This window comes from Pinus tabuliformis, chromosome 5_1 (genome assembly GCF_031772625.1).
Source record: "Pinus tabuliformis cultivar Carrire ecotype Pingquan chromosome 5_1, CPIR1, whole genome shotgun sequence".
NCBI classification, from domain to species: domain Eukaryota; kingdom Viridiplantae; phylum Streptophyta; class Pinopsida; order Pinales; family Pinaceae; genus Pinus; species Pinus tabuliformis.
Genome location: NC_142305.1, coordinates 390,024,337 through 390,168,515, shown reverse-complemented (window position 1 = coordinate 390,168,515; position 144,179 = coordinate 390,024,337). Strand labels below are relative to the sequence as shown.

The following is a 144,179-nucleotide window of genomic DNA, read 5'->3' as shown; positions in this document are numbered from 1 at the left end:
ATCTCGTTAACGGATTGTAAATGATATCTCTCTTGTATTATTTTACGCTTTTTCGAGCTTGAGAGATTAATTTACGAAAAAGAACTTGTGGATTTTTCTTTTTGTCCCTTTTCAAATTCTCTAAACATGAAAAGGACCAAGTTATCTTTGTCGTTAAACTCGTTAAAAATATCAAATAGCGACAAACTTGTCCATCTAGACAAGACCGAGTTTCACCTTTTCTAGACTCGTTAAAACATCAAATAGCGATGTATTCACCCGAAGGGTGAAATTATACAACAAGCGTATGTTATCCTCCTCAGGCTTGATAAAAATAAAGAGGTACTGGTCAGCAATCACTGGGGAAAATGGAAAAAGGGGAAAACCACTTTATGGTAGCAGGTCTCTTGAACATGACACTTTCACTTCATTTCCGTGACTATTTGGGTTGGGTTATCTGCTTGACGGTTACCATATTCATGGTCTATCAAAGCATCCATCACTTTTATTTTGGGTCAATGCTGCCAATTCATTCAGACTATTTGGGTTGGGTTATCTGCTTGATGGTTATCATACCTATGGTCTATCACACCATCCATTACTTTGGTTTTGGGTCAACTCTACCAATTCATTCAGTGTCGCCGATATGTTCAAGAGAAGTTATTCAGTGCAATACCATAAACCTTCATTTTCATGACCCCCATTTCTGAATCTTGTGTCGTCAGTCAAATTCCATATCTAAAATCACTGCACTCGTTTCGTGTCATTGATGTGGGATACATCAAGGCCCTTCTGCAACGAGTCGCTTCTTGTCGACATCAGCTCATTATCCAAGAAGTTGACTTAGAAACACCCATTCAATACCTTGAAGCTTGCATGCATCAATGGCAGGTTTCTCGCTTCCAGTGATAGGCATACATCAATGGCCTTCGACCGAAAGACTTTATATGGTGTTCATCTATCTATTGTTTATAGGAAAAGTCTAAAACACTTTAAACTGTTGTTCTAGATACAGCTACTTACCTAGGGAATTAGTATTTATTAGTAGATGCTAAATTCTCCAAAACACATATGGATGACAATTCTGTCACATATAATTAGTTGATTAGCCTTAAATACCTAGAAGAAGAAAGACATTCTCTATTGGTGGAGGAGGAAGAGTGGTGGTGATTAAAAAGTTGTGTTATATGACTTGCTTCTAAGGATGATAATACTATTTTTTCATCAATTCTCCAATCAAAGGAAAATTGCAAACACCATTTGGGGAATTCATGATCATAATGGAAACATCCTCCACACTTTTCCAAATAAATCAACAGTGGGGGTTCAACATTTTCAAGATATCTTTAGAGCACCTGTGGGGTGCCCTATTCATGAAATTTTACAGGTGAACCAAAAATTCCCCGGGGTGGTATCAAAAGAGATAAGCTATGTATTCAGAAAAACAACCTTGGATCAAGAGATTATAGTAGCACTCTCCTCAATGCATAAATCAGAGAACCCTTGTCCAGATGGATTTTTGATAGAGTGCTACCTTGATTTTTATAGCTTCTAAAATATGACCTCCTAAAAATTGTTCATGGGATCCCTCAATTCTACTTTCTTATGCCTATTTCCAAAAACTTAGGATGATCTTTTCTTTGATGATTATCAATTGATAATTGGTTGCAATCTCATTTATAAACTCATCTCCAAGATCATTGCAATTCAAATTACTCTAGTCCTCATTTCATATAAATAAGAGGAACATTTTGGGTTCCTCCACATTAGGAACATTCATGATGTTGCTCTAGGTCAAGGGTTTTTTCACTCCCTTAAAAATATCAAATTCATGATTCGCCATCCTTAAATTGGACCTGTCCATGGCATATGATAAGGTCAACTGGACTTTCCTACAACTAGTGTTACCTCAGTTGGGATTTTCCCTTTAGGTTCTTAATTAGAAAATGGGGTGTATCCAGTCGGCCAACCTCATGGTTTTAATCAATGGTGTCCCTTGAGATTTTTTCCAAGCCTCAAGAGGCCTTTTCCAAGGTTGTATGTTGTCCCCTCCAATTTTTCTTAATCATTGCAGAGCCTTTCGATAGACTAGTTTGTGAGCTTCGATATCAGGGGCATATTCATGGGATTAAAGTGGTTGAAGGAATGATGGTTACTCACTTGCTATTTGAGGACAATTTCCTTGTTTGCATAGCAGGGGATAGAAGAGATTGCTCCTTTCTGAAAGGTTTCCTAGACCTATTCTATAAAGACACATGTATGGAGATAAATGAAAACAAGTTATGCATTATATACAACAGGTTTTCAGTAGAACCCCTCTCTATGTTTAGGGATTATCTTCCCTTCATGTTTAAAAATTTGAATGATGGTTTTAAATATTTGGGCTTCAACATCAAGAAAAACAAGTATCGCATCTCAAATTGGATGTGGATGGTTAGAAAATTGGAAGCCCGATTCCTAGTATGGACCAATAATTTTATATCCATTGGAGGTGGGCTTGTTGTAACACCCCTGGCTCCTTGGAAGGATTTACTATGGTTATTTAATTCGGTTTTATGATTTACTGCATTTATTTTCTGTTATGTTATTACTAAGGCTGGAAATTCAGATAACAAATTGTTACCTAATTGTGAGTGATTAGGAGTTGAGACATGATTAATTAAAATAAATTTTTTACTACAATTACAAGAAATAGCTACGCCCCTACCCTGGGAAGGGGAAATATAGGGGGAAAAGATGAAGGAAGGGGACTATCCTAGAGCTGGGGAAAAGTGACCAATGGGAAGTTTCTCGTTAACAGTCAATTTAAGTGCAGGACTTGAGGCTGGAAAGTGAAGTCCTGAGGCCCAAGGCATTGACTGTAATTGGAAATTATTCCAGTAGAGAAAGTGCTTGGGGGAGATCCTGGACGTAATTTCCAGGTTCGTGGCTGGGAGGAGAGACTTTCTAGATTTATTGGAAATTGTAGGTGGAACATATAAGTATTATAGATAGTTTCTTCCTAGAATTAATACTAGACAGTGAAGATTAAACTTAATGACAGAGTAAAATTTGTTATGCTTGAACTATCATTAGAATAAGTTCTTAATTAGCAAACTATATTTAGAAAGTCAATATCTTGAGAAAAAGTATGATTACAGGATATAGAAGCACCTTTTCTCTTATATCAAATTTTAGACAGTTTATGCTAATAACTATGGAATTATCAAATGACATAGAAAAAGTGAAAGAGAGTGCTCATTCAATTATTATGGTTCCCTACTCATGATTATCAAAGGTAAACTTTTAAGATATAGAAGTCAAGTGAAATGCACTTTATCAAAGAATCTATAGAATGACCTGTGTATCCTTATAGACTTTGTTAAGAATGATAAGAATGTAAAGACAATATTTGTATAATTGTTTGGACATAGGTTCAGGACACCATAATTCGATTACAACAACCATGAAATTATAGAAGAGTATTTGTTCAAGCAACTATAATTATCTTAAACTAAGTTCTGATCTAATTCCTTCAGAAATTGTCAATCAAACACAGTAAATACTTGCATGAACAAAAGAAGGGTCTTCTCAGCCCAGAATGCAACCAAGAAGTAGAATAAGATCATTTCATTACCTTCCAAAACATATAAAACAGATGGAATAAGTTATGTAGATGTTAATACAATACATTAAACATTCTGCATTAGTAGACATAAATCAGTTCACTTAAGTGGCCGCATAGCAAAAAAAAACTATAACCTTTTAGTAGAAAGAAAAACCCATAAAACCCTCTGTTGACTTCAGAACGGGAGTTTTTCCCAAAAATAAAAAATTCCTTACACAATATTCCTTTAAACATCTACTGTTAACTAATTAAATTACAAATTCAAAATAGAGCCATAAACTCAAGTCATTTTGGTCAGCTAGAAATTCAACAAGAGACTGAGTCTCTGTTCTCGACCATAGAAGTGGTGGTTCTCATAATGTAATTCATCCCAGAAGTAAATAATCTAACCTGGAAGAGTCAATAGTGTTTCCATAAGCACTTAAGCTCTGAAGGGTAGTCGCCATTACCAAAACAAATAACTGAAAAGCACTGTGTGTATACTTGACATGAAATTCGAGACATTAAGTCAGTAAACCCTTGTGGAGAATATCGTAAAGCCTTAGAACAAATGAACAAATGGAAAGTTTTTACCTGAGAGTGGAAGGTTTCTGCGTGAGGTAGCTCTCCTATTTGCTAGTTAGCGAACCGCCATAAGTGATATAAATCGAAACTAGGAATAAAACCTTTCAAGCTGAGAAACAGAAAATGTTTAAAAACTTACCTTTGCAGCTAAGTCCTGGAATCGATTATCACCTGCAGCGTTGAAGGTGCCATGGGACATTCCTGTGCAGCGAAGGAAAAACGTTAAACGTTGTGCTAGACCAAAACCCAACTCTATAGCAATCTTACGGTACAGGTCAACAAGACAACAGATCATCAACCCGGTGGGTTTACCTGGTTCCATTTTAATTGATGCCATCGCCATCATCGCTCTCAGAAGATACCACAGACAAAATGAAATCCTGAATAGTGCAAACCCTCGCGGAGTAGCAAGAACACGAAGAGAAGTGGTAACAATCAGCCAAACAAATGCCGAGAGCGAGGAGTTAGTTAGGGAATGAAACCCTAATGCTTTTCTATCGTCAGATCATGAGAACCAGATCAATGGCTGCAATACTAAACAGATGGCATGAGAAACCTGAACCAGCTGGCTAGGGTGTATAGTCTCCTGCCATAGCTCTCTGTCGTGTGTCTCCGAGTATAAAGGACAACAAATCAATACATGGGCAAGGACAGAGGGATCACCTTGCGTATCATATGTATTAAAAACCAATCCATTCACCTTTAATGTAGTCTGTGTGAATTATTATCATCATTATAAACCTTTGGTAATGTCAAGTCTATGGACTTAATAATAAAAAAAATCAATACTCCGTACATATATAATAAGCCCAAAGCTAAAGTCCGAAGATAGAAATATTCACATCATAGACCAAAGTCTGAGATGGACATAATTACAATGTAAATAATTTTTTATTTTATGTTTTTTGTAAGTTGGAATATAGTTGTTACAAGTGGTATCATAGCTCAGGTTCGTACACTGAGACTCTTTGGGATAGATAAATATATGTATGTGCATGCAATGACTTAATTTCTTAAAATCTAACTAAATAAAACACATATGTGAACACAGAGACAATCTCTATACAAAGGGCAGAATGCAGAGAAGTTCAGGACCGCCCAATACTCTAGAACCAGCTTATGTGAATGCTAACCCTGACATTTGGATATAGCTGGGCGAGGAGACTCGTCAAGCTAATGCAGTTTTACTCGAAACTATTCAGCAGTTACATGCTGAGATGACAAATTTAAGAACGGACAATGAACGATTACGCCTGGAACAGGAGAGGATTCTCAGAAGTCTGTCTAATCGACAGAATCAAAGACACCCAGACCCCAGTGCTGAGGACAGAGAAAAGACCCCAATAGCCCAGCATGGTGAGGAAAATGCTGAGTCAACCGAGAGACATAGGGAGGACGAAGAAGGATGCTCAGATAATGTATCCGACCAGCGCAAAACAAAAAGACAAAAGTCGGAACTACAAGGAGAATTCAAAAAGATTAAACCATCACTTTTTGAAGGGGAATCTGAAGAAGCAGTGGAATCTTGGTTAATTGATATGGGTAAATATTTTCATATTTACGAATACATAGAAAGGTTGAAGGCGCGGTTGGCAGTCTATCAGTTAAGAGGGAAGGCAACCCTGTGGTGGGAAGAAATCAAAATAGTAAGAAAAATTGACGAGGAACAGGTGACATGGAACGAATTCCAAAAACATTTTAAAGATAAGTATCTAACTGAGCATTATTATGATGAAAAAGCAAAGGAATTTCATGAATTAAGACTGGGGGCCTTAACTATGGATGAGTATGTGGCTCGATTCACCTCCCTTCTGCACTATGTGCCTTATATGCAGGAAGAGAAAGCCAAGATTCAACGTTTCATTAGTAGCTTACCCAATTTCATGAAGGAGAAACTTGAGTTTGACTACCCCAAAACAATGGATGATGCAGTACAGAAAGCCCACATATGTTACCAGCAAATGAAACAAAAAAATGAAGGGTCTAAAGGAGGGACGATTAAGAAGGGAAGGAATCTGATTCCAAGTAAACATCCAAAATTTTCTAATAACAGAAATTTACAGCAAAAGTCTCTCCATAAATTTCCAGCAAGGAACCAACCCAAGGCTGTCTATTCTAAAAATCGACAGTTAGAAGGGGTTAATAAATTTAGTAATGATCAATAGTCAAAACCGTCGTTGCAATGCTAGGGATGCAGAGAACCCCATTACTACAAAAACTGTCCACACAAGGCAAGGATGGAAAAACTTGCAAACATGTAGGAAGCATCCACTGTTGGAGAAGTGGCGAGGAATATACCCAGAATTAATGCTGCCTTGGATGATCATCAAGCAGAGTATCAGCCCACCATGATTGAATGTGAAGGTATGATTGCTAAGCAACCTGTTTCGATTTTATTTGATCCTGGTGCTAGTTTAAGTTATGTTAGTCCTAAAGTGGTAGAAAAGTGTCAACTACAGACCAGTAAATTCCCAAAATCTTGGCTAGTTCAACTAGCCACTAGGGCAAAAAGAAAGGTAGTCGCCAAAATGGATCAGTGTCCAATAATCATTTCTGGACAGCCCATTCACATGAACCTCAACATTCTTCCTTTGGGTTCATATGACATTTTAATCGGAATGGATTGGTTGGAAAAATGTTGGTCCTTGGTTGATTGCAAGTAGAAAACATTAGTTTTATTTCCGAATCAGGACAAAGGAGGGAACTGCAAGGAATCAAGTCTAACACCAAGTTGCACCCCATTATTGCCAGTCAGCTAGGAAAGTGTATTAGGAAGGGCTGTCAAATATATGTTGTTCAAGTGGGATTTACCAACTCCAAGAATAAAATGACCTCCTTGGAAAATATTCCTGTCATTCAAGAATTTGCTGACGTATTTCCCAAATCTATCCTCGGTTTACCACCCAAGCGGGATATTGACTTCACTATTGAACTTATCCTGGGTGTCGCCCCGATGTCCAAAGCCCCTTACCGCATGAGCATGCTTGAGTTGATAAAACTCAAAATGCAACTTCAGGAGCTTCTGGATAAAAAGTACATCTCCCACAGTGTGTCCCCTTGGGGAACTCCCGTCCTATTTGTACGAAAGAAAGATGGAACATTTGAGAATTGTGCTGCAAACTTTACGAGAGAATCAACTATATGTTAAATTTAGAAAATGTGAATTTTTTTAAAGATCAGATCCAATACTTGGGACACATTATATCAACAGAAGGGATAGCGGTAGACCCGGAGAAGATCAAAACCATTATGGAATGGACCGCTCCAAAGAATGTCGCTGATATTAGATCCTTCCTGGGTTTAGCCGGGTACTACCATCGGTTCATTGAAGGGTTTTCAAAAATTTCCTTTCCAATGACTTCTTTACAAAAGAAGGGATGCACCTTTCAATGGACAGCAAAATGCCAACAAAGCTTTGAAAGATTAAAACACCTACTTACCACTGCACCCATGCTAAAAGTGGCAGATCTGGAAAAGTCCTTTGTGGTATGCATAGATGCAAGTAAGGAAGGTGTTGGCGGAGTGCTGACACAAGAAGGTAAAGTTATAGCTTACGAATCATGGAAATTGAAGGAATATGAGCAACGATACTCCGCTTATGACCTTGAATTAACAGCGGTAGTGCATGCACTCAAAATGTGGCGACATTATCTGTTGGGGAAGAAATTTTTGTTGCTAATAGATCATAGCAGCCTTACCAATTTCTTCAACCAGTCTGGCCTTAATTCCCGACAGGCCAGATGGAAAACATTTTTAAGTGAGTTCGACTTTGACATGAAGCATCTAAAAGGGAAGGAAAATCGGGTGGCTGATGCACTAAGTAGGAAGGTACATTGCATCTATGAGGTTCAGATCAGTCAAGCATGCTCAAACATTCCAGAAATTATAAAGGAGGCATCGGTCAAGGATCCAGAATATACTTTTCTTTGGCAGCAAACAAAAGAAGCTTTGTTAAGAGGAGAAAAATCAGATTTCGACATAAGTCTTGATGACATCCTTACTTTCAAAAATAGAATTTATGTTCCTAACCAAAGTGTTGTTAAACAATTAATAATGGATGAATTTCATCGGAAACCTTGTGCGGGCCACCCAGGTTACCAGAAATTATTAGCAGCTATCAAGAAAGGGTATTTTTGGCCTGGATTAAGGAAGGATGTCATAGAATATTTATCCAAATGTTTGGAGTGTCAGTTGGTTAAGGCAGAGCATCAGCATCCCACTGGTTTGTTACAACCACTGCCCATTCCAGAATGGAAATGGGAGACCATATCATTGGACTTCATCACAGGTTTACCCCGCACCAGGAAACAACATGACTCAATTATGGTTGTAGTAGACAAATTGAGCAAAACCGCACATTTTATACCTGTGAAATCCACATACAAAACTGTGGAAATTGCAGACATATTTATGAAGGAAATCTTTCGACTACATGGTATACCCAAGGTGGTAATTTCAGACAGGGATGTGAAATTCACATCCACATTCTGGAAAGCCCTCTTTTCAGGATTGGGTACCCAGATCCAATTTAGCACGGCTTACCATCCCCAAACAGATGGACAAACTAAACGGGTGAATCAAGTACTGGAAGACATGCTATGCATGTTTGTAATGCAACAACCACATAAGTGGGAGGATTACCTCCACCTCGTGGAATTTGCATACAATAATGGACATCACAAATCACTGGGCATGAGCCCCTTTGAGGTATTATATGGAAGAAAGTGCAGGGTACCTATGGACTGGAATAACCTTGTTAATAAGCTAGCATTGGGTCCCGACATGCTAGCAGAAATGGAGGAAGTCGTTAAGAAAGTTCGACAGAATCTAAGGGCTACCCAAGATAGGCAGAAAATGTATGCAGATAAAAAAAGGACATACAGAGAATTTCAGCTAGGAGATCATGTTTATCTAAGAGTAAAGCCCCGAAAAAGTTCCTTACAGTGGAGGGGTTGTGCTAAATTAGCACCCTGATACTGTGGACCCTTTCAGGTCTTGGAATGAATTGGACCAGTAGCCTATAAACTTGCGTTGCCAAGCCACATTTGGGTCCACAACGTTTTTCATGTTTCGTTGTTAAAGAAATATGTGTACAACCCAGAACATATAATAAACTGGGAAAATATTCAGGTAACAAGTTAAAGGATTATATATCTATATATATATATATATATATATATATATATATATATATATATATATATGTTAGTTGTTTTGAAGGAATATGACTATGATTATTGTATGTGAAGGTCGAACCGGAAGGAGAGTTTCTGGCAGAACCTCTTCGTATTCTCGATCGGAGAGAAACCACCTTGCGGAGGCGAGTCATCACCCAGGTTAAAGTGCAATGGAAGCACTTTGGCCCGGATGAGGCAACCTGGGAAGAGGAAGAATTTATGCGAGAAGCTTATCCGGCGTTATTTTCTTAAACTAGAAAGAACACCAGGGATGGTGTTCCTCACATGGGGGGGGGGAGGGGGGGGATGTAACACCCCTGGCTCCTTGGAAGGATTTATTGTGGTTATTTAATTCGGTTTTATGATTTACTGCATTTATTTTCTGTTATGTTATTACTAAGGTTGGAAATTCATATAACAAACTGTTACCTGATTGTGAGTGATTAAGAGTTGAGACATGATTAATTAAAAGAAACTGTTTACTAAAATTACAAGAAATAGTTATGCTCTTGCCCTGGGAAGGGGAAATATAGGGGGTAAATATGAAGGATGGGGACTATCCTAGAGCTGGGGAAAAGTGACCAGTGGGAAGTTTCTCATTAATAGTCAAATTAAGTGCAGGACTTGAGGCTGGATAGTGAAGTCCTGAGGCCCAAGGCATTGGCTGTAATTGGAAATTATTCTAGCAGAGAAAGTGCTCGGGGGAGTGCCTGGACATAATTTCCAAGTTTGTGGCTGGGAGGAGAGACTTCCTAGATTTATTGGAAATTGCAGGTGGGACATATAAGTATTATATATGGTTTCTTCCTAGAATTAATACTAGACTGTGAAGATTAAACTTAATGAAAGAGTAAAATTTGTTATGCTTGAACTGTCATTAGAATAAGTTCGTAATTAGCAAACTATATTTAGAAGGTCAATATCTTGAGAAAAACTATGATTACAGGATATAGAAGCACCTTTTCTCTTATATCAAATTTTAGACAGTTCATGCTAATAACCATGGAATTATCAAATGACATAGCAAAAGTGAAAGAGAGTGCTCATTCAATTATTATGGTTCCCTGTTCATGATTATCAAAGGAAAAATTTAAGATATAGAAGTAAGTCAAGTGAAATGCACTTTATCAGAGAATCTGTAGAATGACCTATGTAACCTTACAGACTTTGTTAAGAATGATAAGAATGTAAAGACAATATTTATATAATTGTTTGGACGTAGGTTCAGGACACCATAATTTGATTATAACAACCATGAAATTATAGTAGAGTATTTGTTCAAGCAACTATAATTATCTTAAACTAAGTTTTGATCAAATTCCTTCAGAAATGGTCAATCAAACACAATAAATACTTGCATGAATAAAAGAAGGGTCTTCTCGGCCCAGAATGCAACCAAGAAGTAGAATAAGATAATTTCATTACCTTCCCAAACATATAAACAAACAGAATAAGTTCTGTAGATGTTAATACAATAAATTAAACATTCTGCATCAGTAGACATAAACCGGTTCACTTAAGTGGCCGCATAGCTAAAAAAAACTATAACCTTTCAGTAGAAAGAAAAACCCATACAACCCTCTGTCGACTTCAGAACGAGAGTTTTTCCCAAAACTACAAAATGCCTTACACATTATTCCTTTAAACATCTATGGTTAACTAATTAAATTAAAATTCAAAGCAGAGCCATAAACTCGAGTCATTTTGGTTAGCTAGAATTTCAACAAGAGACTGAGTCTCTGTTCTCGACCATACGAGTGGTGGTTCTCATAACTTAATTCATCCCAGAAGTAAAGAATCCAACCTGGAAGAGTCAATAGCGTCGTCATAAGCGCTTAAGCTCTGGAGGGTAGTGGCCATTACCAAAACAAATAACTGAAAAGCACTGTGTGTATACCTGACATGAAATCTGAGACATTAAGTCAGTAAACCCTTATGGAAAATATCGTAAAGCCTCAGAACAAATGAATAAATGGGGAGTTCTTACCTGAGAGTGGAAGGTTTCCATGTGAGGCAGCTCTCCTATTTGCCAGCGAGCGAACCACCATAAGTGATATAAATCGAAACGAGGAATAAAACCTTTCAAGCTGAGAAACAAAAAAAGTTTAAAAACTTACCTTCTGCAGCTAAGTCCTGGAATCAGTTATTGCCTGTAGCATTGAAGGTGCCATGGGACATTACTGTGTAGCGAAGGAAAAGCGTTAAACACTGCACCAGACCAAAACCCATCTCTATAGCAATCTTACGGTACAGGTCAACAAGACAACATATCATCAACCTAGTGGGTTTACCTAGTTCCATTTTAACTGATGCCATCGCCATCATCACTCTTCGAAGATACCGTGGACAAAATGAAATCTTGAATAATGCAAACGCTTGAAAAGTAGCAAACCATCGCAGAGCAGCAAGAACACCAAGAGCAGCGGTAACAATGAGCCACACAGATGCCGAGAGCGAGGATTTAGTTAGGGAATGAAACCCTAAGGCTTCTTTGTCGTCAGATCGCGAGAACCAGATCAACAGCTACAATACCAAACAGATGGCGCGAGCAACCTGAACCAGCTGGCTAGGGTGTACAGTCTCCTACCATAGCTCTCTGCCATGTGTCTCCGGGTATAAAGGACACCAAATCAACACATGGGAAAGGACAGAGGGATCACCTCGCGTATCATATGTATTAAAAACCAGTCCATTCACCTTTAATGTAATCAGTGTGAATTATTATTGTCATTATATACCTCTGGTAACGTCAAGTCTATGAACTTAATAATAAATGTAATCAATACTCCATATATATATAATGTAAAGACTAAAGTCCGAGATGGACATATTTACAATGTAAATAATTTTACATCGTAGACCAAAGTCCGAGATGGACATAATTACAATGTAAATAATTTTATTTTTTATTGTTTTTGTAAGTTAGAATATAGTTGTTACACTTGTGCTTGTGAAATCTGTCCTGGAAAATATCCTTGTCTACTGAAATTCCATAGTTGTTTCCCCAAAAGGTGTATTAAATCTAATCGAGAAGGCCACTTTTCATTTTCTTTGCTCTGGTGCTAGTAACCTAAAAGTCCTCCCTCTTGTAATGTCCATTTTTTTTAATCTCCAAAGGAGATTGGAGGATGGGGTATAAACTTTAAAGGACTCAAATCTTTTTGCACAAGCTCTAGCTAGTAAAAGTTTGTGGTGTCTTACACAGGAGAAATGTCTATGGTACAAGGTGATACAATAAATATTTTCCTAACATGGCTCTCGATGATTGGTTTCAAGTCTTGAATAATTCTTCTTCTGTCTCAATTGTTTGGAAATCTTTGGTTTGAGATTTCCCACTCGTTGGCAAATGGACCACATGGCATGTGGGATATGGGAGGTAGATTCACCTAGGCCTCGACCTTTGCTATGGGGCATGTGAATATTATAATTTTTTGTTCTCCTTTGTTGGATGAACTCAAGCACTCAAATACAATATTCTTAGTAGACATCAAGGATGGAGTTTTGCTCGAGAGTTAGGATTGTTAGGAGCCTATGTTGAGGAATGGGAGAAATTTGTGGATGTACCTTTCGATAAATATATCTCCCTCAGAGACTCGAGGGTATATTCTTTATGTTGGTCCAAGAATATCCATACTGACTACTTCACTAAAATATTGGGTTATAAAGCTTGGTTCTAGGACCACATCTCAGAATGAAAGTATTGGTGGTGAAAAGTGCTTTAGGAAACTCATGCTCCTTTGAAAGCCATGCTAAATTCGTGGCTATCTTCTCAAACGAATTACTTACTTGGGATAACCCTCAAAAGAGGGGATGGCACAAGCTAAATCAATGCTCCCATTGCAAATCTCAACAGGAAACCCATAGTCATCTCATTTCACATTATTCTTATGTAACTCAAGTGCTTTCATTTTTATGGAAAAATTTTAAGCCTAAAACAAGGTGGGGGGCACTTTCCTTCATGACACTTACATATTTTGTTGGCACGATAATAGGTGGTTTCTTTCAAAGCTCTCCCATGTCAATTGGTTGTTGATATTTGGCGTACTCAGAATCTAGTTGTCTTAAATAAGGAAAGGCCAACTTCTCTAGAGAGGTGTGTAGCAATGGTGGTGACCCTCACTTCAGAGTTCACATTGGAGCCAAATCCAAAAATTCCCAAGTTTCTTATCATGCCTGAAAGTGACTATGAATCTCCTTAGCGATTTTTTGATGGTGCCAGTTAAGGCCACCCCCCTCGATGTAGTATTGGGGTAGCTTTGTATTTTAGTAACACTCACTTCATCTATTTTCGCTACTCCCCAATCATAGGTTCAAATGACAAAGCTGAATTTGCAGCCTTATGGTTTCTCCTAGAACTACCTTGGGAAAAGGGCCTTCCTAGATTACAGGTATTGGGTGATTCAAAACTGGTCATTGATTAGGCGAACATTCTTTTTACGAACTTCAGAGTTGTGGCAAAGTCCTTTGAACATGTCACTTTAGGTCATATTCTATGTCAATTCAACATGGAATTGTACAGGTTTTTAGAAGAAGTTCTCGCTCTTCCCATTGGTTCGATAAGCATTTATAAGTTCACAGATGAAGAAGAAAGTGAGTCCATGGAGAGAAATGTCTCCTTCTAGTACTATTTTTTTGTTTTTCTTTGATGTGGAGACAACATATGGTTCACATTTTAGTAGAATGTTGGAATGTTTTTTGTTGTAAAGTTTTATGTTTCTATGGATGCTACTAGATAATATTTATGAGATGTCACATACGATGATAGGAAATGTATAAAGCTTTGTATGTCTTCCACAACATTTAGAGTACATATGTGTCAATTCCATTCCCTCAAGATAATCGTATAATTTTTGTAGTTTTTAAAGTTAATATCGGCCTATATATTTTTTATCACCAACATAGACCCATTGTAATCCCGAATCCGTTAAGTGTTGAGAGCGATCACATTTCTTAAGGTGAAAAATTCTTTTATAATGAAAAATTTGAAAAACTCCTTTTGCATCTTGAGAGATTTGATAACACTCATCACTTGATAGATCTCGTCTTAAGATGAATCTATACTAGCTATATATGTGGGCGTGTTTATGCCATGTCTCAAATCCCAATTATGTATAAATAATTTTCCACTTCTCTTTGATTTTGAGTAACATACCAATAAAATGTTTTAATTAGAAGATTTTTTTTTTAATTACTATATAACAAAATGAAACAACTAGTAATGGAAAAGATGAGCTGAATTTAAATGTTATCCAATCTATGCCAAAACTTCGATCTAATCAATAAACCAACTCCTATATACAACAAACACATGCACAATAAAATGACTAACACAAATCTTCTTCCAAGAAATCATAAACATAATATTTTTGGGTTGTGGTTGTAAATCCTTCTATTCATGCACCCATGAGAGAGATGAGGTATAGGTTGCAATCACATATTTTGATGGATTATTCTTTACTGAAATGCAAGAAACTAAAAGTGCTCTAAACTAAAAAGAGATACAAATACACAAGAGGGACCTAAGCCATCGGGGTTGGGCCCAAACCTAAGAGCCTCATCTCTCTGGAACTAACTCAGTGATGAATCAATAAGAAGCTTCTCATTATCATTGAATCAATGTCTAATACATCAAATAATATAAAAAATAACAATTCCAAGTTCTTGATCTCAACAACCACCTAGCTGAAAACTCAATTCCCGATGAGCTCTTTTACATGCTTATTTATACAAGAGGTTAGCTACTATAAACTCCCTAGAAAATATGAATATTTGTCTCCCACAACTCGAGAATGGTGGATCTTGTTCCTCATTACTTGCACTTTTTTGGCTGCCAATGACCTCATTACTTTCACTTGCTTGGTTTTCAATGACCTCGAGTTGATGAGAGAGAGAGTGTTGTGATCTTGGGCTGATTGAGGGAGTTAAAGAGATGAACAACCCCCTATATTCTCGCCTTGTTTTCTAATTCGATCCCCTACATAGAAATCATCTCAAAAATTGATCCATTTCCTGCAATTAAACAATATTAGGCCACATGACATGACAAACATATTTTATTCTTCTCACTAAGCATTATATAACAAAAAAATGTAAATAAATGTGAGAAAGAGATAATTCTAAAGCTAGAGGATGGCATCATGACCCTTATAATGTACCTATTGATGAGCCTCATCAGGAGACTCACCTAGGCCTCGACCCTTACTATGGAGCATATGAATATTATAAGTTGTTTGCTCCTTTGTTGGATGAACTCAAGCACTCAAATATAATCTTCTTAGTAAACATCAAATCCTAGGAGCCACAACGTAGGGGATGTCAGGGATGGAGGTTTGTTCGAGAGTTAGGATCGTTAGGAGCCTATGTTGAGGAATGGGAGAAATTTGTGGATTTAATTTTGGATAAATATATCTCCCTTAGAGACTCGAGGGGATATTATTTATGTTGGTCCAAGAATATCCATACTGACTCCACTAAAATATTGGGTTATAAAGCTTGGTTCTAGGACCACTTCTTGAAACCAAAGTGTTGGTGGTGAAAAGTGCTTTGGGAACACATGCTCCTTCGAAAGCTATGCTAAATTCGTGGCCATATTTCTCAAACAAAGTACTTACTTTGGATAATCTTCAAAAGATGGGATGACATGAGCCAAACCAATGCTCCCTTTGCAGATCTCAATAGGAAATCCATAGTCATCTATTTTCACATTGTTCTTATGCTTCTCAAGTGGTTTATTTTTTATGGAAAAATTTTAAGCCTAAAACAAGTTGGGGGGCACTTGCCTTCGTGACACTTATAGATTTTTGTGGCACGATAAATAGGTGGTTTCTTTCAAAGGTCTCCCATGTCTGTTGGTTGTCGATATTTGGCGTACTCAAAATCTAGTTGTTTTAAATCAGGATAGGCCAATACAATTTCTCTAGAGATGTGTGTAGCAATGGTGGTGACGCTCACTTCGGAGTTCACATTGGAGACAAATCCAAAAAATCCCAAGTTTCTTATTATGCCTGAAAGTGACTATGAATCTCCTTAGGGATTTTATGATGGTGCCAATCAAGGCCACCCCCTCGATGCAGTATTGGGGTAACCTTTTATTTTAGTATCACTCACTTATATATTGTCACTATTCCCCCATCAAAGGCTCAAACAACAAAGTTGAATTTGCAGCCTTATGGTTTCTCGTAGAACTAACTCGGGAAAAAGTCCTTCCTAAATTACAAGTTTTGGGTGATTCAAAATTGGTCTTGATTTGGCAAACAAAAAGGATTAAGTAAACATTCTTTTTTTTGTTGAATTGAGGCTTCTGTGATCCATATTAGGTTAAGAGAGATTTTTCGGCGTAAATCACAAGATAATTCGTTTGTCGACGTGTTTCGAACCAACAAGTGTGGTTCATCGCCAGGTCTTGAATATCGTTTTTTGAACTTCAGAGTTGTGGCAAAGTCCTTTTCACATGTCACTTTATGTCATATTATATGTGAACTCAACATAGAATTGTATAGGTTTCTAGAAGAAGTTCTTGCTCTTCCCATTGGTTCAATAAGCATTTACAAGTTCACAGATGGAGATGAAAGTGAGTCCGTGGAGACAAATGTCTCCTAGTACTATTTTTTTTTCTTTGATGGGGAGACAACATATGATTCACATTTTGGTAGAATGTTGGAATGTTTTTTGTTGTAAAGTTTTATGTTTTTATGGATGATACTGGATGATATCAGATGTCACATATGATGATTGGAAATATATAGAGGTTTGAATGTCTTCTACAATATTCAATTTTCATATGTATCAATTCCATTTCCTCAAGATAATCATATAATTTTTGTAGGTTTTAAAGGTAATATTGGCCTATATATTTTTTATGGCCAACATAGATCCATTTTAATCCTAGATCTGTCAAGTGTTGAGAGCGATCACATTTCTTAAGGTGAAAACTTCTTTTATAATGAAAATTTTGAAAAAAACCTTTTTCATCTTGAGAGGTTTCATCACTCTTGTCACTTGATAGATCCAATCTTAAGATGAATCTATGCTAGCGATATATGTGGGTGGGTTTACGCCATGTCTCAAATCCTGTTTAAGTATAAATAGTTTTCCAATTCTCTTTAATATTGAGTAACACACCAATAAAATGTTTTAATCATAAGATTTTAATCATATATATATATATATATTATTTATATATATATATATATATATATATATATATGAGAGAGAGATTATTTATGGCTCACATTCTCAACATTAAAATGTTTTTTTGATATTAATATATTTTATATAGGCATCTCCCTTTATTGGGAACTAGAAAGCATACATCCATGTAATATATATACATTGAATTATTTTTAATAATATTTTTTTAAATGGTACATATAAACTTTGTATTAAGCATTGAATGGATTGCACATCTTCCTCATACCCTAAATTACAATCCACTTGTCTTTAATTTTGAGCAACACACCAATAAAATGTTTTAATCATAAGATTTTTATTTTTATTTTTAATATATATATATATATATATATATGAGAGAGAGATTATTTATGGCTCACATTCTCGACATTAAAATGTTTTTTTGATATTAGTATATTTTAAATAGACATCTCCCTCTATTGGGAACTAGAAAGTATATATATATATATATATATATATATATATATATATATATATATATATATATATATATATATATATATATATATATATATATATATATATATATATATATATATATATATATATATATATATATATATATAGATAGATAGATAGATAGATAGATATCTTCTCCAACATATTAAGAAGTAATTGATTTTTTTGAGGTATTATTTTATTTCTTCTAATATAACGCTATTAGACAACATCTCTCCCATATTGGGTTGTAAAAATCCCATATGTGCAATCAAATTTAGAAAAGTGTAAAAGCCTCTATTGCTTTGTATTTATATAGTACTTGTTCTCCTTTTAATTAGTGTTTTGTAACTACTTATTTTAAAACTTTAGGAAATCATATGAGGTTCCAATCATAGTTTTTCAAGCAACCTCACAATCATGTCATACCAAGGATGTGCGCTTTCATTCAAAGATTTAAAATAGTATTTGTTTATACAAGTCGATAGAGTTTATGTAAAGGTATGAGATAAGTCTTCAATATTATTTTTGTTTATTGTGGTATATAAATTGTCTTTTTAGATCTTTTAGGAAATATCCAATTTTATTTTTTCAAAATTCAAGTGCTTTCAATGATCAAAATTCCTTTAATGCAAAAATTGAACAAGGACTTGTCCTAACAAGGCCTAGCCATGGAAGACATTTCGTCAAACACATCATGAAAACATATCTGAACATAGGGAGCTCATACTTATCTAAGATTCATCAAGAAGGTCTGATGCCTTCTCATCATAGCTGCATTATCATCTATCAGGTCACTCATTCATTAACATTCCATTTACTAATCAAATCATCATGAGAGCCATAACTCAAGTATGTCATAAACCATGCTTATAACCAGCGTATAACCAACATAATAACAAGGATAGAACAACCATTAAAACCGCATATTAACAAGTACATTCACACATGAAATACAAGGGAAAAAGCACGGGGGCTTCACTAAATGAACCTCTAACCTATCACGTGCGTTCATGGAATATTAAACAATACCCTTAATTTGACTACATATTGGAAAATACCCCTAAAAATCACATTATTTAACCCCATACCAATATAAGCCCAATACAGCTTTCCAATTTAAAAAACCCTTACTTCCACTAGATATTGTAGCTATCCATTTTTTCATTAACATTTTTATACCCCTTTATATTTTTCATTAACTTTGAGGTCCATTTTTTATACCTGCCAATGTTAAAACCCTTTAGCCCCTATATATCCCCCAATATATTGTGCCATTTTTTCCTTAATATATATCCTCCAACATGGACCCACGTGATAGGGTATTTCTCCCTTGGTGAAGCCCCCATGGGAAAAAGAGCTGTTATTAACATATGAAAAATCCAATCAAGTCAGGAACTTCCACGTACCACCTGACCATAGATTGGGTTGAACCAAATATTTCTTTCAACCAATCACCTCCATGCCATATTCCAAGCATGAATATGGGACTTACAACAATACAACTAGGGATTTCTTGGGCTTTACCACAATCCACCAAGGGATTCCTAGGCCCATGCCCTCATCTATACAACCAGGGTTTACCACAATCCCGCTAAGGGATTCCTAGGCCTAAGAAAGAAGCATAGACTACCAATATTACCTCAATCCCACCACATAACGGTCAAGGGATCATTAGGGCTATAGAAGCATTGATGTCTCCGAATCTCTCCACCTAAACCGTGTGGAAATTATCCATCTCCACCCTCTAGGATTTACCGTATATCCTGCCATTCACTAGTTGAGGATTCCTAGGCCCAACGAGGGTACACACAACCAATATTTACTGCAATCCCACCTTCTTCGGTCCAGTGGTTCCTAGGCCTTTTGTTTCCACCTGAGACCAGCCCACTTGGTTTCGAAAGCATTTGACAATCTAGCTCAACCAAGTAAGAGAAACCCCATCACACCATGCCTATCCAGAAATGGAAAGGGAATGATGAAAACCATGATCACACCTGGAAAAACCCTTGCCAATGACAATAAGAGAACCATAAACACACATGCATGTACTATGCATGCCAAAACTAGCAAGGAAATCATACATGTAACTCGATACATGCAAGTTGTCCCAATGTAGCCTTTTGATCCCGCTCTTCCTTGCTTGATCTTTGCTTCCTTTTGATTTCATGTCCTTCCTTTTCTTTCCTTCCTCTAATGCCAGAGTGCTCCAAGAATACTCTAAGTGTATGAGAGTATGAGAGAGTAGAGAGAATAGAGAGAGAGCTTCAAAATTGAACTAACAAAATGTTGTGAACTGATCCTCATAAGCCTTTTTATTAATGAGGCCTCTATTCTCTTCATTTTCCATCATTTTTACTTCATTTTCCTCCTCACATGCAACCTGTGACCTTTCACCTTCCTTTTCTCCTAATTTTCATTATTTTCATAAATAAAATACCAATTAATGTCTCTTTGCCTTTCCAAATCCTTTTCAATTGCCTTTGCTAATTTCCCTCAGCAATAATAAACCAAATGAACACCCACACTAGGATGTTTTTCCCAACATTAATCTTGGAAAACATGTCCCATGACCTTGGTCTTATTTTCCTTTATTAACTTTATTACATGAGTTTTTAACCGGGGGCTGTTACATCAGATATGAACAATGTTTCTCCTCTTTCATCATCTGACATGCTTTTATTACTTTCGTAATCACTCTCTTCCTTTGAGTACAACATTTCCTTTTTGGAATTTCATATTTTCTTATTATCATGAGATTGTAATTTCACTTCATAATTACTATCATTAATTTTTTCATAAGGACATTTAGAAGCATAATTTCCCATCTCTCCACATTCAAAACATTTAAAAGGAAGCTTACCTTTAAACTTTCCAGTCCCATTCTTTAACTTTTTGACAAACTTGGCTTCTTTTTCAGTTGATCATGACTGGAGTATTCTTGATTCTCATGCTTTCTTCCTTCCTTGGTTGCTTTAAATTCCACTTCTTTGATTCCTAACTTGTCCTCTTCTATCCTCAGCCCATATGCAATGAAAATTCTATGAAACATATCCATGTTCAACTTATCCATATCTGAAATATCTTCAAGGGATGATACTTTGAGATTGAATTGTGAAGGGAGTGATCTCAATATTTTCTAAACAATATCAGCCTCCTTGACTTCTTAACTAAGGCCTATTATAGAGTTGATAATATTGTCTACTTGAAAACAATATGAAGCAATGTTCTCATCATCTTCCATTTTCAAAATTTCAAACTAAATTTGTACCTCCTTCACTTTCTTGCCTCCTTCATAATAGTATTTGAGTTTGTTCCATATATCATGGGTTGACTTGTAATATATTGACAAATTAAATATCTGATATGCCACTCAAGATGACATGTTTAGCTATTGCATTGGATGTATAGAGAACTTTACCGACTATATCAAAAGGAGGGGTAGCAGGAACTTGGTGGTCATTCTCAACAACTTCCTAAACATTTGTACCCAAGGACATGATGTAGGTTTCCATTCTTGTCCTCCATAAGGAATAGTGTGTTCCATCAAACCGAGGAGGCTTTCTTGATGATATGAAATAGGCCGTCTTCATTGTGATCAACCTTTTAGTGATTAATTGTTCCTAAAGAAACCTAGTTCTTATACCAATTGTTAGACTACGAATTACATTAAGAGGGGGGTGAATCAATGTGATGACCAATTTTCATCAATTTAAGAAATTTAGTAATCAATAAACAATGAAAACATAAGCATGCATCATTAAAAAACATCATCACATCATCATAAGAAAACACTGATGTTCATGGAAACCCTTGTGGGAGAAAACCACAAATTCTTTTCATCTTATTCATATTTGATTACATATATTTGTAGGCACCATCCCCTAAAATGTGTAAACATTGACTTGCAGTAGGCTAAAACTTATGTGAGGCACCAATCTCGATGATATGCAAGCACTGGCTTTTAGTAGGATTCAACCTAATTGAGGCAACAACCTCAATGGAGGCACCAAATTCCTTCTTTAGTGGACCACTTTTCAAAGTATTTCAAAATGGATCCACAAGGTCAAACCATAACCAAATGAGCATGTCTTTTAACATCAATATTTTGTGACTTCTTCATCAAAAACCTATTCATAATTTCATATTGATAATAACCGCGACCCCCTATTCTCAAAAATCATTTTCAGCTCCCTTCTTTGAAATTAAAAAACAATTCCAATCATAACCCCTTTCCAAATTCAATTTACCTTCAAATGAATCCACACAAACATTATAAAGATTAATTATTCTACAAATTTCACCTTTCCGGTCCACTACCTACAAATTGTACTTTGTAGGTAGTTTTTCTATAAAATGCACACCTTCGGGATGCTTCACTGTTTGACAACATTGCATTGTGGGAATAATAATAATAATAAAAAATTGGCCTACCCAACCAAGCTTGAACCCATGACCTCCCAAGGTGCCACAAGACACTTCACCAACTACACCCTCATAAACCTCATTTAAACTTTGTAGAACATATTTATGTCATTATTGTTGATCATACTAAGACATGCCAATTAAGTTTCCCAAACGAGGATCCATGTTATTCCATCGAGCCAATCAGAAGTGACTGTGAAAATCCACATCATGTTTTAGTTGTATTCATATGTGAGACCCACATCAACTTGCCACAGTGGCCAAACCAAACTCATAGAGCCAAACATAGTGAGCCACTCATATTTCCACAAATCAATCACGGAGACAAATTTCAAACTTTCATGAACTAATCATAGAGAGCCAACTCAAACTCCCACAATCTAGTCATAAAGAGGCAATCCAAACTTCCACGTACCAATTCAAATTGTTGAAAACTAATCACAAAGAGCCAACTCAAACTGTCATGGATCAGTTCAAACTATTGTGAACCAATCACAGAGAACCAATTAAAATTTCCATGAACCACTTAGAGAGAGCCAAGTCAAGCTGCCATGGATCAATCACAAAGAGGCAATTCAAATTGCCATGAACCAATCACAAAGAGACAAATGAAATTACCCTGATGAACCAATTCAAACTACCACAAACCAATCACAGAGAGCCGATTCAAATTTCCAAAAATCAATCACAGAGAGCCAACTCAAACTACCACAAACCAATCACAGAGAGCCAGTTCAAACTACTACACAAGCCAAGCTAAAACTTGTGTGCCAATCACAGAGAGCCAATTCAAACTGCCATAGACCAACAAGAGCCAAACCACAGGGGATATCTCAAACTCTCAGCCTCCAAGATTGTATTCCTCATTCAAACCATGAAGGTAAAGCCTTCACATGTTGTTCCACTCATCCCAATTCATATGAACTCAAGCCATGTGACCTACATTTATATACGAGTAGGGGTCTAATTTGTGAAGGGGCATAACCTTTGAGAAACTTCATGAGACCATGCCACGTGACTCAGACCTAGGGTCAATTGTCACCCTCATGCTAATGGCATCATGATGTCACACCTTCCACGTGGCATGCCCTAAGTGGTGCCACATGTCACCAAAATTTGCCCATATTGTTCAACCAAAAATTTATATTTTATCATGCCGCGTGGCATCGTGTCGAGCTTCCATCTCATCATTTCTTGCCATGCCATCATTCCTATGTCAACATCCTTTATCTAGTAACAAGCCACCATGTGTCACCTATCCAACCATATGTGAATCCTAATCTGCCACCTCAGTGTCCATGTTAGGAGTACCACACCACTATTACCTATGCTAGGGGTCCATGTGGCATCCAAAAATAAGCTTGGATGGAGACCTACCATGTGTCACTGCTTCATTGGATGATGTGGGGGGTGCATCCTTACTTCACATAACTTAAAGCTTCATCCAACGTTCATGCAATTATCAATGGCTAGATCTTCATGGATTTGTTGAAATGTTAACTTGGTTAAAAAGTGCATAATTTCACGTGTCATCCACCATGGATTTCCCTCAAAATTATGGATTTGGTCCAAAGATGCACAATATTTAATAATTTGGTTATTTTAATTACACATTTGGTGTTTTCCCCCTTTTATTATTTCCATCTTCAAACTATCATATCTTCTTATCGAAGAATAGTTTGACCAAGTGTGATATACCATTGGAAAGGTCTCAGAGAGGACTATGTTGGACAATTGACATTGTCTGATTGATTGGTGACACTTGGTATGTTTCAATTGATGTCAACCGGGCTAGCATTGATATGGTTGATGTGTCAAGCTCAGGGGGAGTCCTATGGTTGTTGCAGAGTCAGGTAGAGAACCAACATAGTAGCAAGCATACTCGAGAAGCCAAAGAGTGATGATTATGGTGGTTGGGAGCCCCAGAATTTAGTGGAGAGTCTGCCTCAAGAGATCAACTTAGATACTCTTCGTTTTAGCACAGTTGGTTAGTGCTTGGAAAGTTCTTTCCAACGATATGTGGAAGTCCATGAATGGGTCCTGGGATCAAAAGTTATGGACAACCGAAGTAAGGACCTTAAAGTGCTTACGAGGAGGCCGAATTTCGGACCCCGAATTTTGGGACCTTGGAACCCAGGAAAATATTGGAGCTTCGGGAGGTCGGATTATTGGAGGATAGAGATTTTGTAACCTCACTATTATTGTTCCTTTGAGAAACTTATGATCTAATACCAGGGAGTCGATTCTTGAATCGTCAGAGCTTTGGGAGTTCGCAATATCGGAGGTCAGAGTGTCAGTCAATCAGAACATCAGAGGATTGGAGACTTTGGGAACTTGGAAGGATGGAACATCGAAACCCTTCAGAAATTTAGAGTTTCGGAATTTCGTAACTTGTTACAAATTGCATTTCTTTGAAAAGTGGCAAGGGTTGTAGGGAGTGACAAATACAAAGGCAATCGTTTAAAAACCAAGGACTGAGGGATCCTTTCTCTCTACTCTGATAGGACACATGGCAGCAGTTGATTGGTCCTTAGGATTTGATGGTGGAAAATGATGTTAACAGGACATGGAATTATGGAGGAGATGTGGCAATCAAATTCAACAATATTGGGTGGCCTAATGGAAAAAATTCAGGTGACACGTGTCACCACTAAGGAGACACCACGTGGAGATGATGATGAGAACATGACATCATCTTAGAGGTTGGAATATCAGAGATCAATATTTCCTAACTCCTTTGTAATTGTAATTTGAGAAAAGTTACAATTCTAAGGGCTTCCAATGAAGTTTGGCACTTGGTCGTGGGAACCCAAAGAACCAAGGGTGTAGAGAATGCTCAACACCTAAGTTTTATGGATCATATCGAAGGTTAGAGATTTTAGAACTCCATTCTAATTAAATTTTGAGAAAAGTTTAGATGCCTAGGAGCTCCGATGTTGGTGGTGCTTGATTGTGGAATCCCAAAGAACTAAGGGTGGAGATCAAATACACAAGGAGATAGGCCCTCAGTGAGATCTTGAAGGCCTTAGCACCTAAGTGTTATGCCGCCACTCACAGCTCCTGATCCCATTGAGGAAATGCGATAAGGGTATAAGTAGAAGGGGCTAAAGGCCAAGATCATAATTTCTTTATTTCATAACATGAATTTAATAAAACTTATGATATGCAGTGCTCCAAAATTCAAATACATTGGTGTAGGAAGCCATCGGTCGTAGCACATGGTCCCATGGTGGAAAATCAATAGGGGGTGAAGAAGAAAGGGCTAAAGGCCAATCAGTATCTTGTAATATCATAAGATGAGATTAATACAAAGTTATGATATTAGGGAGCTCCGATATTATAGTACAGAGGAGTATGAACAACGCATGGGTCGGCAACTAAGTAGTAAATTCATTCAAGAGAATTGGTTGCTGGAATAAATGGTGACTATCAAGATCACTATAGAAGTGTGTTGGACCTGTCTTGAAGTTGAAATAAGCCACCTCTGATCTCCTCGTGCACAACTTATTGAATTAAATGAAGAACAGAGAAGCCATGTCGAAGTACCTGTCAAGCTTTGTGAGCCATGAATAAGCATAGAGAGCTTGGTTGGAGTGTGCATTTTGACTAAGAATTAATTCTCAGTATGGAGAAATGCTTAGGAGCCTATTCCTAGTGTTTAATTTAGGAGAAGTGGCCAAGTCAGACGCAATAGCGGAATGGAGAGCCATACTGTGTGTACAAGCAAAGTTTAATGGAAGAACACCTTGAGTCTATAGTTTGACTGAGATTTAATTCTCGGTATGGAAGAACACTCAGGTGCCCACTCCTTGAATTAACTCAGCTTCCGTATCTGAGAACAGAAGTACACTTGGGTAGTGTTGGGTCCCTATAATACTAGTGATTACCCCATTACTATTGTAGTTATACCCCTTATTTATATTGTTGTGCCTCTATTACCCCCATGTTGTTATTTCTGTGCCCCATAGAATCCCTCTATTGTTATTTTTGTGGCTTTATATTATTATTGTTAGGTCGGCTGGATTATATTGTGACTCCTTAGACTCATATATATAGAAAGGAGGTTTTGTCATTTGTATCATCAAAGAATTGTTCATTTATGTAATGTAAAGGAGGTTGCCCCCTCGAAGAGGCTGAATTATAAGGCGTTGATCTATCTTTTCTATCTTTTCTTGAGCAGGTTTCATAACATTTGGTATCAGAGCTTTGGATTCTAGGGTTTCGCTGCTCCAAACAGGTCATCGTGGAATTTTCGCTATAACTTTTTTTCTGTAACGTTTCAGAAGTCGCAAAAAAAACCCATTTGAGAAGAAATCGCACTGAACCTTGGGTCCAAATTTCAGAGCTTTTCGCTTGATATTTGCGGAGATATGATCTGCGGAAGTTGGTCTTTTTGCAGACTCCTGAATTACATTCAAAACAGGTGACCTGGGGAAAATCGTCATAACTTTCTCTCTAGGGATCAGATTGAAATTTCGTAAGAAGGTACAGAAAGAGGACGGACTGTAGTTTCTTGTGTGTGTGTTTCAGATCCAAAGGTTGAAATAGTGACTCGTGGCATGTCGTACAAGTTCGCTCTAATGAACTAGTCTATAATTAGGTCATCTTGGGAGATTTTGCATAACTCTTTCTTGGAGAATCCAATTTGGATCAGACTGGTGGCATTGGAAAGAGGACACAGAGGGCTACTATAGATCACAATTTCATAACTTAAAGATCTGAAAGTACAGAGTTACAGTCGTTTCAAGGTAGAGCTCCTAAAATCAAGAAAAGGCAAGATGAGGAAGTTTGATGGCAAGGATCCGGTAAATTGGATACTTCAGATGGAGCAATATTTTGATATACATGGTGTACAACTGTTACAAAAGGTATGTATTGCATCTTCATATTTAGAACCAGATCGATTTTTATGGTACAAAGGGCTTTGTTCTCGTAAACAACTTGTTACGTGGTCAATTTTCATGGAGGAAATGATAGCACATTATGAGGATACAAAGAGCAACACCTTCTTTAGAGCAACACCACAACAATTGGAAAGAGTACAAGGGATTTTTGACATAGTGGAAAGAAAAATTATGGAAACCAGGAAGTGTACCCCTCACAACTATAAAGATGGAAGTGTTGTTTCTCCTAGCCTTCCACAACCTACAAGGGTTACACCACAACAACTGGAAGAAAAAAGAGAAAAAGGGCTTTGTTACAATTGTGATAGAAAATGCACTAAAGGTCATAAGTGTGCTGAGAAGAAATTATTTTACATAGAATATGAAGAGGAGGAAGAAAAGGATCAAGAAACAACAAAAGAAGAAGATATACGCCAGGACCCCACCCTAGAGAAAGAAGAAATGAATCAGACCATATCTTGTAAAGCATTGGCAAGAATTACCACTCCTCAAACTCTCAAGATAGAAGGACATATCAAGAAGAAAAAGGTGCAAGAAGTGAAAGATCACATCGAGAAAGAAGAAATGAATCCAACCATATCTTTTAATTCATTGTTCGAAATTACCACTCCTCAAACTATCAAGATAGAAGGACATATAAAGAAACAAAATGTTCAAGAAGTGAAAGATCACATCGAGCATCAAGAAATAAATCCTACCATATCTTGTAAAGGATTGGAAGAAATTACTACTCCTCAAACTCTAGAGATAGAAGGACATATCCAGAAGAAAAAGGTTCAAGCAGTGAAAGATCACATCGAGCATCAACAACAAGTTCTCCAACTTTTAAAGGATAATGCCACTTCGGTGCAAAATCAAACGAAACAACAGGCACTTAAAAAATGGTGACCTTACCGAATGGGAAGACTCTTCAAGGATGAGGATGTGGAAGCATTGTTTTGTGCTATTTATATTATCCAACTAGATTGGATAAACGAAGCAAGGGATGAATGGAAGAAGGACGAAGAAGTATGGCCACTTATTCAAAAGTTGCAAAAGATCCCAATTCAAACAATATTGCCAGAAATTAAAGAGGAAGGAAAAATCATATTGGAACCTGGAGCAGTCACAGAAACAAGAACCCGACAGCTACGAAATCGATCAATTTTAGAGTATCTCATCAAGTGGAAGAACTTATCAGCTAAAGATTCCACATGGGAGGATGAGAATTTTATGCAGAAGTATCCAGAACTACTCAAGCGTTGAGGACAACACTTTTTTGAAGGAGAGGGGCATGTTGGGTCCCTATAATACTAGTGATTACCCCATTACTATTGTAGTTATACCCCTTATTTATATTGTTGTGCCCCTATTACCCCCATGTTGTTATTTCTGTGCCCCATAGAATCCCTCTATTGTTATTTTTGTGGCTTTATATTATTATTGTTAGGTCGGCTGGATTATATTGTGACTCCTTAGACTCATATATATAGAAAGGAGGTTTTGTCATTTGTATCATCAAAGAATTGTTCATTTATGTAATGTAAAGGAGGTTGCCCCCTCGAAGAGGCTGAATTCTAAGGCGTTGATCTATATTTTCTATCTTTTCTTGAGCAGGTTTCATAACAGGTAGTATGGAGGAAACCATAGGCAACATCAACCAGTGTGCAGTAGAGGAACAAAACTCAAGATTACCATTGAGAAATTGGAGGATACAATATTGTTGTGTGAGTTGAAGATAGTGGAGTGGTGCATGCGAAAGTTGAGAAAATGGCTCAAGTGATGAACTGAGGCAGAGTGTTGTAGAGAGCTATGATTAAGAGTTGAAGGAGAAACAAGGAGAATTGTTCAAAGAAAATGGGTAGAGTGGGCCAATGTTGTTGTGTGAGGCAGAGAGTTCCTATGGAAGAGCAGAGGGCCAAGAGCAGAAGTATGATACTGCAATGAATTTGATTTGTATTTCTCTATATATGTAATTGCCCCTGTTTTCAGTTTGAAATTTGTATGAAAGGTAGAACAATGGCTAGAGAAGGTGGTGGCCTGCATTCATAAGAGGTTGGTGCCTCTTGGAAAGTAGGTTATTTCTATCTTAAGGGGGTTAGTGCCTCCTATGAGTGGGTGCTCACAAACAAATTGATGTAATTAAGTAGGTGCTTAATTTACATCATAATAACAAATAAATTGGTGGTTTTTTCCCTTTGGGTTTCCACATAAAAAATACATGTTTTAATATGTGTATGTTGCTCATGTGATGGATTTTATGTACATGTGAATGCCTTATCTTGTTGATCATTTGTATTGTGTATGAAATCTCTCACAAGTAACTGACCATAGTGAAAAAAGTTAAATACTTATACATAAAATCTGAAAGAACTTCATAATTACTGATTCACCCCCCCCCCCCAGTAATTCCTTATTCCAACAGACTATCAAACCATGCTATCCATAGACTCATTTGAGTGTCACAACTTCAACAAAAAATCAATAAAATTAAGGCCAATTTGGCACAATTTATCTGATATTGTTAAGGCATCAGACTATCATACTACTTCCTTTGACTTATATTTTGACATCAATGATACTATTCCTTCCTTTAACTTATCCTTTGACATCAATGACACTACATATCATCAATGACACTAGTTGTCATCAATGACAACACTATGTCCAACACTTGGCTCATGAACCTATGGACTATCTCTAGGTGTGGGAATTGCTGCTAGGCATTCTCTTCCATTTTCGGAGTATGGAATTTTTTTGTTGCAATACGAAAAAAACTAGGTTCTTTCATCAGTGTGCAGGAGGGTTGGTAGTGGAAAGAGGATCAAAATACATCCTGGATATAAGTAGATGTTTTCCTTCAAGGAGGCCTCATTTTTGATGTTGATATCTTCGTGGATGGATCATTTTGGGTACAAAAAGTAGACTACTAGAATATACCTTTCAGGTGTCATTGTTGTTATAAAGTTGGACATATTTGAAATATTTCCTTAGCTGAGGCCCTACAAGTGTGTCATAGTTTACTTCCCTATTGCATCTCTCCCTGAAAAATTGATTTCGCATGGGATCCCTACTAGACCAAGTTAGAATAGCTCTTCGAGATAGGTTTCTACCTCTGGGCTCTCAGTCTGTAAGTCACATGTCCCTAATCTCTTATTGACGGTTTTCCCCTTGCTATCCCTAGATAGGTGCCCAATTCCAAATGTTGGCCGCTCTTCCCCCCACCTCTAGTATCCCCTCTCTTGGGAGGCCCCTCTCTCACTCTTACGGAGCCACTGGTCCCTGCTCACTCCCCCCTGCCTTCATATTCCCTTCCTTGATTTCTCTCTCCTACTTGTCCTCAGGAGTCTAAGTGTATATATTCTCTCCAACCCAGGAAGATTCAAGCTTTTCCCAAGCCTTCCATTGATGGCCTTGTGTTGGACCCCATTGCGGTATCACTGACTAGAAAAAAGTATCATTTACTCAAGGCTGAGGAGAGAGCCAAATTAAAAATAAAGGAAGGAAAATAATGTTATATTATTAGATCCCTTAGATAAAATTTAGCCATGTCTAAGGGTTACCCATGAAAATTATCTCATTCAATTCTAGAAGCATTTGGGGTGCTAAAAAAAATCCACCCTTAAAACATTGATTTCTTGTTCCAAATTATACTTCTTAGTGTTACTAAAAATTGTGTTCCTGTTTAAAGGCACATTGAATTCTTGAAGCTTTCCTAGAGAACCGTTCCTTTTCCATATTAACTATGATGGCATGTCAAGGGGTCTGACTACTAGGTGGAATTCAAATTTCAAGGTCATCTTGTCTTCTTCCTTCCACTCAACAATTCTTGTTAAGTTGCTACATAAAGATCTTGATTCTCCTATTTCTTTATAAAAATCTATGGGTTGTATCACGATCGAGAGCATTTTTGGTAGGAATTGGCCTATGTAGGTATTTTTATGGATCATTTTTTTATTTATGGGGGAGATCTCAATTTTACTTTGGGCTTGTAAGAAGTATGGGGGGCATGTCCTTGGTTGGATACCCTCCACAAGTTTTTTTTAGGTTAGCCAGTTCAAATTTATCTCATGGATATTGAACTTGTCAAAATTTTACCAACCTAGATGAATGGTCACTTCGGTGGCAATGAGGGTTAAAAAAGACTCGATAGATTCTTAGATTTAGAAGCAATGATCAGCTTAGGCTTATCTTTCAAAGCCTCAGTCTGCTTGAGAGGGTTATCGGATCACAGATTAGTTACACTACGCATGGATTCTTAGGATGGGTCAAAGGTGATTCCCTTTTGCTTTGACCCCTCTTGGATAAACAAGGAAGACTACCAAGATTTGGTGTCAAGTATTTGGAGGCTATTACGCCAACCAAGTGATGTTTTGTATATGGAACAAATTTTCAATAATTTGAGCTCTATCAAGTAGGCTTCCAAGTCATGGGCCAAAGATCATTATAAAAAGGTGCAGGATCAATTGATCGAAGTAGAGAGGCTAATTAATGATATGTTATCTCATATGGATGCCAATTCTATCACATCTTATCAGTTAAGCATTCTTAAATACCTAGAAGAGGAAATAAATTCTCTACTAATTGAGAAGGAAGAGCAATGAAGATTAAAAAATTGTGCTATATGGCTTGATTCTAGAGAACAATATTATTACTTGCAAACACCATTTGGGGCATTTGTGATCATAATAAAAACATCCTCCACTTTTTTCCAAATAAAGTAGCAGAGGGGGTTCAGCATTTTCATGATCTCTTTAGAGAACCTGCGGGCTGCTTTATTCATGAAATTTTACAGGTATCCAAAAATACCCCATGGTAGTATCGAAATAGAAAAACTTTGTATTGGCAAACATAGTCTCAGATCAAGAAATTCTAGTAGCTCTCTTCTCAATGTAGATATAAAAGAGCCTTGGTCCTGTTAGGATATTCCGACACATAGGAAATAGTTAAGTATAACTTGGTCTAGTGTAGAGTTAGGTAAAGTGTGTTTCTTTACTATGTACATTTGTAACTTACATTCTGATGGTCATGATATGTTCTAGACATGAAGTGATCTGATGGTTCATTCTCACCTCGGTATTGCCGACACTTGATCCATGGCTTAACACCTGATTGGTCCATGATATCTATTTAAAGGGCATGGAGGGTCATTTGTATGGTAACCGTTCATAAGAGAAGATTATGTAAATTTTCATTCTTTTATTAATAAATTGCTTGAAGTGGTCGCGTTGGCTCAGGTCGTGGATTGTTTCCCTCTTTGAGGGTTTTAACCATGTCAAGAATACTAGTGTGTTGATCTATGATCTGTTTATGAGCAGTGTCGTTTGGTGTTCTATCTAAGGAACTTACCTTGTAAATTCCTACATGGTATCGGAGCTATTTCAGGGCCACATCCATTGGCGATCCAAATGGGAAGCCGATACAACTGCATCTGACTATCGTTTCCTAGATCTATTGTTTCTGACTGATTTCGGGCCGAGATGACTGCTCTATTGTGTTAGGAGCATTTGTTGCAGTGAGGAACCCCTTTCGTTTCTAGAGAAAAGTTTTCTGGTAGCCCTAGCTACGTCATTTTTAAGATTTGGAGGTATACAATCTTTATTTGCAGTTTTAGTTATTCATCTCTCTGTTTATTTCGGTTTATTTAGCTCTTTGTTTTTTTTATTACCGGATCTATACCTTTCATTTCTGCGTATGCTCTTTGCCCTACAACTCTGTGCGATTTGGGAAAATCAGAAACAAAAATAAAGGATTTTCCTCATGTGTATGCTCTTTTCCACCGCGCCTTAGTGCGATCTTGGAAAATCAGAAACATTGAGGAAAATATTTAGTTTCTGACGAAAGCTGACTTCAAGCTATAAGGTTTGGTTTTTTTTGTATGTCCATGTTGGGTTGTGTGGTTTTTTGTGTTGTAGGAAAAAAGAGTTTTTTCAAGTAAGCACGCACCCCAAAGCTTCAGTGAAAAAAAAAAACAAACAAACAAACAAACAAAAAACAAAAAACCTTTCCTCTTTTCCAAAAATTACTAACCTTTTAAACTAGGTCACTTGGTCCAAAGTTACTTTATGAGAATAGAGTTCTTGAGTTCAAGTCTTTCTTTTTGTTGAGTTACTTTTTCAAAAAGCACATGTAACTTATGTTTTAAAGTTACTTTATGTAAAAGTGTTCTCCCCCATTATAAAAGGTGAGTGACTTGTAATTCTAAAGTCTCTTTATCTTTTATTTAAGCTACAATTTAGTGAGTATCTCATAAAGTACCATTGTAAAAGTGACTTTAACTTATTTATAAAAGTGGGTCACATATTTTTTTTTAAAGTGAGCTAATTAGATTAAGTTTGGAAAGGGAGAAGATTTTTTTTAAATATAACATTATCATTCACTTCCGCACATTCATGCACTTCATTGACATCGTCCACAACTTTTCTTCAAAAATCCATAACTTCTTCATCCGAAAGCCGTTTTCAGAGCCGTTTTTTTTTAATCAGCCTAATTTTTTGAGATATTTCCATTGGAACAATTAGTTTCAGCATCTACAGCTTCAATTTCTATTAAAATGGAAATTCCATGCCAAGTTATTCTTGACAGCACCGATTACTTCCAATGGTGGTCCTACATTGTGGATTTACTTAGAAGTAAAGATATTTATAGAATAGCTTTAGACCAAGAAACTAAACCTAAAGATGAAGATAAAGCAGCCAAATGGGAAAATAGGCAAGATCAAGCACGTGGGTTGATAGGGATGTCTATTTCTCCAAACCTCAGGTTCCATATCGTAGAACTTGATATCTCAAATGAAGCAATGAAACATCTCACTAAAGTTTTTGGAATTAAAAATTAAATTAGAGCTCATCAACTCGAAAATGAGTTGCTTACGTTGGACCCAAATAATTTTTCTTCCATTGAAGATTTTTTGTCCGAGTTCAAGACCCTTAGACTTCTCTTGGAAGGTGTTAAGGTTAAGAAATAAGATGGTAGCCTTATCTATTTTATTCTTACTAAGTTGGGACCAACCTACTCTGTGTTTGTTTCCACCTTCCATTCTACTAGAGAAGCCTTCATTTCTCAAGGACAAGACTACAAGTCCCCCTCTTTTGATGCCTTTTGTGATTCTTTAATAAGAGAACAAGAAAAACTCTTACATCTTGGTCTTCTTAATCTTGGAAACTCTTCTAAGAAAGCCTTAGCCACCCAACAACAACCAAATTCAAAGAATCCTAAGAAGCAGTATCCTAAAAGGAATGGTCCTAGACCAAACAAGGGTCTTAAGCAATTTCAGTCTCAAAATTAAAAATCATTTCAACAAAATGATAAGGCAAATAAAAACAAAGGGAAGAAGACTGATAGACATTGCCACTTTTTTAATCGAGATGGCCACTTAGAATCCAAATGCTTTAAGAAGATGGAAGCCTTGGAAGTAGCAATGAAGAAGCATAACATCCATTTGGAGCATTCTTCAACTTCAACTTCGTCTCCAGGAATATCACTTTCTGCATGTGGTTGTCAAGCATCTCGGTCTGGTTATGCACTAAATGTATCTTCTTCTTCTCATTCTCATGAGTGGCTCATTGATTCTGGAACTTCTTATCACATGGCCAAAAATAAAGCCATGTTTTCTTCTTTAAATGATTGTAACACCAAAAATATATATGTTGGTGATGATAGATCTCTTAGTGTTGTAGGGACTGGAACTGTTCATCTAGACAATGGTCAATTTAATGATGTATTATGTGTTCCAACCTTATCCTGCAACCTTCTATGTGTATATCAGATAACTCATTTAGGTGAAGGCAAAATTGTTGAATTATCACCTCATGATGTTGTAATTAAGGACCTAAGAGATCCTAAACAGATTTTAGCTACCAGCATTGCCAATGATTCTATAAGGTTTTATAAGTTTAACAACTTTGGATCATCAACTCTTCCCTCGATATTTGTTGCTCATAATGATGAAGTGAGAAAACTTTAGCATGAGCGATTTGGTCACTTAAACTATCGTTCCCTTCAAAATCTATGTAAAGAAAATATGGTGACAGGTCTTCCTATGGTATCTTGTAGAGATGGTGTTTTTTCCGGATGTGTACTCGGAAAACACTATCAGGATAGCTTTGAAAAACATGCATCTTGGCACGCCTCAGCCCCTTTACAGCTTGCGCATAGTGATTTATGTGGTCCACTTCCAGTTGTTTCATTCTCTGACTACAAGTATTTCTTAACCTTCATTGATGATTTCTCCAAACACACTTGGGTATACTTCTTAAAACTCAAGAGTGAAGTATTTAACATGTTCTTGGCCTTTAAGGCCTTTGTTGAAAAACAATCTGGACATAAAATTCTTAAGCTAAGATCTGATAATGGTGGAGAATATGTTAACAACAAATTCATCAACTTTTGCAATGAGCATGAAATTCAAATGCAACATACTGTTCCATATACTCCACAAGAAAATGGTGTAGCTGAAAGGAAGAATCACACCTTAAAGGAAATGGCTAATTGTATGCTTCAATCTAAAGGACTTAGTCTTAATTTTTGGGCAGAAGCAATTAACTATGCAAATTACATAGTAAATTGCACTCCCACTAAGGTTTTAGAGAATATCACTTTAAAAGAAGCATGGAGCTCAATTAAACCAGATGTCGGTCACTTTCGTGTTTTTGGAAGTTAGGCATGGGCCCATATTCCAGATGAGAAACATAAAGCCTTAGAACCTAAGAGTGAAAAGTGTGTTTTTGTTGGATATTCTGAAGATGTCAAAGGATATAGGCTTATTCCACTTAAGTCCAAAGTAGAAAGTTTGCTAAAAATATATCGGCCTACGAGCCTAGTTGTGTAGATGTACCACCTCTCTCTGAAAATATTTCTTCTTCAAATGATGACAACAAGGATGAAAATCCTCCCCCACCTTCTCAGGATCCTCCTTTAGCTCCTCAGCTTACAAAATGGGTCCGCGCTACTCGGGATGTAGCAGGTACTCTTGCAGGTGATCCTACAGATCAACGTCGCACTCGTTCGCAGTTTGATAGAGCCTCTTCTTTACTGGCTCAAGCTCCAACAAATTATGATCCTGACACTTTTTCAAAAGCTTTAGGCCATCCAGATTGGGATGTAGCTATGAATGAAGAATATCGTTCATTATTGGAAAATGATACATAGGATCTTGTTCCTCTTCCAAAGGGACGAAAACTTATTAGATGCAAATGGGTTTACAGAACCAAGTATGGACCAGATGGAAAAGTTGATGAACATAAATCTCGTCTTGTTGCTAAGGTTTTTTCACAAGTTGAAGGCATTGACTATACTAAAACCTTCTCCCCTGTTGCCAAAACGAACTCTATCCGCCTTGTTCTTTCCCTTGCTACCTCTTTCAAATGGGAAGTCCATCAAATTGATGTTAAATCCACCTTCCTGCATGGGGACTTGCATGAAGAAATCTATATGGAACAACCTCTTGGCTTTATAAAAACAGACTCCAGCCTTGTATGTCATCTTAATAAATCCCTTTATGGTCTCAAGCAAGCCCCTCAGGCTTGCTAGGCCAAAATGGATAGCTTTCTTTTAGATACTGGATTTTCTAGGTGACAATACTGAATACACCAAGAAAGTGGGTAAGTATCTTATCATTCTTGTTCTTTATGTTGATGATCTTATCCTTACTTGTAGTGATCCCAACCTTATAAACCATGTGAAGTCTAGCCTTAAAAAGCAGTTTGAAATGACAGACTTAGGACACTTGCATTATTTTCTTGGTCTTCAAGTCTTGCAATCCAAGGAAGGTATTTACCTTTCCCAGTCCAAGTATGCTTGTGATATTCTATGCCACTTTCACATGGAAGACTGTAAGCCAGCCCCTTCTCCCTTTCAGTCTGGAGCTAAAATTTCAGTCACATGTACTTTCCCTGAAGTTGATGCTACCTTATATCGTCAGCTTGTAGGAAAACTTTTGTATCTGACCCATACTCGTCTTAACCTTTCCTTTGTTTTTGGCCATTGCTCAGTTTATGCAAAACCCACATGAAAGTCATTGGAAAGCAACTAAAAGAATACTTCGTTATGTTGGAGGTACATTTCAATTTTGGATTCATTACAGTGCAGAAGCATATCCTCTATTGGTTGGTTTCACTGATTTTGATTGGGCTAGTGACCCTGATGATCGGAAGTCTATTGCAGGTTATGTCTTCACTCTTGGTTCTGGACCTATTACATGGGCTTGCAAAAAACAAAGTGCCATTTCTCTTTCTTTAGCAGAAGTAGAATATTGTGGCACCGTAGAATCTAGTAAGGAAGCTCTGTGGCTTCGTCAAATCCTGTCAGAGTTTGGCTTTCAGCAGCAGCATCCGACTACACTTTGGTGTGATAATCAAAGTGCCATTCAACTATGCAAAGATCCCATACAACATCAGTGCAGTAAACACATTGAAATACACATGCACTTCATCAGAAAGCTTATTCATGACCATGTTCTTGAAGTGAAATATTTTTCAATAGATGATCAAGTTGCAGACATCTTTACAAAGGCTCTCATAGAGGAGAATTTTACTAAACTTCGATTTATAGTTGGAGTTCAGGAAATTGTCACTAAGGGGGGATAGGCTCTAATGCCTCCTTCTCCCTCCTATTGTTTCATATTTGTACATCCTTCAATCCTATCCCAAGTTGTTCTTAAGGGGGGATGTTAGGATATTCCGACACATAGGAAATAATTAAGTATAACTTGGTCTATTGTAGAGTTAGGTAAAGTGCTTTTCTTTACTATGTACATTTGCAACTTACATTCTGATGGTCACGATATGTTCTATAAATGAAGTGATCTGACGATTCATTCTCTCCTTGGTATTACCGACACTTGATCTATGGATTAACACCCGATTGGTCCATGATCTCTATTTAAAGGGCATGGAGGGTCATTTGTAGGGTAACCATTCATGAGAGAAGCTTATGTAAATTTTAATTCTTTTATTAATAAATTGCCTATTTAGTGGACGCGTTAGCTCAGGCTGTGGATTGTTTTCCTCTTTGATGGTTTTAACCATGTCAAGAATAATGGTGTATTGATCTGTGATCTGTTTGTGAGCGGTGTCCTTTGGTGTTCTATCTGAGGAACTTACCCTGTAAATTCCTATAGGTCCATATGGCTTTTCGATGGATTTCTACCTTGGTTTTTATGAGCTTCTAAAATATGACCTCCTGAAAATTATCATGGGATCCCTAAATTCTACTTTCTTATTCCTAATTCCAAAAAATTAGGATGACCTTTCCTTTAATGATTATTGATTGATATCGAATTGTAATCTCATTTATAAACTCATCTCCAAGATTAATGCAATTTGAAGTAATATAGTTCTCAGTTCATATATATCAGAGGAACAATTTGGGTTCCTCCACAATAGGAACATACATGATGTTGTCCCTTAAAAATCTCAAATTCATGATCTGCCATCCTTAAATTGGACCTATCCAAGGCATATGATAAGGTCAACTGGACATTTCTAAAATTAATGTTACCTTAGTTGGGTTTTTCCCTTTAGGTTGTTAGTTGGAAAATTGGGTGCATTTTTTCGACCAAATTCATGGTTTTAATCAATGGTGCCTCTTTAGATATTTTCCAAGCCTCGATAGGCCTTCACCAAGGTTGTCTGTGTTGAAACATCTAACTAGGTTTAGTCTTCATAATGACATATGTAATCATGATTTTATATATTTGTTGTAATGAGAAAAATAAAATTTATTGTTGTGAGGTGAGTGTAGGAGAAAAGCATTGGCGACACCTCTTCCATTTCACAGGAAGTGAAAAGGGTGAGATGTTGGATATTCTTGCAGGCAGCATACCTCACCCATTTCCATATGCTTTGATGGCTAAATTGTTATTTCTTGCCCATGTCAGAACTCCATCAGAAGCTCCATCCGCAAATCTAGTTGCACAAAAGAAAGGCCTCAATATCTGTAGAATGCAAGACCAGAAGGTCGGAGATTATGTTCTCCACCATTTCAACCAAAAGTGGATCTAGATCTTGGTTGACATGGCCCAAAATGACATAGGGGGAGAGAGTGAGACAACGTATTTGGGTTTAGAGGATTCTCCACCTCTTCAATAGAATGGAGCATCTGACTACCTCTTTAATTGGAATTTTAGAGAAGATGAGGCCAAGAAATGGATCTGGAAGTGTAGAGAATATATCTGCAGCAGGGGGCATGATGGCAAGAAAAATGGATGAAGCATAACGGAAGAAGTAAAAACGAGGTGAGAAATGAATGAATTCTTACATGGAAAATGGAAGAATTACAGTGGATGGTGTTTACATCCATTTGAAAAACATAAGTGTATGACATTGTTGTATTTCATATTCATAACGCAATATGTGGACCTCAGCTACAATTTTTACCAGGTCGAATTAGGCTAGAATACCTAGACCTTAGTTGAATATTGTGGCTTCTCCCATCGAAATAGTGATTACTAGGTGCTCCACACTTTTCATTTCATTTAAAAAAAAAATTCATGTGATTGTTGATTTTGAACTCCTCTATTTTCATTTCGTTTTAAAAATTTGTGCACGCGAATGAGTTTGAAATCCTTCGCACGGTGGTGACATTGAATTCTTATTAGTGGATTTCATTAACTACATCGGGGAGGTGGAGCTTGGGGAAGTCAGAGCCTCGGAGTGGTTGTTGGTAGGCTAAATTGCTTCATTTTTAACCCCTTTCCTAATTCCGATCAATAACCTTAGACCTCTATTTTAACCTCGCAACCTCCTTATTCCTGCACTATTCCAAGACTAATGCCTTTTCCTGCACTAGCCTTATATTTCATATTTAAGGGTTACAAATATACTTAATTAATTATTTTTATAGATTTTATACCTTTAATATTCTTTGCAACTAGTATGTTCTTTCCTAAAGTATTTGGTAAGCAATGTATTAATCATTTCTTTAGCATGGTCGAGTGCAGGTAGAATTCTTGCACCGCTGGCAAATCCTAACCTTTTGTGATAGATCACTACCTAATGCGGACATCTCATTCAGAATTGGTCATCTCAAGTTGGCCTCAGAGCAGAGATAAGTTAGGGATATGATAGAGATCAGGTCGTCGACCAAATGCTTAAGTTTAGTGTTTTGTTACAACGAAAGGCTTAGAATGTAATGTTGTTGTTATTTTGTTACAGCTAAAAGGCTTAGAATGTAACACTAAATGTAATTTTGTTATGGCCACAAGCCTAAAGGGATGTATTTAATGTAGGATTCAGGGAGGAAATGGGAGCGATTGAAATTCTACTATAACTACGGTATTTTGTAATTTTGCTGGTATCACCCTCGTTCTGGGCTGGATTTGATTTCATCATGTACATTTGTTGATTCTGAAATTTAATATAAAGGGATTGCGCCATGTTATTTCAATCCTGTGTTTTAATTCTATGTTGATGCATTGATGAGAGTTGAGTTTCCAAGTTTCTTAAATAGGGAAACGAGATGGTTGGTTAGGTCCTAACCAACCCAGCTCATTCTCCCTCGCATTCTTCTTTCTCGTTAAAGGTGTGCTAATTTTGTTTTAATGCAAGGCGTGAATTAAGTAGATGCTTCTATTCTTTCACAAAGTTCAGGTTCGATTTCATTTACAGCCATTGCATGACGGATTTTTGGTGTGCATGCTTAGCTATGTTTGATCTTACCTTTTTGTAATTTTTCTTTTCGAAGCTTGGTATTATTTCTACCTGGATTGTGCAAGCACATTATTCTTGCACTAGTGCATTTACAGTTCTGTAATTTGATTCCTTTGGTTCATTACAGCGAAGTCTTTCGTTCTTTTCTGTCATAAAGACCTTGATGTGTTTTTGCACGTGAGTGTTCATCTTTTAGAAGTATTCTTGATATTATGGATTGAATATGCTTTGGTAATTTAGGAATGAACGATGTTATAACACATTAATATGTACCTGCACTTTAAACTTTTAAGGAAATGATCGAACTTCACATCTAATTATTCAAAGTGAACATTTCCAAATTAAAAATATTAAAAATGCAGATCAAATTTATGTGAATAACTATTACAGGGATAAAGCATGTTATCACAGTTAGATGATTTCTTTAGTTGCATGAAAGAGTTCCTTGATTAAAGAAAAGTGCGCTTTAACTTTCAAAGTTAATTCTTATTTTGAAGTTAAGTTGTGTTGAAGTATCTTTCTTCTTATGAAAGCTATTTCAAAGTTTTGTTCACCTTTGCAAATTCTTTTCTTAAGGTAACACACTCTTTATTATTTTATGAAAGAAAATTGAAAACTTGGTGCATGAATCTTTGATCTGGGATAGGAATCAATATCCTCATACAGGAACAGAGTGCTCTAGTCCTAAGACTTAGAGCCCCTGCATGAGGGCATAAATCTTTAGTACAAGTGTAGAATATACTTCTAGCATATAAACTTTGTTTCGGTACTAGTGCAAGAATATCACAGGGGTACATGAATAACAACTCAGTGCAGGAAGAAAGATCTATAAAGAAGTCAGAAATATTCAAGGGTCCAATTATTAATCTGACAAGCAACTATATAAAGATAAACATAGATTTCCATTTCAATTAATCAGGATTGCTTACAAGAGTTTGAAAGTTCCTTTTATTATTTCTTCATAAAAGTACTTTCTTTCATATTCTAGCACTAGAATTTCTTTGGTGTAAATTGTCAAGTGATCTTTTCTTTTCGATTCTGCAAGATTGTAATTAAGTAGGAATGGAGTTAGGAAAAGTTCATATCATTTATGGCATTTCCTGTACTTCACCTCTAAGTTTATGAAACCACCGGGTTGACAATTAAGTGTTCAAGGAGTCTGCTTAACCGCAATTCCTGCACCCAACATTTTGGCGTCGTTGCCGCGGAGGCGATTTGAAATTGGTAAGAACTTTCCATTTTTTGCAATAAGGGTAAGTCTACTTTTATTTTTCCTGCAATATGCTTCTATTGTTTTAAGGATTTTACGAGTGTTGACTTTTTTTTTTGCAGCAATTGACAGATTCTTTTCTTTACATCATTTGAATTTTGTTTTTTTTTCTTTGATTTTTAAAATGAATGTCTAAGAAAGGTAGGGGTCTGAAGCCCAATAAGGGCTGATGAAACATTGAAAAAATGAAAAATATTCTTATATTGGACCTTCTTTTGCAGGTAGAAAGTCCAAGTAGAACCAGACTCATCTCGCCAGAATGGTCCACTTGGATTTTGTAAACAGTGATACAGGTGTGACACAACCCGAGAAGGGGAAGAAGGAGGCTAACGGTCATCAGAAAGTCCAATTCAGCAATAGTCAACCTTCATCTTCTGGAAGTGGTTTGATTGGAGGCACAACAATGGTTGATCATGAAGACCATGCAAAGGGGACTGGTGAGAATCAGGTAAATGAAGGGCAATCCACTTTTGGATTTCCAATAGTGAATTATGAAGCGAATGTAAAAATGAATAATATTTCACCCTAAAATCTTCCACATTTTCATCGTAAGGTGCACGAAGACCCAGATTCATTCCTTTTTGAGTTTGATATACTATGTAGGAGTTATGATTATTCTTCAGATGCCCAGAAATTAAAATTGTTTCCTGCAAATCTCAAGGATTCAACCTTGTGTTGGTTCATGGGACTAGGAGGAAACACTATAAGTTCTTGGGAGAAAATGAAGAGAGTGTTTTTGAATAAATATTGGGAATATTGTAAAACTAGAGAAATGCTGGATGAAATCTTCACCATTGTACAAGGTGATGATGAGACTTTGGAGGACTACTTAGAGAGAGTTTTGTATATACTCCAAAGGTCCAAACACAAATTTGATTTAAGTACCATTCAAACTTTGTTCCTATGAGAGCTTACTAAGGATTCTAGACATAATTTGAATTTGTTAGGACAAGGATATATTGCTCAGAAAACTTTTGAACAAATTTGTGACTTTTGTAGGAAGTTCTCACAAAATCAATCTAGATCCACTAGAGGAGGTCAAAGCAGAACTAACAAACTAGGATCTATAGATGCTATGATTATTGGCTTGGAGAATAAAATTGACAGTATGAAAATTGAAATAATAAATAATGTTAGTAAACAAATAGACTCTTTGAAATTTCAGTAAAAACTAGAAAAAGAACAAGAGTCGTTGTCTATTTTTTGTCCAAAATGTAGGAAAAAACATCATTTAAGAGAGTGTCTTGCTAATATAAAGAGTGATAATAAATGTGTGATTTGTGTAGAGAACCATGCCACCGAGGAATTCCCCTCCATACCTAGATTGAGAACCTCATTTGAAGGAGAGTATTATGAACCTGAGCCATTACATGCCATGGGAGTGCGAAGGAACTGGCCACAGGTAAGTGCAAGTATGGTTCGTGAACCACATTTTTATGGCTATAATGGACCTCCATATTCCTATCATAATAATAATAATAATCACTCTCAACATTGGCAGCACAAAAACCATTTTTACCATGGACAGCCCTCTCAACCTTGGAAACAAGGATGGAGAGGGCCAAACCATTCATATCATTCATATCCTGCTCAGATGCCATCATATCCTCCTTCATATGCACCACACGATATGTTACAACCATCTTTTCCCTCTTTACCTCAGCAGAGTCAACCAATGCTACCATTTCCTTTGCCACCACCATTTAGACCACCTCAACTACCTTCTCAACCGATACCGAATCTTAATAATAAGGCGGTACAACTGATTTACTCAGTTGGATCATCCCCTTCTCCTACCTATCGAACCTTGCTGGTTGGGATAAATGAGATTCAATTGAAATCGGGAAGGGTAGTTAAACCAGAAAAACAAAAACAACCCATGGTGATCATTGAGGAGAAAAATGAGGAGGCAACTCTTGATCATTCGAAAAACAATGTCACCATTTAGCCCATTCCTATACCTTCAGATTCACCATCTTCTTCAAACGAGCCTCCCTATCCAAAAAGGTTGGCTATGGAGAAGAGTGACCCCGAGTCCACTCTAGCTTCAGATCTAAGGAATCTTTGCATAAAGGTTCCTTTACTTCAGGCTATTAGAGAAATTCTCATCTACACAAAGATCATTAGGGAGTTATGTCTTAAAAATCCAGGGAGGAAGAGAGTAGAACCTCAGACCATTTAGTTTTTTGGTAGAGCAGCTGAGTTAATGACAGGATGCGTATCAATGGAGAAATATACAGATCCTGGAAACCTAGTTGTTTATGTCCATATAGGTGATATCCTTGTCTTTAATGTATTAATAGACCTGGGGGTGGCCATCAATGTTATGACCAGGCAAACCATGGAACAACTTGGGTTGGACCATATCCATCCTACACCCACTGTGCTTGAACTTGCAGAGAGATCTAAAATCAAGCCCGATGGAGTATAGGATGATGTGGTTATCTCTATAGATTCGTGGGAATACCCCGCGGATTTCATTGTGCTTCAACCAAACAATCCAATGGGAGGACATCCTTTGGTTCTGGGACGACCATGGCTTGCCACGGACAATGCTTATATTGGATGTCGCTCTGCTGATATATACATTTCACATGGAGATTCTAGGAAAAAGGTCACCTTATATTCACCTACTATATCTATTCGAGAACTCAAGGACACTTTATGGTTAGATTATGACAGCAGTGATGAGGAGACTTGATCTATTTCTTTGATTCATCATCATACTGAGTCTACCCAGGAGGGTGAATTACGAGATTTCTTGAACAATTTAGACACTATGCCTAACTTTGACACACTTCATCAGATCTTTAGTCTGGATTTTCAAGAAAATTCTGATTCCCAGCCTTCCTCATCCCATACTGTAGCATCATCTTCCTATACTCTTAAGCCCAATACCACTCTTGTTGAAATTAGTCCAGGAAAATCTCTATACATTGGCTTAGACCTGGATTCATCTCAACAAGAGAAACTTGTTACCTTGTTGTGAGATCACCTGCATGCATTTTCTTGGAGTTATGAAGACATGAAAGGCATTCCTCCTGAGACTTGTACTCATCATATCTATATTCAGGAGGGAGCCTGACCTGTTCAACAACCCCAGAGACGAATGAATCTCATGCTAAGAGATATTGTTAAAGAGGAACTACAAAACCCTTAGATGCTAATTTCATCTATCCCATTTCTGACAATCAATGGGTCTCTCCATTAGTGATAGTCCCTAAGAAAGATGGAAGATGGCGTATTTGCATTTATTACCGAGAATTAAACAAAGCCACTCTCAAGGATTACTTTCCCCTTCCTTTCATCGATCAGGTGCTAGATACCCTTGCCAGTAAAAAGCACTTTTCATTTTTGGATGGCTTTAGTGGGTATAACCAAATCCATATCGCACCCTCAGATCAAGACAAAATTACCTTTACATGCCCTTGGGGTGCATTTTCTTATCGAGTGATTCCTTTCAGGTTATGTAATGCACCCACGACCTTTCATAGGGTTGTGCTGGCCATTTTTGTTGATCTTGAATGTGTTGAGATTTATATGGATGATTTTTCTGTGTTTGGTAACTCATTTGATGAAGCTCTTAAAAATCTAGAAAAGGTGATTTTACGTTGCCAAGAGGTTCATCTTGCTTTGAGTGATAAAAAATGTAGATTAATGTGAAAAGGAGTGGTTCTTGGTCATTTGGTTTCTGACAAAGGTATCCAGGTAGACCCTGCTAAAGTTGAAGTTATTTTTCGTTTGTCTGCACCCAAAAAACAAAGGCAAGTGAGAGGCTTCCTGGGACATGTTGGTTATTACTGGAGATTCATTGAGAATTTTTCCAAGATTGCTACCCCCTTTTTTGATTAGTAGCTAAGGATAGTGAATTCTCCTGGTCCACAACTTGCCAACAATCGTTTGAGACACTGAAGGAAAAATTAGTACATGCACCAGTTTTGAGAGGACCAAATTGGTCCCTGCCATTTCACATTTCCTCCGATGCCTCAGACACTACCATTGGTGCAGCTTTAGGATAAAAGGAGAATAAACAATATTATGATATTTATTACATCAGTAAAAAAATTTCACTTGCCGAATTTAACTATATAGTGACTAAAAAAGAATTTTTAGCCATTATTTTTGCTATTAATAAATTCAGACATTACAGTACAAGATATGAATTTTATGTGCATACTGATCATTTTGCTATAAAATATTTAAAGAATAAACCTTTAACTAATGGTAGAGTGACTAGTTGGTTGCTTTTATTATAGGAATTCAATGTTACAATTATTGATAGACCAGGAAAGTCTAATGTTGTAGCTTATTATCTTTCTATATTAAATAATATTGGTGAAGTAATTCCTGTTGATGATGATATCCCTGACGAACATATTTTTCTTATGTCAGCGAAATCCCCATGGTTTGCTGACATAGCTAACTATCTAGTCACCGGAAAAATACCACCTCACTTATCTGCTCGTGAAAAGTAGAATATCATTCAAAAAAGTGCTTCATATTCTTAGATACAGGGAGACCTCTTTTACACTAGACCAGATATTGTTATTCGTATATGTGTGAGAGAGGAAGAAGTGTTTGATATCTTAAAATATGCCCATGATGAACCTTGTGGTGGCCACTTCACTGATAAACAAACTGCATATAAAATTTTACACACTGACTATTTTTGGCCTTCTTTGTTTAAGGATGCCAAGCAATATGTTAGGCATTGTGGTAGTTGTCAACGGATGGGTCAACCTATTCAAGCCAATGGAATGTATTTATGTCCTCAAGTTATGATTGAGCCCTTTGAAAAATGGGCTATTGATTTCATAGGACCCATAAACCCCACATCTTTAAATAAAAAGAATATCTTGGTTTGTATTGATTTTGTTACTAAATGGGTACAGGCTAAAGCTATTTCTTTTGCCACTGAGAAAGTTGTTGTTGATTTTCTATTTAATGAAATTTTTACTAGATTCGGTGTTTCTAGATAAATTGCTTCTGACAATGGATCGCAGTTTGTTTCTAACTTGGTACAGCAAGTCATGAATCAATATAAGATTGGGCACAGGAAATCTACACCATACTATCTGCAAGTAAATGGCTAGGTGGAATCTACAAACAAGGTGATCGAATCCATCTTCACCAAAACAGTAAACATGCACAGCAAGGATTGGACCAGCTGATTGCCTGAAGTTTTATGGGCTTATTGAACCACTTGGAGGAACACCATATGAGCTGGTGTATGGAAGACAAGTCCTTTTTCCAATTGAATTTTAGATAAAGACAGTTCAATTGGGTCTAGATCTCTCATAAGCACAACAACAACGTATATTGTAGTTAAACGAGTTGGATGAATTTCAGAGGGATGTTGTTCTACAGAAAATTTTAGTGCAACAACAACAAAAGAAGTGGTGTGATAAGATTATCAAGAAGAAAAAGTTCCAACCAGGTGATTGGGTACTTCTCTATGACTCTAGATTTAAACATTTTAAAGGGAAGTTCCATACTCGTTGGATGGGACCGTATGAGGTAATTCAAGTTTTCGACAATGGGGTTGTAGAATTCAAAACTATCGATGAGCGAAATTAAGTTTTCTTTGTGAATGGGCATAGGCTTAAATCATACTTTCAGCCCCTCACAAAGGAAGATTTCATGCAGCAAGTGCAGCAATAGTCTGAACTTCAGTTGGTAGGTGGCTATGCTGGCCTATTGTGATCTGATTTCTTCTCTCTTGAAATAAAGTTTAAAGAAAATCCAAAAAAATAAAAATAAAAAAAAGGGTAAAGAAAAAAATATTTTCCCGTGATTGTAAAAATCAATTTTACTGACATGATTGCAGAAGGATCAACCTGAAAACTAGCTTGCTGGCAAGAAGATCAAATTCTAATAAAATGGGAATATTGCTTGATTTTTAGATGTGTTGACTATCACCAAGAAGAAGCAGGTTCAAGTGCAAGAATCGAGCCCTTATCCAAGTTTGGGATAGCTAGCACGAAAATTTTTATCCAAATAACACTCAATTCCTGTGGCATTTACTTTTCGGATCATCTTTATACAGGGAGATTTCAGGTGAAATTATTCCCTTCTTCTATTCCCATTTTCGTAAAAAAATTCCCTTTATTTTCTTCTTTTTATCCCATGAATTTTACCATCCCTTTCTTCAAAGAAACTTTCCCTATCCGATTTCGTATTTCCCTCTTTTCCCCTTGAAATTTTTTCCCCAAAATCCCTTTTCGATTTGTCCCTCTTGGTGGTCTCACTCTTGAATTCCTTGTCATAATTTCCTTCCCATTCTAAAATTTACCCTTTTTCCCACTTCTTTTTTCCCTCATGGATTGATTGCAGGATCTGATGTGAACTCACAAGTCAAATCGGAAGGCATATATCAACACCAAAGATTGGTGAATAAAACCTCTCTTGTTTATCCAATTTTTTTTTCAAATCCAGCCTATGAATTACATCCTATCAGATTTTTTTTTGTTCCCTTTCTCTTTCCAAATATGCCACAAATATCCCTGGTGCAGGAATGTTTGATCGAGTGCAAGCATGTTCAGTGCAGGCATGTTCAAGTGCAGGCATGTTCCATGCATGCATGTTTAAGTGCAGGCATGTTCATTGCAAGCATGTTCAGTGCAGGCACATTCAATACAAGAATCCGCACCGTTGAGCATGCCCAATTATGAAAACACATGTTTTGGTGTGGGAACAATGGTCTCAATGCAAATACAGTGCAGGAACACCTGGTGCAAAATTGTGCATTGAAAATATTATCTTTGTTTCATAATTTTTTTGTACAAGCACAATGACTGCACCACCTGTAGATCATGCTATTCAATAATTTGTATTATGGTTAACACTTTGTTTTATCATTTACTAAATTAGGAATAAAATTGTTTAAGCACAAAGATATTTTAGGTTTTGAAATCTCATTTTTTTAATGAGTACTAAGTACACCTTACGTGAGATCATGAAGTTAATGTGGGGTGGTACGATTCTCCCAAAATCTAATATTTACCTCTTCTTTAAACGACTCATCACCTATCAATGATGGCCTTACCTCATATCCGACCTCGCATGACCATTACATCGAATTATTATCTAAACCGCCACCTTTCCCAATCATCATTTCATGTCTGTAATTGAACCAATTCGTATTCACATCTGTCCCAGGAGTGTAATCTTAATGATGGAGGGTGACCATTTGGAAGGTGGCCAATATAGCTGCGGATGTATAGCTTAACCATCATAAATCCCTCGACAAAGCTTTGAGTTCTTCATTTGTAATACTCTTCCAAAGTTTTAGACAAAGATTAGGTGAATTCAAACAAAGAAATGGTGTCTGTAAGGATTGAACCACAGTCCCTGAAGGAGATGGAGCAAATGGTTGAGTATAGAAATAGTCTTGAAATATTGCAGGAATCCAGGTTCTTCTTGTTTCTGCAAAAAATTGATAAATTCGACTCAGCTGTGGTGCTAACATTCGCCCAGACTTTTGATGGAAGTCGAGCCAAGGTGGGTTCGCTGGAATTTCCAGTCACATAGGAGTCCATATCTCAGGCTAAAGGTTTAGCAGTAGTGGGAGAACAATGGTTTAGAGAGAAGATTGATAAGAAGTTGTGGCGTCGATTCGTGGTCGACACGAAGCAAAAGGTGGAATAGAAGAACGGTCTCCATCATAGCATTATGCTTAGGAAATGGAAGGACCTCCTTTACGTATTGTAGATGTTTCTCACCTGCGAGGGTCGTTATTCACTCACCCTTCAGTATCACATATGATTTCTCCTACATTTTGAGTCTCGTAAGATCATTAATTTTCCCTATTATCTACTCAGGAGATTAGATAAAATGTCGAAAGGTGTTCAGAGAGGGAGGTCAAGCTAGGTTGCATACACGTTATACCACCACGGGCTAATCACAATTTTAATCAAGAAGGAACTGGAGGTTAAAAATGTGACCTGGAAAGAATTTATTAAGGAGTTTCAAGGATGAGGTGTAGGGAAGTCATCCAAGAAGAAGAGTGCAAGTAAGGAAGGAAAATCAGAAACCCTGCCTCACGCCCTACGGAGACCAGGAGATTGACTAGTAAAAGGACTGCCTCTTCAAGGGTGATTCATGTTCAGTCAACCTCCCCGATACTATTGGACAACTCACCACTTACTTCACCAGGTAACAATAACCTCTCGGTCCTCCCTGAGGTGGCAGCCCATACAGTGTCAACGAATACTATGTGGAGAAGGAAGATGACACACCCTTATGGGTCCTCTTTGGTAAGATGAAAGATAGAAAAATGATGTCGAGTGCAAGAAAAGACTCAGCAGAGGGTCAGATGGATGATGGGGTGTGGGACACTGAAGCCCTGGATAATTTTGAAGTTCTGGGTATTGAAACCCCTGGTAAGGTGAATGTACAAGGTACTGAGGCCCTTGATAGCATTGAATTCCGAGTACAGAGGCCCTTGATAATTTTTAAGTTCTGGGTATTGAAATCCCTAGTAAGATGAACGTGTAGGAGACCCTTAGTGACATTGAAATTCCAGGTATTGAAACCCTTGATGATGTTGAAATGCAGGAACTTGGTAACCAGAATAACCTTGACCCTGATGATGTCGGCACATGTTTGGAATCGACTACCAAGAAGTCAGCACCAAAGGAATTGGGAGTAGAAAACTCCACCCTCTATCTAAACAATCAGATAGAAGAGCTCAAGCAGCACGTTTACGGCTTGGAGATATTAAACCAAGCCATGAAAGAGTAGGATACAATGCAAAAGCAGATAAATGTAGATTTGGCAAGAGAAGTGAAAGAGCAGAAAAGACAAGTTAAGATATGGAAATTCCAGGCCTCAACGTGCTATAAATGTCTTAAAAATATGACCAATAAAATCAAGAAGGCTCGAGGCAAGAAGGAAAAGATAGTGAAAGCAAGGATCAACATACAAGTTCAGGATTGAAGGGAGGCTCCTTTGTTTTGGCTTGTTTGTAGTAGATAAAGGTTGTGTGAGGACACACAACAACATAGGGAGGGGAGGATGTTGGTAGGCTAAATTGCTTCATTTTTAACCCCTTTCCTACTTCAAATTCATAACCTTAGACTTCTATTTTAACCTCTCAACCTCCTTATTCCTGCACTATTCCAAGAATCGTGCCTTTTCCTACACTTGCTTTATATTTCATATTTAAGGGTTGCAAATGTACTTAATTAATTATTTTTATAGATTTTATACCTTTAATATTCTTTGCAACTAATATCTTCTTTCCTAAAGTATTTGGTAAGAAACGTATTAATCATTTCTTTAGCATGGTCGAGTGCATGTAGGATTCATGCACCGCTGGCGAATCCTAAACTTCTGTGACAACTCAATACCTAACGCGGACATCTCATTCATAATCAACCATCTCAAGTTGGGCTCAGAGCAGAGATAAGTCAGGGATATGATAGAGATCAGGTCGCCAGCCAAATGCTTAAGTTTAGTGTTTTGTTACAGTCGAAAGGCTTAGAATGTAATGTTGTTGTTATTTCATTACAGTTGAAAGGCTTAGATTGTAACGCTAAATGTAATTTTGTTATGGCCACAGGCCTAAAGGGATGTATATAATGTAGGATTCAGATAGGAAATGGGAGCAATAACAATGCTACTGTAACTGTGGTATTTTGTAATTTTGTTGGTATCGCCCTCGTTCTAGGCTGGATTTGATTTCATCATGTACATTTGTTGATTCTAAAATTTAATATAAAGGGACTGCACCATGTTATTTCAATCCTGTGTTTTAATTCTATGTTGATGTGTTGTTGAGAGCTGAGTTTCCAAGTTTCTTAAACAGGGAAATGAGTTGGTTGGCTAGGGCCCAACCAACCCAGCTCGTTCTCCCTCGCATTCTTCTTTCTCGTTAAAGGTGTGTTGATTTCGTTTTAACACAAGGCGTGAATGAAGTAGATGCTTCTATTCTTTTACAAAGTTCAGGTTCGATTTCATTTATAGCCATTGCACGACATATCCATGGTGTGCATGCTTAACTAAGTTTGAACTTACCTTTTTGTAATTTTTCTTTTCGAAACTTAGTATTATTTCTGCCTGGATCATGCAAGCACATTATTCCTGCATTAGTGCATCTACAGTTCTGCAATTTGATTTCTTTGGTTCATTACAACGAAGTATTTCATTATTTTCTGTCATAAGGATCTTGATGCATTTCTGCAAGTGAGTGTTCATCTTTTAGAAGTATTCTTAATATTATGGATTGAATATGCTTTGGTAATTAAGGAATGAACGTTGTTATAACGCATTAATTTGTACCTGCACTTTACACTTTTAAGGAAAGGATCGAACTTCACATCTAATTATTCAAAGTGAACCTTTCTGAATTAAAAATATTAAAAAGGCAGATCAGATTTATGTGAATAACTATTACAAGGATAAAGCTTGCTGTCACAGTTAGATGATTTCTTTAGTTGCATGAAAGAGTTCCTTGATTGAAGAAAAGTGTGCTTTGACTTTCGAAGTTAATTCTTATTTTGAAGTTAAGTTGGGTTGAAGCATCTTTCTGTTTGTGAAAGCTATTTCAAAGTTCTGTTCACCTTTGCAAATTATTTTCTTAAGTTAACATACTCTTTATTCTTTTATGAAAGAAATTTGAAAACTTGGTGCAGGAATCTTTGTTATGGTACAGGAATCAATATCTTCATATAGGAACAGAGTGCTCTAGTCCTAAGACTTAGAGCCCCTGCATGAGGGCATAAATCTTCAGTACAAGCGTAGCATATACTTCCAGCATATAAACTTTGTTCCGGTACTGGTGCAAGAATATTTCAGGAGTATAGGAATAACAAATCAGTGTAGGGAGAAAGATCTATAAAGAAGTCAGAGATCTTCAAGAGTCTAATTATTAATCTAACATACAACTATACTGAAGTTAAACATAGATTTCCATTTCAATTAATCAGGATTGCTTACAAGATTTTGAAAGTTCATTTTATTTATTTCTTCACAAAAATACTTTCTTTCATATTCCAGCACTAGAATTTCCTTGGTGTAAATTGTTGAGTGATCTTTTCTTTTCGATTCTGTAAGATTGTAATTAAGGAAGTAGGAATAGAGTTAGGAAAAGTTCATATCATTTCTGGCATTTCTTGTGCTTCACCTCTAAGTTTACAAAACCCCCGGGCTGACAATTGAGTGTTGAAGGAGTTTGCTTAATCGCAATTCCTGCACCCAACAACGGTGAAGTGTGGTGAACCATTCTGGAGCTGAGCAGTGTTGTTGCCAGAAAATTCTGAAGAATCCATGGTATGTATGAGCATACATCATCCTTTAATATCATGATAGGCCATGCACTAAGCTAATGATTATTGACATAGTGCATGGTCCTTAATATTTTCCTAACAAAGACCATGGCAAATGCATGGAGCATAGAATAAGGAATAATGTACTGCACACAACCAATGGATGAGATAAAAATGTCTCACGAAAGAGAGCAATTAGGTTGATATATGAGATAGAAAAGCCTCACGAAAGAGAGAAATTAGGTTGATATACATCGACTTGTAAAATTCTGTAACACTAAAGATTGAAAACAAACCTAATAAATAGTGAAAGAATTCAAGGGATATGGAGGGCCTCATGTGGACTTTTAGGTGTTCACAAAATTTAGTAGACCTTGGGTACACTTGTATCACACAAGTACACACCACTTAATTTACAAGTTTAAAGAATTCCACTAACACATAATTTAATTATATCATATTTTAAAATACATAAGTAGGAATCTAAAATTAATAATAAATAAATATATAAATAAAGAAATATATATATATATATATATATATATATATATATATATATATATATATTTTTAATTTTAGGTTACGATTAAGTTAGATATTAAATCGATGTATGATATTTCCTTGTTTATGGGATAAGGGACTTGCTTTGTGTAACTATTTATTAAGGTGTACATACTTTATCTTTCTTGATTCGAAAGTTGATGTCTTATGAGAAACAAATGTTTATTTATCTAAATTTTCTAATTTAAAATGATTAAATTAAAAGATTAAAAATAGGTAGTAGAAAACAGAACTCACTAAAAATAAAAAATAAAAATATATATATACATATATATATATATATATATATATATATATATATATATATATATATATATATATATATGTACATTTTCCACTGGAAAAATCCGTAATATTTCATTATAAATATGAAAGATTACATATGTAGATGCTTTGAAGCATATGCCAACTGTTCTGTACATTTTCACAAAAAATTTGCATGTCTGTGCTGTATATCTGTCTGTTACATTTTCAAAAATTGTGCAAAATTGGTGCCATTTTTGGCAATCCTCAATCTATTTCAAATTATATCATGTTGTGCAGTCAAAACCTCAAAAAACTGTTATGTTATGTCGCCTGTTGACCCGCAGTAGGATATGTCGGGTCTATATATGGCCGATGGTAGTATTTCTGCTCCTGCTGATCCAAATATTCAGCGATTTCCCATAACCCATTCTCCATCACCGCGGCCTCCTTGGAAAGCTTGTCAGCAGTCTGGTTATGTTCTCTGTATATATGAGAGATGTGAAAAAAGTTAAAAGCATCCTTTAGTATAAATACTTCATCAAGCAATACATTTAGAGTGTGTGAGTGACATGTGGTAACTCTATTGACCCAGTTTGTAACAATCTGAGAATCGCCAAATATGTTGATGCTGGTGCATTGGTGACTGAGTGCAAAATGTAACAGATGTCGGAGAGAAATGAGCTCAGAATAATTGTTTGTGCCAGCCCCCAATCCTACTTTGATATGAAAGAAGTGCCTCGAGGATATGTGTAAAATGATACCCCCTCCGCAGCCATGTTCGTTTGCAGCCCCGTCGAAAAAAGCCCATGGCGAGCCCATGTCGATATTGGGAGGACGGGTCGGCCGTCGCAGTTTTGTGGGAGGAGGATTTGGTAATTCGTTGTATGTTGTGATGATGCCAGCTTCAACGAGTGGCCACCTAGCCTCCCATCCATCAAATATCATTCTATTTCTGGACTTCCAAATAGACCAGTTAACAATGATAGGGAGGTTTACAGTTTTCGAGCCACTGTGTTTGTTCCCCTAATCTATCCAAGCGCTGATAAGGTCTGTACCAGACCAGTCTCCCGTGTACTGTATGTGAAATTTGATATTATGCCATATTTGAATAACAATGGGGCATCTTAAGAATAAGTGTTCAGTGGTCTCTGTGTCTTCTTTGCACAGCACACAACGCGAGGGTCCCGATACTGCCCTACGCTTGAGGTATTCATCAGTGGGAATGCGATTGCGGAGGACACACCAAGAAAATAATTTGGATCTGGGCGATGCAGTTAACTTCCATATCTGGTGCCACCATCTGTCTAGCACTTCCGGCTTTCTGTGGTTAATGATGAGTTTATATCCTTCACGAGGAGTGTAAATCCCACTATCAGCAATCTGCCAGATGAGTTCATCCGGCCCTTCCACAATTCTGATATGGGATTCAGAGAGGGCATCGCAATATTCTTTCCAGGGTTCGTGCCATCTGATCTATATATATATATATGTACATATGTATATACATATATATATATATACATATACATATATATACATATACATATACATATACATATACATATACATATATATATATATATATATATATATATATACATTAAATTATTAGCATTATAATTAGGGAAATTTCCAAATAAAAACCTTAATCTGTAAATTTTATCAAAGACCAATGGCATGTGGTAAGATTAGCTCTATATTCTTTTTCAATTTATTGTTGAATGCACATTGATAAGTCCAAAATTAATCTATTGTGCTCATTGTTTCTATGCCCTTTCATCTCTTGAAATTATTTATCATGTTAAAGTATGGATTTTGTGGCCTTTTCACTTTATTTAATAACCTATTTGAAATTAATATGTTTTAGAAATGTTTATGATGATTTGTGATAAATTATCTAGGTTGCATGTATGCTTCAAGAGTATTTGTTAGTAGACAAGGATGATAATGAGTTATGATGCGCTAAGTGGAGACCACAAACATTTTGGAATTTCGTATTCTAGTGTTATGGTTTTGGATCTCTCAGGTTATTTCTTTATGTTAAAAGGTCATTCTTTCAACCTCTTGGCATAACATTTGTGCATGCATGTAGTTTCCATCTATCTCTCTTCAGAGATAGTTACCACCATTCTAGCCAGTTTGTGTTCTACAATATTTAATTATTTTATTTATTAATAGAAGTTAGGTAATCACTATATTGTTATGCTCTTTTCTATATTTCTCTGTGTGTTTCATTTCCTTTCCTACATTTCGTTACATTCCTTGTACAACTTGGATCAATGGTATGAGAGTAATTTGGTCCTCGTTGTTTCTCGTTGCATGTATTTGACGAGTTACTATGTCAAGTGGCCCCACTTTGATGTTCTTTTAGAACAAAATTATATGTGTAGATGCCATTTTGTTTGTGAATCTCATCCCTATATTGTCATTGTTATTCCAAGAGGTTAGTTGTATAGGGTACCATAGGTAGTTTTTACTATTGTGATTTCATTAATCTCAAGAAAACAATGTCAAAAAGTCATTTCTAATATTGCAAAGTTTGTCCTCTTCATGGTTTGGTTGGAAGGTGAAAGGAAGGTCATTGTGAATGCCATAACCTCGGCACAGGGCCTCTCTGCACAATATAAGTATGTTGACAAGATTGTAAACGCATACAAATATATCTTTGCTCTACCTGTCGAGAAGCCTTTGTACTGCCAGGTCAAACATTCAATTGACTTGATACTTTTTGCTACTTTACCTAATGTCCCAATATATAGATTTTATATTTTGGAGAATGAGGAAATAAAATGCCAAATTCATGAGCTCATCTAAAGGGCCACATTCAACTGAGCTCATCACCTTGAAAAAGCCTAATTATGTTGTTGCAAAAGAAGTATGGGACATGGAGACTTTTTATTGATTATAAAGCCATGAAAAAAATCATTGTCAAGAATAGACGGTTGATTCCCCGATTACAATATTCTTCATCAACTCAAGGGTGTCAAGTTCTTTAGTAATATTGATCTGAATTCTGCCTACCAGTAGGTTCTAATTAAACAAATAGTGTATGGAAGACAAACTCAAAATCTAAAGAAGGCCTTTTTAAGTGGTTGGTCATGCCATTTGGCTTGACTAATGCTCCAAACATGTTCATGAGGATGATAGGTGATATCCGATGACTATTTATGGACTCTTTTGTCGTTGTATATTTTGATGGCATCCTCATCTTCAATGGAACATAGGCATAACATTTGGAATACATTCAGCAGGCCCTGAGCACCCTATCACAGCCTAACTTGTATGTCAATATGGAGAAATTCTCATTTGGCATGTAGAGATTTCAATATTTGGGATACATCATGTATGAACATAGGGTGCATATGGACCCAACCAAGATCCATGTCATTCAAATTTAGTTAGCCATGGTGACTCTAACAAATCTTTGTAGCTTCTTGGGCCTTGCTTGACCCTTAAGTCAAGTGACCAAGGGATGATTTAAAGCAAACTTTTCCTAATCTATGTCACAACAAAACACATTAAAGGATATTAAACATTATCTTTTCTCCACACCAGTAATCACCCTATCAGTCCTACAATAACGATTTGAGATTAAGGTAGATGCCTTCGACTATGTTATTAATGCATTCCTCACTCAACAAGCACATCTAGTGATTACAGTAAAAGTCTCTTTGATAATTTTATAAGATACCCCACATATGACAAGGAGATGTATCCCATATTCTAGGAATGTCATTAATGCGAGAAATATATTACGGGGAAGGAAATTATCATCCACATTGATCACAAGCCTATACAATTCATGCAGACACAAGGAAAGTTACAACATAACTTCCATAAAAAATGGTTCATGTACCTACATCAATTCCACATGAACATCAAATACAAGAATGGAAACACCGATCATGTTGCATATTTCCTTAGTCAACCCCTGTATGTGGTGCTAATCACAATTCTTAACTCTTGTGGGAATGAGACATCTAGGTGGCCATAATTATACAATATCGAATCTAACTTCGATGCCACATACCAAACATTGATCGTAGGAAGACAAGTCTCATATTTCCACATCCATGATGCACTCTTATGATACCGATTCCACCTTTGTGTTCCTTCAAGAAAACGTGCCAAACTAATCTAGGAGGCACATTATAGTCAAGTGGTAGAGAACTTCGGTGTGGAGAATATAATAATAATATTTAAGAATTATTTCTACTTCCCAAAGCTTCAACAAGGAATCCAACGATATATCATATCATGCACTACCTATGTTATTACTAAACCAACCATCATGAAGTGGGGGTTGTACACTCCTCTACCTACTCTAGACTTGCCCTGGGAGTAATTCTCCATCTATTACATGTTAGATTGTGCCTCCACCAAGCATGGTAATGATTATGTGTTTATGGTAACTTTTTCATTGGTTCTCTAAGGTGGCCATTTTGGCACCAAACAAGAAGAGTATCATGGTTGAAGCCATTGCTAAACTCTTCTTTGAGTGTGTTAGGGTTCATTTTGGGCTACCTTGAAAAATTATTTTAGATAGGGACATGAGGTTCCTCAATACCTTGTAGTCCATCCTAAGGTCTCTGATGGATAACAAGTTTACCAAATTGTCTGCCTTTCATCCCCAAATAGATGGACAATCATAAGTGGTCAACAAGGTGATTGTGCATATCTTTCACGTGTACTACTCCAAGAATTTGCATACATGGGATGAAAGCATTCTATATGTTCAACATAGCTATAACAAATCACTTCGTAACTCTATTGGACATAGTCCTTTTTAGGTGTGCATGGGGTTCCAACCATTGGCTCCAATTGATGTAGTTATGCCCGTTGCACCTTCACTACTAGAGTACTCCCATGTTTAGGTCAAGAAAGATATAGCAACAAAAATTGTTGAATGAATCCAACACCTCCAATAACAATATCATGATATCCTATAGAAAACCAGTTCCAAGTATAAGTAACAACATGGCTAGCTTATGGTTCCACACAAGTTTCGGGTTTGTGATAAGATGTGGTTGCATTTATAGAAAAAATGCCTCATATGTTCCCATATAAAACTCATACCACTATGATATGGGACCTACAAAATCACAAATGTTATGGGTGAAAATTATTTTGAATTGAGTATTCCCCTTTTATTTGGCTTGCACCCAGTGTTTAATGTGGAGTTGCTTCGACCATATTTTCCACCTATATTGGACACCTCAAAGGAATTTGAGAAATTAGCCCCCATATAACTCAATATTAATTATGTTGAATAAGATATATTGATCAATTCATGAACATCAAGACAAAGGATACCTTCCAGTAGTGCATACAACTCCCCCAGGTTGTCAAAGTATGGTATCTTCTTTACCAAGGCAAGTGTCTCACCAGGAGCCAAATTTAGCAAAAGATTCCCCATTTGATGAGGGAACTTGATGAAATAAATAACATTTCTTATTAATGGGGGAGGATTATTCTAGGTGGATATCAATGACCACCCACCTCTTCAACTGACTGAATGGTTCTATATATTCTTGGAAAATATTTATATGGTTTTTGGGTCCCAAACTTTTAGTGTCCTTTTAAGGCCCTAAATGATGTTCATTGGAAATTAAAGGGGGCAAGGCTTACCATGGCATGCCTAGCCCTAGCCAAAAGTGGTAGTCCTTAAATATTTCTTTCCAAGGTGCTATTGTGTGCCTTAAATGGAGATTGTATACAAATGTTTTACCCCTAGCAAGTTGATGTACCAACTAAACACTTCAGATCCCACAAACCTTATGGTGGTTCATCTTATAGATTATGATTTTCGACCTCTAGGGTACTTTATTTATGTTAAAAGTTCATACTTTAAGTCTCTTGTAATAGATTTTGCAAACGCATGTAGCCACAATATCTCTCTCTCTATATATATATCTATCTAGGTTCAGAGATAGTTATCACCATTCTAGCCAATTTATGTTCTACAGTATTCTACTATTTTTTTATTAATAAAAGTTGGGTTTTCACTATATTATTGTGCTCTCTATTATATTTAAATTTGTGTGTGCTTCATTTCATTTATTTCCTTTCATTTTGTTCCTTACACAACTCAAATTAAAGGGTATTCAGAGAGTGGTAGAGAAACATCTTATTAAAATACTTAGATGTAGATATAAGCTTTGACATAACAATGGAGAAGGTATTTGGTATCCAAAGGTTAACAAGGTGGGTGTTTAACAATAGATTGGGTCCAGATATGTTTTGGAAAATCCTAAATAATAAAGAACACTTTGTTATTTGAATATTGCATCGTGGCTTAAGTTTATTGAGAAAGGTATTCACGTATCCAACTTCTGGTTACAGATAAAAGAGCACACTTATGAAAGTCTTGGATACTGGATATTAAATTTTGAGAGACTAATTAAGGCTAGATCAAGATATCTAGTATCCAAATATATGTGATCTAGATTATTTAGTAATTACTCCCTCATAGTTTTTAAGATTTAAATATAAGGTAAGTATGTGAAAACATATTTGGATGGTGAGATTCTTGAATATAGAAACTATTTCTAGAGATAACTCTTTTTCAATCAAAGGTTTTATTAATTAAAACATTTCCTTCCTTTATTGTAATGTACTATAAATTGATTAAACTAATAATGAGTTTTAAAGAAGCAAAATTTGGTTTCTGAAATAAACTTAAATCCAAGAATAAAAATAAAGACACAAAACTATATTAATAAAAATAAAAAATTATTAATTAAATACAAAAGAAACCATGAAGCAAAGAAAATTATGAAAATTTTGGGGAAGGACTCATTATTTTCCAAAAAATAATGTTGTTGTTTTTAATCTACAACAGGGCCTAAGAAATCACTTCTTAGGCAATTTTTTTGTTTAGCAAATAAATAAGGATGATGGACCCACAAAATCATTTCTCTAGAAACCCACCACCATGTCAATGTCAATAAAGACCATGAGATAGATGTGAATTCCTTGTGAAAAATAAGTGGGGGGAGTCTTGGAATTCCATACTACATATTTTGAGGAATTGAAGAACTCTCCCATATATATGCATTTATTTGCAACTCAATGTAATTTAAATTATCCTTAACTAAAATAAAGTCTACAAGATGAAGAATATATTGTAATTTTACAATATTTCCATTAATGGAAACTTTTTATTGCATAACTGAATTACGATTTGTTACAAGGATTCATCACCGCTCTTCAAGCAAGGGCCCACTCTCAGAGTTTACTAGTGAATATACATATTGTGTGTGTTCCTTTTTTTTCATTTACGTTCCTTATTTGCATACATATATTATTCCCCTTTTAACATCCGACGATTATGTCGGTGGATGAGGAATTGCTACATGTTTAGCTACAACAAGTATATTATAGTTGCAACTCTGTTGGGTTTTTCCATCAACATACCATGATCACATGGTTGATATAAACATTAGTATCTTATTAAGTGTGTTTTAGATAGAGTTCTCGCTTTATATGGTATTAATTTACTACTTTAACGATGTGATTTAATTTTCACATTATGGTTTAAATTTTTACAAGTGTGAAGTTTATTCTAATGAGTCAAGATGGAAAGCCAAGAAAAAATTTGTGCCCTTGACAACTTGAAGTGCAAAATTCTTTATCTCTCAATGATATGATAGATTCAATAAGTTTAATTCATTAATTTTATCAACAATTCTACATCATTTAGAACTATATCAATAGCTATTTTAGTGGCATTTAAATCCTCGGGGATTACATATACAATATACAACACTTCTAAATATCACATATCTTAGTTGATTATTTAAAACATAGTTGTCAATGAGACAAGAACCCTCATTTTTTTTTTAACATGTCGTGTTTAGTGTCTATTTTTACTCCCATTTCAAAAACTACTACTCCCAAAAATATTTTTTTTAAGATTAAAATTACAATCTTTCGCAATCATGGCCTTAAATCCTATGCTTATTTGAATAAAATATTAACAAATTTTATTAGTCAAGATTTAGTTAAAAACTAGATATGATTATTAACTTAAGATTAATATGTCTCTTTCAATAGTTTGGTTATATTTAGTTAAACTCTCACATTTATTAGTCTTTCTAATACGTTTTGGCTTGAAAAACCTCTTTTATTATTAGTTTTTCTTTTATGGGGAAGGGAACTAACAATTGTTCACTAGATAATAGTATGTTTGTGTAATTGTAAAAATGGAGAAAGGAAACTAACATTTGCCCCTTTTATTATTGCCAACTTCAAACTATCATATCTTTTTATTCAAGAATAGCTTGACCAAGTGTGATATATCGTTGGAAATGCCTCATAGAGGACTATCCAACCATGTCATCCATAGATTCATTTGAGCATCATAACTTCAACAAAAACTTGATAAAATTTAAGCCACTTTGACACCATTTGATGTGATATTGTCAAGACATTGGACTATTCTATTGATTCCTTCGACTTGTTTTTTGACATCAATGATACTACCGCTTCCTCTAAATTATCACTTGACATCAATGACAACGGTTTTCATCAATGATAGCACTATGTCCAACACTCAACTCATCAGCCTATGGACTATCTTAGGGTGTGGGCTTTGCTCGTAAGCTTTCCCTTCCATTTTTGGAGCATGGAGTATTTTTTTTTCCATAGGTGTAACAACCATGGTGAAAATTCCATGTAATAAAAGTTAATAAAGGCGAAATAAGACCATTGTTAAGGGGAACTCATTCCAAGCTAAATGTTGGGCAAAGATATCCTAGTGGGCATCACTGGATGTGTGTTTTGCCTAAGAAAATTAGCAAAGGCTAAGGCAAAGGAATTAAAAGGCAAAAAGGCATTTTTGTCACATTTATTTATGAAAATATAGGAAATTAGGAGAAAAGTAAGGTGAAAGGTCACAAGTTGCATGTGAGGAGGAATTGAAGGGATATAATGGAAAATGAAGAAAATAGAGGCATCACTCATAAAAAGGCTTCTAAGGATAAGTTGGCTAACCTTTTGTCAGTTCAAGTTTGGAGCTCTCTCATTATTCTCTCTCTCTCTCACTCATGGTCATTTAGAGTTTTCTTGGAGCACTCTAGCTTTGGATCAAAGAAGGAAGAGAAAGAAAAGGGAAAGGAAGGAAAGCAAGGATCAAGGAAAGGAAAGTAGGATCAAGCAGCTTCAGCAGGAATACTTGTAGGTAACCTTTTTCATGTGTGATTCCCTAGCTATTTTGGAGATGCATGGATTTGCATGTTGGTGTATGGTTCTCTTGCTGACAGTGGCATGGTTTTGCCGTGTTAGGACAGTGGTTTTCAAACTATCCTTTCATTTTTCCGGATGCCATGGTATGTTGGGATGTTCATCTCAGTTTTTAGATTTGGTTTTCCAGACAGATTTCGGAATCTGGGGTGGAGGTGGTCTCAAGGTTAATTCCCAAAGGCCTAGGAATCCCTTGACCGATTTTCGCGGGATACACAGTAAAACCTGAGGGAGAAGTCTCAGTTTAGGGCCCAATGATCCGAGTTTGGATTGTTTTAAAGCCTAAGAGACTGGTCTTGGTTTAGGGCCTAGTGATCTGGGATTGGATTGCAGTAAATCTTGAGAGACAAGGAGACGAAAAATTCCTCAAGGATAGTGATGGATTCTGGATGGCATTACAAGTTTATTTCAGTTGTGATTGAAGCACTGGTTTTGGTGTGATCACGGTTTAATGAGGGTGGAGGTAGTTTAACCTATAGATGCCTTTGATTGTTCATGGATTGGTTGTTCTATGTGATCCCACATTCATGCTTGGAATATAACACGGGGGTGACTGGCTGAAAGAGATATTTGGTTTAGCCATTTCTACGATCAGGTGGTATGTGGAAGTCTCAACCTTGGTTGGATTTTCCTATGATTAATAGAATCTGAGTTCTCTTAATTTTGTACTGGTTTATATGTGGATTTGATGGTTGTCATATCTATGATATTTATATGGTTTTATGCTAGTTATAAGCATGGTTAAATGGTTGGTTCATGTCATGGCTATTTCATGTATTTACTGGTAATTGTTAAATGGATGGATGAATGACCTAATTGATGTTATAATAGTTCAATGGAGAAGGAGGTGATCCTTCTGGTCATGTTTCTTAATTTCTTTCATTTATGCTCTATATTGTATCCTAGACTTGTAGTTTTCATTGATGCCAAGTGTTTGACAGAATGTCAGTCCCGGTTGGGGATGCTTAGGCCTAGTCCTGAGGTTGAATTTTTATTTGTTTATATTGTCATCATGTATTTGATGGATTCTAAATGTTATAGCAAGTTCTGGGCAGAGGCCAGGATTTTAGGCTAGAAAAGTGGCTCAAATCTTGGGGACGTTGGCACAAGCCTGCTAGAAAAAGTCTAGGGACGCTGGCACATAGGCCTATGAGAGAAAATTTGGCTTCTGGTCATTGTCTTGCCTATAACATGAGAGCGATCAAGGGTTAAAATGCTTAAATCACCAATGGGACTCAGGGACATGATGTCTAAGTGGATGACATGTCTCCTAAGGGCGTTGTTTCTGATGTGGATAGGTTTGTTCCGTCGGTTCCATTTCCTTAAGGTCACCAAGGAAGTTGAATTCCTTATAGTAGTCACTCTCATCGTATATTTACCCTAGTTGGTCAGTTTCTTGGGTAGAGATGGGAGGAGGGGGTGTTACAGATTGGTATCAGAGCATGGTTGCGCTCTCTTTGGGTGAAAGTGTTGATCATGCATGCATGCCAGTTGCATGTATGTCTCTTACACTTTCATTCCCTGTGCTTGTTGCATTACATCATGTTGATCATGATTATAGTAAGGTTGTCATGAGAAACATGATGTGATTTTGTGAGATGCATCATCAGAAGTATATGACTAGTTGCATATGGTAATATGTCACTTACATGTTGATTATATGTCGCTTGACTACATCCTTGCATGTCAGCTGCATTCTTGAATGTTTTGATTACATGTATCAATCTTCTAGGTTGATTACAAGAATTGATTGCTTATGCTCAACCACATGTGTTCATAGGTATGTGTAGTTGATTAGGCATTGCTTATGAATGTTGATAGTTGCATGTGAAAATGTGTGCAATGCAGTAATGGTTGTTTTCATGTATGAGGTCATAGCATGCATTGTTGATATGGCCATGCATTGATGACTAGACCCTAGATAGAATGATGTTTATGTGTTGATACACTTATTCGATATATGTCTATATGATGTTATGATTATGTTATACATGTATCATGCTAATTTGATGATCTTGCAAACAAGGTATCCTCCCCGAATTATGCTAAGGTATGTTGGTTTATTATGATTTGATTTAGATGACATAGTATGCCTTGCAGGAAACAGATTAGATGGCTAGAAAGGTGGTAGACTACATAGAATCTCCCTATGCATCAGATGGTTGGTGTGGTGAGGGGAACTCTTCTGACTTTGTAGACACATTGAGAAGCCTAAAGGAATAAATAAGGAGTTGCAAAGAATACAATGAAAAAATCATGTAGGAACAAGAGAAACAAGAAAAGGTGAATGTGATACTACTTTAGAGTTTGTCATATTTGTAGCAACAATGACCACTTCGAATCAACCATGGACATGAGTACAAAACTAATGGGCATATGGAAGTAGGTCTCCTAGTAGACACAGGTCAGACATGTCTAACACCATTAGAGATGGCAGGTTTTTCGACACTCCAGATAGGAGAAATGATCGACACATGTACTATTCCAATTTTGGTTCTGATAGGCATCATGATCATCATCGTTATCATCCTAGGACCAGTGATAGGGGATACTTTCCAGGTGAGTTTAAGAAGGCAAAGACACCTACCTTTTATGGAGAGATGAATAAATCACACGATGTAGAAGCATGGTTGCTAGGTATGAAGAAATTCTTCCAATTGCATGATTATTCAGAAAACATGAAAGCAAAGATAGCCACTTTCAGTCTCAAAGGTAAAGCAGATATTTGGTGGGAAGGCGTGAAGAATTCAAAATGTATACATGAGGAATATTTGACTTGGCATGCATTTGAAAGGCTCTTCAAGAAGAAGCACTTGTCAGAGAGGTACTACGATGACAGAGCTAAGGATTTGTATGAGTTGCGGATGGGTTCTATGACATATGATGAGTATACTAGCACATTTTTGGATTTGTTGAGATATGTGCCTTACCTTTGGGAGGGGAAGGCCAAGGTTCAGAGATTTATCAGTGTACTGGAAGTTGCATATAGAGACCAGATTGAGTTCAATGAGCTTAGATCGTTGGAGGAGGCCATCTGAAATTTGAAGCATTGTTATGAGCAATCAAAACGCAAAGTTAAGCCTAAGCATGACTTGAAAATAAATGAGAAAGCTAAAGGAAAATTACCACCAAAGGGAGGAAGACCTCAAGATGAAAGTGAGAAAGAAAATGCAATTCCTTAAAAGAGATTCAATACAACTAAGAAGGGACGTGGAGAGCAACACGCTAGAGGCGGTGATAGGGAACCATTGCAGCATTGGATATGTGGTAAGGATCATCATAAGAGGGATTTTCCACATTATTAGAGTGGTGGTAGACCCCATATCTATAGTGTTCAGGAGGCACATACATTTGGTGATGTTGGTCATAGCATTCCTCAAATCTATGCAACTATGAACAACAGGCAGGCAGATCATTAGGCATCGATCATTGAGATGGATAGTAAGCTTTATGATCAAGTTGTTTCTATTTGGATTGCTCTTGGATCTAACTATAGTTATATTAATCTTGACCTGGTGAATAAGTGTGGTTTGAGAAAAGAAGTGCATGCAGAATCTTGGTTGGTACAGTTGGATACAAGTACGAAGAAGAGAGTTCACCATTGGGTAAGAGATTATGCATTTGAGTTAAATGGTATGCCTACAACAACCCATTTGAATGTATTTCCATTGGGATCGTATAATATGCTTTTGGGTATGGATTGGCTATACCTTCACAGAACCAAAGTGGATTGCTTTGACAAGGCCATTGAGTGTGTGGATGATAGTGGGGAAAATAGGACTTTGCAGGGGAAGAAGAAGCCTACATCACTGAGGATGGTTACCGCTATGTAGGCTAAGTGCAGTCACATAAAAGGTAGTGTGATGTTTGCAATACACATTTCTAGTGACAAGGGTAAGGAGGTTAAGGATGATGATGTGTTAAGCAGGTACCTAGTTTTGCAGCAATTTCAAGATGTATTTCCTGAGGACATTACAGAGTTTCCACCTCACAGGGAGGTGGACTTTTCTATTGAGTTGGTGCAAAGGGTAGCTCCAACATCAAAAGCACCTTACAGGATGAGCACACCTGTTATAAGAATGAGGAAGAACATGCCGAGAATTTAGCAGCAATATTGAGATTACTAAGAGAGCATCAGTTGTATGCTAAACTTAGCAAATGCATCTTCTTTCATACTGAGGTACATTACTTGGGGCATGTTGTCTCCAAGGATGGCATAAGCATGGATCCAGAAAAGATAAGGGCCATCATGGAGTGGGCGGCTCCTAGGAATGTGGATGAGGTGAGATCTTCTATGGGATTGGTAGGTTACTATAGTAGGTTCATCAAGAACTTCTCACACATTGCATATCTTATCACACCATTACAGCAGAAAGGTAACAAGTACGAATGGATAAAGGAGTGTGAGGCTAGTTTTGAGAATCTTAAGCAGTTGTTGACACATGCACCAATGTTAAAGATTGTGGATCCAAACAAGTAGTTTGTAGTGTGTACAAATGCTTGAAAGAGAGGACTTGGTGGACTTGTCATGCGAGAGGACAGGTAGTGTGCCATGAGTCACTGACACTGAATGAGCATAAGCAGAACTACCCAACACACGATATTGAGCTAGCAATGATTATACATGCATTGAAGATGTGGAGTCATATTTTCTTAGCAGGAGGTTTACATTGATGAGCGATCAAAGTGGATTGAGATATTTTTTTGATCAGCCGAATCTAAATGCCAAGAAAGCTAGACTGTTGGCTACCCTTAGTGAGTTTGACTTCGAGATTAGATACATCAAAGGGAAGGAGAATCAAGTTGCAAATTCTCTTAGTATGAAGGTACAGGTAAATCATATAGCAGCTATGAGCTCTTATGGGACAGAGTTACAGGATAGGATCTTGCAGGCAAGACAACGGGATGACAAATACATGGAGATTATGCATAGGCTACAACAGAGAAAAAATACAGGTACGGGTATAGGTGATCCATATGTAGACTATTGTCTCACAACAGATGGTTTGGTGAGATTTAGAGACATGATTTATGTATCGAATTGCAGTGAGCTCAAGAAGCTTATCTTGAGAGAGTTTCACTCCAAGCCATACTCGGTTCATCCAAGATATCAGAAGACATTGACAATGGTAAATAATTTCTACTATTAGCTGAATATGAAGAAGGAAGTGGCAAAGTTCATGGCTAGATGTTTAGATTATCAGTAGGTCAAGGCAGAATGTAAGCATCCAGGTGGTTCACTATATCCTATAGCGATTCTGGAATGGAAATGGGAGGTCGTTTCCATGGATTTCATTACAAGTCTTCCGAGGACAGTAAAACAACATGATTCTATTATGGTTGTGGTTGACAGGTTGAGTAAGGTAGCTCATTTCATTCTAGTAAAGACTACATATTCAGCCAGTGAGGTAGCACATGTGTTTATCAAGGAGATAGTGAGACTGCACGGTGTTCCAAAGAATATTGTGTCGGACAGGGATGCAAAGTTCACTTCCAAGTTTTGGAAGGATCTATTTGCAGGCTTGGGTACAAAGTTGGCCTTCAGTACAACTTATCATCCATAGACATATGGATAGACAGAGAGGGTCAACAGGATCTTGGAGGATATGTTGAGGATGTACGTGATGCATCAACAAAAGAAATGGGAGGAGTATCTTCCATTGGTTGAGTTCTCATACAAAAATGGTTATCAGGAGTCATTGAGGATAAGTCCTTTCAAGGCATTGTATGGGTAGAGTTGTAACACTCCCGTCAGTTGGAGTGATCCAGTGAATAGGGCACTTATTGGACTAGATATGTTGGTGGACCTGGAGCAGGAAATGAAGGTTATAAAGAAGAAACTAAAGACAAACAGGATAGACAAAAGAGTTATGTTGATCAACACAGGATGTTCAAGGAGTTTCAGGTTGGGGATCATGTGTATTTGCACATCAAGCCCAAGAAAATATCTTTGAGTATTGGTTCATGTGCCAAGTTGGCACCATGATATTGTAGGCCTTTCGAGATACTTGAGAGGATTGGACCAGTGGCATATCGACTTGCACTTCCTCCAACAGTGAAAGTCCATGATGTTTTCCATATATCATTTCTTAAGAAGTATATAAAGGATGTTGATCATGTTATTGATTGGTCTGTATTGCAGGTGGAGAAAGAAGGAGAGTTCCAATTGGACCCTCAGTGCATATTGCATCAGAAACATCTCATGCTTAGGAACAGAGCCATAGAACAATTTAAAGTGCAGTGGAAGCACTTTGGGCCTAAAGAAGCTACATGAGAGATGGCAGATCAGTTGCATGCCCTGTATCCTTCATTGTTTGTTGGTTGAGGAAAAGCAATTTTGGTTTGATGTTGGTATATGTTGGCATATGTTTTGTTGATGTTTTGGTATATGTATGTATATGTATATGTATATGGATGTAAATTATGCCATGAGCTAAGTTATAAAGCTCCAATAAGCGGTATGGGTATCATGTTATTATGGTTTTTATATTGTCATGTTGTTGTGATGTTTTGCATTTAAGCATGTCTTTCATTGTAAATACTGCAACGAGCTAATTTATAAAGCTCCATGGGCAGTATGTTTTCTTTTCAGCGGTTTTGTTGAGGTCATGGTGTGGTTTAACATCGAGAATGGTGTCTCCCAAAGGGGAGGGTTTTGTAACAACACTGGTGAAAATTCCATGTAATAAAAGTTAATAAAGGCAAAATAAGACCATGGTTAAGCGACATTTATTCCAAGCTTAATGTTGGGAAAAGATATCCTAGTGGGAATCACTATATGTGTGTTTTGGCTAGGGAAATTGGCAAAGGCTAAGGAAAAGGAATTAAAAGGCAAAAAAGCATTTTTGGCACATTTATTTATGGAATTAAAGGAAATTAGGAGAAAAGTAAGGTGAAAGGTCACAAGTTGCATGTGAGGAGGATATTGAAGGAAAATAATAGAAAATGAAGAAAATAGACGCCTCACTCATGAAAAGGCTTTTGAGGATCAGTTGTCTAACCTTTTGTCAGTTCAAGTTTGGAGCTCTCTCATTATTCTCTCTCTCTCTCTCTCTCACTCTTGGTCACTTAGAGTTTTCATCGAACACTATAGCTTTGGATCAAGGAAGGAAGAGAAAGAAAAGGGAAGGGAAGGAAAACAAGGATCAAGGAAAGGAAAGCAGGATCAAGTAGCTTCAGTAGGAATATTTGCAGGTAACCTTTTGCATGTGTGACTTCCTATTTGGTTTTGACATGCATGGATTTTCATGTTGGTGTATGGTTCTCTTGTTGTCGGTGGCATGGTTTTGTCGGGTTATGAAAATGGATTTCACCCTAGCCTTTCCTTTTTATGGATGCCATATTATGTTGGGATGTTTATCTCAATTTTGAGCTTTGGTTTGCCGAATGGATTTCAGAATCTAGGGTGGAGGTGGTCTCAAGGTTCATTCCCAAAGGCTTAGGAATCCCTTGACCGTTTTTGGTGGGATACATGGCAAAGCCAGAGAGAGAAGTCTCGGTTTAGGGCCTAGTGATCCAGGTTTGGATTGCAGTAAAGCCTGAGAGATTGGTCTCGGTTTAGGGCCTAGTGACCTAGGATTTGATTGCGGTAAATCTTGAGAGATTGGTCTCAGTTTAGGGCCTAGTGATCTGGGATTGGATTACGATAAATCTTGAGAGACAAGGAGATGGAAAATTCCTCAAGGATAGTGATGGATTCTGGATGGCATTCCAAGTTCGGTTCAGTTGTGATTGAAGCATCGGTTCTGGTGTGATCATGGTTTGATGAGGGTGGAGGTAGTTTAACTTCTGGATTACCTTGGTTGTTCATGGATTGGTTACTCTATGTGATACCACATTCATGCTTGGAATATGGCACGGGGGTGACTGGCTGAAAGAGAGAATTGGTTCAGCCATGTCCACGGTCTAGTGGTACGTGGAAGTCCTAAACCTAGTCGGATTTTCCTATGGTTAATAAAAGCTAAGTTCTCTTACTTTTTCACTGGCTTATATGTGGATTTAATGGTTGTCATATCTATGATATTTATATGGTTTTATGGTGGTTACAAGCATGGTTAAATGACTAGTTCATGTCATGGTTATTCCATGTATTTACTGGTAATTGTTAAATGGATGGATGAACGCCTAATTGATGTTATAATAGTTCAATGGAGAAGGAGGTGATACTTTTGGTTATGTTTGTTAAGTTTTTTCAGTCATTTATTCTTTGTATTATATCCTATACCTATAGGTTGCATTGATGCCAAGTGTTTGACAAAATGTCACTCTTGGTCGAGGATGCTTGAGCCTAGTTTGGAGGTTTGTTTTTTATTTGTTTATATTGTCATCATGTCTTTGATGGATTCTGAAGGTTATTTCTTGGAAAATTTTGGGATTCTGGGCTAGAAAAGTGGCTCAAATCTTGGGGACGCTAGCACAGGTCTACTGGAAAAAGTCTAGGGACGCTGGCACATAGACCTATGAGAGTGAATTTGGCTTCTGATCACTGTTTTGCCTATAGCATGAGAGCGACCACGGGTTAAAAGGATTAAATCACCAGTGGGACTCAAGGACAGGATGTTTGAGTGGTTGAAAGGTATCCTGAGGGTATTGTTGTTGACGTGGATGGGTTTGTTTGATACATTTCATCGGTTCCATTTCCTTAAGGTCACCAAGGAAGTTCAATCCCTTATAGTAGCCTCTCTCGTCACATGTTTACCCTGACTCGTCGGTTTCCTGGGTAGACCTCGAAGGAGGGGGTGTTACAATAGGAAACAAATTGGGTTATTTCATTAGTGTGGAGGAGTTTTGGTAGTGGAAAGAGTATTGACATATATCCTAGAGCCAAGTAGATGTTTGCCTTTGGGGGGGCCTCATTGTTGATGTGGAGATTTCCGCAGATGGGTCAGTTTGGGTACAAAAAGTGGATTACTAGAATATACCTTTCAAGTGTCATCGTTGTCACAATGTTGGACACATCTAGAAATATTTCCCTAGCTAGGGCCCTTAGATGTGTCTTGGTTTACTTCCCCAGTGCAGCTCTCCCTGAAAAAATTGAATTCTCAGGGGATCCCTACAAGACCAGGTTAGAATGGCTCTTCAATGTACATTTCTACCCCCAGGATCTATGTTGATAAGTCACATGTCCCTAATCCCTCTACTAATGGTTTTCCCTTGTAGACCCTAAAGAGAGATGCCCAATTCCAAATATTGGCCCCGCTTCCCCCCCATCTCTGGTATCCTCTCTCTTGGGAGGCCCCTCTAGCTCTTGTGGAGCCACTGATCCCTACCCACTCTTCACCCCCCCTTTCATTAGGGGACTTTTGAGGTCTAAAATTGGCCTCCTAAGGAAATTATACAATAATAGTGGGAATAATAAAACAATATTAGATTACATCATCAAATTTTAGAGGGAAAAAAGAAAAAACTATTTTTTCAACTTGTATTTTCAACTTATATCCCTATAGGTTTACTCAAATTTCGAGCAGAAACACATGTTGGATGTAGAATTTGATTCCTCATCCAAGGTGTACTCATGTTGCATACTTTTGATGGAACATGCTACACAAAAAATGAGAAATACATGAAAACGTGATTGCAATCACATTTTCATGTATTTCTCATTTTTCGTGTAGCAAGGTCCATCGAGAGTATGCAACATGGGTACTCATTGGATGAGGAATTAAATTTTTCATCCAACAAGTACTCCCACTCGAAATTTGAGTAAAACCTTAGGGAGATAAGTTGAAAACATGAGTTGAAAAATTAGTTTTATTATTTTAATATTTTTTAATCTTGTTACTTTTTTTCTCCAAAAATGGTGAATCATCCCCCATGGTTGACATCATCATCTTGATTCCTATTGGTTCTTATAATCTTGATTCTGGTTGTACATTTTTATTAGGAGGCCCATTTTAGACCTCAAAATTCCCCTAATGCATATTCCCCTCCTTAAATTCCCTCTCTTACTTTTCCTCAGGAGTCCAAGTGTAGTTATGCACTCCAACTAAGGAAGAATCAGGGTTTTCCCAAGCCTTTTAGTGGTGGCCTTGTGTTGGACCCCCTAGCGGTATTACTGATTGGTAGAAAGTCTCATTTACTCAAGGCTTAGGAGAGAGTCAAATTGGAAATAAAGGAAGCAAAATAATGTTCTATTATTATGGCCCTTAGAGAAAATTCAACAATGTCTATGGCTTCCCCATGAAAATTTTGTCATTCAATTATAGAGGCATTGGGGGTGTTTGAAAAAAAACCCACCCTTAAAATATTGATTACTTCTTTCAAACCAAACTTATTAATGTTACTAGAAACTATGTGTTCTTGATTAAAGGCACACTAAATTCTTGAAGCTTTCCTAAAGAATTTTTCCTTTATCCATATTAACTCTGATGGAATTTCAAGGGGTCTAATTGCTGGGTGGAATTCAAATTTCAAGGCCATCTTGTCTTCTTCCTTTCGCTCAGACATTCTTGTTAAGTTTCTACATAAAGATCTTGATTCTCCTATTTCTTTTATAAATATCTATGGGTCATATCCTAATCGAGAGCATCTTTGGTAGGAATTGGCCTATGCAAATATTTTTATGAATTACTTTGTGATTATTGGGGGAGATCTCAATTTTACTTTGGGATTATAGGAAGTAAGGGGGGAGTATCCTCAGTTGGATCCCCTCCACAACTTTTTTTCTTCTGATTGGCTAGTTCAAAACTATCTCTTGGAAAATGAAGTTGTCAAAATTTTATCAACCTAGATGAATGGTCGCTCGGATGGCAATGGGGTTTCAAAAAGACTCAATAGGTTCTTAGCTTTAGAAGCAATGATGAGCTAAGGCTTATATTTCAAAGCCTCGGTCTACTCAGGAGGGTTATCGGATCACAAACCGATTATGCTATGCATGGATCCGCAGGATGGGTCAAAGGTGATTCCCTTTAACTTTATCCCCTCCCGGTTAAACAAGGAATACTACCAAACTTTGGTGTTAAGTCTTTGGAGGTTGTTACACCAGTCAAGTTATCTTTTGTATATGGAACAAATTTTCATTAATTTGAGCTTTATTAATTTGGTTTCCAAGTCGCGGGCCATAGATCATTATAAAAGGGTGTAGGATCGATTGATTGAAGTAGAGAGGCTAATTGATGATACCTTATCCCATATGGATGCCAATTCTATCACATATAATTAATTAATTATCCTTAAATCCCTTGAAGAAGAAAGACATTCTCTATTGGTGGAGGAGGAAGAGTGGTGGTGATTAATAAACTTTGTTATATGACTTGCTTCTAAGGATAACAATATTGTTTTTTCATCAATTCTCTAATCAAAGAAAAATTGCAAACACCATTTGGGGCATTCGTGATCATAATGGAGACATCCTCCACACTTTTCCAAATAAATCAGCAGTGGGGTTCATCATTTTCAAGATCTCTTTAGAGCACCTGTGGGGTACCCTATTCAGGAAATTTTACAAGTGCTCCAAAAATTCGCCGGGGTGGTATCAAAAGAGATAAGTTATGTATTAAAAAAAACAACCTCGGATCAAGAAATTATAGTAGCACTCTCCTCAATGCATAAATCAGAGAGCCTTGGTCCAGATGGATTTTCGGTAGAATTCTACCTTCGTTTTTATGAGCTTCTAAAATATGACCTCCTAAAGATTGTTCATGGGATCCCTCAATTCTACTTTCTTATGCCTAATTCCAAAAACTCAGGATGACCTTTCCTTTTATGATTATCAATTGATAATTGGTTGCAATCTCATTTATAAACTCATCTCCAAGATCATTGTAATTCGAATTACTCCAATCCTCATTTCATATAAATAAGAGGAATAGTTTGGGTTCCTCCACAACAGGAACATTTATGAAGTTGCTCTAGGTCAAGGGGTTTTTCACTCCCTTAAAAAGATCAAATTCATGATCTTCCATCCTTAAATTGGACCTATCAAAGGCATATGACAAGGTCAACTGGACTTTCCTACAACTAGTGTTACCTTAGTTGGGATTTTCCCTTTAGGTTGTTAATTAGAAAATGGGGTGTATCTAGTCGACCAACTTCATGGTTTTAATCAATGGTGTCCCTTCATATTTTTTCCAAGCCTCAAGAGGTCTTTGCCAAGGTTGTATGTTGTCCCCTCCACTTTTGCTTAATCATCGCAGAGCCTTTCGATAGACTAGTTTGTGAGCTTCGATCCCAGGGGCATATTCATGGGATCAAAGTGGTTGAAGGAATGATGGTCACTCACTTGTTATTTGTGGACAATTTCCTTATTTGCATAGCAGGGGATAGAAGAGATTGCTCCTTTCTCAAAGATTCCGTAGACCTATTCTATAAAGACACATGTATGGAGATAAATGCAAACAAGTTCTACATTATATACAACAGGTTTTCAGCAGAACCCCTTTTTATGTTTAGGGATTATCTTCCCTTCATGGTTAAAAATTTGAATGGTGGTTTTAAATATTTGGGTTTCAACATTAAGAAAAACAAGTATTGCATCACAAATTGGATGTGGATGGTTAGAAAAGTGGAAGCCTGAATCTCAGTATGGACCAATCATTTTATATCCATTAGAGGTGGGCTTGTGCTTGTGAAATATGTCCTGGAAAATATCATTGTCTTCTGAAATTCCGTAGTTTTTGCCCCAAAAGGTGTATTAAATCTAATCGAGAAAGCCACTTTTCATTTTCTTTGGTCTAGTGCTAGTAGCCTAAAAGTCCTCCCTCTTGTAATGTCCAATTTTTTAGCTTCAAAGGAGATGGGGGGATGGGGTATAACAGACTCAAATATTTTTACATAAGCTCTAGCTAGTAAAAATGTGTGGCATCTTACACAGGAAAAATCTCTATGATATAAGGTGATACAATAAATAGTTTCCTAGCATGGCTCTAGTTGATTGGTTTCGAGTCTTAAATTAATCTTCTTCTTGCTCAATTGTTTGGAAAGCTTTGGTTTGAGATTTCCCACTGGTTGGCAAATGGACCACTTAGCATGTGGGAGATGGGAGGTAGATTCACCTAGGCCTCGAACCTTGCTATGGGGCATGTGAAGATTATAAGTTGTTTGCTCCTTTGTTGGATGAACTCAAGCACTTAAATACAATATTCTTAGTAGACGTCAAATCCCATGAGCCACAACTTAGGAGACGTCAAGGATGGAGGTTTGCTCGAGAGTTAGGATTTTCGGGAGCCTGTGTTGAGGAATGGAAGAAATTTGTGGATTAAGTTTTGGATAACACTATCTCCCTCAGAGACTCGAGGCGATATTCTTTATGTTGGTCCAAGAATATCCATACTAATTCCTTCACTAAAATATTGGGTTATAAAGCTTAGTTCTAGGACCACATCTCAGAATGAAAGTATTGGTGGTGAAAAGTGCCTTAGGGAACACATGCTCCTTTGAAAGCCATGCTAAATTTGTAGCTATCTCTCTCAAAACAATTACTTACCTGGGATAATCCTCAAAAGAGGGGATGGCATGAGCCAAACCAATGCTCCCTTTGCAAATCTTAAGAGGAAACCCATAGTCATCTCTTTTCACATTATTCTTATGTAGCTCAAGTGGTTTCTTTTTTATGGAAAAATTTTAAGCCTAAAACAAGGTGGGGGGCACTTGCCTTCGTGACACTTACATATTTTGGTGGCACGATAATAGGTGGTTTCTTTCAAAGCTCTCCCATGTCTATTGGTTGTTGATAATTGGCATACCCAGAACCTAGTTGTCTTAAATCAAGATAGGCCAATTTCTCTAGAGAGGTGTGTAGCATTGGTGGTGACCCTCACTTCAGAGTTCACATTGGAGTCAAATCCAAAAAATCCCAAGTTTCTTAACATGCCTGAAAGTGACTATGAATCTTCTTAGGGAATTTTCGATGGTGCCAGTTAAGGCCACCCCACTTGATGTAGTATTGGGGTAGCTTTGTATTTTAGTAACAATCACTTCATCTATTGTCGTTACTCCCTCGTCAGAGGCTCAAATGACAAAGATGAATTAGCAGCCTTATGGTTTCTCCTAGAACTAGCTCGAGAAAAGGCCTTTCTAGATTACAGGTTTTGGGTGAGGCTCAAATGACAAAGATGAATTAGCAGCCTTATGGTTTCTCCTAGAACTAACTCGAGAAAAGGCCTTTCTAGATTACAGGTTTTGGGTGATTCAAAATTGGTCATTGATTGGGCGAATAACAAGGATGAAGTAAACATTCTTGGCCTTAAACTCTTTTTCCGAACTTCAGAGTTGTGGCGAAGTCCTTTGAACATGTCACTTTATGTCATATTCTATGTGAACTCAACATGGAATTGTATAGGTTTTTAGAAGAAGTTCTCGCTCTTCCCATTGGTTCGATAAGCACTTACAAGTTCAAAAATGGAGAAGAAATTAAGTCCGTACTCTATCAGTTTTCTGCAACAATGCCTCGTGTTGTCATGAAGAATACTGGGTCAATCGCCTAGAAAAAAACAGCAGCAAGGGTTCCCAGCAAATTCTCCAAGACTCCGGCCAACTCCGTGAGCTATACACTACCAAAGGCAGAGCTCGAGGCTGTCGCAAAAGCGCAGTCGAAGACGTCGCCCATCGCTGAAACTCTGAAAGTCAGAGAGAAAGCCATCGAGCCATCTAAAGATTTGAACGAGCCAATTGTCGAAACCCAGACGGAAAAAGAGAATCCCGTAGTAGATGCCAATGAGGAGTACAAAGAATTCCCCAAGGACGCTGATGATGAGCCCTCTGCAAAAGGTAGCGAGGAGGGAGGCCAGCGAATAGACTTAGAGAAGGAGGAAATCGACACTGTAACGCAGGAAGCACATGATAATGAAGGTGAGGATACAGAACACCACGATGAGCTGGCTGTAAATAATGTAGTCATTGGTGAGCAGAGTCATGGAAATGAAGAAGGTGTGGAAGGTGACGGAGCTGATGACGAGCATGAGGTGGAAATGTCCGCCATGGTGAAGGAACGGATAAAGCAGAGAGAGTTTGAAGTGTTTGTGAGGGGGCTTCATAAAGACGCTGATGAAGAGGATTTGAAGAAGGTGTTTAGTGAGATTGGTGAAGTTGTTGAGATCAGATTGCCAAAGAATTCTCGGACTCCGAAGAATAAGAGCTTTGCATTTGTTCGTTTGCGAGTGTGGAGCAAGCCAAAAAGGCAGTGGCAGAGCTCAAGAATCCACAGGTGAGAGGGAAGCAATGCGTAGTTTCAAGAAACCAAGACAATGAAACTCTTCATGTACGCAATATTTGTAAATCATGGACAAAAGAGGCTCTCCAACAGAAATTGACAGAATATGAAATATACAATGTTGAGGAAATAACTTTGGAGGAAGATCCAGAACAAGAAGGGACAAATAGGGGGTTTGCATTTCTGGAGTTCCCCACTCATCTGGAGGCTACCAATGCCCTCATCCGCTTGCAGAAGCCAGACGTTTTCTTTGGTACTGACGTTTGTGCAAAAGTTGCATTTGCCAAATCTACCATTGACTCGGACGAGGGAGTTATGGCGCAGGTAAAGTCTATTCTTGTTGATGGATTGCCACTTTCTTGGGATGAAGAACGAGTTGTGGAGAAATTTAAAATTTATGGTGAAATTGAAGAAGTGCAATTGGCACGAAATATGCCTGCTGCTAAGCGAAAAGATTTTGGGTTCATTTCTTTCAGAACTCGTGAAGCCGCACTGGCGTGCATTGAAAGAGTAAATAAGAATGAGGAAAATGAAGAAGAAGACAAGAAGGTTACTCTGAAAGCTACTCTTCGGAAACCTCAGCGAAAGGGACGAGCAGTTAGGGGTAGGGTTCGTGCAGGATATGGTAGGGCTCGATTTGAGGTTTTTAGGGGAAGGCCCTTTTTAGATGAAAGACGTCAACATTTTGGAAGGGCATATGATAGGCGACCATCTGGTCCTGCTTATATACGAAGCGATCGGAGGAATTATAGAGAACAGGACGCTTACCTTGATAGGCGAACTCTAGCTTCAGGTAGACCCGATGAAACAGCTACTAGGCGATCTTCATACCAGGCAGATTATGGATATGATGGGATTCGATATTGTGAGAGCATGCCGCCACGCAGGCCTCCATACCCTGAAGATAGCTATAATTACGGGATGAATGGAATGGCAGACTATTACGATTATGCAGCAGGAGTATGTGGGTCCAAGCGCCCATATTCAGTTGTGAGTAACGATCTTCCATCCCCAGCTCGGCATTCCAGGAGTCGTTTAGATTATGAGGTACGTGCTCCAGAATTGCGTTGCGAAAGAGGGTACAGGGTAGGACAAGATTCACGATTAGGTTATGGTGCGGACAACCGAGGTGGTGCAATTTATTCAAATTCAAGTGATTACTTACCCAGGAGCAATGATGTTCGAGGAGGACCGTATCCGTATTGAAAAGCTCAGCGTCTTATTATTGAAAAGTTAGATAGAGACTGAGATGCAATAAAGTAGAATAGATTTATTACCAGCCAATTTTTTATATTATAATGGTAATTATTACATTTTTAGTGGCTTGATAAGCATTTCTTCCCATCACTTGGTATAAATTCAATAAATTCAATAAAGTAAATTTCATATTATGAATAAAATAAAAAAGTCGGAATGCATTTATGGTATAAATTCAAAAATAAATTTCTTATGAGGAAAATTTTCAATAATCATCCTAAAATAAAATCAAATAAAAAAGTAGCAAATGCATTTGCCTATGATTTTTTAGTGAAGGGATGGAAGGACGATTTCATAAAGAAAAGCTTCACTGGTTGCATGACACTTGGCCCTTAATTTTGCCCTAGTAAGAGCCAAACCCTAGCTCAATAGCACCTATGTCTCTTCATATAATCTCTTCATATAAGTTTTGTAGACTTTTTCTCTTGTTTGATGTTGAGATAGGTTGAGTCTTTAATTTGATGGGCCAAAAGGTGTAAAGGGAAGTTGGAACTAGGCTGCATTAGTAGGTTTGAAGAAGATTTTGTGGTAAAATTCTAGGGTTGACATGGAATATCCACAAGCCCTAACCAAGATTGATAATTTTCCATGGATTGCGCATAAGTTGAAGTGTCATCAAGGGCAGACCATGTCGTCCTTCAAGGTATGTGTTAGACTTTTTTGTTGATGATTTTTGTATATATTATAAAGCAGTTATGTACATGTGTATAGCCTATTAGAAGGTGTTTTGCAAAGCTCTTAGTATTTTCTCTTGTAAAATATAACAAGAGAAGATGGTTTGTAATCTAGATCTTTGATATCAAGTGTGAAAGGATGATGGTAAGAAAATTGTGACTTGTACTTGAGTTGAAAGGGCTATCTTCAATTATGTGTGCGGTAATAATATTTTGTGCCTATAATAATGATGGTTGGGCAATGGTTCCTATCCTAATGACAATGATGAATTGCAGTGCCTCCATGACAGTGATCTGTGCCTCCATGACATAGATCTATGCATATATGACAATGTTGTGTGACATAACTCTATGACAGTGATATTATATGGAAGAAGCTTATGATAATGATCTTTGATGTCTGACAATGTCTTTGTGATGTATAGCAGTGACCTTATAACAATGGGATATATGGCTGTATATTTATGACAGATGTGTGGCAGTGTGCTTATGGAAATGTCCTTATGGCTATGTTGTATGGCAATATCCTTGCATAACAGAATCTATATGATAGCAATAGTGAAGTATGAAGTGCTCTATGACAGTGATAGTGATGAACATTGTGCTCTTATGATACTATGATATGGAGGCATGTGTATACATCTCTAATATACTTGTTTGTTGTTAGGTTGGCCTTATGAGGCCTAACATGATTTATGATGAAAGACATATGTCTCGTTCTTACTGTACTTTATATCTCATTTGAACATTGATGAATATCTAATAGAAGAAGAAGAATTGATTTATGGGTTTTCCCCCTTGTGGGGTTTTGCCCTGGCCTTCGACCAAAATCCTGGTGTCTTTATTATGTATGTTTTTCTTCTATTGTTCCTTACTATTCCACTGCATTATTGGTTTTATTATTATCTCTACATGATTGCTAATGATGATATGATGTTATGGGGTGAATGTTATGTGAAAATGTTGAAAATGTTTGAAAATGAAATTATCTACAACAAAGAACAATCTAGCCCTAAAAAATAACAAAAAGGAAATTGAAAAGTGGATTCAATAAAAATGGCAGCCAAAAGGGGAGTTGGACCTGAGGCTAGGCCCTAAAGGTTTTTTATGGTGATTTTCTCTAACTTAGAGGACAAGGCTAGCGTTTTTGAAGGAGGTGGCATACTTCATGAACAATGTGGGTTTATATATTAGGAACTGGGAGGAATGCTTCAACTCGGATGAAGAGTTTTTGGTAGCCCTGGTTTGGATAAAAAGCGAATAGAGTGGATAACAAGGAAGTGGATAATCGATAGTTGATTGGATTTTTAAGGAAATGGAAGGATAACAAGGGAAGTTGTTGACTTGCAGTCAATTGGGATTGGAATTGTGGTTGCATAGGTTGTGAAGATTGAAGGGGATAGTATTAAGGTTGGTATTGAGGGTGTGGCTGTTGGAATTGAGGGTACTGAGGATTCCTCCCATAAAAAAATAGCCGACCCTGTGACCAAGATGAGTTTTGGGGTTGAGGTTTCCAAGTTTTCCATGGCATGGGTGCATTCCAATTACTTTGTGGTTGTGCATATGATTGATATTGTGCATTGGGATCTTGTACTATACATGTTTGTATAGGCTGCCAAGGTCTTTTAGGAGCAATAAAACAAATTGGTTCATCTTGACTTGTTCCAGCTTCATCTTGGAAAACAACCTTAAGCCCAAGTATTGAGGGACATTATTTTGTATCATGATTTTTTGCACATATATCACATATTTCAACACTATCAAGAGGACATTCACGTAAAGCATATTTTTTCCTACACCTAGAACAAAAAATAGATAATGTAACATTCTCGACTTTTTTGCTTGTTTTGTATCCTTAGAGTATCTACTTGTTCATGAAAATTTCCAAGGATATATATTTTAAAGTTTTATCAAGAAAATTTTATAATTTTGTTCTACTTATTGTTCCAGATGCAAATTTGTGTACCCTTGACATGACTAGGTCTCTTGGGTTCATTCCATACTTTGCCTTACCTCTTGAAATGTGTTTGCACAACTCACAAATTTCATTAAATGAGTTAAGATCGATCTAGGCTGGTTTCATTCGTGTGCGGCCAAGGAAAATGTAATGAAGATATGATTAATTTTTCAATAATATGTAAATACATGTAATATTGATAAAACCATTTTAGATATGCCTGAGATTTATCTGGTCATTTTAATTTTAAATTTTCTTAGCGATAAATATTGTCAATAACTTTAATGATGAAAATTGACGAGATAAAATTTTTGAATGCAATGTGACAATGTAATAGTGTTGAATGATAGAAAATGTGAATAATAAAAATGTAGTCAATTACAAATAATCTTCATTGTGATCGATCTCAAACTATTTTCTTCTACTATTCTTATTGTCACCCTTGTTAGTTTTGTCATATTTTCATATCGATTATATGAAAATGACAGTTGAAATTGTAAACCATTTAAATATTTAGCTCGAGTTGTTGTAGTAAACATCATACCTTGTCTCTCTTTGCTCTCGAATATTAATAGGTTGAATTAATATAACACAAAAATCATTGTACATTGTCAATAAGTTTTTTCGTTTACAGTAAAATCAATGCACACTATTAATCCAATCACTTTAAAGTTAATGTACCATCATACATCCAATTACATCAAATAAAAAATCAACATATAGATTTAAATCAATGCATCTAATGCAAGAAATAAAATAAGATTAGAAAATAACATCTACACTGAAAACAATGCATCTAATCTAAGTAATCAAATAGGATTAGAAATCAACATCTACATTAACATCAATGAATCTAGTGCAAGTAAGCAAATAAGATTAGAAACCAACATCTACACTGAAGTCAATGCATCTAGTGGAAGCAATCAAATAGGATTAGAAATCACCATCTACACTGAAATCAATGCATTTAGTGCATGCAATCAAATAGGATTAGAAATCATCTACATTGAAATCAATGCACCTAGTGCAAGGAATCAAATATAATTAGAAATCAACATATACATTGAAATTAATGGTGAACCAATGTAGGTAATTAGTGTTCCTATTGAGGTGCTTTTTGTCAAAAGAAGATAATTTCTACTAAAAATGAACTATAAAAGTATTGATGTTCAAATTGGTGGCATTTAGCATGGGGAGAATGGTGATTTTTGTTTGTTTGTTTCTTTACTCACTAGTTTTATTATTACTTTTGGTAAATATTAATGTCCTTCCCACTACATTTTGAAAACAATTTGGTGAGCCACGGGAATTTTTTATTTTAAACTCTGAACTTCCATGTAGTACTCCTAAGACATTGTGAAGTCCAAGGGACAACATACCTGAAGTTACCTACATGTGGTTCACATGATTCATTTGTCTTAACAAAAACCATAGCTATTGCTATTAGAGCTTTTCGACAAACAAAATGAACTACATCTAATGTCAGAGGCTCTAGTAATGAAATGGCTTCACTCAATCTTGTACCAGCGCAAGAAACACCCATTGCTATAGCTACTCCATACCTAACATGTGGATTGTAAGACTTGAAAGGAAAATATACAACCCGTGGTTAGGGAAAATTTTAAGGATGAAATTTTATCTTAATGTTTAGAAACCTTAGCGAATATTACTAGTTTATAATAGAAAAACTATAAAATGTTTGATGATATTTTTGTAAAAAAAAAAAAAAAAAAAAAAAAAAAAAAAAAAAAAAAAAATTATTACATTATATTAGTCTATATAATATCTTGGCGATTTTTAAGGTAAAATAATTTTATACTATAAAACTTGGGTGATTTTTTTTTTTTAAATGGAAATTGGAAAATATTTTTTTTGGAAAAAGTATATAAAAGTAGCCCACATGTGAATATTAGCCCCTAAAATTTTCCTTACTCGTGGTGCCTATGAAAATATAAGAAAATTTGTCAAATAAACATAAGAAAATAAAAGCATCAAGAAATGTTTCCTATATATTTATGCAAAATCATTCCACTTATGATTCTTACCGAAGAAAGATAATTATGTCGAGATGCTTTAGATTTTGAAATCAATAAAAAAGCGTAGAATCAAGAACATGGAACGAAAATTAACTTGTCTGAGGCCCTTTTAACAATTGCGTAGAAAGTAAACTTTTTCTCATTTTAGTGTATAGATTCATTCATGTTCATAACTGAAGCCCTTCTAATATTTTCATCAAATGGAAATAAACCATCCTCACATACCCATAATTGTTTTTTAATAGCTATACGTTCTGGGAATTCCAACGAATCCAGTTTCGTCAGTTCATTGGAATTCCAACAAAACCGGTTAATTTCATCGATTATCTGATATTCTAACCATGGAACAGAAAGTGTGGCAGGTATGGGAAGTTCATCAAAATATATTTGCCATCATCAGAAGATTGATGCTAGCTTTCATTGGTCTTTCGATGCCAGTTCCATTGGAATTGGAATGATGATTATTGGCATTGGAACTCCAATTAGTTCTTTTGTCAAGAAACTTCTTCTGTCTTCAATGACACGGTTCCATAAATATCGTTGAAATTCCAACGATTGTAAAAAAAAATCGATAGTACAATTATACGAGAAATGATGTTTAGTGAGACCTCCTTTTGTCATTAGAGAGGCGAAATGCCATCGCAAGAATGAAAAAGTGTCATAAAAAATTGGCTCAAATGATAGTAGTGAGGAAAAGCACCACTACCTCGATCATCACGACTTGATTATTTAATAGTTGTTGATGCATAATAGGACCTACAACATCCCATCCCTTGGGTTGATTTTGTAGATATGTACAGAGAAGCATTCTTAGAGGCCCAAACAAAAATTAGTAAACCACATAAGGGATCGGCCAAGAAAAGGAAAGAGAAGGTAGTGTCCAACCCTGCAAAGCTAAAAAGGGAAGAGACCCTAGAAGAAGAAAAAAAAGAGATTGCAACAACATTGGTAGGCCCTAGCACCCCTACCAAGCCCAATGCAAGTAGGCATACCCAGAAAATTGTGTATACAAGGAGGAAAAGTACCAGAGTCAAGTTCAATGGGAATCAAAACCTCCTTCTACTACCTCCATTACCATTGAATAAACACCTAGTCCAGAAGGGTAGAGGCTATAGGAGGAACAAGTGCAAGGATTACCAGAACCAAAGGCACAACAAGGAAAAATTATAGTACTACCTAAGGTCAGAAAGCAACCAATACGACTACAGGGGAAGACATTCCACCTACGAGATAAAATTGTACAACTATAGGAGTAGCCTATAGAGCTATAGGAGACAGAAACGGAAAAAAAAGAAATTAACCCCATAGAAGCCACCTTTCTTCTTCTCCTAGCTATTGAAGGTTAATCACCCTGCAGTAGGAACATCGGGGAGAATCCTCCCTACACACTTGGTGCCCCAATTAATGCTTGAAGTGGATAAGGCCAAGGTAGAAACACACTGGTGGAGAAGAATAGAAAAAGACAAGGGAGTGACTAAAATTGCTAAGATGAAGGATGGAGTAAGGAAGATGAGGGAGGAGATGGGCTTGTTAAGGATAGATGAATCAAACAGAAGAGAGCAGCTTGAAAAACAAAACTATTAGATAATAGGCTAATTGCAACAAGCACAATACTTGGTAAAGGAAACATATGCTCATATTTCATCACTAGAAACTTCCTTGGGGACTTGTTGACGGTGCCAGACCCACCCACATTCAGGGGATCACCCCAGTATGAAGTCCCAACTAGACCTCACACCGTTTGGTGTGGAATTCCCATACGGTATGATGGACCGATTGCCATTGTCTTAAGGGTTTGCCTCAATTCTTGCTTGTCAGCACAAGAGAGTGGTTTGCTTTGTCTTCGAGAAGTGAGGTTCGCATGCCTGGTGAGTTTAAGTGTAATTATGTCAATGGTTCTTTCACTATGAGGGGAAGAAGGTGAAGGTGAGTTCCGAGATGAAAGGGATCAGTCCCAACTCAGCTAGGAACAAACAACACAAAAGGACATACATAGCTTGCGGCAGAGCAGTTCACTCGGATGCAGCAGTCACAACATACAAGGTAAGATAACACATACAACACTCACGGATCAGTCCGAACGAGTGCAATGATTGTTACAGAGAGATTCATGTGAAAGGTCTGTCTGATGTCCGACAGAGCAGTCGACACGGACAAGACAAAATTAACAACATATACAACACATTTCCATTAATAGATTATGCATTACAAAAAATGAATCAGTTCAAATGTAGAACACAGGTTAAAGCAACATGCAATACAATTGTTAAAGATCAGTCTTACAACAAATACAATACATGTGTGAAAACATGCTGGCCTATTAACAGGCTTCTGAATTAAGCAAAAGTTCCAAGACACATCGTTACACCATATATCATTAACCCTGTCAGTGAAGCATTGGAGCCACTACTTACTCCTCAAACAAAAGATTACAAACTATCATAGCTATGTGGGAGGAGCTGAGGTGAAAAGTCCTTTCATGTACAAATGAGGAGGTATTTATAACCAAGGGTGAAAGTGACCCTTGTGGATGTTCGAATACCCTCATGGCCGTTCGGATTCCATGACTTTTTGACTTACATGACTCTATGTTCAACAAGTGGGTCTCTTGGACTTCCACGTTACCTCACATTGATTGACAACAAGCCCATGGTGGAGATGCAGGCGACATGACTCATGACTTGACTTGACATGACAATGCTGGTACACTTGTGATGCTACTGGAGTGCATGTCGATCTACAGTGTTTTTGAGTGATGGATGTCTTCATGGTGTATCATAGCTTCACCTCCACATGTCGAAGTGCACGGAGTCTTCGATGGTACTTGGTTCGATTGATGAAGCTTTAGCATGTTGTTCCTTGCTTGCATTCTGGAAGGCTTGATAGGCTCATTTGTTCACGAAGGTGCGTGTTCGTCACCTTCATCTGCTTCGCATGCTTCATTCATTTATCCGTTGGTAAACCTGTCATTCTACATGTGTTCTCTTCGTTCATCCCATTCGTCATCTTGCCATGTTAATTGGTGTAGTTGTACTTGCAGTCACTCATGATGAGACGACATCAAATCCAAAACCTCCTAGTCTACCATGACACATGAACATTTTGGTACAGGTGACCGGGAGAGGCAGCAAGGCTGTGATGTGGGATGATGGCTCTAGGAAACTGCTAATGAAAACTGTGCAAGAGTCACTAAGAGATGGAGACAGGTGCTCTGAGTTGACAGTGACTATCTGCAAGGTCTGGCTTGGTTAGGAGGAAAAATTGTACAAATCTTGGGAGGAACAATTCGGGCTACTAGAAGGTAAGGCAGGCATGCTTTGCGCCTTTTTCAGAATGAACGAGCAGTGGGCCTAGACAACCAAATTTGTGCAATTTTTCAGAGGAACGGGTCGGGCTATATGAAGGGTTAGCAGTTAGGGATTGCACAGTTTTTTTGGGGAGCTGCCTGGGTCACTGGCAGCGAAAACTACACAATTCCCAAAGGGAACTACCAGTTGGATGCTCGGGTCACTGGCAGCCAAAACTACGCAATTCCTAGAGGGAACTACCAGTTGGTTGCCCGACAGACTGGCAGCAGAAACTGTGCAATTCCCAGAGGGAATTGGCAGTCTGCTGCTGGGGGATGCTGCGAAGGAAAACTTCACTAAGGCCGGGAGATAGACCTGTCAACCATCTTTGTGCAATTTCTGAGCTGAGCTGTGTAAAAATTTCTGTTTTCCCACCCCGGTTTTAAGTTTCACCTTATTTCTCCGATATAGTTAAATGCCCATTCCCATATCCATACATTTAACACTGAAAAAATAAATTTTTGTTGAAAACACAAATTGTAGAAATTTTACAGAATGCTGGAAAATGCAGAAATAAAATTCAGCAGTTACAAACAGCCATTAAAACACATTTAAACATAGAGATTTTTGGTCAAGGTGACCCTGGAAAAACCCCCTACAACTCTTGGGGAAAACCAGTTCGAGAGCTCTTCTTTATTTCTGAAAATTGCCTTTTTACAGTGAGAAATATTCAGCAAAAAATCAGCAAGCAAATTTACAACTTATCTCTTTTCTCGTGCCTCACAACAATTTGGAAATTACAGCAAACAGGACAGCAATAAATGCTGTATGGCCTCCTCGATTTTTGTGCCCACTTTCAGGATTAAATGCTGTTGTACGGCCAACATTAAATGCACTATACGACCTGCAATAAATGCATTGTACGGCCCTCGTTTTGCGTGCAGAAAAAGCCAGCAAACTGCTCCTCGATTTTTGTGCAAACCACTCCTCGAAAATCGTGCCAAAATCTGCCTTTCACTGTGTGCTGAATCAGCGGTACAAATCTGCTCAACTGCTGCCTTGGAATGTGTGCCAAGCTACTATCTCCTTCTCCTCCCTGCTTAGAAATCTCTCTTGCTCTCTTGCTCTTCTTCTCCCAATCTGCTCATGAAAGAATGAATGACCTTTTCCTCCTTTTCCTCCTTTAATCTAACCCTAAGTGAATTTTGGGTGATCCCTAAATCCAATGGCTGAAATAGATTGAGATCTATGGCTGAGATTAAATACTCATTTAAATCTCACTTTCTATTTTTTAATTCACCCCACTTTAATAAAGACCCACTTAGTCATTTATTTCCAAAGTCACTTTTCCTTTCTAATTTTTCATTGACTTTATAAAAGTCACTTTAAAATTAGACTTTAGTAACTTTATCACTTAAAGTCACTTTTAAATTAGATTTAACTTTATAAAAATTATAAAGTCACTTTAGGAGAAAAATTAAATTCTTTTGGACACTTTTCCCTAGGCCAAAGATCAAAGCCTTAGGGAATCACCTGTCCTCCGGTAGCAAATTTCAACACTCCCTCTTACCGAGGAAGGTGTTCCTCACCACACCTGTCTTGTTCCTGAAGTAGTCATGCTTGCCCCGTGGTAAGGCTTTGGTAAGAATATCTGCAACCTGCTCATCAGTGGGAATATACTCAAGCTTCACAGCGCCCTTCTGAACACAGTCTCTGATGAAATGATATTTGATCCCAATATGCTTTGACCTGTCATGAAATACTGGATTCTCCGTGAGTTTAATGCAACTCTGATTATCACAGTAAATCACTGAAGGTCTCAACGGCTGACCAAATAAGCCAAACAACATCTTGCGAAGCCAGATGGCCTCACAACTAGCTAGACTGGCTGCCATATACTCTGCTTTCGCTGAACTCAATGCTACTGACTGCTGCTTCCGGCTGAACCATGACACTACTACCGAACCCAACCCAAAATAGCACCCTGAAGTGCTCTTCCTATCAAAAGCACAACCTGCCCAATCAGAATCAGTGTAACCTGCCAATCTCACTCCATCCCCCTGCCTGTAGTCCAGACCATAATCCATTGTCCCCTGCAAGTACCGCAAAATGTGTTTTGCAGCCACCCAGTGAACCTTCCTAGGCTCACACATAAACTGACTCATCGTGTTGACTGCAAAACAAATATCTGGTCTAGTGTTGACCAAATACATCAAGGAAACAATCAACTACCTGTACAATGTGGGATCCACCAACTCAGAATCCGAAGCAAGAAGCTTCTTCCAGTTGGTGATCATCGGTGTCGACATGGGTCTACAATCCTCCATGTGGAATCTGCCAAGGATGTCCACAATATACTTCCCCTGCCCCAGGAAGAAATGCCCCTCCTCCTGCCACACCTCCAAACCCAAAAAGTAATGCATCAAGTCGATATCCTTCATCTCAAACTCCGCCGCAAGATCTCTCTTGCAGTGCTCTATGAGTCTCTCTGCACTTGTAATGACCAAGTCATCCACATACAGCACCAGAATGAGAGGCTCCTCACCTATCACAATAAAGTAAAGGTTCAGATTTGACTCACTCTTTGTGAAACCCAACCCCTGCAAGTATGTATCTATCCTGGAGTACCAAGCTCTGGGAGCTTGCTTCAGGCCATAGAGGGCCTTCTTTAGTCTGCACACATGGGACTCCTTCCCATGCACCTCAAAGCCCTGTGGTTGCTCAATGTACACCTCCCCCTGTATGAAGCCATTGAGAAATGCAGTCTTCACATCCATCTGGTGGATCTTCCAACCCATCTCTGCTACTATCGATATAATGTAGCGGATCGAAGTATATCGAGCCACGGGAGCGAAGGTCTCCTCATAATCAACTCCCTCTACCTGGGAGAACCCTCTAGCCACAAACCTCACTTTGAATTTCTCAATGCTACCATCTGCAGCATGCTTTACCTTGTAAAGCCATCTGGAAGTAACCACGGATTTTCCCTCAGGCCTTGGCACCACCTCCCAAACATCATTCTTCATGATAGAAGAATACTCCTCCTGCATGGCCTCTCTCCAGAGCTGCTGACTAGCTGCCTCCTCATAGCTAGAAGGCTCAGAGTCAAGGATGCTGGTAACCATTGCCATATAGCTACAAAACCTCTCAGGTGGTCTACTCTCTCTGACTGGCCTCTTCGGCTCAGCAACAGATGTGGCATCTCTCAAGGTGTCCTGAAGCCACTTGGGCTTCCTCTTCCCTGAGTGCACTTCTCCCATAGGAGAATGAAACTCCTCCTCCCCATCATCATCAGGAGCCTGAACTCCTGACTGTCTGTCTGCTGTCCTCTGGCATGCACCTGAACTTGTAGAAGCTGAGGTACCGTGTGAACTGTCCATTAGTGGACTCCCTAGTGAACTGCTCTGTATGCTGCCCGGAGCATCACCCCTTTGGCTCGGCGAGCCACTGCTCACTGACGGACCTGACATCCTCATAGATGTACCTCCAGATCTTCCTGATCCCTGCCCACTGGATCCCTGCGACTGACTCAACTGCTGCTGAGGGTCTGGCTGATCCAGATACTCTAACTCTCGTGATCTCCTAAAGGCCCTGTCCTCCTCAAACTTCACATCCCGTCTGACAACAACTCTCCTCTGTGCAGGAATGTAAATCCGAAAGGCCTTTGAGGTCTCACTGTAGCCCACAAAGATATCCTTCTCTGCGGTGGGCTCTAGTTTGGTCCTCTTCTCCTTGGGTATGTAGGAGTATGTGATGCACCCAAAGATACGAAGATGACCAATATCAGGTTTCTTCGCAGAAAAAGCCTCCTCCAGAGTCATGTGCCCCAAGGCACGATGCGGACTCCTGTTCTGCAAGTAAACAGCTATGTTGCAGGCCTCTGCCCACAAGAACAATGGCAACCCCTAATCATGTAAGATGGCTTTGGCAGCCCCTACGATGGATCTGTTCTTCCTCTCCGCAACCCCGTTCTGCTGGGGGTTGTAAGGAACAGTGAACTCCCTCCTAATGCCTGCCTCCGCAAAATAGTCAACAAACTCTCCAAGGGTGTACTCTCCTCCATTGTCCGACCTCAGGGACTTGATCTTCCGACTTGTCTGTGTCTCCACAAGAGCTCTAAACTCCTGAAACCACTTGAAGACCTCACTCTTGGTCTTCAAGAAATAAATCCAGGTCCTCCTGGAGTGATCGTCAATGAATAAAACATAGTACTCATATCCACTCAAGGAAACATGAGACATCCGACCGCTCACATCAGAATGAATCAAATCAAGTATCCCAGTCGCTCTGCTGTCACTGCTGGGAAAAGGGGATTTGGCAAACTTTCCCATCGCACATCCTCTGCAAGTATCAAAGTGATCAGTGCTAAAATCTGGCACACCTGTAGTGATCTCCCGCAAGGTCCTCAAGGCTTCATGATACATATGTCCCATCCTGCGGTGCCAAATCTCACACAGCTCATAACTGCTAGCTCTGCTGTCGGTACTACTGCTCAATGCCACAAGGGATTGGAATGCAAACTTGTACACCATTGCATGGCGTACACCAATCACTCTAGCTGAATCAGCTGGAGTGCCCCTGGGATACATCAACACCTGTCCTCCCCTGAACAGTACCTCATATCCTCTGTCCTCCAAAGTTGAGACAGATATGAGGTTCTTCCTCATCCCTGGCACATAAAGAACGTCTGACACCTTCAAGGGAGGTTTGGACTCCCTCTGAAATGTCAGTGTCCCCACCCTGACTGCTCTGACAACTCTGTCATCATCGAGTACTACCTCAATATCAGTGCCACTCTCTGAAAGCTCTGAGAAGTACTCCCGGACTCCTGTCATGTGACGTGAAGCCCCACTGTCCACATACCAGATACCTGAAGATGCTCCGCTAATCGAGGGAAAAGCATGCTCCCTCTAAACCTGTGTGGCAGGTGATCCTGCACTAGAGGACTCATACGCAGTGAACCCAAACTCCCGGTCAAAACGAACTGCAAAGTCCTCAACCTCTGCTGAAGCTGCCACGTTTTGGTTCTTCCCCTTCTTCTTCTTCTTCTTCTCCGGACACACAACTGCATAGTGTCCCATCTTTTGACAATTCCAACACTTCACCTTGGAATAGTCCTTCTGTGTGTCACCCTGTTTACCTTTACCTTTGCCTTTGCCCCCACCATTGCTTGTGGAAGCCTGCTTCTTTCCTTTGCCTTTCTTGCCTCCTGTCGACAGTGCTACATCCTCATCCTGCTCAACTAGCTTGGCTGCCCCAAGCTAACCTTTCCTGATCTTTCTCTGAATGCCATCATCCCAAAACCTCTCCCATGTGGGAAGGGTCTCACGTGCACAAACCCCATCAGCAAAGTTCATCCATGAACGGGGGAGGCCATTCACTGCAATCCGCACCAACTCAATGGGTTGAATGGCCTCTCCAATTGCTGCCAACTCATCTCTCACATTAGTAATCTTTGTGAGATATCCAGCTACACTATCATTACCCATCTTAATGTTCTTCAGCTTCTCCTTTAGGACCATTTTTCGGTTCTCATTGGTACTCTGGTAGAGATTAGACAATGTTGTCCACATCTCATGAGCATTTCTCTTTCCTCTCACATGAGGAATGCAATGGTCTTTGACTCCGTCTAGAATCAGCCTCTTACCCTTGTTGTTTTTTTATTATACTCAGCCAACTGAGTAGCATCAGTAGGCACAACAATAGGGTTCTATGTGGTATGCACCATGATATCCCAGACTTCTGCCTCCTCAAAGATACTCTGCATTCTCTCCTTCCAAACGCTGTAATTTGTATGCCCATCCAACCTATCCTCCACCCTTAATCCCAATGACATCTTGCTGTCCTAAAAATGAAAAATAGCACTGCTGTAGTAAAGATAAAACTGTTGTTTGTGAAAAATCAGCTTAGTGGAATTTTCTAAGTGAAAAATCAGCAGCTGTAATTTTTTCTCCTTGCTGTCCCAAACTGCACTTTAGCACTCAAGCTCTGATACCATGTAAAAATTTCTATTTTCCCACCCCAGTTTTCAGTTTCACCTTATTTCTCCCATATAGTTAAATGCCCATTCCCATATCCATACATTTAACACTGAAAAAATAAATTTTTGCTGAAAACACAAATTCTAGAAATTTTTCAGAATGCTGGAAAATGCAGAAATAAAATTCAGCAGTTACAAACATCCATTAAAACATATTTAAACACAGAGATTTTTGGTCAAGGTGACCCTGGAAAAACCCCCTACAACTCTTGGGGAAAACCAATTCGAGAGCTCTTCTTTATTTTCTGAAAATTGCCTTTTTACAGTGAGAAATATTCAGCAAAAAATCAGCAAGCAAATTTACAACTTATCTCTTTTCCCGTGCCTCACAGCAATCTGGAAATTACAGCAAACAGGACAACAATAAATGTTGTACGGCCTCCTCAACTTTCGTGCCCAATTTCAGCATTAAATGTTGTTGTACGACCAACGTTAAATGCACTGTACGGCCTGCAATAAATGCGTTGTATGGCCCTCGTTTTGTGTGCAGAAAAAACCAGCAAACTGCTCCTCGATTTTTGTGCAAACCACTCCTTGAAAATCGTGCCAAAATCTGCCTTTCACTGTGTGCTGAATCAGCTATATAAATCTGCTCAACTGCTGCCTTGGAATGTGTGCCAAGCTGCTGTCTCCTTCTCCTCCCTACTCAGAAATCTCTCTTGCTCTCTTGCTCTCCTTCTCCCAATCTGCTCATGAAAGAATGAATGACCTTTTCTTCCTTTTCCTCCTTTAATCTAACCCTAAGTGACTTTTGGGTGATCCCTAAATCCAATGGCTGAAATAGATTGAGATCTATGGCTGAGATTAAATGCTCATTTAAATCTCACTTTTTATTTTTTAATTCACCCCACTTTAATAAAGACCCACTTAGTCATTTATTTCCAAAGTCACTTTCCCTTTCTAATTTTTCATTGACTTTATAAAAGTCACTTTAAAATTAGACTTTAGTAACTTTATCACTTAAAGTCATTAGATTTAACTTTATAAAAATTATAAAGTCACTTTAGGAGAAAAATTAAATTCTTTTGGACACTTTTCCCTAGGCCAAAGATCAAAGCCTTAGGGAACCACCTGTCCTCCGGTACCAAATTTCAACAAGCTGGCTGATGGGTAGTGGAAGGTTTGCTCATGAACACTAAGCAATTTCTGAGATGAGCAGTTGGTCGACTGTCGGGATGACTGACTGGGAAAACTGCGCAATTTTCTGAGGGAGATAGGGACAGGAACTTGGTGTATGTCTAGCCTATCTACGCAATTTCCTCAGTCAGTTGAGTGAGTGAGGTTAGTGGCCTTTGCTCAAATTTTGAGGGGAGTCAGTGTGGGGGTGACTGTCGGGTCTGACTGTCCAGGTGACCAGCGTGAGAGTTGATAAGATTACTTGCGGGAAATGCAACTTGAAAAGACTAGCTTGGTGCTTTTGCGTTGTTCTGGTTCATAGTCAATCGAGTTGATGGTAGGGTGATGGTCTGGCTATCAGAGGGGAGTTAAGTCGTCAAAACCTTTAGCAAAGATGGTTAAGTGTGTGAACAATCAAAAGATGCATAGGTGATTATACGTCACACACTCGCATGACGTGACGATGAAACGACCAAACCATCCAAACACATATGTTCAACAAGACTAACCGACGGTGTAAGTGACAAGCACGACACTCATGATTGCTCGTTCATTGATTGAGCCGACGCGTGCGCAGCAATGAATGTGACTCCTTGTGTGAGTGCGATAGATGCTTTCATAGCGAATACAACAAGTACATACAAAGCGAAGACTTTAAGCATAACCAGAACATGGTCGCAAGCATGACTTAGACATCAGCATGCACATAATTGAATGCAATGAAAAAGCAAGGCAGATGTAAGGACTCACATGAGCTCACAGAGTGAACCCGAGTGTGCACAATCATCAAGTGAACTCTTCAAGGGAGACTTCGAAATTGGTGCAGGCCAAAATTTTGGAGGGTGGTTGTAGCCACTACAACACTTGGAGACACACTGGTAGAACTCCAACTTCTCTATTCCGGTTCATTGCTAGCACAAGGCCTTGGTCTTTTGGGGAGTATTAAATCGCTGTGTGGGTTACTTCAGTTTCCCCACTTACCCCATGGACATATGTGGTTCACCCTTTTCCAACTCAATTAAACACAATGAAAAGTTCAACTTAGATCTCAGTGTTTCGAATACGGGAAGGGTAGTTTAGCTCATGAGTTGAAGATTTTCAGAGTATAAGTTTTCATCTCTAGTGTTTCTCCTTTGCCAGCAGGCTTGGACAATACCTCGGTGGAGTCACGCAGCAACACACACATTGCTCCACTGCCAGCGAGTCTAGTCAGTACCCCGGTGGAGTTGCATGCTTCACCTCTTTGCGCAGGAAGTCTTTCTCTTCTTTCACCTTTGTATTTTTCAAGAGAACTGTGCATAGGCACTTATTTATTTATTTTTGGGGCAGAAGAGGGATCCTGACTTATTGAGAGAGAAGAGGTTATTCCTTCAGAGAAGCATGTAAGACCTCTAACATAGGTTTGCTCGTTTAAATTTTCCCCTTCTTCATTTCTACTAGTTGGATGAGCTTGAACACAGAGCAGAAGGCTGAGTACAGGCATGGGGCTTCTCAGTGTGGACATAGGTTCACGGTTGGACCAAAACTTCCCTTGCAGATGGTTCGTATTTTTTGTCAAGACTTCATCGGCCAAAAGTTACAACCAAGCACAAACAAAGTGGACATAAGATTGGCCAAGTGCTACAGTGTCACGAGTTTCCTCATATTTTAGCCACATACCCTATTCAAAAGCCAAGACGTAGTAATTGGTAGCACTTGTTTTCAGAAACAAAAATAGTAATATATCAAACAAACAAAATGAATGTGAAAAAAAATACTAAGAAGAATCAAACAAAGCGAAAGCAAAGATAATAAGCAAAACAAACCATATGAAACAACAAGCAGAAAGCAGACTATGTACATGGCACGGGCGCGGCCGACCCTCTGAAACTAATGTTTGAGGACTTGGCCGTTGACAAGAAGATTATCTATCCTCCCGTCAAGTGATTGCAAATGATACGTGTGTGAGTCGAGTTTCTCGTGGACTAGTGTCGGTTCACCAGGCTCCGCTGCCAAAACCTGGTGGCATTCCGGAAGACCTTCAAGTGAAGACAACACCACTATTTCAAGTGTTGTGTGAAACATGGGCTTGGATGATGGCATAGGGTAGTTGTTTTTATTTTGGGAAGGGTTCAAGTTTCTAAAGTCAATGCGTAAGCGGATCTTCCCAGATTTCTTACGTGCAGGATTTAAATTAGAAAACCAAATATGATGACAAACTTTGCAAGTAATCCAAACACTTAAAATGTTAGTCAATATTTTCGGTGAAAGGAGTACAAACAACATGTATGTGTTACCTATTCTTTGTTGCAAAGGCTTGTCTCCTCCTTTACCTGGAATCTCATGTTGGATTGCTAGCGTGCAGTGGGTACTCAAGTCATCATCTACTCGTGCAGACCCATCCAGGTATTGTTCAATCAAGCGATCAACGATTGGTCGCTGCTGTAGTGTGTAACTTGTACTGAGGTTGGCCATCTTAAGATCATGGTGGATTCCTAGGTTGCTCTGTTCGTTCATAGTATTGGTCCTTCGTGTGTTTAGCATGAGTGCTTCAGCATCATTGTTTGTGACTTCGAACTTCAAAAATCTTGAAATCATGCATTGTCCATTGTTTTGGATGACTGAGATACACTCGGTCCTTGAGCCATCATGTGTTCCTGATTTGTCAAGACTCATGGCCCACAGCTTGTCTGTACATGGACCATTCGGCGTGCTGGTATTGTTGCTACTAGCATTGTTGCTACTACTGCTACTATCGGAAAAACAAACTGTACAAGTTTCATTATCATCAGTTGGGCGAGGAAGGAGTCCCAACTGCTTGTCTGATGAGGTTGGAGCTGGCCATGCAAGATAACACTCCAATGTCTTTTCCAGGAGGCAGTTGCCAAACATGAGTTCTGCGAAGGCCAATGGTTCGTTCTTGCCGTTAAGGGGAGTGACATTGTGTTTCATATACATCTCAGATAACACTCGGATTTGGTTGCATTTTCCCTTGTACGAAAACCACATGTGAGACTAGTCTGTAGCAAAATATCCATCTAGAAAGCTGGACCAGTCTCTGCTGAGTAGTAGGCCATATGCTTCTGGTATGTCCACAACAATTATGTTGATGCATTGATGAACTCGACTATCATGAGATAATTAGATGATCACATCTCAAAGTTCATCAATGGATGGTACCGATGTTCTGTCAAGTTGGATGATTCTTGCAGATGTTTCGCTCCATCGTGCACTGATCTTCTTAGCAATGGAGAGTGGCATGACGTTGGCTGCCGCGCCAGAAACAACCAAGCAGTTGTGAATGTTGTAGTTGAAAAATTCAAATGAAAGCAGGAATGGGGGGCAACCTGAGTTTGCTTCTTCTATCTGGAGTGCATTGAGCACGGTAGATGGTGATTCGAGAGGTGTGCTTTCTCCCTTGCTGGTGGAGGCCGCTTTTTCTGTTGTTGTTTGTCCCAATGTGTGCAACAATATATCTCGCTGACTCTGGACTTTGGCTAACTCGAACAAACTGATGTTCGCTCGATTTTTCTTCATGTCATTGACTATGTTGTAATCCAGAGGTAGTAGACTCATCGAGGTGTCCGGGGTGGAACAAATGTTCGTGTTGTCGGGCGGAGTGTTTTGCAACTTTCTGCTCATGGATGTATTCTTATCCGTCGTTGTCTTCCCGAACTTGCTTTGTGTTTTTTACTTGGAGGCAGCTGATGGATCAACCTTATTTATTAGTTGTCTCACTTTCTCTTGCATTTCCCTAAGTGTAGGGGGAGCCCCTTTACTTCTAAGATTGTAACGATCATTTTGTTTTTGGGGCCGCTTCTCGGTGTTCATCTTCAAGATTACTTGCGAGCACTGATATATGTTCACTACATGCCCAAAACTTGGTTCTTCATCAGGTGCAACCTCTTCGTTATCATTCAGGTCTTTCAGATGCTCCTGTATGTTGCCATCCACATCGAGTGTATGACTGCAGACAGAGGTAACAAATCGCTTCCAATCTGAACAAGAGTTCTCGAGATGAAACTCTTTGTGGAAGGAACATAAATTAGGATCAGAACACTGATCGAGTTGGAACACAGCCTTCTACGCAAATTTTTAACCAAACCTGTTGTTGCTTGATGAGCTGGTTGATGAACTACTTGCCTGTCTCTGTCTGGGCAGATGACTGCTCGTGAATGTGTCCATATTCCGTTGCTTGAGTTCAGACATTTCTGTGGTCAAGTTCTTAACAAGGCGAGTGAGGGTCTCAATATCAATTCTTTCCTTGTCTCTACCCTTGCTCGTCGTTGCTTGGGGCTTTTTGGTTGCATCCTTGAAGTCTTTTGTTGATTTGTCATCCTTGATGACTCCAATGGCACGCAAGTCCTTTTCAACAGCAATAGCCTCTTCACATCTTTCTAAAAGTGTTCGCTTCACAGCTCGCTTGATGAACTGCACAATGGTGATTAGCAGTGCAAATGTGTAATAATTGACAGTGATGGAGTCATGAGGTTTGTTGTTTGCTGCAAACTTGTTCAAAATATGCATAAACCTCTTATTGAAGTCTTTCACTTTCTCTTTTCCCTCAATCTTTAGGCTTCCCAATTCTTTGAGTAGCATGGTTGGGGTCTTGTCATCAAAAAAAAATTCAAGGAACATATGTTTGAAAGAACCCCAGTTTTGTATGGAGTTTGGTGGAAGGTTGTGATACCAAGCAGCTGTGTGGCCGTCCAAGGTACATGGAAACAATCTACATGCTACGTCGTCATAACGTACCTCAAGGGTCTGTAGCTGTAGGTAGAAGTTGTCTAAGTGGTCTTCTGCCTTCACCACACTATCAGGGTTAAACTTGATGTTCATTCTCTCTGCTCGCTTCAGCATATTGTGTAGAATAGCTGGGAGAGCCAATGGTCCCTGAGTCATCCATTCAAGATTTGGGTGAGCCATCTCTTCATCTTCTTTGCCCTCTTCATCTTCTTCCTCTCCTTCAGAATTTGATGGTTTCAGATCTAAGTCTGTCGGTTCGTCTCTACCTCCACCTCCTCTGTTGCCTTCCCCTCCGCCTCCTATACCGAAGTTCAATCCCAAGACCACAAGAGTGCCTTGTTCATCTTCAAAGAAGATTGGAGGTTCCTCTACATCTTCAATAACTTCTTCCAAACATTCAAGAGTAGCTAGGACTGCTTCTTCCACCGATGATACAACAACTCCTGTGGGAGTGGCTTTTGGATTTTTAGATGTATGTGGAAGAATTTGTATGCCTGGGATCAGTCTGATTGCTTTCGCGAACTAGCGAGTGATGGGATGGATGGAGTGAAGGTGTTGATATGAAATATTGCGTTCAATTCTGGGAGGTGAGGAGTAACCAACTGCAGAGTCGTGAGAGAGGGGTTGCGAGTTACTACCTTGACCAGATGGTTGATGAGTGAGTGTGAGGGGAATTTTAGTCATGTACAACTGGCTTCTGTCCTTCTAGCGCCAGAAATGTTGACGGTACTGGACCCGCCAACATTTAGGGGATCACCCCGATATGAAGTCCCAACTAGACCTCACACTGTTTGGTGTGGGAGTCCCATCCAGTATGATGGCCCGATTGCCATTGTCTTAAGGGTTTGCCTCAACTCTTGCTTGTCAGCATAGGAGAGTGGTTTTCTTTATCTTCGAGAAGTGAGGTTTGTGTGCCTAGTGAGTGTAAGTGTACTTGTGTCAATGGTTCTTTCACTGTGAGGGGAAGAAGGTGAAGGTGAGTTCCAGGTTGAAATGTATCAATCCCAACTCGACTAGGAACACACAACACAAAAGGACATACATAGCTTCTGGCGGAGCAGTCCACTTGGATGTGGCAGTCACAACATACAAGGTAAGATAACACATACAACACTCACGGAATAGTCTGAACGAGTGCAATGGTTGTTACAGCAAGGTTCATGTGAAAGATCTGTCTGATGTCCGGCATAGCAGTCGACACGAATGGCCCAGCATTAAAAACATATACAACACATTTCCATTAATAGATTATGCATTACAACAAATGAATCAGTTCAGATGTAGAACACATGTTAAAGCAACATGCATTACAAGTGTTAAAGATTAGTCTTACAACAAATAAAATACATGTGTGAAAATTTGTTGGCTTGTTAACAAGCTTCTGAATTAATGGAAAGTTCCAAGACACATTGTTACAGCATACATCATTAACCCCATAAGCAGGGCGTTGGAGCCACTACTTACTCCTCAAAGAAAAGATTATAGACTCTCTTGGCTATGTGGGAGGAGTTGAGGTGAAAATTCCTTTCATGTACAAATGAAGAGGTATTTATAGCCAAGGGTGAAACTAACCCTTATGGATGTTCGAATACCCTCATGACCATTTGGCTTCCATGACTTTTCGACTTACATGACTCTATGTTCAATAAGTGGGTCTCTTGGACTTCCACGTTACATTACATTTATTGACAACAAACCCATGGTGGAGATGTGGGTGACATGACTCATGATTTGACTTGACATGACTTGACACGACAATGCTGGTACACTTGTGAAGGTGTTGGAGTGCATGTCGAGCTATAGTGTTATTGAGTGATGGATGTCTTCATTGTGTATCATAGCTTCACCTCCGCATGGCGAAGTGCATGGAGTCTTTGATGTACTTGGTTCACTTGATGAAGCTTTAACATGTTGTTCCTTGCTTGTATGCTGGAAGGCTTGACAGACTCATCAGTTCGCGAAGGTGCATGTTTGTCACATTCGTTCGCTTCACATGCTTCATTCATTCATCCGTTGGTGAACCTGTCATTCTACATGTGCTCTCTTCGTTCATCCCATTCGTCGTCTTGCCATTTTCGTTGGTGTACCTATACCTGCAGTCACTCATGACGAGATGACATCAAATCCAAAACCTCCTAGCCTACCATGACACATGATCATTCGGGTACAGGTGATCGAGATAGGCAGCAAGGCTGTGATGCAAGATGATGGCTCTAGGAAAATGCTGATAAAAACTGCGCAAGAGTCACTCAAAGATGGAGATAGGTGATCTGAGTCGACAGTGAATGTCTACAAGGTTTGGCTCGGCTGGGAGGAAAAATTTTGCAAATTTTGGGAGGAACAGTCCAAGTTGCTGGAAGGTAAGGCAAACATGCTTTACGAAGGAATGGGCTGGGCTGCATGAAGGGTCAGCAGGCGGGGATTGCACATTTTTTCTAGGGAATTTCCCGGATCACTAGCAGCCAGAACTGCGCAATTCCCAAAGGGAACTACCAATTGGATGATGGGGTCACTGGCAGCCAGAACTACACAATTTCCAGAGAGAACTGCCAGTTGGCTGCTTAGGAGACTGGCAGCAAAAACTGCACAATTCCTAGAGGGAACTGGCAGTCTACTAGTGGGGGCTGCTGGGAAGGAAAATGGCACTAAGGTCAGGAGGCTGTCCTGCTGACCATCTCTGTGAAATTTCTGAGTTGAGTTGATTGATGGGCAGCGGAAGGCTTGCTCATGAACACTGCGCAATTTTTGAGATGAACAATTGGTCGACTGTCGGGATGACTGACTGGGAAAACTGCGCAATTTCTTGAGGGAGACAGGGATGGGCACTTGGTGTCTGGTTGGCCTGTCTACGCAATTTCCTCTGTTAGTTGATTGGGTGAGGTCAGTGGCCTCTACGCAAATTTTGAGAAGAGTCAGTCCCAGGGTGATTGTCCAGGTGACCAGCATGAGAGTTGATAGGATTGCTTGCAAGGAGCGTAACTTGAAAAGACTAGCTTGGTGCTCCTGCATTGTTCTATTTGAGAGTAGATCGAGTCGATGGTAGGGTGATGGTCCGACTGTCAGAGGGGAGTCAGGTTGTCAGAACCTTCAACAAAAATGGCTAAGTGTGTGAACAATCGAAAGATTCATAGGTGATTATACGACAGACACTCGCATGACTTGATGATGAAACAACCAAACCATCCAGACACATACGTTCAACAAGACTGAATGACGGTGTAAGCGACAAGTGCAACACTCATGATTACTCGTTCATTGATTGAGACGACGCTTGTGCAATAGTGAATGTGACTCCATGTGTGAGTGTGACAGATGCTTCATAGCAAATACAACAAGCACATATGAAGTGAATACTTTAAGCATAACTCGAACATGGTCGCAAGCATGACTTAGACATCATCATGCATAGACTTGAATGCAATGAACAAGCAAGGTGGATGTAAGGACTCATGCGAGCTCACGGAGTGAACCCGAGTGTGTGCAGTCATCAAGTGAACTCTTCAAGGGAGGCTCCGAAATTGGTGCATTCCAAAATTTTGGAGGGTGGTTGTAGCTGCTACAACAAGACTATGGCACACCCCTCCATGGAAGTAGTTAGTTGCTAGTAGCCTTCAAGGGCTTATTCACTATTTTTTAAGGAATAGAGGTGTATGTTCTAAATAAACCAGATATCAAAAAGGGGGAAAATATAGCTAAAAGAGACTAAGGAGTTCATTGATTTTTTCTTGCAATGAAACATGGAGGACAAAGCTAAGGTTGTTGAATTCAACATCCACAAACTTGTGCTTACCAACATGCCCATATGGGATCCAAATCCATACCTAGGGTATGTACAATTGTTATAACTGGCATCCTAGTTGAGGCATGAAGAAATCGGGGTAGAGGAAGTGAATTCAACATTGGATGTGTAACTAACAGAACCATTATAGATCATACCTAATCATCCAAACCCCTCCATACTTACCACAATTCATGCCATCCTTGCGAAGGACCCTGAGATAGTGGACAACTGGAAAAATAGACAAGTGGAAGTCATCCTCCATTTCAAAGACACTTTTAGACTATTAGGGAAGGAGAGCTCACAATATTCTCAAATAAGATGGAAAGGGTTGCCCCATAGCATGAAAATTAGAGAATTCCACTCTCCTAATTAGTTGTAGGGATCACTAACAAAATATCCCCTATACAAAAGGATCATCGAGAGACTTGGAGTTCAATGAATAGGGATTAGGTTTAATCCACCCTTCCTACTAGAGCTCCAAGAAAACCAAGATCAGAAATAAGAATCTAAGGAATAGAAGTCTATAAACAAAAATGCAGGATTCCACCCAGCGAGTGCAACCACCACTAGCTCAGCTTGGGATGTCAAGCAGGTCATCAGGGAGATGAATGAAAAAGATCGAAGAAGAGTAAGTTTCTCAAGAGTGGGCAAGAATTATAGTAGGGGGATATGATGGGCCTCCAAAATAGCTAAATTATAAGGCCCATATCCACTCTTGAGCACATAAACTATATTGAACCCACCTTTTGCACTTAATGATACATTTTCTTAGCTAAATGGGTTCTTAGAAAATTCAATGATGTTTTTCATATTATATGTGCCTAACATGTTTATTATGTAGGATTTGAATAGATATTGCACATATTTCAAGAGATCCAGCACTAGAGGTATTCTTGGGACTTGTTCCCTGCTGTAGGAGAGCCTCAACTTAGTTGGATAAGGGAGTTTAATGCCACTTCCTATTGCTGCAAGGTGGACTAGGAGAAGGATCCCATTTTATAGGGATTTGTGGAGGTAAATGAAGTCCTCTCAAGCAGGTTTATCCCCACTCATTGTATAAATAAGAGGCCTGAGTAACCCAGTAGATAGATAAAACATAGTGTGAAGAATAGGAGGAAAGACTAGATTTGTATTTCCAAGCAAGTTTTGCAATTCTGTAATGTGAAAATATTTTCTCAGTCAATGGAAGTGGTGTTCTATTTCATCTCTTATTTTGGATTTCCTCTAAGGAATCTAAGCACCCTTTTGCTATGCCCGCCTTAGGAGCTCTAGATCCCTCCTTTATTTTTTTGTTAGTGTTATGATTTTATTTATTTTTCCAACATTTTTGAAAGTTTCCTTTCCATAGCACTTATGCATGGTTAAATAGAATACTTTTGTGAACAACTCTTTTTGTATGTTATTCGTGCATTTTATTAGATTATTAGCACTAGTTAATGTCGTTTTATATCTTCATTCCATTTTATTTCTCTTGTTGTTGCAATTTTATTGTTCACTATTTTCTTCTGTTGTGTAACTAGTTTTGCAGCTACAAGAAACACACAAAGTTTTGTTTTACTAGAGTAAATTTGCACTAGGTTGTCTCAAATCTTTGATCAGGTCAATATTATCATTTTATAACATTTCCATAACTTCTTTGCCTCTAAAAACTGCATTCTACCTAGTTTACATGATCACTAGAGTGTCTACTATAGCAAAACAAAGATTCCTATAAAAATGTGTAACTAGGCCTCCACTCCCACTCGACTTTGTAATAAATTCATGATTTGACTTCTTTAGCATATTAAAAAACTCCTAGAACACTAATAATGGAACTTGGAACAATAGATAGCTCGTAGATGCGTTTTTCAATTTGCTACAAAAAACTATTTTTCCTGTAAATTAGGGTTTTGAATTCATAGTCTTTCATTTCAGCAATGTGATTTTCCATTCCTTGCAAATAGAATTGTGCAAGTGTGCTTTTCCATTCATTACGGGTAGTATAGAAGTGTGCAAGTGTACTTTCTTTCATTTCAATTAGCTTAGATTTGCGTTCCATTTTTATTTTTGTAAGTCATTTTCTACAATTGTATTTTTCCTATAGCATAGATTAGTTAACTCATTCTATGTACATCTAGCCTTCATTTCAATTCTTTAACCTACATAAATATCAACAAGAGAAAGAGATATTTCCTACTACACATACAGTGTCAGGTCCTCTTAATTTTGTATGGACCCCAAGTTGATAATTAAAGCTTAGATCCTTGGAAGTTACAATGTTGTTGTAGCAATACTGAGGGTGATTAGCTGACCTTTGTTTTCTGGACAAAGGAAGATTGCAAAATTATTCTAAATAATAATTGGAACAGGGGAAAGGAGGGCCTACATCTAAAACCATGGTCCATCGAATTTGACCCAGTGTTAGACTAAGGAATACATTGATAGGGGGGAGGGTGAATCAATGTAATGGCCAATTTTCATCAATTTAACCAATTTAGTAATCAATCAAAATTGCAAACATAATCAGGCATCATTAAATAACATCATCAAATCATGATAAGAGAACATCATATGTACGCGAAAACCCTTGTGGAGAAAACCACTATATTTTTTTATCTTCTTTAGTTTTGATTGCATAGATTTGCAAGCATCATTAAGCTAGAGGCACCAACCCCCAATTTATTTATTTATTTTCGCAGGAACCAACTTGTTGAAGGAACTTACCCACAAAATGTGCAAATACAGTCTTATAATAGGTTACAACCTGATTAAGGTGCCATCATCGATGATATGCAAGCACCGAATTGCAGTAGGCTTCAATTTGATTGAGGCACCAACCTCGATGGAAGCACCCACCTCCTTCTTCAATGGACCACTTTTCAAAATATTTCAAACTAAATCCACAAGCTCAAATCATAACCAAATCAACATATATTTTAATCATCAATATTGTACAACTTCTTCATCTTAAAACCTTTCATATGTTCATATTGACAATTACCATGACACCCTATTCTCAAAAACCATTTGGAGCTCCCGTCTTTCCAATTACAAAATAATTCCAACCATAACCCATTTTTCAAATTTCATTTTTCCTTCAAATTAACCCATAAAAACACTTAAGATTAATTGTTTTACAAATTGCACATTTCTAGTTCGCTACTTATAATATGCACTTTTCCAACAATTGTTCTACAAAATGCACACATATAGGCTACTTAATTATTCAACAAAATTGCAATTTGTGGGAAATAATAATAATAATAAAAATTTGGTCTACCCTACTATACTTGAACCCACAACCTCCTAGGGTGCCACAACATGCTTCAGCAACTGCAAGTCTATTGTAAAGCTTGTTTAAACTCTACAGAACATATTTATGTCATTGTTTCTTAACATACTAAGTCATGCCAATTAAGCTGCCCAAACGAGGAGCCACATTACGCCATGGATCCAATTAGATATGGCTACAAAATTCCATGTCATGTGCTAGTTATATTCATATGTGAGGCCCACATCAACCTACCATAGTGGCCAAACCATATCTTTAGGGCTAATCACTATTGTCCTTCCTGTAAGATCCTATCCTGTAAATTTGTCCCATAAGAAATCATATCTGCTATATGATTCACCTGCACTCTTCTGCTAAGAGAATCTACAACCTTGTTCTCTTTACCATTAATATACCTGATCTCGAAATTAGACTCATTGATTGTGGCCAATCATCTAGATTTCTTGTCATTCAGATTCAGTTGGTCAAACAAGTATCTCAATCCACTATGGTTACTCATCAGTACAAACCTCCTACTAAGAAGATAATGCCTCCACATATTCAAAGCATGGATGATCGCTACCAACTCAAGATCATGTGTAACATAATTATGCTCATGCTCCTTCAATTTCCTCCATTCATAAAATACCACATGTCCCTCCTGCATCAGGGCTCCACCAAGTCCTCTCTTGCAGGCATATGTACACACCACAAACTCTTTATCTAGATTTGAAATCTTAAGAAGTAGAACATTTGTCAACAAATGCTTCAACTATTCAAAAATTGTTGCACATTCATTTGTCCATTCAAATGTATTCCCTTTTCATTGCAATGACGTGATAGGATATGAAACCTGCAAGAAGTTCCTAGTAGACCTCTTGTAGTAACCTGATAACCCCATAAATGATCTTACCTCATCCACATTCCTAGAATTTGCCCATTCCATAATAACTCTTATCTCTTCTGGATCCAGTACTATGCCTTAATTGGAAAAAACATGTCCCAAGTAATGTACCTATGTATGAAAGAAATTGTGTTTGCTAAGCTTGGCATATAACTGATGTTCTCTTAGCAATCTCAACACTGTTGCTAAGTGTTCGGCATGTTCTTCCTCATTCTTAAACTATATCAATATAGCATCAATGAACACAATAACAAACTTGTCCAAATAAGGATGAAACACACTATTCATCAAGCACATAAAAGTAGTTGGAGCATTAGTCAAACCAAATGGAACTACAACAAACTTAATGAAGCCAAGGATAGCATTAGCGCAAGCAACAACATTGACTTTAAAAAACCATATAGCAGTAGAAGCATCAATGAAGCAAAGGATAACATTAGCACAGGAAGAAACATTGACTTTAAAAAACCATATAGAAGTAGAAGCATCAATGAAGCCAATGATAGCATTAGCACAAGAAACAACATTAACTTTCAAAAACCATATAGCAGTAGAAGCATCAATGAAGTCAAGGATAGCGTTAGCACATGCAACAACATTAAGCACAACAACAACAACAAACTAAGACGAGGAATCAGCAGGAAAGACATCGAAATCAAAGGCAGTAATATTTTAGCAAGGATAGTAGCAACTTGGAACGCATTAGGTCTTCCAGCAAGGAAATTGGTGTTCGGATATCAAGCCAGGGCAGAAAAAGCTCGGTTAGTGATCCAGGAACTAGGAATTCGATGAGTGGAAAAGTAGGATCAAAGAGTGATGAGTTAAAAAATGAATTTGAATTGGAGAAATTGTTGTTGAGCTTTGAAACTACATCTCTCCTACACATTTTCCTAGACTTTTTCCCCTCACCATTACCCCATAAGCTATCAAAGAACATTGCATATTGATTCTAAAAGAGCATTTAAGTGGTTTTCTAACTATGTTTTTGTGTTTGCTATTTGACTTAGATTTTTCTCATTAGCTGCGGAATGCAGCCACTTTCCGCAGCTGATTCAACTTTCCGCAGCTGTTTTTGTTAAACTCTAGGTTGCAGGTGTCATCAGGCAAAACAAGGCATGTGGGCAAGATAGAAATGACCTGGACATGGATCAGGTCCTATTGGTTTAGCCGGATTCATTAAGGAAAGTCGTGGTCAATGGTGGTCCAACATAGGAGTCCTACGACAACCAGACTCTGTTTTCAAACACGTGAAGGATTCGTGGCTATTCCTAGATCTCTGGGGTCATGTTGACACCTGTAGACTGCCCCACGATGTGAATCCAACAGCCACTCTTGATAGATTGAATAATCTCGGCAACCAGTATGCTAAGCTTACAGACGTTGTCCTTTTACGTGTCTTCAGTTAAAGATATTTCATAGGAAAACAATTATGAATTTTTTTTTATAAATAATGTGTTTCCAAACGCATAGAGTTAGTCTTTGTTAATGTAATTTTGCTGTTAAAGTTTACTGTGCCGTGACACTAGTTCCACTGTGGTAATGAGAGGATTCTTCCTCTGTTTTGAAATATAAAGAAGACTCTGTTTTATATGACTGCATGAGCATAATTCTGGACTGATAGTCTATTGACCAAGGCCGTGCAGAGGGCCCCTGCACACTGTGGTTCCGTTTTCCTTATTGCTGTAAAGTTTTTATGCATTGTTTCTCTATTTCCATTGCACATATTTCATAGTTATCCACCTGTGTATATTTCATTTGCTATGGTATTAACATTTCATTCCTGTACATGATTTTTCAAGCTCTGTATATTGTTGTTAACACTGATTAGTGTGTGTGTGTCTCAAAATAGAGTAGGCCCAAGCATTTTCATACAATTTTTGCAATAACTAGTGACATGAGATTAGCCTCTCTGTTGACTTTGCTTTTCTTAGTTTTTTAATTCCAGTTGTGCTTTGATTTCAGTCTTATTCACTTGCTTTGTTAGTTAGTTTAGATATCAAACTGCTCATATCATTGACGTTATCTCCTAAAGCCATAGCTTAGACTACATGGCGAGCTATCGAACTATGAATGATGTGATTTGATTTTAGCTTTATTTTTCTGCAATTAGATATCAATTTCCTCATATCATTGACGTTATCTCCTAAAGCCATAGCTTAGACTACATGGCGAGCTATCGGACTATGAATGATGTGATTTGATTTTAGCTTTATTTTTCTACAATTAGATGTCAATTTCCTCATATCATTGACGTTATCTCCTAAAGCCATAGCTTAGACTACATGGCGAGCTATCGGACTATGAATGAAGTGAATTGATTTTACTTTTATTAGTTTGTAGTTTTTGACTTGTTTGAGTGCAGTAGCTTAACTTATTTTTTTGTATTTAGATGAGCAGCAGAAGTAGTGATTTCATGATCAGTAGTCCATCAGTTATTTGATTTTACTAGCAATACATTTCCATTCTTGTTTAAATGACAGTTTCATTACTAGTACGTTTTGAGATCCTCTGAAGTGTTAAGCTCTGGAAATCAGCATAAAAGACATAATTGCCTTAAAATCTATATCCATACTTACCTTCTGAAGTATTCTTAAAATTTAGGAATAAGATTTCCATTCACATTAGGAGATAAACGAAGATAAAACCCCCAAAACAAAACAAAAATTGAAAACAATAAAAAGTAAGAAAGAGGTTGTCTTGCACATATAGTGCGCCACACTTCGTCAGTTTACGACTCCTAGTCGATAATTAATGTAGCAATTTAGGACATACTAAATTGACTAAACATTTTGGCGCCGTTGCCGGGGAAGTGTAACTAGGTAGCCGATCTCTTACATAAAAAAAGAAGAAGGAAAAATTGATAACTTCTTGAAGTATGCTCTCCTCTTGCACCTCGTGTGATCTGGAGGATCAGAAAAAAGAGTTATTAGTTCAATAATTTCTTGATTATGCTCTCTTCTTGCACCTAGTGTGACCTGGAAGATCAAAAAGAGAATTATTAGCCCAACTTGAAAAAATAAAAATAAAAAATGACATGCATAGAGCAAGAGATTCTAGGGGAAGGTTTATAGCTAGGGCCAAAAGTTCGATTTTCACAACTCCAGCTTCTTCAAGGCATAGACAAGATACACCTCCATCATCTCCGACTCACACTCCTAGCCTTAGGATTCTTGGAATTCAAGGGGCAGCAGCTGAATTAGAAGACTCTCCCACACTATCCATTAAATCTGATCTAGGACAAGAACCTTTCTTCACTTCTACAGGGAAACATATTGTAATCACAGAAGTAGAATCACTTGAAGAAGAGGAGGGAGAATTTCTTCCTCGTTCGCCATTAATAGAAAAACCAAAGGACTCTGAGAACTCTTAGGAAATTATCATGATAGAAGAAGTAGTAGATGGATTTGGAGGAGGGGGTAGAGGTAGAGGTAACAATGGGGGAAATAGGGATGGAGATAACTCATTTGGATTCCCTATAGCCAACGAGAAAATCCATACAACAATGAAAAACATTTCACCATCTGTCCTCCCAAACTTTTATGGGTTGCGAAGTGAGGATCCTGAAACATTTCTATTTGAGTTTGAAGTCTTGTGCCGAACCTATGACTATAGGGAAGACTCTCAAAACTCAAACTGTTTCCTTCAACATTGAAAGGAGCTGCTTTGAAATGGTTCATGGGATTAGTCACTCAGTCTATTAGGACTTGGAATGATATGAAACAAACATTTTTGGATAGATACCTGAATTATTGTATGCCCACCAATCATAAGGATGAGGTATTCAAGATGATGCAAAAAGAAGATGAAAACTTGGAGGATTTACTTGAAAGATTTCAATACAACTTAAAGAGTAAAAAAAAGGAGTAATTTAGATGAGGAAACCTTGAAAGCCCTTTTATTGAAAGCCATTAGAGATGAATGGATAGATATTTTAAACATGATGGGGAAGGGAGATATTTCTCAACTTCCACTCTATGACATAGCAGAACTATGTGTCCATCTCTCAAGGGGAAAATCTAAAACTGGAAAAGGGCCTAGAGATCCTTCTCTTATTAGAGCAAACAAATCTGCAACTGGATTAGTAAGTAGGGCAGAGATTGGCAATATGCTTGATGAGTTCAAAACTGATATCCTAGGGAGCCTTAGTGAACAACTAGACACCCTTAAACTTCAAAACAAGCAGAAAATAGAAGATGATGCCTTGGCCATCTTTTCTCCAAAATGTATAAAGAAACATGCTCTAAGGGAATGCCCCTTGGATGCAAAAGTTGTAGAAACATGTGTGATTTGCTCAGAAAGCCATGAGACCAAGGATTGTCCTTCAATTCCTGGGCTCAAAGCTGTCTTTAAGGAAGATCCAAATTCAGTAGAGTCCCTTTGTTTTCTTTCAAGAAGACCATGGCAAGGGCCACAAAATCAAGGATTTACCAATCCTATGAACTTTCAGCTCCCACCAAATTGGAATTCTTGGCAACAACCTTGGCCCCAACCTCAAAATCCATACCAATCATGGGCACAAGGCATGCAAAATCCTTATGGGAGATTTTCTCAATTTTATCAATAGCCTCCATCCTTTCAAAATCAACAAAATCCACAACTTCCAAATCAAAACCCACAACTTTCATTACCATTCTCACAACAACAACCTTCTCAACAAAATCCAAATCCTCAACTCTAGCTTCCATTTCAACAAAAGACAAATCAACTACCAACCCAGCCATTGCCAAATCCTAACAATAAAAATCCTTAGAATGCTTACATGGTAGAAGGACAACAATTTCCTACCTATATGATTGTTCCTCTTAATGATGTTCAACTCAGATCTGGTAGAGTTTTAGAAAAACCTCCTATAGATGTTCAAGAGCAAGATACCTCTGAGGAGGATTCTCTTAAAGCCAATAAAGGTTCTGAGGAAGCATCTCTTCAAAACCCAAACATTCAAAAAGAAAAAGAAAAAGAGTCAACCCCCACAACTCCCATAGTTGAGCAACCTGCATCTTCATCCACACCTCCTTTCCCTGAAAGATTACAAATTGACAAAGGGGTAGAAAAACAAATCTTGTTGCCTGACTATGATTTTCTAGATGAATTAAAGAATGTCTGTATCAAGATTCCCTTGCTACAAGCCATTAGAGAGATTCCTATTCTAGCAAAAACAATAAAGGAGTTGAGTCTTAAGAGACCAGGAAGGAAGGAGTTGAGTATAGGATGATGTGGTTATCTCTGTAGATTCATGGGAATACCCCACGGATTTCATTGTGCTTCAACCAAAGAATCCAATGGGAGGACATCCTTTGGTTCTAGGACAACCATGGCTTGCCATGGACAATGCTTATATTGGATGTCGCTCTGCTGATATGTACATTTCACATGGAGATTCTAGAAAAAGGTCACCTTATATCCACCTACTATATCTATTCGAGAACTCAAGGACACTTTATGGTTAGATTATGACAGCAGTGATGAGGAGACTTGATCTATTTCTTTGATTCATCATCATACTGAGTCTACCTAGGAGGGTGAATTACGAGATTTCTTGAGCAATTTAGACACTATGCCTAACTTTGACACACTTCATCAGATTTTTAGTCTGGAGTTTCAAGAAAATTCTGATTCCCAACCTTCCTCATCCCATACTGTAGTATCATCTTCCTATACTCTTAAGCCCAATACCACTCTTGTTGAAATTAGTCCAGGAAAATCTCTATACATTAGCTTAGACCTGGATTCATCTCAACAAGAGAAACTTGTTACCTTGTTGTGAGATCACCTGCATGCATTTGCTTGGAGTTATGAAGACATGAAAGGCATTCCTCCTGAGACTTGTACTCATCATATCTATATTTAGGAGGGAGCCTGACCTGTTCAACAACCCCAGATACGAATGAATCTCATGCTAAGAGATATTGTTAAAGAGGAACTACAAAACCCTTAGATGCTAATTTCATCTATCCCGTTTCTGACAATCAATGGGTCTCTCCATTAGTGATAGTCCCTAAGAAAGATGGGAGATGGCGTATTTTCATTTATTACAAAGAATTAAACAAAGCCACTCTCAAGGATTAATTTCCCCTTCCTTTCATCGATCAGGTGCTAGATACCCTTGCCAGTAAAAAGTACTTTTCATTTTTGGATGGCTTTACTGGGTATAACCAAATCCATATCGCACCCTCAGATCAAGACAAAATTACCTTTACATGCCCTTGGGGTGCATTTTCTTATCGAGTGCTTCCTTTCGGGTTATGTAATGCACCCACCACCTTTCATAGGGTTGTGCTGGCCATTTTTGTTGATCTTGAATGTGTTGAGATTTATATGGATGATTTTTCTGTGTTTGGTAACTCATTTGATGAAGCTCTTAAAAATCTAGAAAAGGTGATTTTACGTTGCCAAGAGGTTCCTCTTGCTTTGAGTGATAAAAAATGTAGATTAATGTGAAAAGAAGGAGTGGTTCTTGGTCATTTGGTTTCTGACAAAGGTATCCAGGTAGACCCCGCTAAAGTTGAAGTTATTTTTCGTTTGCCTGCACCCAAAAAACAAAGGGAAGTGAGAGGCTTCCTGGGACATGTTGGTTATTACCGGAGATTCATTGAGAATTTTTCCAAGATTGCTACCCCCGTTTTTGATTAGTAGCTAAGGATAGTAAATTCTCCTGGTCCACAACTTGCCAACAATCATTTGAGACACTGAAGGAAAAATTAGTACAGGCACTAGTTTTGAGAGGATCGAATTGGTCCCTGCCATTTCATATTTCCTCTGATGCCTCAGACACTGCCATTGGTGCAAATTTAGGATGAAAGGAGAATAAAAAATCTTATGATATTTATTACATCAGTAAAAAAAATTCACCTACCGAATTTAACTATATAGTGACTAAAAACAAAAAGAATTTTTAGCCATTATTTTTGCTATTAATAAATTCAGACATTACAGTACAAGATGTGAATTTTATGTGCATACTAATCATTTTGCTATAAAACATTTAAAGAATAAACCTTTAACTAATGGTAGAGTGACTAGGTGGTTGCTTTTATTATAGGAATTCAATGTTACAATTATTGATAGACCAGGAAAGTCTAATGTTGTAGCTTATTATCTTTCTAGATTAAATAATCTTGGTGAAGTAATTCCTGTTGATGATGATATCCCTGACGAACATATTTTTCTTATGTCAGTGAAATCCCCATGGTTTGTTGACATAGCTAAATATTTAGTCACCGGAAAAATACCACCTCACTTATCTGCTCGTGAAAAGCAGAATATCATTCAAAAAAGTGCTTCATATTCTTAGAAACAGGGAGACCTCTTTTACACTGGACCAGATATTGTTATTCGTATATGTGTGAGAGAGGAAGAAATGCTTGATATCTTAAAATATGCCCATGATGAACCTTGTGGTGGCCACTTCACTGATAAACCAATTGCATATAAAATTTTACACACTGGCTAATTTTGGCCTTCTTTGTTTAAGGATGCCAAGCAATATGTTAGGCATTGTGGTAGTTGTCAACGGATGGGTCAACCTGTTCAAGCCAATGGAATGTATTTATGTCCTCAAGTTATGATTGAGCCCTTTGAAAAATGGGCTATTGATTTCATAGGACCCATAAACCCCACATCTTTAAATAAAAAGAATATCTTGGTTTGTACTGATTTTGTTACTAAATGGGTAGAGGCTAAAGATATTTCTTTTGCCACTGAGAAAGTTGTTGTTGATTTTCTATTTAATGAAATTTTTACTAGATTTGGTGTTTCTAGATAAATTGCTTCTGACAATGGATCGCAGTTTGTTTCTAACTTGGTACAGCAAGTCATGTATCAATATAAGATTGGGCATAGGAAATCTACACCATACTACCTGCAAGTAAATGGCTAGGTGGAATCTACAAACAAGGTGATCAAATCCATCTTCACCAAAACAGTAAACATGCACAGCAAGGATTGGACCAGCTGATTGCCTGAAGCTTTATGGGCTTATTGAACCACTTGGAGGAACACCATATGAGCTGGTGTACGGAAAACAAGTCCTTTTTCCGATTGAATTTTAGATAAAGACTTTCATAATTGTAGATCAATTGGGTCTAGATCTCTCAGAAGCACAACAACAACGTATATTGTAGTTAAACGAGTTGGATGAATTTCGGAGGGATGTTGTTCTACAGAATATTTTAGTGCAACAACAACAAAAGAAGTGGTGTGATAAGATTATCAAGAAGAAACAGTTCCAACCAGGTGATTCGGTACTTCTCTATGACTCTAGATTTAAACATTTTAAAGGGAAGTTCCATACTCGTTGGATGGGACCGTGTGAGGTTATTCAAGTTTTCGACAATGGGGTTGTAGAAGTCAAAACTATCGATGAGCAAAATTAAGTTTTCTTTGTGAATGGGCATAGGCTTAAAGCATACTTTCAGCCCCTCACAAAGGAATATTTCATGCAGCAAGTGCAGCAATAGTCTGAACTTCAGTTGGTAGGTGGCTATGCTGGCCTATTGTGATCTGATTTCTTCTCCCTTGAAATAAAGTTTAAAGAAAATCCAAAAAAATAAAAATAAAAAAAGGGTAAAGAAAAAAATATTTTCCCGTGATTGTAAAAATCAGTTTTACTGACATGATTGCAGAAGGATCAACCTGAAAACTAGCTTGCTGGCAAGAAGATCAAATTCTAATAATATGGGAATATTGCTTGAGTTTCAGATGTGTTGACTATCACCAATAAGAAGCAAGTTCAAGTGCAAGAATCGAGCCCTTATCCAAGTTTGGGATAGCTGGCACGAATTTTTTTATCCAAGTAACACTCAATTCCCGTGGCATTTACTGTTCGGATCATCACTATCTGGTAGATTTCAGGTGAAATTATTCCCTTCTTCTATTCCCATTTTCGTAAAAAAATTCCCTTTATTTTCTTCTTTTTATCCCATGAATTTTACCATCCCTTTCTTCAAAGAAACTTTCCCTATCCGATTTCGTATTTCCCTCTTTTCCCCTTGAAATTTTTTCCCCAAAATCCCTTTTCGATTTGTCCCTCTTGGTGGTCTCACTCTTGAATTCCTTGTCATAATTCCTTCTCATTCTAAAATTTACCCTTTTTCCCACTTCTTTTTTCCCTCATGGATTAATTGCAGGATCTGATGTGAACTCACAAGTCAAATTGGAAGGCATTTATCAACACCAAAGATTGCTGAATAAAACCTCTCTTGTTTATCCAACAATTTTTTCAATTCCAGCCTATGAATTACATCCTATCAGATTTTTTTTTTGTTCCCTTTCTCTTTCCAAATATGCTACAAATATCCCTGGTGCAGGAATGTTTGTTCGAGTGCAAGCATGTTCAGTGCAGGCATGTTCAAGTGCAGGCATGTTCCATGCATGCATGTTTAAGTGCAGGCATGTTCATTGCAAGCATGTTCAGTGCAGGCACATTCAATACAAGAATCCACACTATTGAGCATTCCCAATTATGAAAACACATGTTTTGGTGTGGGAACAATGGTCTCAATGCAAATACAGTGCAGGAACACCTGGTGCAAAATTGTGCATTGAAAATATTATCTTTGTTTCATAATTTTTTTGTACAAGCACAATGACTGCACCACCTATAGATCATGCTATTCAATAATTTGTATTATGGTTAACACTTTGTTTTATCATTTACTAAATTAGGAATAAATCGTTTAAGCACAAAGATATTTTAGGTTTTGAAATCTCATTTTTTTAATGAGTATTGAGTACACCTTACATGAGATCATGAAGTTAATGTGGGGTGGTACGATTCTCCCGAAATCTAATACTTACCTCTTCTTTAAAATACTTATCACCTATCAATGATGGCCTTACCTCATATCCGACCTCGCATGACCATTACATCGAATTATTATCTAAACCGCCACATTTCCCAATCATCATTGCCTGTCTGTAATTGAACCACTTCGTATTCACATCTGTCCCAAGAGTGTAATCTTAATGATGGAGAGTGACCATTTGGAAGGTGGCCAATATAACGGCGGATGTATAGCTTGACCATCATAAATCTCTCGGTAAAGCTTTGAGTTCTTCATTTGTAATACTCTTCCAAAGTTTTATACAAAGATTAGGTGAATTCAAACAAAGAAATGGTGTCTGTAAGGATTGAACCATAGTCCCTGAAGGAGATGGAGCAAATGGTTGAGTATAGAAACAGTCTTGAAATATTGCAGGAATCCGGGTTCTTCCCGTTTCTGCAAAAAATTGATAAATTCGACTCAGCCGTGGTGCTAACATTTACCCAGACTTTTGATGGAAGTCGAGCTAAGGTGGGTTCGCTGGAATTTCCGGTCACAGAGGAGTCCATATCTCAGGCTAAAGGTTTAGCAGTAGTGGGAGAACAATGGTTTAAGAAGGAGAAGATTGAGAAGAAGTTGTGGCGTCGATTCGTGGTCGACACGAAGCAAAAGGTGGAATAGAAGAACGGTATCCATCATAACATTATGCTTAGGAAATGGCAAGACCTCCTTTACGTATTGTAGACGTTTCTCACCTGCGAGGGTCGTTATTCACTCACCCTCCTGTATCACATACGATTTCTCCTAGATTTTGAGTCTCGTAAGATCATTAATTTTCCCTATTATCTGCTCAGGAGATTAGATAAAATGTCGAAAGGTGTTCAGAGAGGGAATTCAAGCTAGGTTGCATACACGTTATACCACCACGGGCTGATCGCAATTTTAATCAAGAAGGAACTAGAGGTTAAAAATGTGACCTAGAAAGAATTTATTAAGGACTTTCAAGGATGAGGTGCAGGGAAGTCATCCAAGAAGAAGAGTGCAAGTAAGGATGGAAAATCAGAAACCCTGCCTCACGCCCTACCGAGACCAGGAGATTGACTAGTAAAAGGACTGCCTCTTCAAGGGCGGTTCATGTTCAGTCAACCTCCCCGATACTATTGGACAACTCACCACTTACTTCACCAGGTAACAATAACCTCTCGGTCCTCCTTGAGGTGGTAGCTCGTACAGTGTCAACGAATACTATGTGGAGAAGGAAGATGACACACCCTTGTGGGTCCTCTTTGGTAAGATGAAAAATAGAAAAATGATGTCGAGTGCAAGCAAAGACTCGGCAGAGGGTCAGATGGATGATGGGGTGTGGGACACTGAAGCCCTGGATAATTTTGAAGTTCTGGGTACTGAAACCCCTGGTAAGGTGAATGTACAAGGTATTGAGGCCCTTGATAACATTAAATTCCGAGTACAGAGGCCCTTGATAATTTTTAAGTTCTGGGTATTGAAATCCCTAGTAATATGAACGTGTAGGAGACCCTCAGTGACATTGAAATTCCGGGTATTGAAACCCTTGAAGATGTTGAAATGTAGGAACTAGGTAACCAGGATAACCTTGACCCTGATGATGTTGGCACATGTTTGGAATCGACTACCAAGAAGTCAACACTAGAGGAATTGGGAGTAGAAAACTCCACCCTCTATCTAAACAATCATATAGAAGAGCTCAAGCAGCACGTTTACGGCTTGGAGATATTAAACCAAGCCATGAAAGAGTAGGATACAGTGCAGAAGCAGATAAATGTAGATTTGGCAAGAGAAGTGAAAGAGCAGAAAAGACAAGTTAAGATATGGAAATTCCAGGCCTCAAAGTGCTATAAATGTCTTAAAAATATGACCAAGAAACTCAAGAAGGCTCGAGGCAAGAAGGAAAAGATAGTGAAAGCAGGGATCAACATACAAGTTCAGGATTGAAGGGAGGCTCCTTTGTTTTGGTTTTTTTGTAGCAGGTAAAGGTTGTGTGAGGACACACAACAACATAGGGAGGGGAGGATGTTGGTAGGCTAAATTGCTTCATTTTTAACCCCTTTCCTACTTCAAATTCATAACCTTAGACCTCTATTTTAACCTCGCAACCTCCTTATTCCTGCACTATTCCAAGAATCGTGCCTTTTCCTACACTAGCTTTATATTTCATATTTAAGGGTTACAAATGTACTTAATTAATTATTTTTATAGATTTTATACCTTTAATATTCTTTGCAACTAATATCTTCTTTCCTAAAGTATTTGGTAAGAAACGTATTAATCATTTCTTTAGCATGGTCGAGTGCATGTAGGATTCCTGCACCGTAGGCAAATCCTAAACTTCCGTGACAACTCAATACCTAACGCGGACATCTCGTTCATAATCAACCATCTCAAGTTGGGCTCAGAGCAGAGATAAGTCAGGGATATGATAGAGATCAGGTCGCTGGCCAAATGCTTAAGTTTAGTGTTTTGTTACAGCCGAAAGGCTTAGAATGTAATGTTGTTGTTATTTCATTACAGTTGAAAGGCTTAGATTGTAACGCTAAATATAATTTTGTTATGGCCACAGGCCTAAAGGGATGTATATAATGTAGGATTCAGATAGAATATGGGAGCAATAACAATGCTACTGTAACTGTGGTATTTTGTAATTTTTTTGGTATCGCCCTCGTTCTGGGCTGGATTTGATTTCATCATGTACATTTGTTGATTCTGAAATTTAATATAAAGGGACTGCGCCATGTTATTTCAATCCTGTGTTTTAATTCTATGTTGATGTGTTGCTGAGAGCTGAGTTTCCAAGTTTCTTAAACAGGGAAATGAGTTGGTTGGCTAGGGCCCAACCAACCCAGCTCGTTCTCCCTCGCATTCTTCTTTCTCGTTAAAGGTGTGTTGATTTCGTTTTAATGCAAGGCGTGAATTAAGTAGATGCTTCTATTCTTTCACAAAGTTCAGGTTCGATTTCATTTATAGCCATTGTGTGACAGATCCATGGTGTGCATGCTTAACTAAGTTTGATCTTACCTTTTTGTAATTTTTCTTTTCGAAGCTTAGTATTATTTCTGCCTGGATCGTGCAAGCATGTTATTCCTACACTAGTGCATTTACAGTTCTGCAATTTGATTTCTTTGGTTCATTACAACGAAGTCTTTCATTATTTTCTGTCATAAGGATCTTGATGCATTTCTGCAAGTGAGTGTTCATCTTTTAGAAGTATTCTTGATATTCTGGATTGAATATGCTTTGGTAATTAAGGAATGAATGTTGTTATAATGCATTAATTTGTACCTGCACTTTACACTTTTAAGGAAAGGATCGAACTTCACATCTAATTATTCAAAGTGAACCTTTCTGAATTAAAAAGATTAAAAAGGCAGATCGGATTTATGTGAATAATTATTATAGGGATAAAGCTCGCTGTCACAGTTAGATGATTTCTTTAGTTGCATGAAAGAGTTCCTTGATTGAAGAAAAGTGTGCTTTGACTTTCGAAGTTAATTCTTATTTTGAAGTTAAGTTGGATTGAGGCATCTTTCTGTTTGTGAAAACTATTTCAAAGTTCTGTTCACCTTTGCAAATTATTTTCTTAAGGTAACACACTCTTTATTCTTTTATGAAAGAAATTTGAAAACTTGGTGCAGGAATCTTTGTTCTGGTACAGGAATCAATATCTTCATATAGGAACAGAGTGCTCTAGTCCTAAGACTTAGAGCCCCTGCATGAGGACATAAATCTTCAGTACAAGCGTAGCATATACTTCCAGCATATAAACTTTGTTCCGGTACTGGTGCAAGAATATTTCAGGAGTATAGGAATAACAAATCAGTGTAGGGAGAAAGATCTATAAAGAAGTCAGATATCTTCAAGGGTCTAATTATTAATCTAACATACAACTATACTGAAGTTAGACATAGATTTCCATTTCAATTATTCAGGATTGCTTACAAGATTTTGAAAGTTCATTTTATTTATTTCTTCACAAAAGTACTTTCTTTCATATTCCAACACTAGAATTTCCTTGGTGTAAATTGTTGAGTGATCTTTTCTTTTCGATTCTGTAAGATTGTAATTAAGGAAGTAGGAATAGAGTTAGAAAAAGTTCATATCATTTCTGGCATTTCCTGTGCTTCACCTCTAAGTTTAAGAAACCCCCGGGCTGACAATTGAGTGTTGAAGGAGTCTGCTTAATCGCAATTCCTACACCCAACAACGGTGAAGTGTGGTGAACCATTCTGGAGCTGAGCAGTGTGGTTGCCAGAAAATTCTGAAGAATCCATGGTATGTATGAGCATACATCATCCTTTAATATCTTGATAGGCCATGCATTAAGCTAATGATCATTGACATAGTGCATGGTCCTTAATATTTTCCTAACAAAGACCATGGCAGATGCATGGAGCATAGAATAAGGAATAATGTACTACACACAACCAATGGATGAGATAAAAATGCCTCACGAAAGAGAGCAATTAGGTTGATAGATGAGATAGAAAAGCCTCACGATAGAGAGAAATTAGGTTGATATACATCGACCTGTAAAAATTCTGTAACACTAAAGATTGAAAACAAACCTAATAAATAGTGAAAGAATTCAAGGGATATGGAGGGCCTCATGTGGACTTTTAGGTGTTCACAAAATTTAGTAGACCTTGGGTACACTTGTATCACACAAGTACACACCACTTAATTTACAAGTTTAAAGAATTCCACTAACACATAATTTAATTATATCATATTTTAAAATACATAAGTAGGAATCTAAAATTAACAATACATAAATATATATAAATATATAAATAAAGAAATATATATATATATATATATATATATATATATTTTTTTTAATTTTAGGTTACGATTAAGTTAGATATTAAGTCGATGTATGATATTTCCTTGTTTTTGGGATAAGGGACTTGCTTTGTGTAACTATTTATTAAGGTGTACATAATTTATCTTTCTTGATTCGAAAGTTGATGTCTTATGAGAAACAAATATTTATTTATCTAAATTTTCTAATTTAAAATGATTAAATTAAAAGATTAAAAATAGGTAGTAGAAAACATAACTCACTAAAAAAAATAGAAATATATATATATATATATATATATATATATATACATTAAATTATTAGCATTATAATTAGGGAAATTTCCAAATAAAAACCTTAATCTGTAAATTTTATCAAAGACCAATGCATGTGGTAAGATTAGCTCTATATTCTTTTTCAATTTATTGTCGAATGCACATTGATAAGTCCAAAATTAATCTATTGTGCTCATTGTTTCTATGCCCTTTCATCTCTTGAAATTATTTATCATGTTAAAGTACGGATTTTGTGGCCTTTTCACTTTATTTAATAACCTATTTGAAATTAATATGTTTTGGAAATGTTTATGATGATTTGTGATAAATTATCTAGGTTGCATGTATGCTTCAAGAGTATTTGTTAGTAGACAAGGATGATAATGAGTTATGATGCGCTAAGTGGAGACCACAAACATTTTGGAATTTCGTATTCTAGTGTTATGGTTTTGGATCTCTCAGGTTATTTATTTATGTTAAAAGGTCATTCTTTCAACCTCTTGGCATAACATTTGTGCATGCCTGTAGTTTCCATCTATCTCTCTTCAGAGATAGTTACCACCATTCTAGCCAGTTTGTGTTCTACAATATTTAATTATTTTATTTATTAATAGAAGTTATGAGAGTAATTTGGTCCTCGTTGTTTCCCGTTGCATGTATTTGACGAGTTACTATGTCATGTGGCCCCACTCAAAGTTTTTGATGTTCTTTTAGAACAAAATTATATGTGTAGATTCCATTTTGTTTGTGAATCTCATCCCTATATTTTCATTGTTATTCCAAGAGGTTAGTTGTATAGGGTACCATAGGTAGTTTTTACTATTGTAATTTCATTAATCTCAAGAAAACAATGTCAAAAAGTCATTTCTAATATTGCAAAGTTTGTCCTCTTCATGGTTTGGTTGGAAGGTGAAAGGAAGGTCATTGTGAACGCCATAACCGCGGCACAGGGCCTCTCTACACAATATAAGTATGTTGACAAGATTGTAAACGCATACAAATATATCTTTGCTCTACCTGTCGAGAAGCCTTTGCACTGCCAGGTCAAACATTCAATTGACTTGATACTTTTTTATACTTTACCTAATGTCCCAATATATAGATGTTATATTTTGGAGAATGGGGAAATAAAATGCCAAATTCATGAGCTCATCTAAAGGGCCGCATTCAACTGAGCTCATCACCTTGAAAAAGCCTAATTATGTTGTTGCAAAAGAAGTATGGGACATGGAGACTTTTTATTGATTATAAAGCCATGAAAAAAATCATTGTCAAGAATAGACGGTTGATTCCCCGATTAACAATATTTTTCATCAACTCAAGGGTGTCAAGTTCTTTAGTAATATTGATCTGAATTCTGCCTACCAGTAGGTTCTAATTAAACAAATAGTGTATGGAAGACAAACTCAAAATCTAAAGAAGGCCTTTTTAAGTGGTTGGTCATGCCCTTTGGCTTGACTAATGCTCCAAACATGTTCATGAGGATGATAGGTGATATCCTATGACTATTCATGGACTCTTTTGTCGTTGTATATTTTGATGACATCCTCATCTTCAATGGAACATAAGCATAACATTTGGAATACATTCAACAGGCCCTGAGCACCCTATCAAAACCTAACTTGTATGTCAATATGGAGAAATTCTCATTTGGCATGTAGAGATTTCAATATTTGGGATACATCATGTATGAACATGGGGTGCATATGGACCCAACCAAGATCCATGTCATTCAAATTTAGTTAGCCGTGGTGACTCTAACAAATCTTTGTAGCTTCTTGGGCCTTGCTTGACCCTTAAGTCAAGTGACCAAGGGATGATTTAAAGCAAACTTTTCCTAATCTATGTCACAACAAAACACATTAAAGGATATTAAACATTATCTTTTCTCCACACCAGTAATCACCCTGTCAATCCTACAATAACGATTTGAGATTAAGGTAGATGCCTTCGACTATGTTATTAATGCATTCCTCACTCAACAAGCACATCTAGTGACTACAGTAAAAGTCTCTTTGATAATTTTATAAGATACCCCACATATGACAAGGAGATGTATCCCATATTCTAGGAATGTCATTAATGCGAGAAATATATTACGGGGAAGGAAATTATCATCCACATTGATCACAAGCCTATACAATTCATGCAGACACAAGGAAAGTTACAACATAGCTTCCATAAAAAATGGTTCATGTACCTACATCAATTCCACATGAACATCAAATACAAGAAGGGAAACACCGATCATGTTGCATATTTCTTTAGTCAACCCCCGTATGTGGTGCTAATCACAATTCTTAACTCTTGTGGGAATGAGACATCTAGGTGGCCATAATTATCAATATCGAATCTAACTTCGATGCCACATACCAAAAATTGATCGTAGGAAGACAAGTCTCATATTTCCACATCCATGATGCACTCTTATGTTACCGATTCCACCTTTGTGTTCCTTCAAGAAAACGTGCCAAACTAATCTAGGAGGCACATTATAGTCAAGTGGTAGAGAACTTCGGTGTGTAGAATATAATAATAATATTTAAGAATTATTTCTACTTCCCAAAGCTTCAACAAGGAATCCAACGATATATCATATCATGCACTACCTATGTTATTACTAAACCAACCATCATGAAGTGGGGGTTGTACACTCCTCTACCTACTCTAGACTTGCCCTGGGAGTAATTCTCCATCTATTACATGTTAGATTGTGCCTCCACCAAGCATGGTAATGATTATGTGTTTATGGTAACTTTTTCATTGGTTCTCTAAGGTGGCCATTTTGGCACCAAACAAGAAGAGTATCATGGTTGAAGCCATTGCTAAACTCTTCTTTGAGTGTGTTAGGGTTCATTTTGGGCTACCTTGAACAATTATTTTAGATAGGGACATGAGGTTCCTCAATACCTTGTAGTCCAGCCTAAGGTCTCTAATGGATAGCAAGTTTACCAAATTGTCTGCCTTTCATCTCCAAATAGATGGACAATCATAAGTGGTCAACAAGGTGATTGTGCATATCTTGCCCATGTACTACTCCAAGAATTTGCATACATGGGATGAAAGCATTCTATATGTTCAACATAGCTATAACAAATCACTTCGTAACTCTATTGGACATAGTCCTTTTTAGGTGTGTGTGGGGTTCCAACCATTGGCTCTAATTGATGTAGTTATGCCCATTGCACCTTCACTACTAGAGTACTCCCATGTTTAGGTCAAGAAAGATATAGCAACAAAATTTTTTGAATGAATCCAACACCTCCAATAACAATATCATGATATCCTATAGAAAACCAGTTCCAAGTATAAGTAACAACATGGCTAGCTTATGGTTCCACACAAGTTTCGGGTTTGTGATAAGATGCGGTTGCATTTATAGAAAAAATGCCTCATATGTTCCCATATAAAACTCATACCACTATGATATGGGACCTACAAAATCACAAATGTTATGGGTGAAAATTCTTTTGAATTGAGTATTCCCTTTTTATTTGTCTTGCACCCAGTGTTTAATGTGGAGTTGCTTCAACCATATTTTCCACCTATATTGGACACCTCGAAGGAAGTTGAGAAATTAGCCCCCATATAACTCAATATTAATTATGTTGAATAAGATATATTGATCAATTCATGAACATCAAGACAAAGGATACCTTCTAGTAGTGCATACAACTCCCCCAGGTTGTCAAAGTATGGTATCTTCTTTACCAAGGCAAGTGTCTCACCAGGAGCCAAATTTAGCAAAAGATTCCCCATTTGATGAGGGAACTTGATGAAATAAATAACATTTCTTATTAATGGGGGAGGATTATTCTAGGTGGATATCAATGACCACCCACCTCTTCAACTGACTCAATGGTTCTATATATTCTTGGAAAATATTTATATGGTTTTTGGGTCCCAAACTTTTAGTGTCCTTTTAACGCCCTAAATGATGTTCATTGGAAATTAAAGGGGCCAAGGCTTACCATGGCATGCCTAGTCCTAGCCAAAAGTGGTAGTCCTTAAATATTTCTTTCCAAGGAGCTATTGTGTGCCTTAAATGGAGATTGTATACAAATGTTTTACCCCTAGCAAGTTGATGTACCAACTAAACACTTCACATCCCACAAACCTTATGGTGGTTCATCTTATAGATTATGATTTTCGACCTCTAAGGTACTTTATTTATGTTAAAATTTCATACTTTAAGTCTCTTGTAATAGATTTTTCAAACGCATGTAGCTACAATATCTCTCTCTCTATATATATCTATCTATGCTCAGAGATAGTTGTCACCATTCTAGCCAATTTGTGTTCTATAGTATTCTGCTATTTTTTTTATTAATAAAAGTTGGGTTTTCACTATATTATTGTGCTCTCTATTATATTTAAATTTGTGCGTGCTTCATTTCATTTCTTTCCTTTCATTTTGTTCCTTACACAACTCGAATTAAAGGGTATTCAGAGAGTGGTAGAGAAACATCTTATTAAAATACTTAGATGTAGATATAAGCTTTGACATAACAATGGAGAAGGTATTTGGTATCCAAAGGTTAACAAGGCGGATGTTTAACAATAGATTGGGTCCGGATATGTTTTGGAAAATCCTAAATAATAAAGAACACTTTGTTATTTGAATATTGCATCGTGGCTTAAGTTTATTGAGAAAGGTATTCATGTATCCAACTTCTGGTTACAGATAAAAGAGCACACTTATGAAAGTCTTGGATACTGGATATTAAATTTTGAGAGACTAATTAAGGCTAGATCAAGATATCTAGTATCCAAATATATGTGATCTAGATTATTTAGTAATTACTCCCTCATAGTTTTTAAGATTTAAATATGAGGTAAGTATGTGAAAACATATTTGGATAGTGAGATTCTTGAATATAGAAACCATTTCTAAAGATAACTCTTTTTCAATCAAAGGTTTTATTAATTAAAACATTTCCTTCCTTTATTGTAATGTACTATAAATTGATTAAACTAATAATGAGTTTTAAAGAAGCAAAATTTGGTTTCTGAAATAAACTTAAATCTAAGAATAAAAATAAAGACACAAAGCTATATTAATAAAAATAAAAAATTATTCAATTAAATACAAAAGAAACCATGAAGTAAAGAAAATTATGAAAATTTTGAGGGAGGACTCATTATTTTCCAAAAAATAATGTTGTTGTTTAACAAATAAATAAGGATGATGGACCCACAAAATCATTTCTTTATAAACCCACCAACATGTCAATAAAGACCATGAGGTAGATGTGAATTCCTCGTGAAAAATAAGGGGGAGTCTTGGAATTCCATACTACATATTTTGAGGAATCGAAGAACTCTCCAATATATATGCATTTATTTGCATAACTGAATTACGATTTGTTACAAGGATTCATCACCGCTCCTCAAGCAAGGGCCCACTCTCAGAGTTTACTAGTGAATATACATATTGTGTGTGTTCCTTTTTTTTCATTTACGTTCCTTATTTGCATACATGGCCCACTCTCAGAGTTTACTAGTGAATATACATATTGTGTGTGTTCCTTTTTTTTCATTTACGTTCCTTATTTGCATACATATATCATTCCCCTTTTAACATCCGACGATTATGTCGGTGGATGAGGAATTGCTACATGGGCTACAACAATTATATTATAGTTGCAACTCTGTTGGGTTTTTCCACCAACATACCATGATCACATGGTTGATATAAACATTAGTATCTTATTAAGTGTGTTTTAGATCACATGGTTGATATAAACATTAGTATCTTATTAAGTGTGTTTTAGATAGAGTTCTCTCTTTAATGATGTGATTTAATTTTCACATTATGGTTTAAATTTCTACAAGTGTGAAGTTTATTCTAATGAATCAAGATGGAAAGCTAAGAAAAAATTTGTGCCTTGACAACTTGAAGTGCAAAATTCTTTATCTCTTAATGATATGATAGATTCAATAAGTTTAATTCATTAATTTTATCAACAATTCTACATCATTTAGAACTAGATCAATAGTTATTCTAGTGGCATTTAAATCCTAGGGGATTACATATACAATATACAACACCTCTAAATATCACATATCTTAGTTGACTATTTAAAACATAGTTGTCAATAAGACAAGAACCCTCAAATTTTTTTTTAACATGTCGTGTTTAGTGTCTATTTTTACTCCAATTTCAAAAACTACTACTTCCAAAAATATTCTTTTTTAAGATTAAAATTACAGTCTTTCGCAATCATGGCCTTAAATCCCATGCTTATTTGAATAAAATATTAACAAATTTTATTAGTCAAGATTTAGTTAAAAACTAGATATGATTATTAACTTAAGATTAATATGTCTCTTTCAATAGTTTGGTTATATTTAGTTAAACTCTCACATTTATTAGTCTTTCTAATACGTTTTGGCTTGAAAAACCTCTTTTATTATTAGTTTTTCTTTTATGGGGAAGGGAATTAACAATTGTTCACAAGATAATACTATGTTCGTGTAATTGTAAGAATGGAGAAAGGGAACTAACATTTGCCCCTTTTGTTATTGCCAACTTCAAACTATCATATATTTTTATTCAAGAATAGCTTGACCAAGTGTGATATATCATTGGAAATGTCTCATAGAGGACTATCCAACCATGTCATCCATAGATTCATTTGAGCATCATAACTTCAACAAAAACTTGATAAAATTTAAGCCACTTTGACACCATTTGATGTGATATTGTCAAGACATCAGACTATTCTACTGATTCCTTCGACTTGTCTTTTGACATCAATGATACTACTGCTTCCTCTAAATTATCACTTGACATCAATGACAATGGTTTTCATCAATGATTTAATGAGGGTGGAGGTTGTTTAACCTATGGATGCATTTGTTTGTTCATGGATTGGTTGTTCTATGTGATCCCACATTCATGCTTGGAATATAACACGGGGGTGACTGGCTAAAAGAGAGATTTGGTTTAGCCATTTCTACGCTTGGGTGGTATGTGGAAGTCTCAACCCTGGTTGGATTTTCCTATGATTAATAGAATCTGAGTTCTCTTACTTTTGTACTGCATTATGTGTGGATTTAATGGTTGTCATATCTATGATATTTATATGGTTTTATGCTAGTTATAAGCATGGTTAAATGGTTGGTTCATGTCATGGTTATTTCATGTATTTACTGGTAATTGTTAAATGGATGGATGAATGACCTAATTGATGTTATAATAGTTCAATGGAGAAGGAGGTGATCCTTCTGGTTATGTTTCTTAATTTCTTTCATTTATGCTCTATATTGTATCCTAGACCTGTAGTTTTCATTGATGCCAAGTGTTTGATAGAATTTCAGTCCCGGTTGGGGATGCTCAGGCCTAGTCCTGAGGTTGATTTTTTATTTGTTTATATTGTCATCATGTATTTGATGGATTCTAAAGGTTATAGCAAGTTCTAGGTAGAGGCCAGGATTTTGGGCTAGAAAAGTGGCTCAAATCTTGGGGATGCTGGCATAGGCCTACTAGAAAAATTCCAGGGACGCTGGCACACAGGCCTGTGAGAGAAAATTTGGCTTCTGGTCATTGTCTTTCCTATAGCATGAGAGCGATCAAGGGTTAAAATGCTTAAATCACTAGTGGGACTCAAGGACATGATGTCTAAGTGAATGACATGTTTCCTAAGGGCATTGTTGTTGATGTGGATAGGTTTGTTCCGTCGGTTCCATTTCCTTAAGGTCACCAAGGAAGTTGAATCCCTTATAGTAGTCACTCTCGTCGCATGTTTACCCTAGTTGGTCGGTTTCTTGGGTAGAGATGGGAGGAGGGGGTGTTACAGATTGGTATCAGAGCATGGTTGTGCTCTCCTTGGGTGAAAGTGCTGGTCATGCATGCATGCTAGTTGCATGTATGTCTCTTACACTTGCATTCCATGTGCTTGTTGCATTACATCATTTTGATCATGATTATAGTAAGGTTGTCATGAGAAACATGATGTGATTTTGTGGGATGCATCATCGGAAGTATATGACTAGTTGCATATGGTTATATGTTTCTTACATGTTGATTATATGCTTCTTGACTACATCCTTGCATGTTAGGTGCATTCTTGAATGTTTTGATTACATGTATCAGTCTTGTAGGTTGATTACAAGAATTGATCGCTTATGCTCGACCACATGCGTTCATATGTATGTGTAGTTGATTAGGCATTGCTTATGAATGTTGATAGTTGCATGTGGAAATGTGTGCAATGGAGTAATGGTTGTTTTCATGTATGAGGTCATAGCATGCATTGTTGATATGGCCATGCATTGATGACTGGACCCTAGATAGAATGATGTTTATGTGTTGATACACTTATTCGATATGTGCCTATATGATGTTATGATTATGTTAACATGTATCACGCTAATTTGATGATCTTGCAGATAAGGTATCCTCCCCGAATTATGCTAATGTATGTTGGTTTATTATGATTTGATTTAGATGACATAGTATGCCTTGTAGGAAATAGATCAGATGGCTAGAAAGGTGGTAGACTACATAGAATCTCCCTATTCATCAAATGGGTGGTGTGGTGAGGGGAACTCTTCTGACTTTGTAGACACATTGAGAAGCCTAAAGGAATAAATAAGGAGTTGCAAAGAAGACAATGACAAAATCATGCAGGAACAAGAGAAACAAGCAAAGGTGAATGTGATACTACTTTAGAGTTTGTCATATTTGTAGCAACAATGACCACTTCGAATCAACCATGGACATGAGTACAGAACTAATGGGGCATATGGAAGTAGGTCTCCTAGTAGACATAGGTCAAACATATCTGACATCATTAGAGATGGCAAGTTGTTGGACACTCTAGATAGGAGAAATGATCAACACATGTACTAATCCAATTCTGGTTCTGATAGGCATCATGATTGTCATCGTTATCATCCTAGGATGAGTAATAGGGGATACTTTCTAGGTGAGTTTAAGAAGGCAAAGACACCTACCTTTTATGGAGAGATGAATAAATCACACGATGCAGAAGCATGGTTGCTAGGTATGAAGAAATTCTTCCAATTACATGATTATTCAGAAAACATGAAAGCAAAGATAGCCACTTTCAGTCTCAAAGGTAAAGCAGATATTTGGTGGGAAGAAGTGAAGAATGCAAAATGTATACATGAGGAAGATTTCACTTGGCATGCATTTGAAAGGCTCTTCAAGAAGAAATACTTGTTAGAGAGGTACTATGATGACAAAGCTAAGGATTTGTATGAGTTGCGGATGGGTTCTATGACATATGATGAGTATAGTAGCATATTTTTGGATTTGTTGAGATATGTGCCTTACCGTTGGGAGGGGAAGGCCAAGGTTCAGAGATTTATCAGTGTAATGGAAGTTTCATACAGAGACCAGATTGAGTTCGATGAGCCTAGATCGTTGGAGGAGGCCATTTGAAATTTGAAGCATTGTTATGAGCAATCAAAACACAAAGTTAAGCCTAAGCATGACTTGAAAATAAATGAGAAAGCTAAAGGAAAATGACCACCAAAGGGAGGAAGACCTCAAGATGAAAGTGAGAAAGAAAATGCAATTCCTTAAAAGAGATTCAATACAACTAAGAAGGGACGTGGAGAGCAGCAAGCTAGAGGTGATGGTAGGGAACCATTGCAATATTTGGATATGTGGTAAGGATCATCATAAGAGAGATTTTCCACATTATTAGAGTGGTGGTAGACCCCATATCTATAGTGTTCAGGACACACATACATTTGGCGATGTTGGTCATAGCATTCCTCAAATCTATGCAACTATGAACAACAGGTAGGCAGATCATTAGGCATCGATCATTGAGATGGATAGTAAGCTTTGTGATCAAGTTGTTTCTATTTGGATTGCTCTTGGATCTAACTATAGTTATATTAATCCTGACCTGGTGAATAAGTGTGGTTTGAGAAAAGAAGTGCATGCAGAATCTTGGTTGGTACAGTTGGATACAAGTACGAAGAAGAGAGTTCATCATTGGGTAAGAGATTGTGAATTTGAGTTAAATGGTATGCCTAAAACAACCCATTTGAATGTATTTCCATTGGGATCATATAGTATGCTTTTGGGTATGGATTGGCTATACCTTCACAGAACCAAAGTGGATTGCTTCGACAAGGCCATTGAGTGTGTGGATGATAGTGGGGAAAATAGGACTTTGCAGGGGAAGAAGAAGCCTACATCAGTGAGGATGGTTACCGCTATGTAGGCTAAGTGCAGTCGCATAAAAGGTAGTGTGATGTTTGAAATGCACATTTCTAGTGACAAGGGTAAGGAGGTTGAGGATGACAATGTGTTAAGCAGGTACCTAGTTTTGCAGCAATTTCAAGATGTATTTCCTAAGGACATTACAGAGTTTCCACCTCACAGGGAGGTAGACTTTTCTATTGAGTTGGTGCCAAGGGCAGCTCCAACATCAAAAGCACCTTACAGGATGAGCACACCTGAGTTGGTTGAGTTAAAGTTGCAGCTAAAGGAAATGTTGGACAAGGGGTACATTAGGCCAAGTGTATCGCCATGGGTTGCGCCAGTGTTTTTCGTGAAGAAGAAAGATGGTACTTATAGATTGTGCATTGATTATAGGAAGCTAAACAAAGTAACGATCAAGAACAAGTACCATTTGCTGAGGATTGATAATTTGTTTGATCAGTTGAAGGGAGCAACAATTTTCTCTAAGATCGACTTGAGATTGGGATACCATCAGGTACGCATCAAGGAAGTGGATATCTTCAAGACCGCATTTAGGACCAGGCATGGGAATTATGAGATTGTTGTTGTCCCATTTGTTTTGACTAATGTTCCAGCTACATTTATGTGTTTGATGAATAGTGTGTTGTGTTCTTATTTGGACAATTTTGTTATTGTATTCATTAATGACATACTAGTATATTATAAGAATGAGGAAGAACATGTCGAGAATTTAGCAGCAGTGTTGAGATTACTAAGAGAGCATCAGTTGTATGCTAAACTTAGCAAATGTATCTTCTTTCATACTAAGGTACATTACTTGGGGCATGTTGTCTCCAAGGATGGCATAAGCGTGGATTCAGAAAAGATAAGGGCCATCATGGAGTGGGCGGCTCCTAAGAATGTGGATGAGGTGAGATCTTCTATGGCATTGGTAGGTTATTATAGTAGGTTCATCAAGAACTTCTCATGCATTACATATCTTATCACACCATTGCGGCGGAAAGGTAACAAGTACGAATGGATAAATGAGTGTGAGGCTAGTTTTGAGAAGCTTAAGCAGTTGTTGACACATGCACCAATGTTAAATATTGTGGATCTGAACAAGTAGTTTGTAGTGTGTACAAATGCTTGAAAGAGAGGACTTGGTGGACTTGTCATGCGAGAAGGACAGGTAGTGTGCCATGAGTCATTGACACTAAATGAGCAGAAGCAGAACTACCCAACACACGATCTTGAGCTAGCAACGAGTATACATGCATTGAAGATGTGGAGGCATATTTTCTCGGCAGGAGGTTTACATTGATGAGCGATCAAAGTGGGTTGAGATATTTTTTTGATCAACCGAATCTAAATGCCAAGAAAGCTAGACGATTGGCTACCCTTAGTGAGTTTGACTTTGAGATCATATACATCAAAGGGAAGGAGAATCAAGTTGCAAATTCCCTTAGCAGGAAGGTACAGGTAAATCATATAGCAGCTATGAGCTCTTATGGGACAAAGTTACAGGATAGGATCTTGCAGTCAAGACAACGGGATGACAAATACATGGAGATTATGCATAGGCTACAACAGAGAACAAATATAGGTACGGGTATAGGTGATCCAGATGCAGACTATTGTCTCACGGCAGATGGTTTGGTGAGATTTAGAGACATGATTTATGTATCGAATTGCAGTGAGCTCAAGAAGCTTATCTTGAGAGAGTTTCACTCCAAGCCATACTCGGGTCATCTAAGATATCAGAAGACATTGACGATGGTAAATAATTTCTACTATTGGCCAAATATGAAGAAGGAAGTGGCAAAGTTCATGGCTAGATGTTTAGATTGTCAGCAGGTCAAGGCAGAATGTAAGCATCCAGGTGGTTTACTATAACCTATAGCGATTCTGGAATGGAAATGGGAGGTCATTTCCATGGATTTCATTACAGGTCTTCCGAGGACAGTAAAACAACATGATTCTATTATGGTTGTGGTTGACAGGTTGAGTAAGGTAACTCACTTCATTCCAGTAAAGACTACATATTTAGCCAGTGAGGTAGCACATGTGTCTATGAGAGATAGTGAGACTGCACGGTGTTCCAAAGAAGATTGTGTCAGACAGGGATGCAAAGTTCACTTCCAAGTTTTCGAAGGATCTATTTGCAGGCTTGGGTACAAAGTTGGCCTTCAGTACAACTTATCATCCACAGACATATGGACAAACAGAGAGGGTCAACAGGATCTTGGAGGATATGTTGAGGATGTACATGATGCATCAAAAAAATAAATGGGAGGAGTATCTTCCATTGGTTGATTTCTCATACAAAAATGGTTATCAGGAGTCATTGAGGATGAGTCCTTTCAAGGCATCATATGGGCAAAGTTGTAACACTCCCGTCAGTTGGAGTGATCCAGTGAATAGGGTACTTATTGGACTGGATATGTTGGTGGACCTAGAGCAGGAAATGAAGGTTATAAAGAAGAAGCTAAAGACAAAATAGGATAGACAAAAGAGTTATGCGGATCAACACAAGATGTTAAAGGAGTTTCAGGTTGGGGATCATGTGTATTTGCGCATCAAGCCCAAGAAAATATCTTTGGGTATTAGTTCATGTGCTAAGTTGGCACCATGATATTGCATGCCTTTCAAGATCCTTGAGAGGATTGGACCAGTGGCATATCTACTTGCACTTCCTCCAATAGTGAAAGTCCATGTTGTTTTCCATATATCATTTCTTAAGAAGTATATAAAGGATGTTGATCATGTTATTGATTGGTCTGTATTGCAGGTGGAGAAAGAAGGAGAGTTCCAGTTGGAGCCTCATTGCATATTGCATCAGAAACATCTCATGCTTAGGAACAAAGCCATAGAACAATTTAAAGTGCAGTGGAAGCACTTTGGGCCTGAAGAAGCTAAATGAGAGATGGCAGATCAGTTGCGGGCCCTGTATCCTTCATTGTTTGTTGGTTGAGGCAAAGCAATTTTGGTTTGATGTTGGTATATGTTGGCATATGTTTTGTTGATGTTTTGGTATATGTATGTATATGTATATGGATGTAAATTATGCCATGAGCTAAGTTATAAAGCTCTAATAAGCGGTATGGGTATCATGATATTATGGTTTTTATATTGTCATGTTGTTGTGATGTTTTGCTTTTAAGTAGGTCTTTCATTGTAAATACTGCAATGAGCTAATTTATAAAGCTCCATGGGCAATATGTTTTCTTTTCAGCAGTTTTGTTGAGGTCATGGTGTGGTTTAACATCAAGAACAGTGTTTCCCAAAGGGGGGGGTTTTGTAACAACACTGATGAAAATTCCATGTAATAAAAGTTAATAAAGGAAAAATAAGACCATGGTTAAGCGACATTTATTCCAAGCTTAATGTTGGGAAAATATATCTTAGTGGGAATCATTATATGTGTGTTCTGACTAAGGAAATTGGCAAAGGCTAAGGAAAAGGAATTAAAAGGCAAAAAATCATTTTTGGCACATTTATTTATGGAATTAAAGGAAATTAGGAGAAAATTAAGGTGAAAGGTCACAAGTTTCATGTGAGGAGGAAATTGAAGGAAAATAATAGAAAATGAAGAAAATAGAGGCCTCACTCGTGAAAAGGCTTCTGCGGATCAGTTGTCTAACCTTTTGTCAGTTCAAGTTTGGAGCTCCCTCATTATTCTCTCTCTCTCTCTCTTTCTCACTCTTGGTCACTTAGAGTTTTCATCGAACACTATAGCTTTGGATCAAGGAAGGAAGAGAAAGCAAAAGGAAGGGAAGGAAAGCAAGGATCAAGGAAAGGAAAGCATGATCAAGTAGCTTCAGCAGGAATACTTGCAAGTAATCTTTTGCATGTGTGACTTCCTATTTGGTTTGGACATGCATGGATTTGCATGTTGGTGTATGGTTCTTTTGTTGTCGGTGGCATGGTTTTGTTGGGTTATGAAAGTGGCTTTCATCCTAGCCTTTCCTTTTTCTGGATGCCATGGTATGTTGGGAAGTTTATCTCAGTTTTGAGCTTTGGTTTGTGTCTAGTCAATTTAATGTCTTAAATTGCTCTACATAAATTATCAATCCGGGTATCGTAAAATGATGAAGTGTGGTGCACTATATGTGCTTAGTTAACCTTTCTCTTACTTCGTTGTTTTATAGTTTATGTTGTTTTTGGGGTTTTGTCCTTGTTGGATTTCTAAAGTGTTTAATGCAAATGGAAATCCTATTCTAAGGTCTTAAGAATACTTTTAAATGACAAGTATGGATAAAGATTTCAAGACAAGGCCTATGTCCCTAATGGTAACATCCAAAACTTAGCACTTCAAAAGAACTTAAAACATGTTATTGATGGAGTTAGTATTTAAACAAAAGTGTGAATATACAACTAGTTCAATCAAAATAAAATGCAATAACCAAACAATGAGCTAATGACTATGAGACCCAGTATCCTTGCTGTTTCAGCAAAAGGACAAGATGATTCTATCATGTCATTAGTCATTAAAAGGCTATGTGCATCACTAATCTACAATCAACTTGAAAGCAATTTATGTACAGCTAATATACATGAGAAAAATGTAAAACAACAGTAATCAAAACAATTTTGTTATGTACAACTAATATACATGAGAAAAATAAAATGCAAAATGAAATGACAACTATACAAGGCAGGGGCCCTCTACCACCTATGAAATCAAAGCAAAATTAAATACACTTGCATGAATTAAAATTGCATGAATGAAAAATCTAATCTACCTTACATTCTACAAAGCAATATTTACAAAATGAAATCTACTCTACCTTACATCCTAATATGCTCCATGACCTCTACTTCACATCTCCTTCCATGTTGAGAACATCAAAGATTTATTCAATTTCTTCAAAAGTAAAAAGTACAACAAAGTTCTCCAAAGCTTCAAAAGCCATCAAGGAAGAACTACAAACTTAAGAACTAGGGACTAAAAAGACTAACTAATGAAGGAGAGAGATCTCCTATTTATACAAAAAGATGAGAGCCATCTCATTAATGATAGTCCATGAATCTCTCCCTCTACCTCTAGAGTCCTAATCAAAATAGGAACTGATAAGACACATGTCTTTTTAGAGTTACAATACAATTAGGAGATGTGACACATATCCTCATGATCCCATGATTCTTTCCACTCAAATTCGAATTTGGCCTTGGGGTGCCACATAAGGGACTTCTAGAAGCCTCCTTTCAACCTACACATGTCAACAATCTCAACCCATTTGTTAGGTATAAGCATATGCACATTATTTTCTAATGTTTAACCACAAATTCACTTAAAAGGCTTAGAAATAATAAAGATTGGAGAAACATAAAGGTGGCCCAATGATAATGAAAGTGGGATGAATGTGGTGACATAGTAGTGAAATGGAGGTGAAATGGAGGTGATATAATGGACATAATAGTGAAAGTGTAATGGAAATGAATGACATTTTCAAGACTCAACATACCCCCCAACTGAAGCTATTGCATGTCCTAATGCAATATATATTACATTAACTCTTTTGATCCTTGAGCTTTGGCTTAACTTTGCATGATATCATTTGATAACTTCATATTTCTGCAAAGTGTTTCACTTGAATTGCAACATGGTTGGTTCTTGTGTTACAACCATTTTTTTTTTTTTTTTTGTTGCCTTCTATTTTGATCTTTGAACTTTGCATAATGATATTTTGATTATTGTTGCAAAGTATATCTTTATTGGATTGCATGATGGTTGGTTCTTGTGTGACAACCATGATTTTGTTTGTATCCAATTTATCCTTTAAGCACTTTTTCAAAAGCCATTGTATGCTCATAATAGCAATGTAATAATTAATATATATGTTGGAAGTATGTGAGATCTTGAATATGATATGGACATGGAAAGATATGAATATGAATGTATTCCCCCCCCCAACTGATGGTATTGGCAATTTTATGAAATGAGGAAGAGAAATGTTTTTCCAACAATTATCATTCTAGCTTTTTATGGAATTCTATGGTCAAAAGTTAGAAAATGACGTACCTTCACTTACCCTTTGGAATGGATGAGTTGTATGTGTGGTGGCTGAAAAATTCTGATCATATTCTTCTTCAAGTGGCTGAACAAGAGGAGTCATGGATAGAGAGATGAGATGACTTTTATTGCTTCTACTAAAACTTGCTGAATCTGCTCCAAAATGCTGAAAATAATAGTCTTCATGTGTTCAAAACTCATTGGCACAATTCCTACTATGTGAAAAGATGTTCTGATGTCGATCATAGTAGGAAATTGTTGGCTTAGTGGCCATTAATGGATGCCACTAGTCAACACGAGAACTCTCACCATTGATGACAATGAGAGTCAAGATGCCCAAACACATCTTGCTAGGTACGAATGAATTTGCTGATGTCGAGTCACCTAGAAGATCTAACGAACAAGGGACATTAATGTATTCCCATTGTTTGTCAGCATGAGGACTTGCCATTAAGGCATGCAAGCCTCAAGGTGTTTTTACAAAGAACTTAGACTCAAAGGACTATTGACTCAATAATTTGCATTGAAGCAGGGCTTATTTGCGGAATGAAAATGACAAGAAATGGAAGATGAAAATGGAAGATGGCAATGGAGAGTAGAAATGGCAATGGGCAATAAGCATATGAATGAGCTTCTTGCTTTTATTTGTGGGTTATGAATGGACAAAAAGAGATGGAAAGTGTATGTAAATGTAAGTGGAAAGTATGGAGTGGAATGAGGTGAATGGTTTATTATGAAGTATGGATGTGATGGAGACAATAGTATCTGAAAGTTTTTCAAGTGTTTGGATCTGATTTTGCATCAACATATTTCCTCTTTGTTGCTGATCATCCTCTTATGAAACAAATTGGTCTCTTAGAGAGACACCATTTTCTTGTAGTCATTTGTCCTTCCTCCTGGAACCTGCAAAAAAACTAATACTTCTTCTGCAATGGAATGTAAGATTATCAAAGGAGAGAGGTGATCAATCTCTCTAGTTATGATATTTACACACAAAACTAAGAATTTGTATTAATGAAACAAGTTCTCAAAGGAAAAATCAAAAGAATTTATACCTGCTTTGAAATTGGTGCCCAAGTTGAATGTTGCTTCTTTCCAGCAATTTATTTCATTATTTGCCATTTCAAACTCTAATGATAGATTTCTCATTGTATAGATCTTGTTGAGATCTTTCCAATGCTAGTTAAATCATCAAAATCTGATTTTGTATGAGAAAGATAGGCTGATTTGAACAATGAGGTTTTTCTCGCTGCGGAATTGGAGAACAGCTGCGGAATGTGCACAGTTCTGTAGCTAAAAATCTTGGATACAAAGTTAGCCATTCATCTTTCATCATCAATCCAAAATTAATCAATACCTTCAGAAAAGTGAGAAAATAACTTGTTCATTTCATTGATTCAAAATTATTATTTTTTCTTGACATGCAGCGACTCAGTGTGGCGACTTAGTGATAACACACAATTTGACTTCCCTTTGACCGGGGTATTTTCCATCAAATTTGATCGAATGAATAGGACACCATCCATGTACCAACATTCCCCTAGCTACCCATGTGGCTTGTTTTGCTTGATGACACCTGCAACCTAGAGTTTAACAAAACAGCTGCGGAAAGTTGGGCTAGCTGCGGAAAGTGGCTAAAACAGTCAACCGAATTTTTTTATTGTCTGCATTTAGGAACTCTGTGAATGGAGCAAAACAGTTTTATTGATGGACTTATAATTTGACAAACAGCCTATAACCATGATCATAACTATTTGGCCCTTTCGGTTCTGCCCTTAATAACCGACCCATCCTTTCCTCTGTTTAAAATTCAACCTGGAATTCAACTGCGTGTGATGGTTTAACAGAGGTAAGATGACTATGTTGCAAGGTTTATGGAAGAATAATGACTGAAAATGGAAGATGGATAGGGGTACGGGAGTGTTCAGGAGCTGTAAGCAGAAACAGAGGATGAACAGCTGAGATGAATTCACAAAATGAAATGGAGACGTAGCAAACAAGGTGCAGCTTTAACACAATGGTATGGTAGGGAAGTGGAGTTGGATTTTTTTTTTTTTTTTTTTTGAACTGAACCGCTGTGTGAGAAACATTTACATGTTGATGAAATGGTTGCACAAAATACGGTGGAGAGGAGCCGTATGAGTTTTAAACACCTCTTGCTTGGCGGAGTTTTATGGAGTGAAGAGCCGTATGTAATGGAGTCAGACAGTGCCGTGTTCAATTCAGACTGTTGCTAAATAGGTATTAATGATTTTCAAATGGGTGGCATAAGGGCAGAAGACGTGGTGGCAAAGGGTGGAAGACGTGGTGGTGCCAGCACACAGCCGAATTAAATCACTGTCCGCTCATTTAATTGAAAGTTCTGTTTTTTTTCACGCGCGGCAGTCAAAAATGGGCTCCAAAGAACCGAAGATTTCTCCCAGACCGCCACAAATTTCTTCAAACGGTTTCTGGGTTATCTAATTAACCCACCTGGCAAAAAAACCCATGTTTTAGTTTTTTAAAATTCGTCTCCATTTGGGCAAATCGAACGTTTAAAATATGACGTTTTTCTATGTTTACGTTTTTCTGAGTTATTATGTTCATTGTTCTGCATTCGGCCTGCTTTACAGGTTTTGTATCTTTTTCTCTCAGACTAAAATAGAAGTCTGACCCATTGTCTTTGATCCAGTTACCAGAGGAGATCAGAACAAAAGGCATTCCCAGAAAGCTACTTTTGTCAATCTCAATCTCAACAGACTTTAATGATGCATCTCCAGCAAACCCCTCTTTAAAAGGTGTTTCACAAGCTAATTGCAAAAGATTCGACCCTTCAGGTAAAATGTCCAATGGAGGTGGCGTCCACTCCCTAGCTGAATGTTTTGACAAGCCCCAGTGTAGCGTAAGTGGTCCTTCCATATCTGTAGCCAACCTTACATGGACCTTGCCTCTTGGATTTGTTATAAGAACCAGGAGTTCTTTGTCCCCAAATTTGAATATCTTCTTTTGAAGAACTGACCCACCATCCAAGGCTTCCATAACCTGTGAGCACAACGCAAGTGCACTACGCTTTTCTGGCTCAACAGGAACTTTGATATTTTCCTTCTTATCAGGAAATTTGTTAAGCATCTGTAGTATATCACGTTTTTTCCGTTGAATGCGCTGAAAGGTTTTAGGCTTTCCTATTCTATCTGCAGCTTTCTTTTGAGTGTCTCCTGATTGTAGCTTCTATTTTTTTTTTTTTTTTTTTAACAAATGTTCTTTCAGGTTTGTTTTAGGGCCAATGCTTGGTCAGGGAGGCGGATTTTTATTGAAGCCACAGTGAAAACTAGGAATGGAGATAGCCATAGATTGCTTTTCTCTTTTTTTTTCTTCTCTGAAATTGTAAAATTTTATAAAAAGGATTAATGATTTTCAATTTCAGGCAGCAAACACTTCAAGAAAAACATGCTAAAAACAAGACTTTGACTAAGGTCTTAGGCTGATTTTTCATAGATCTGAGCTAGGTGACTAGGATAGGATCCATGTTGGGACGATTCTGGAGATGCCCATGTGGTCGATTTCTTCATTGGACGCTTGTAACCTGCTAAACCTTGAAACAGCTGCGGAATTCTCAGCTAGCTGCGGAATCAGGGCAGTTTCCGCAGCTAAGTTGCAAAACCTTATTAAAACAGGATACAGTGTTTTGAAGACCACTACAAACCATAACCAGACAATTTTGGACAATTTGAACCTATCAAAGCAGTTGAGTTTCATTTTTTCATTTTTTTTTCATTTTTTTTTTTTTTTATTGAATCAATTGAAATGTTTAAGTTTATTTTGTCTCATTTTTTTCTTTTTTCTTTTTTACATAACAATTCTTTTTCTGATCCTCCAGATCACACAAAGTGCAAGAGGAGAGCATACTCAAGAATTATTAACTTTTTTTTTTTTTTTACATAACAATCATTTTTTTTATCCTCCAGATCACACAAAGTGCAGGAGGAGAGCATACTCAAGAATTGTTAATTTTTTTTTTAGATGTAAGAAATAAGGTCTCCTAATTACACTTCCCCGGCAACGGCGCCAAAATGTCTAGTCAGTTTAATGTCTTAAATTGCTCTACATAAATTATCAATCCGGGTATCGTAAACTGATGAAGTGTGGTGCACTATATGTGCTTAGTTAACCTTTCTCTTACTTCGTTGTTTTATAGTTTATGTTGTTTTTGGGGTTTTGTTCTTGTTGGCTTTCTAAAGTGTTTAATGCAAATGGAAATCCTATTCTAAGGTCTTAAGAATACTTTTAAAGGACAAGTATGGATAAAGATTTCAAGACAAAGCCTATGTCCCTAATGGTAACTTCCAAAACTTAGCACTTCAAAAGAACTTAAAACATGTTATTGATGGAGTTAGTATTTAAACAAAAGTGTGAATATACAACTAGTTCAATCAAAATAAAATGCAATAACCAAACAATGAGCTAATGACTATGAGACCCAGTATCCTTGCTGTTTCAGCAAAAGGACAAGATGATTCTATCATGTCATTAGTCATTAAAAGGCTATGTGCATCACTAATCTACAATCAACTTGAAAGCAATTTATGTACAGCTAATATACATGAGAAAAATGTAAAACAACAGTAATCAAAACAACTTTGTTATGTACAGCTAATATACATGAGAAAAATAAAATGCAAAATGAAATGACAACTATACAAGGTAGGGGCCCTCTACCACCTATGAAATCAAAGCAAAATTAAACACACTTGCATGAATTAAAATTGCATGAATGAAAAATCTAATCTACCTTACATTCTACAAAGCAATATTTACAAAATGAAATCTACTCTACCTTACATCCTAATATGCTCCATGACATCTACTTCACATCTCCTTCCATGTTGAGAACATCAAAGCTTTATTCAATTTCTTCAAAAGTACAAAGTACAACAAAGTTCTCCAAAGCTTTCAAAAGCCATCAAGGAAAAACTACAAACTTAAGAACTAGGGACTAAAAAGATTAACTAATGAAGGAGAGAGATCTCCTATTTATACAAAAAGATGAGAGCCATCTCATTAATGATAGTCCATGAATCTCTCCCTCTACCTCTAGAGTCCTAATCAAAATAGGAACTGAGAAGACACATGTCTTTTTAGAGTTACAATACAATTAGGAGATGTGACACATATCCTCATGATCCCATGATTCTTTCCACTCAAATTCGAATTTGGCCTTGGGGTGCCACATAAAGGACTTCTAGAAGCCTCCTTTCAACCTACACATGTCAACAATCTCAACCCATTTGTTAGGTATAAGCATATGCACATTATTTTCTAATGTTTAACCACAAATTCACTTAAAAGGCTTAGAAATAATAAAGATTGGAAAAACATAAAGGTGGCCCAATGATAATGAAAGTGGGATGAATGTGGTGACATAGTAGTGAAATGGAGGTGAAATGGAGGTGATATAATGGACATAATAGTGAA

The 144,179-nt window shown here is 37.5% G+C and overlaps 1 pseudogene; it reads left to right on the top strand.

Moving 5' to 3' along the window:
• Positions 1-42,441: 42,441 nt before the first annotated feature.
• Positions 42,442-79,853, top strand: LOC149165092 (uncharacterized; annotated as a pseudogene).
• The last annotated feature ends 64,326 nt before the right edge of the window (positions 79,854-144,179 follow it).